General features: G+C 37.6%; 3 protein-coding genes and 1 long non-coding RNA gene across 5 annotated transcripts; 1 reads left to right on the top strand and 3 right to left on the bottom strand.

Annotated features, from left to right (window-relative positions):
• Positions 1-16715: 16715 nt before the first annotated feature.
• LOC140152720 (transmembrane protein 163a-like) lies at positions 16716-37541 on the bottom strand. Of its 2 annotated transcripts, none has more exons than XM_072175187.1 (9): positions 37203-37541; positions 36449-36596; positions 35570-35710; positions 34880-34923; positions 33444-33538; positions 24980-25076; positions 21858-21969; positions 20248-20389; positions 16716-17368 (listed from the first exon to the last, which is right to left on the bottom strand). In XM_072175187.1, exons 2-9 carry the CDS (start codon positions 36543-36545, stop codon positions 17269-17271), a joined length of 828 nt encoding a protein of 275 aa, XP_072031288.1. In that variant the 5' UTR covers positions 36546-36596; positions 37203-37541; the 3' UTR covers positions 16716-17268. The 2 variants fall into 2 exon arrangements, with proteins under 2 accessions (XP_072031288.1, XP_072031287.1); XM_072175186.1 differs by having other exon boundaries at positions 36449-36551; positions 37203-37539.
• Positions 37542-42757: 5216 nt separating this feature from the next.
• Positions 42758-55390, top strand: LOC140152719 (cytochrome P450 2U1-like). Its single transcript, XM_072175185.1, is given in 3 exon segments — positions 42758-43174; positions 49748-50713; positions 51364-55390. Coding segments are annotated over 3 exon segments (1518 nt in total). The 5' UTR covers positions 42758-42807; the 3' UTR covers positions 51549-55390.
• Positions 55391-57003: 1613 nt separating this feature from the next.
• On the bottom strand, positions 57004-93759 carry LOC140152718 (cilia- and flagella-associated protein 65-like). The gene is made up of 32 exons (XM_072175184.1): positions 93585-93759; positions 92048-92240; positions 90989-91127; positions 88222-88352; positions 87343-87542; positions 86726-86871; positions 86149-86262; positions 85771-85879; positions 84975-85090; positions 81998-82276; positions 81295-81453; positions 80105-80323; positions 79313-79366; positions 78758-78895; positions 78141-78244; positions 76906-77098; positions 75843-76013; positions 75423-75508; positions 75188-75254; positions 74462-74627; positions 73969-74254; positions 72946-73228; positions 70866-71024; positions 69991-70179; positions 69502-69615; positions 68215-68517; positions 66573-66689; positions 66236-66340; positions 65059-65357; positions 61592-61714; positions 59719-60171; positions 57004-58201 (listed from the first exon to the last, which is right to left on the bottom strand). The coding sequence occupies exons 2-32, from the start codon at positions 92215-92217 to the stop codon at positions 57901-57903; spliced, it is 5493 nt and encodes a 1830-aa protein (XP_072031285.1). The 5' UTR covers positions 92218-92240; positions 93585-93759; the 3' UTR covers positions 57004-57900.
• Positions 93760-101214: 7455 nt separating this feature from the next.
• LOC140151814 (uncharacterized) lies at positions 101215-108454 on the bottom strand. Its single transcript, XR_011858968.1, has 3 exons — positions 108030-108454; positions 106612-106679; positions 101215-101892 (listed from the first exon to the last, which is right to left on the bottom strand). It is a non-coding gene; the product is annotated as an uncharacterized lncRNA (long non-coding RNA).
• Between the last annotated feature and the right edge of the window lie 14019 nt (positions 108455-122473).

Below are 122473 nucleotides of genomic sequence, written 5' to 3'. Positions count from 1 at the left end.
TGTTATAAAAGGTTGGCCAATATAGGTGTTATTTATGGGTCAAAGGCAATAACTTTTGGGTGACCAACTAAATCAATCCTCTATTTGGGCCCCCGTAGATGATTGATTTAGTTGGCCACCCATAAGTTATTGCCCATAGAAAACACCTAAGTAAGCCAACTTTTTATAACTCAATATGGCACTTGCTAGCAAAATATGGACTCCCCAAGAAAGTGGCGTTTTGACATTAAAAAAAAGGAAGGATTTATTTCAAACTCTAATGGTGACCCGCAGGTCAAATTGCTAGAATTGTACATTAAACACAACTAAACAGACACAATGCAATTCGCAGGCAGCAGCTTAATCAGCGCCAATATTGCAACATTGAAACAAACAACTAAACATCCAATCCAACCCAACCCCATCCCCCCAGTAGGCAATGAGGATAAAGTGCCTTGCCCAAGGACACAACACGTTGGCACGAGCGGGGCTCGAACTCACAACCTATGTATTATGAGTCGGGCGCCTGATCCACTCGGCCACACGCGCTCCCATTACCAAATGTATGATGTTCTTCTTCCTTTTGGTATGTTTTAGGCACCAATTATCCTTATTTTGGTCCATTTTAGACTTAGATTTATCAAATTTTCGCGCTATGCGCGCATATGTCAAGGTAAGGTAAGTGTAATTTTATAGAATATGCATATACTGATCACTCGCACCTGTTAAAGTGCAAGCTGCTTGTAGTGCAAGGCAACAATTGGGAGCAACAAGTTTCACGCTTTGCGTCTTTGTGACATCCACATCTCTTTATGTTCTTATGGTAATATCATAATGTATTTGTTATCTTGCATTTTACATTTTTTAACATTGATGTGAATTGAGATGAAAACAAATAAAGTTCAACTTATTATAAGCATATTATAAGCTTATCATTAATAAAAGTTATTAAACATAACATTAACTACTGGGAATACGACAGATGGTGGGAAACGAAACGAAGCGTCCGGAAACTTTGAAGCTTTGACTGTCTTCACGGTTTTGAGGGCTGGGAATTAAGCTTGAGAGAAAGAGAACTGGAAAATTACATTAATATCTGCAACCTTTAAAACTGTGTACATGATTTGGATGGGGGTAATGGGAAGGGTAAAGGGTTGTGAGATGTGGAGGGCAAATGTCTCAATGTGACGCTCCCACTGGTTTGTCCCACTTTTTTTTTAAATAGAAACTCGTCAATTTGAATAGATCCCTTATCATTTTTAAATCGAATCATATCGTTTGATGCGATTTAGTATCAACATCGCAGAAAACTTTGAATCGACACACTCATCAAAATGACGTCAAAGATAATGAGGGATTTCATTGGTCAAAAGTACGCACGCTGCTGTATCCGGGGTCCTTTGCTTCTTGGTCGGCCGCCATTACACATTTGTACAGTACGGTGGGGACATAGGCACTGGTATTAAAGAAAGTGTTTGGAGGATCTTCTCAGTTGAAATAATAGGAAACAAAACCACGGATGAAGAAAACAGGGCTAACGCTATTTAACACCATAGATTTTATATTTATTTTCAAGCAAATACCTTTTCTGCTATCCCCTTTCAAGACAATAATTTTATGTGGAATCAATTGCCCTTGAACATTAAGAATGCTGCCACCATCTCGCAGTTCAAGGGCCTACTCAAGACTCATCTGTTCCGGTTAACCATCACGGACTGGCTCGTTTAATTCATTGTTTGCTGGACTCACGCTGTTCTCTGATATGTTCTATTTTGATTTATTGTGTAATTTACTTATCTTGCTTATGTATAATATGCTTGCCTTTGTGGTAGGCCTGTGTCTTTTATATGATTGCCATTATGTCTTTTACTTTTGTATATATATTTTATATGCTTGCCAATATTGTTATCATTGTTGTAGCTTAAGATAGTACTTTTAAGATATTTTATATTTGTAGTTTAGTATATCATTGTAAGGCGCCTTGAGGTCAGTTCTGGCATAAGGCGCCCCATAAATGCGTTATTATTATTATTATTATTATATTATGTTATCAAAGACACTTGATGGCTATTCAACACCACGGTGATGAGTCCTAGTGTTCCTCTCTTATAGGCGAAGCGGACAAGAGATGATGCATCTCCATCTCCCCCAAATTCGTTCCCTTTTGACTAGAGTCAATAGATTCAAATAAATTGAATAGATTCTAATCAACTGTAACTAGTAAGCTTTTCATTTTCTGACAAGTGACCTCTTCATTTTTGAATAGAATTTAGGATCATTTATTTGAATAGAATTTTCTATTCATTTTGAATAGATTCTCTTAAGTACCCGGCGTACATGTTTACCTATTCAAATTTGAATAGATTCTATTCATTTTTGCCTTGAAATAAACAAAATAACGCACATTATTATATCTATCTGTATTAGGATATTGTTGCTTATACCGGTCTTAAGAAAGGGCTCGGACAGGTATGTGTGTGGGTGAAGGTGGGGATGTTTTTACATGTTCGTTTGAACACCTTAATACTCATCATCATTTGTAATCATTCAAATGCACGTGACTCGGGCAAGTCAAATGGAGATCTTTTTAATAATTTTACGTTTGAAATGGATACTTGTGTCTACATTTTGTGAGTATCTATGGATACTAGTGTTGGTGTTTACATTTGTATATCAATTTAGAGAATACAGGGGAAAGTATGACACCATCTCTTTTTTATAAGGCCTGTTACAAAAGCGATTAATAATATGCTTTTTCATGTTAAATATGTCAAAGGTATTGTACTAAAGTTAACATTGATTGAAAAAGCACACCTTGACATAATATAGGTTTGATGTTAACATGCTTGTAATTAAAGTAACCTACCAGGGCGATCTCCACCAGAGAAACTTTGTTCAATCTTTTGACATGAAGAGCCGTCACCTCCACACACACCACAAGAATCATATACAAGATTGGAGTGCCTTTTCCCATCACATCCGAACTCCTGGATTATACACAATATTAAATTCGTTATTTTCCTATGAGGTCAATGAACTACATGGTACGGCATGGAAAATCTTTATAAGCATATTTTCTGTAATCCGCATTATTATTTAAGGAGTGGCGATGTGTGTGTGCGCTGGTGCTAGCCGACAAACACGGATGCTAATATGAATCCCACTGTGGATTTGCATGTTTACTGCAACCGTTGCAACGGGGGAGTGCATTTGAGTGTACATACTCTATTATTAATATAAAAATCAGTCCCCGGTTGATAGGTTCAAATCCTCCCAAATTGTATATTGTAAAACAGGTCAATGTCCCTGGTTAGGCGCAGAAAATCGGTCAGTACCATGAGTACAGAGTTACGTACAGGTTGCCGGCGAATACATCTAGAGGTGGTTGTATTTTGGTAGTTGAGTTGAGTGTGTGGAGGATGGGGGTTCGTGTGAGTGTTTATATATTATACAGTAATCTCTTGGTAAAATTCCGCACATACGTCTAGAATTTCTTCTCTATTAATTGTGATGTTGCCACCCTTTTGTCTCATTTTACTTATTCTGGTCTTCTTGCTCTTCAGGTTTGACATCTGTTTTAGTCTTTTTCCGCTTATCAGAATGATTTCAATTCTTCTTTCACATTGTTTTGACAAGCTCAATGTATTTATTTTTGTTGGGGTGGGTTGTCTTACACTTTCTTAGACTTTCTTTCTCTTGGTGATATTTCTTTAGCTACATCTATATATAACCGTGCTGGATATAAGGTCACACTTGATTTCCATATCTGCATTCTCTATATCGAATTTTCATGACGACCTAACCAATGACATCTTCAAGGTAGGTGGTGCATACAACTAGTCAGACTGTATAACAACATATTGCAACAGAAAAAGATACCTACACCCGGGAAAAAGGCTAAAGTTATACTGCTTCACATGAAAGGCGACAACCCGGGGCGACAAAGCAGACATCAAGAATTACAGACCAATAAGTTTACTTTCCCATGCATACAAAATCTTCACTGTTCACTGGAATGATATAAAACCGCATCAAGAGAATACTGGATGAGAATCAACCAAGAGAACAGGTCGGATTCAGAGAGGGCTACGCAACTACAGATCATCTTTATGCATTGAACCAATTAATAGAAAAGGCAAGTGAATGTCAGTCGAAGCTTTGTGTTTGATATATATAGACTACGAAAAGCCTTCGACTCAATAGAACACAGCCACCTATTCGCAGCTTTAAAAGATTGGAGTCAACGAAGGATATGTACATGTCATGGAGGACATATACACATACAGATGCAACAGCCATAATTCATCTTGAAAAGGATGTATCCAAACCGATATACATCAAAATATATACAATGATACAATATCTCCAAAAATCATCACAGCTGCCATAGAAGAAGTGTTCAGAATCTAGACCTAAAACCGAGAAGAGTTAACCTTGACGGAGAATGGTTAACAGACCTGAGATTTGCAGATGATGTTGCATTTACAGCTACAGATTGAAGATATGGAGGTACAACTAAACAGCTTGAACAAGGAGAGCAAGAAGATAGGTCTAAAATACCCAAGTGGAAGACTAAATTCATGAAACTACCAGACAAACAAATCCATTGAAATAGAGAATGAATAGATAGAATATGTAGAACATGTAGAAAGTTATAAGTATCTAGACCAGGCAATAACTGATGGAAGACAACACAAGAGAAGAAGTCATGCTAAGAATAAAGGTTGGTTGGAGCTGCTTTTGCAGACACAAGCAAATCCTATGTGACAAAAGATTGCCAATGACACTGAAAAGAAAGAAAAATGCTACATATCACCATACGTGACAAAGTTGAAATGTTAAAATACGGGACAAAAGAAATGCTAAATATATCATTGAAAGAATCATAGAGGCAAAGTGGAGATGTTGGGTCACATAGCTCGTAGAGACAACAATAGATGGACAAAGAGGTTAACTAAATGGCAGTCAAGAACAGGAAAGAGAAGAAGGGGAAGACAAAAACAAAGATGGTGTGATGATCTTTTCAACAACTCTTCCTATACCTTTATACGGGAGCCAACCGTTGTTAATCCGTGATGAACCCACACTTTTACTGTAGCGTATACGCGAACGCGAGCGAGAATACGCGTTACGCGAGAGCGCGTAAAATTCGTCATGTCTGGAACCTTTGTGCGTATGCAAGCTTACAAGTTGAATTCAGTATTTGTCAGGTAGCGGCCGGCTAAACATTGCAGTTTTATTCTGTAGTTTTATCCCAGTTTTGTTGCTAATTTTAACAGAGCAATCGTCGAAGTTTTTGTAAGGCTGAGTGGCAATGATTAATTGACATTCCTCGTGAAATAATCCGTGAATTATACGATCTTTAGCTTCTTTTCGTTGTTGAAAGGGATTCAATCATGTTTCACCGTTGTTCATCACCGTTTAACAACTCGCGTCCGGCGCGTCTGCGTGGTTTACTTCGCTCGGGCAGCTAAAGCTGCCCTCGCGAAGTAAACCACGCAGACGACGCGGCCGCATCGTTGTTAAACGGTGATGAACAACGGTGAAACATGATTGAATCCCTAATATCCTATGGCACAACCTGTGCAAGAGAAGCAAAGGACAGAAGTAAATTGAAGCTACTTGAGAAGAGCTGCATCCGACAGTAGGTGACACAGAATGCATGGAATGTGAGGTGAGGTGTGGGATGACCTAGCATGACTGATGGGTAATGGACATTAGACATTAGTTTGTTGTATGCGCAGATTACGTGTCCCAACACAATGCTGATTCAACAAAATCTGGAATTACTGTTTTGAGTTGGCTACAGTATTACGTCTCATCCGAGACGCATCGTCAGGCCTAATGGGCTGGCGCTGAAGTGTTGACCCGTGACTCAGTTGGCTTGATGACTGCGTCGTAGGCCCTTGACAGATTGTGACGTAGTCCCCCTCCTCGGTTTATGCTGTACAGTGCAAAGATTCGGACTGTGTAGAGTCTTACATAGGGGAAACAAAACAACCTTTGCACAAACGCATGTACCAACATCGCAGACCCAGCTCATCAGGGGTCAACGACTCTGCTGTATATTCCCACATCAAGTTTACCAACCATACTTTTGAGGACAATGAGGTGTTAGTGCTCGACAAAGAACACAAGTGGTTTGAGCGAGGGGTCAAGGAGGCCATATATATCCGCCGCGAGGAACCTTCGCTCAACCGAGGAGGGGGACTACGCCACAACCTGTCAAGGGCCTACGACGCAGGTATCAAGCGGGTTCCTCGACGACTCTCCCGTGACGTCATTCCAACTGAGTCACGGGTCAACACTTCAGCACCAGCCCATTAGGCCTGACGATGCGTCTCGGATGAGACGTGATACTGTAGCCAACTCAAAACAGTAAGTCCAGATGATCAGTCTCATATTTAATCTTTAATTTATCTATCTATCTACCTGGATGATTCAGAATATTCACAAATATGTTTTCTGAATGTTATACAAATGTTTATTTTTTCTGGAGTCTATACCGGGAGTCTATAATCGCGACCAGATCAACTAATTGAATATATGAATACAAAAGCCACCCAAGTCCATACTTTGGCCAAATTGAGTTAAGCATGGGAAAGTGTTGCTATACATATGCCTGTCATATATTTGAAAGAACAACTCAAATTCATCCTCTGTGTCTATTGAGCATGTGAAAATAACATGTATGAAAGAATCAACCCAAGTCCATGATTTGAGTCTTGTAACACATTGATTGAAATCCAGTATGTATAAATTAAAAGTCCATCTTCATTGCTGGAGAGTGACTTTTGAAAAAAAATGGGTTTAACCAAGGAAAGTGTGTGGTTTATATAACATGGCAGAATGCTTATCAACATTATACATAACTGTGTGCTTTATTTTGTATTATATATCTTACTAGTGGTAATATCATTCCAACATTATTGTCTTTGTATATGATTCAAAAAACCACCCAAGTCCAGAATTTAAAATGAACCCCACGAAGTCCCTGAAATTAACCCACCCATTTGCACATACAACTTACCATATTGACCAGGTAAATCTAACTGAAGGAATTAAAATGATACACAGGTTTTTTTTCTTAAAATCACTTCCCATGGACTTGGGTGGGTTTTGGATTCATGTATTCAATTGGTATAATGAATGTGCAACTCATTTCGGCGCTTTATCTTTTTATTACAAATTTGCGCTATGTAAATACGCAAATAAGTTAATCAGGATTGCCAATAAAAATGATAATGCAGAATTGAATTTCTTTTGTACAAACCCAAAATTTGGGTTCATGATACGAGCACTTTTCTATAAAGTAACTGACCAATGCAGGCCCTTCGATGGCTACCTCTGGTCGGCACAGACGTAGATGGCGCTAAGGAGTTGGTCGTATGCGGACTATGCGGACGAAACGCTCACATATATCTTAGTCCACCCTAAGAATAATGCCTCAATTGCGACAACGTGCATAGGAGAAACAGCAAGACTACTTGGAATAAACTCAAAGAACACAAAACCGAAGCAGAAAAAGCTTCAAAGAAAGCATTCGATAGATCACAAAGATTTAGATAGACTTCCATTGCAAGAGAGGATAATATATCATGTTTCAGTGGATAATCACGTAATTGGATAGTAGGAGCGGGAGTAGTAGTCACAAATCAGAGACATGGATAAATATAATCTGGATAAGAAAGAAGGAGACAAAACACTGGTCTATTGCCATTTGGTCTAATACCATTTCGTCTAATTTCCGTTTAGTCTATATTCAATTGGTCTATTACCAGAAAGGCTAATTGCCACTTAGTCTAATAATCATATAGTCTAATGTCCATTTAGTCTAATATTGTTTGGTCTAATAACCGGTGTGTCTACTAACCATATAGTCTAATAACCATTTGGTCTAATATTTCTTTAATAACCATTTGGTCTAATCCCCATTTGGTCTAATAACCGTTAGGTCTAATACTCGTATGGTCTAATAACCAGTTAGTCTAATACCATTTCATCTATTTATTAATATACTAAATGCTTGTAAGACTAAATGGTTTGTAGACCAAATGAGAATTAGACCAAATGGCTATTAGACCTATTGGTAATAGACCAAATGGGTATTAGACCAAATGGTTGTTAGACTAAATGGTTTTAGACTTATTGGTTATTAGACTAAATGGTTATCGGACCAAATGGTTATCGGACCAAATGGTTACAGGACCAAATGATTATTGGACGTAGTGGATATGGACTTAATGGGTTTAGACGAAATGGACATAGACAAAATGGATATTAGACCAAATGGTATTAGACCAAATGGCAAATCCCCAAAACACTCAACCGAGACGAGGGGAACCACTTTCATTTTCATATTTACAGCCAACTCCTTACCTTCCAGCACCATCTACGTCAGCTCTAACCGGAAGCAGCTGTCAAAGGGCAGGTATTAGGCAGTCTATTTGAGAAAGTGCTGACATGAAACTGTCGTTGAGGTACGTAACATCAACCCAAATTTTGGATTGTACAAAGAAATATTATTTTGCATTATTTATGGTTTGAAAAATTCAAGCAATAAGTTTATTTTTGATTTCTACGTTTATGTAGTGGCAAAAGTGGGTTTAAAAGGCGATTCTTTAGTCGTGCCTGTCGATGATCGATATAGTGCTGGTAACATGATCATACGCTACAACAAAAACAACTTACAGGAAAACATAGCCGTGGATGGGCCCACTACAGAGCTTGTTGAATTTGAAGCTTATCTCAAGTTTGACCCTAACTTACCCAATGAAAATGATGTGAAGCCTGTGATATGGTATCAATATTATGCACCTCAAACAGGTAAGTTGTACTTCTGAGTTGAACCAAAGTCGTTCTATAAAAGACTCTGACAAGTGTCCAGCAATTATCCCATTATCACATTGGTTACAAAGACGTCGTTGACCCCCTTTTGCCAATGTAGATCCTATTTATGTCATTGAAAAAATACCTTTACGGTGAATGCTTGCATGAAGCTAAGTCATGTGATATATCGAGGGGTTAGTATAAGAAGACCCTACCTGGTAACTATTGCAGATGGGACCTTGCACTTTGAGCATAACAGAAGGTGAAAAAAAGCAATAATTGTCCTGTATATTTGTATTTTTAGTGAAGCGTGTACTGGCCTACAAAATAGTAACTACACCTCATTAGGTGCTAAAATAATCTGAAATCAAAACCTTTCCGCGCTTAACCAGTTAACCTAGCCAAAAGACACAAATGGTAACGCTGGGACTACCAGGTTAGTCGGAATGCCCCCTTATGATGTGTCAACAACCATTCAACCCAAAGCGGCCATTTTTAGCCCAAGGTACATTTATTCCCCGAACACACTTGTTATTGCTGTTGATAGCCAATAACCCGGTCGGCATTTTTTTTTTGTAATCATTTTCACTTGAAAGTGAATACCAGAATTTGTTTCCCTTTGTTTCATCAATAGGCGCAACGATATCTGCACCAGGCATAGCGTCAACACCAGGTAAATAATTATTTTTGTACAGGCGGAACTAACCAATAGAAATACGCCCTGCAACGAATCACGTGGATCTGCTATCTACACCACCAGCTTTACCTACCAATTTAGTTGTCCGTAGTGTAAGCGTCAATTCTGTTGCCATCACATGGCATGGCTCCGGTGATTATTATTTGGCCAGCTATGAACATCCTAACACTGGGGAAGTCGTCCATGTAATTTTAGATGAATGAATCGTAGATGGCCTTGAACCTGATGTGAGGTTTCAGCTTTAAATCAATATGGGACCTATATGTGTTGATTAGAGGTAAATGACTGCGCATCAGTTGTTTTGAGGGTATTGTGAAATATCTAAACATTGTGCTTTGGAACCGAGGAATATCCCGAGGGGGCAGCCCCGAAGGATATTCCGAGGTCCAAAGCATAATGTTTAGATATTTCACAATTCGCTGTCGTAGTGCACGTTACAATATGACCGTTGCTAGGCCAACTAGATCACGCTTTCTTTGTTACGAACCACTGATCGAAATGATCACAACACAAAGCCTATGGCATATCAAAATTCAGAACAGGTGTATGATCCCAGGCTTGGAGCAGTAACCAATGGTTACTAACGTGCACTACGACAGCGAATGCCCGAAAAATAACAGATGTAAAGTCATTAACCTCATTCATACATACTGCAGTTACTGTCCGTTTTCCTATACACAATACACAGTGCTCTTTCCCATTGACGCGTGACCTCTACAAATAGCCCTACGTTAAAAGTATGGGGATATGACTAGTTAACGTCGCTGTGTGAAAAATAACCGGCCAATATTAAAAGTACTCTTCTAAAGTTCTAGAAAATATAGTTTTGTAACATGTCCTAAATTTTTAGCTAATTTAGATGTTTGGAAATATTCGTACTTTGGTGTTTTAGTTAATGTTATAGGTAATAGTACATTGCCTAGTTAACGTCGCTGTGTGAAAAATAACCGGCCAATATTAAAAGTACTCTTCTAAAATTCTAGACAATATAGTTTTGTAACATGTCCTAAATTTTTAGCTAATTTAGGTGTTTGGAGAGGGTCGTACTTTTGTGTTTTAGGAAGGATATGTAAACGACAGATAACACCAAAAATATGAAGAAATTATTTCCAAACCGTGTTAAGTCAACAATCATTATGTTGCTCATTTTCAAGAATGCTGGTTTACAAAAAGCACGCCATTGTCTCATTTCGTGAACAAAAGTACACATACCATTGTTTCCTTTCGTTTCCTTTATAATCGGTTACCCAACTGAAGCTATAATACAAACTTTCATGTCAGTCACATGTGCACAGCCAGAGAAGATCCGATTTAATCAGTTGAGCTGTTTCAATGAGTGTTATCTTGGTTTAATAGCTTTTAATGGGGTTAAGTCCTGCAAAGGTCGAGATGAATTCTACTGTAGACATGACTCCATCATGAACCGTCACTTTTCACTTTATTTCATTCAATTTACGTCACATTTTCTTCTTTTAATTTCAAAACAGAACACAATTTTAACTTTATCTGTCGTTTTCCCTGTAAAAAATCGAATAGCCCATTAAGGAAATACCGCTAGCGACCAATCGCACTAGCACCCAATCATGCGATGTCCAAATACGGCGACCATCGTCCGCGTAAATTGTTCGAACGCGTAACACGTCACCTTACGCGGTCATTGTAGAGAGTACTTTTAACTACGTCAATGACCTGCATTTGCGTCCGCGTGTTTAAAAGATATTATATGTGATTGGATTGCACTTGCGTCGTATATTAATGAGGTTATGAATGGATTGTAGACATCCCCCGGACTCCAAATACCAGGACAAAATGACCATCTTCCATTGGCGCGAGAAATTCTTTGTCGCATTTTAGTTGATTTTCATGTTAGTTAAGATTAAAAAACAATACAAGTTGGCCTCAATGAATTAACCCTAGCGCCACTAGAACATAAAAAACTATACAGCTGGAAGAAACTGCAAGACCATGCATCCCACGTTATCTGATTGCGTATATCATGCCAAACTACATAGGCACGAGACCGTTGGCCGGGCGATCGTCACAAGCGTAGCTTGCTATTATACCTGTTCTCCTGGTTGGCAACAGAGGGGTCGGTGGGTCAATTCCCGGTAGGTTATTTGTTTATTGAATCAATATGTACTCAAAAGACCAATGTCCATTTTGGATATCAAGACTGTAAACATCTCTGCCACACATCTTGGAACATGTACAATGTATGTGACCCAAAGAGTCTAAATAATTGAAGACAGAGATTAAAAAACTATTATATGGCGTCTGACGTCACTGTCAATCAAATTCCTTTCGATCCTTGATTGGTTAATAGCGCAAAAAAGGAAATAAATAAATAAATAAGATTTTGTTGTGAAAATATGTATATTTTGTTGTCAGTTTTTTGCATCACTCTACATGTTCTTTTGGTTCTTTCTCATTGCTCTCACCACTTCGGTTCCGTGCAGTGGGCTAGTAGTTGGGATTAGGGCAATTTTGTTTTTCAGTGGGTGAAATCCTACAGTTCCTTTAGTCTAATGGCGCTATGATCATCAGCTTTGAACTTTCAATATATTCCACACAGACTCAAACGTTGGTTACCTCGGCTGCTTTGTCGATGACCAGTGGCCCCGAGCACTACCCCAGGATAGGCTTTCGGACAGTTATGCCATGACACTGGAATTGTGTTTCGGCCACTGTGGATCATTAGGACATGCATACGCAGGAATAGACGGTATAGAATGCTGGTGTGGTGATGCCAGTGATGACTACGCGCGCTATGGTTTGGCTAATGAAAGCGACTGCTCTTACTTGTGTCCTGGCAATAATCAGCAGAAATGCGGAGGATTCTATATATAGGAATGCGGTATATGAACTAAGTGAGTCGAATTCCTTTTAGTAGATGCCTATCCTACTTAGTTTATATGTGTAAAAACTTCCATATTATGTTTATTCCGAGTATGTAATGGATTAGCTTGTAAAGTTGTTCATGAATTTTCTTATTTTGTGCAAATTCTCGGTTTTCATTGCAGGTTGTTGATTACGTAGCAGCCGACGGACCTGAGACCATAAGCTACTGTGGCTGGCAGGAACAAATGAAATGAGAACAAATGAAATTTGAACTCAAATTTGTTACCAATTCAAAACCCGAGTACAAGGGATATAACATTAAAGCAATATTATAACATTTTCAAACAAAATAGATTAGCATTTCTTTGCCATAAAATGTTAGCTTTACTGTCAGATATATCCCTTTTATTTTTGAGCCGAACAACTACGGCAAAGCAAAGAAAATTGGAATTTACTACCAGCGCACATGTCGCCAATACGTACCACTCCTTCGGTCATGTTGTGGTACGACCCTTTGTTGTGTACATCACCGTCGCGCACGCCGTATATACTGTGTGTTACGAACATCGTGTATGCGTTCGACTAACAATTCCATCGTAATAATAAAGGGCTGAATCAGCCTTTTATTCAAAATCTCTGATTTTGACAAAACTACAGCACCTAGAGTCTTGATTTTTGCAGGCTATATTGATTTAATAAAGTACAATTTAATCGTGTAAAAAAATGAATTAAAAAAATTCAGTGAGGGCGTCCTCCTCAGCAAATGTTATAATATGGCTTTAAGTTCCAAATTTCTAATTTAGTAAAGTGTAGCAAATGAAAGTTCTATAGACTTTCTTAAACAATAATTTTCAGGTTGAATTTTCCTTAAAAACTAGTTCCATCTCCATATGATTATACCTCGCAAATTGAAGCACAAACATTAGCATTAGGTATATCAGCTTTCAAGGTATCACTGTATCCTTATCATTGATAAATGTAATTAATTATACTACTGGGAATACGAAAGATGGTGGGGGCTTTTAACATTTTGAGGGCCGGAAACCAAGCATCAAAGAAAAATGGAGAAATAACATGTAATGTCTGAAATGACTGAGGGGTACCGCAGTATTGGGAAGGGTTGAGAGGAGGGCAATGCCTTACGCAGCCACTGGTGTGTCCAGGTGTGTACCTTGGCTCGAAATATCGGGACAAAATTGGCCAAACTTGCGACGTGATTCATCCTCAAATTTAAATGCTTGGCGTCCGGTCGATTACAAGTGGTATACAAGTGGTGGTATGAAAGTTGACCGTTAACCCCATAGTACATGGATCATTTTCATGACATTTTCTTAAACTCATCAATAGGGGCCCAAAAAACAAATTCTGGCTTCTTTTATTTCCTTCACTTCAACCTGTTTTTGACATCATAAAGCCTTCAACATGTTCAAACAAAGAAATTGATAAAGAATCCATATTTTCCATACCAGTATTTTTGTACAATGCAAATCACAGCTTTTATGTGAAACAATTTAGGTTAACAGGTTGGCAGATCGAGTGTTGTAACTCATCAAATGAAAAGCTTGTTTCCAAACCATGTTATTTCCACCTACTATACCTATAGCATCACAATCCATTGCAATATCGCACAGGTAAATCAGACACAAGTGTTAACATGGTTTGGAAACAAGCTCTTCAAGTACTCAAGTAATTGTCTTGTATAACATCTCAGTCTGTCATAGGACAGGTTCAAATAAACACACATCAATAACGACCAAATACATCTAAATAATTATGTACCAAGGTTTTAATAAAGCAGGGATGAAGGAAGAGTAATTTGATTGCTTAAAACTTACTTAATAAAACAATATAGTACTCTTACTTAGTACTGTATTATCTCTCATTTGTCTTTTTTGGGGGTCTGTAATAAACGATCATTTCATGCTGGTTTAAAAATGAATAAGCGAAATGGTTCCATGATGATCATTCATGATGATAGTTTGACAAATGAGCCAAACAGAGTGTTTCACGAAATATTTTAACACATCGTATAATGCACATGGCCCACATGGTAACATCCCGCTATCTTTAAGGACCGCTGTACTAATGCATAAGGTTTGCTATCACTTATTACAAAAATACAAATAACGTTATTTACTTCGAAGCTTCGAGATCACTTATTTCAAATTGGGTTCGCTATCTCTAATTTAAAAAAAATATACGTTCACCTAAAACAAGTCCCATTCTTAGTATAAATTTTAGAAAAAATTTGGTTCCGCTCGGGTCGGGGTATATATTTACTTAGTCCCGCGCCGGGTAACTTTCGGGAACCCTGGATGTAGCACGAGTACCCAGAAAATCCTTGAAAACACCTACAACTCTGGCGGAAATTCGTTGCCACACCAGCACGTTCTGGTGTTAAAAGCACGCAATCGAAGCTAAATATGTGAAAGTTCCGTATTATTTTGTATAATAGTTGCAAATGCACATTCAGATTACACTTGCCCCTTCCCCACCCCCAATTTTCCAATGTTGGGAGACTGTAATGTAGAAATGATGACGATTTTGTCCAAATCAACATTGCAATAGGGGAGCAGGGAAGGATGTTGGCCAATTAACGCTCAGGTGTGGCAACCTTTTTCGCCAAGGTTGTCTCTGCCGAATGCAAAATATTTCATCTAAATTTCGTTTTTGTCTCATAACTCAAAAACGGAATGTCGTATGATCTTCATATTGCACACGATTTGGGAGTATATAATATTCTTTTGAATCAAAGTAAAATTTTTGACAAATTACTTGGTTTATTTAGGGAGTGGTCCCTCAAATCACCATTTATGCTCAATTACACACATTTCGTAATTAGGGCTCTAAACTGCATGATTTTCTGTTAAATATCAGTAACGGAAAATCGTATTAAGTTGCTGCTACACACAGGTTTTTAGTGGATACTGTCCGTTTTATCCATGTTACAATTAAGTGTAAATAGCTTTTTTCATATCATTTTCACGCGGACCGGCCTATGTATATTATTAATTATTATGATGCCAAAATAATGCAAAATGTGTCAAAAAACCTTCTCATTTGCCATTACATGCTGTCTACTGAATATAGTACACCGAAAATTTCATCATTTTTGAATGATGATGAAATAGCACGAAGCTTAACTATTAGGCCAACAATAATACGAAGGATTAAGAGAGGAAACATATTAATTTTAACAAAACTAACAGCGGGGTTCGAACCCGTGGCATATAGTTTAGACGTCGGCGCCTTTACCGCCGAGCCACGGAGAAGTGAATGAATTCCAAGCCATATCTAATATGTGACCCCTCGGCACAACTGAGCCCTGAAGTCGCCAATCATCATTTTGAGATATTCAACCAAAATATTCTGCTTGAAATTAGCTTTAAAATGATGTATATCATGTCTATAGTACTTGACATTTAAGTAGTGAAAATCAATAAAACAGTCAATAAATCCTTTGTTTCCTATTGTTTATTGTTAAGTTCGATGGAGCATATCTCAATAGTGGCACTGGCGACATCCGGGCTCAGTTGTGCCGAGGGGTCACATATATTAATGTTAGTTTAAAATTATGCAATGCATATGGTATCAAATTGACCTGAAACGTCTCCAATACACATAATTTCATCGATTTACAACGATTGTATATGTTGGCAATGTATTTAGGGTTATAAAAATAAACTTGGAATTTAGATTCACCACCTTTCTCCACGTTGGACAAATCTTAAATAAAGAAAATAATCTAAATTTCTTTTAATTTGTTTGTGTCGACCGTCGACCGTTAAATCATCAACCTCATCTCCATATGTGCAATGGGTTACTGATCTTAAATGCATTTGTATGACATGTTAATTCTACTATGAGGTTATAACATCTCTGTATTAGGTTAAACCAACCAGAACGGCATAACAATTGAAATTGTAGGTGAATTTGAATTAAATCACCTGTTGTAGTGTACATATACGCATTGCATAATTTTAAATTAACATTAATACATTAGAAATGCTCACGAATTCAACGACTTCTTCTTGGCTCAGCGGTTAAGTCGCCGCCTTGAAATCTATAGATCAGTGAGATCAGGGGTTCTAATCCGTCTGATGACTTTTCTATGATTATAATTTTCCTCTTCTGATCCTTGCTATTATTATTATTAGGTCTAATACTTAAACTTCACGCTATTTCGTCATCATTAAAGTAGTTTTAAAATTTTGCGTGTACTATCTTCAGTAGACAGCATGTAATGGCGATTGACATTTTTCACATATTTTGCATTATTTTGGCATCTTTATAAATAATAGGACACATAGACCAAGCCATGTATAAATTACATGAAAATAATTATATTTAGTACAGAGTACATAAACAGGCTAAGACTTTGTGAAAATTGCACGGGAATCCGGCATTCCCTTCTAAAGATATGAACGAAAACGTAATTTCAGATGATTTTTTTATATGTTATTAGAGCCAACTCTGGCGGAAATTCGTTGCCACACCAGCACGTTCTGGTGTTAAAAGCACGCAATCGAAGCTAAATATGTGATAGTTCCGTATTATTTTGTATAATAGTTGCAAATGCACATCAGATTACACTTGCCCCTTCCCCACCCCCCATTTTCCAATGTTGGGAGACTGTAATGTAGAAATGATGACGATTTTGTCCAAATCAACATTGCAATAGGGGAGCGGGGAAGGATGTTGGCCAATTAACGCTCAGGTGTGGCAACCTTTTTCGCCAAGGTTGTAGGCTGTGTTGTGGTACCAAATCTACCAATGCACTACAAAGTGAATCTTTGACTGTACACAAATGGTGTCCAGATGAGGTCTTGCTGGCAGTTGCTGCACATGATTGCTAGCAAGTTCAGGAGACCGAGGCTTACTATAGATTCCTTACATACTTGAGTCCAATACGATACTTTTATTTATCAAATATCGTTGAGTTCATGGCTATCTTCTTTGATTTTTTTACAACAAGACTTGACGGCTGATGCCATCTCAGGCTCCATCAGCGTTATAACAAACAACCTGGAAACCAATAAGAATAACAAACAAAATGTCAATAGGAAGCAATTTAAGATTTCTACGCTACTGAAATTTCACTCACCGGAGCGCTTTCACCGGGTCAACCGGCGTCTTCAGCGGATGTATTGCTCTGAAGATTTGTTGTTGCTGGTGATGTATTGATACACTGAATGTGATCAAATACTTGCTGGACAATGATAACAGCTGGCAAGTCGACAGTGCTGAAAACCTTAGTGTTGATAATATTATCTAATTATTAAGGGATCTGGAATGAGCGTTTTGAGCGTTTCGACAGTATTTTGTGGGATATGAGAGCACATCAGACATATCGAATTGCATTCTGAATACGAAGAATGTCTTTCTGATATCAAATAATTTCCATTTTTGAAATTCACGATATAATACAAATTTTATGACAAATTTGATATTTTTCACATTTTTAATATATAGGCCTAACAGTCCTCGAAGTAAATTTTATAAATCTAATGATATATTCTTAAAGTGTATGTAGCTGGGAGGAAAAGCCGACGATCAATTGAAAAATTTGACCTTTCATATTGAAGATAAGGATTTTGGTGTTTTTTTGGTGTTTTGGGGGAAAAAATCCATATCTTCAATACGAAAGGTCAAAATTTTCAATTGATCGTCGGCTTTTCATCCCACCTACATACACTTCAAGTACACATCATCAGATTTATAAAGTTTACTTCGAGTACTGTTAAAAATCAAAAATATCAATATTTAATCATTTGCAATAAAATGTGTATTACATTGCGAATTTCAAAAAAAAAATCAAAATTATTTGATATCAGAAGGACATTCTTCGTATTCAGAATGCAATGCGATATGTCTGATGTACTAATGTCCCACAATAAATACTGTCCAAACGTTCATACCCCATGCCTTAAAGTTCTGCCTCAATACAACATACTTTGAGTTTAGGGGCCAAAATTACCAGCAAAAATAACGATGGGTGTGCCATGGGCAGCCCATGTAACCCGTTGGCAGCGAATACTTGCATGTAACACTTTGAACGCATTGCTCTAGCGTTTGCTTCTCATCCACCACCTACGTGGTATCGTTATGTGGATGACACCTTCTGCGTAATTAAAGAGAAGATATCGACACTGTCTGGGACAACATCCTGACCCCCCACGCCCGGAACCAAGGGGGGGGGCACAACATCTTCCAGTTTGACGTCATTTACATCTGTGACGTCATCGGAGGTGTTCCAATAACATCACTGGCAACAAATCTTCAGAGCAAGAACATCCGCTGAAGACGCCGGTTGACCCGTAAAAAGCTCTCCGGTGAGTGAAACTTGAGTAGCGCAGAAGTCTTAAATTGTAAAGGTTCGTTCATACTACCGCCGCATTTGCGATGCGTTGCTTTGCGATGCCGATATATCGATTACTTTTGCCGTAACTCAACGCAACTCGTCGCATTTCTAAGTTAAAATGTATTTAACTTCATTGCGATATCGCAATGCAGTATTTTGCAGTACGATGCAGTGCGACAACGCACCGCATCGCAAAGCAACGCATCACAAATGCGGTGGTAGTATGAACGAACCTTAATGCTGGTTTCATACTACCCTGCCGCTTGCCGCTGAGCGGCGTGGCGCACGCGCATTGCAGACAAACAGACACAATAAAAGCTTGTCATTGGTTGAAACGCCCTGCCGCTTGCCGCAGCGGCAAGCGGCAGGAGAGTATGCTGGAGGCTTAAGTCTCTTATTGTATGCGGTGGATTCTCGCATATTCATGAGGGCCGATTGTTCGATCGTGCCGTGTCTAACAATTACGCCAGCGCTGCGTGCCTTCGCGTATACGCGATAGAGCGTTGCGTGCTTTCGCGATTCATGGAACAATCGGCCATCATTATCGGGTGATGCGGAGACTTTGACTGGTGGTACGCTCTCGGTTTTCTTTCTCCTCTGTGCATAAAATATTCATTATAATTGAAGACCGAATTAAAAAGACTAGTTTGCGTATGACGTTCTGTCAACAAGACAAAAAATGTCGTGCTGAGCAGGTCAGCAACCAATCAGCCCGCGTCTTTTCCCTGACGTCAGACGCAAAGTAGTCTTTTTTTAATTCCGTCTTAAGTTAACTGCATGGACTGGTTGATGCACAAAATGGTTTACTGCTAACTAAATGTTAAGCAGAGTAACTCTTTTGTGCCCCAGACAGCCCACACTGGACACAGTTGGCCTTTCTGTGCTTCATTCTACAATCACAGAAATAGTTGATGAAATTGACGATATGTTGAAAAGTGTCAATTTGTATTAATTCAGTTGACACTCCCCTGTTTCCCTTTCAAAATCGATATCATTCCCAGGTTCCCTTTTATCAGAAAGTTTGAAGGTCATTGCTAGAGGAAAAGGGAAGCAGCATCAATGGCAGGATTAATGGTTCTCGTGTAGCAGCAAAATCAAAAACGAGGAAGAGGTCCTGCCCCCTCAGAAGGATTACATTAACATGTTTGCAGAGGATATATGACAAACTGGACCTGACATCAAGAAATGTATGCTGAATAGAGTAGTTTGGAGAGTCATTACGGGAGTCCGAGCCGGAGTCCGACTATAGAGTCGCTATTATTAGTAAAAGAGTGTTCATAAATACTCTGGTGGTCAGGGGTTGGAAAATTTGGAGCCTTTGACGTAACAAAAAATATGTTTATCCACCTGTAATGCCATATAGTCTTAATTTTTTTAAATCCCCCTTATTGCTGTGTGGCGTTTCTGTACTCCCCCAGGCCTGGGAAGTGTCGTGCACAAATAAAGCAGAAGGGGGAAGAGGACAGGCTCTTAATTATTTCAACTGACTACTGATGTGCTGCAAATGAATTAGGCAACGTGTCAATGAGCGGTGAGCACTTACTTGATTCCATAGAAAGTTAAAAATACTGCTACAAATAGCGCAACTGCGTTGTCCAGAAAATGTATATTGGGTTTGTTTTCGTACACAATGGCACTGATGATGATTCCTAACGCAGTGACACCACAAGCTAAGGAACTATAACCTGCAATAGAAAAAAAAACCGATTTTATCAAATAAATAAACTTGTTCACACCCACGAAGATGATAACAATAAATAGTACGATAATGCTACTCGTGATATGATATGATGGCATGCTTAAAAATGTCACTATTGTAGTATACAGAAGTTGTGTTTCCACATTAAACTTTGGGAGAGAGAGCCTTTTATAGAATTAACGCTATGATGCAATGACATACAGCAACGACAATATGGAGGTCGAAGATGAAAATGCAGATGAAGATTACAATAGAGATAGAGATGAAGATGAAGATATAAAGATGCAGATGCCGAAGATATGAAGATGGGGATGGGGATATATAGGAAGACTAAGATAAAGTCGATGCTGCGGTTGAAGATCAAGATCAAGATGCCACTGATTAATGAAGAAAATATTATCATGAGGATGGCGCATAATGGTGATGATGCTATGATAATGATATGACGACGATGATGATGATAAAGATTACGATCCACGTAGTCAATTCAATTATTAAACCACCCGCCACTAATTGCAACAGGTGCATCCATCTGAAAAGCTCACACAATCATGACAAAAACATAAGTCTAAGAAATTATTAGTCGTGGAACAGTACCTAATTTGCATGAATGGCCACATATGTATGGATGAAATTTCAAAATAATTGGCCCCCAACAAAAACATTTTTGCAAATGTGAACAAGGTCCTTGCACAGATGATAATTCCCAAAGAGTAAGTGGAATAGTGTGGAACAAGACCTGTTTCTTAAAGAAAGTGCGTGAAAAGCAGAAAGCAGCACTGTTTTGTTCAACGATTCTCACAGATTTTTTGTGCTGGGTGCAAACAATTGGGCTGTGAATGTGGTCCAGAAAGTTGTTCCATATCAGTGCATTTTGCTGTTGTGTCAGTTTGACAACTGCTTGGTTACTGACATGTGTTTAAAGTAGAGTATTGAGGCAATCCTGTGTGTAATTTTTGTTTATTTTGATGGACAGGATTTTAAGATATGACCTTGTAAATTTTTTTCTTTTTTGGCTTAGTGTACTATTAAGTTTACAAAACTGACCAGACTGGGAATTGGAACCACTGAAGCTTATTTCTTTCCATTATAAGGGATGGCCTGGCAACTTTTCCGTTTTAATCCAAAATAAAGCTTTACGGTATATATCGCATTATCTATGTTATACTATTATAGAACACAGAATGTGACATCAACAGTTGACAATGATACAGCGCCTAACAGCGGTATTTACAGCCTAAAAGCCCGCCTAAATGGTTCCGTAACGGAGCGTGTGATTGGTTCCCATGATTACGCACTCACTCGTATATAGCAGATAATTTTGAGAAGTAGATGGATATGGATTGTTGTAATGAAAGTGAAATTTTCCGTAATTTGACCTGACAAACGATAATAAGGATGATGATGACGACAAAGATGATGCGAAAACTCTGCTCGAGGATTCAAAAACTTACCATCTGATATAACTGCTGTACTATTTAACTTATATCCAACGTAGAATTTTATAACAGCAAGTATGACACACACAAACAAACCAAATCCTGTTACTGCATACAGCCATGGATTCTAACAAAACAAAATGATTTGACGATTAGTTTAAACTGAAGACAATAATCTGCGTCAGATTATCACCCAAACAGTAAATATATGCATAAACTTCGAGGAATTTTACAAGATTGTGATCAAGATATTTGAATTAATTACTTTTATTACCCTCCGGAGGGGGGTTCTCCCTGGTTGAAGGTGTACTGGGAAGGGCCACCGTTTGGGGTAACTTTTCAGCAATTTTGGTATATCAATGGGTTGGTTTTCAGTGAAGACTGTTTGCTGTGCCGTTGCAATTTGCCATGATGACTAGACGAATACCACTCAAAATCACATCTGTGTACATGTACGTATGTGCTTCAGTGTATCAATTATACCTGGTACTATGATACGCATCATTAACTGTACCATTGAAAATTGCAAAATGATTTGATAAATCAAAATTAATTACGAAAAGAGTTTATATGCAAACATCATAATTCTAGGCATGCATGCATCATAATTCTGCACTGCGTGTTATGCATCATAATAGCATCTAGGTATAGGGTTACATCTCTTGTATCCAATGATGATGTTCATGGGCATGATGATGATGATTATGATTATGATTACGTAACGCATTGTTCCTTTATGCCGGTTTGATTTGCCGACAAGCTATATTCATCGAGAGGCAGGGCCTACCTTTTGTTCAGGACTAAAGGGTTCCGCCGTTAAATCGGTAACTGGTCCGACAGCGTATCAACGCTTTACCAGGCAGGCTACTGTAAATATGTGATCACAAGAAAGTCATGTGAAAGCGCCCACTTGAGCGAAAGGTACCTTTTGTTCTCATACAGCCCACGGGTGTGATTATTCGCAAGCACACGAAAGCACACTTTACCGTCGATGTACAGTTATTTAGCGCCCACCTTAATTTAGGCGCCTCATGTAAATTGAATAGAGTTAGTTGCTGATCAATTCAACTATTTCGCAGTGTAGGCCCCTATGTTGTTATCATGGTTATAGGCCTATTTAATAAATAAAGTCAAATGGGTTTCTTAATATCACGAATAGCTATTTAAAACATGTTAAAAGCCAGGGGCAAGTGAGGGAGTGAAAGAGGGGTGAAAAGAGGAGAAGCGGATGGGCGATCGTGATTGGAGGGGAGGAAGACAAACAGGAAAAGAAAGGGGGGAGAAGGAAAGCGAGAGACTAGTGGTGGGCCCCTAAAATGTAGGCATAAGAAAGAATAAGTGCAGAAAAAGGAAAAGAATGGAATGAATAAAGAAAATAATAATTATTATTAGTATAGAAACTAAACACATGACAGCACTTGGCAGCCATTCAATAATGCCAAAACCTTAATGCGTTACGTAATTAAAACTCCCATCTTAAGTATTTCACACCTGCCAAACACAAGTTACCCAATTTTCGAAAACTGGACGTTGAATGTACACTCTTATGAATATTGATTGGCAACATTTTCAATATGTCAGCGTTCTAATCAGACACAATAGAACAATAAACCCTGCAGTGCGTTGATCATCATCATAATCATTGTCTTCATCATCAACATCATCATCAAGACCTAATAATTCAGATTAAAATTCAGACTAAACACAATTTAGCGTTACCCAAAAATTTTGCGAACTCTCAAAAGATTGTGGGATAGGCTTTTACGACGGGAATTCATAACAATTAGTGGGTTTTTAGCGGGTTCGCCGTCGGACAAGTTTAGATTGTTGAAAGTTTAGATTATTGAAAATAATGCTTCGCCAGAGAGTGCATGCAGTAAGACTCATTGGAAAGGAGATCATAAAAACGTCATTGCACATGACGAGAATGAACATGAATCGGTCACCGTTTTCTTGGTGGAGGGTTTCTGATGTTTTCTTAAAGGGGGTAACCCTATTGGTTTTGGATATGGATTGTTTTGGTATGCGTGAACTGCATTCTGGGCAGGCAAGCAACAACATGTGCCGTTCGTCGTGTGCCGTGCGTGCGTAGTTGCACTGACAACCAAGTTCCACCAGGTCCACGTTCTGATACTATAAAGTTGTGACATTAGTTTTCATATACCACTCCCCACAACCATTTTTTTCATGTTATTGAACAGAAAGTTTTCGTTTTTAAGTCTTTTTCGTACCGATTCAGAAAAAAAGGAAACAAAATATATTTCCCCTTGCAATATGTACATTTCAAATTAATTTTAAAAAGTTTGGGTTAAAAATGGAGAGGAAAAAGAAACCTGCCGCTACCGGGTATTGAACCGCATACCTCTTGCATAAAATTGCAATGCGCTAACCCGGGGCGCCAACCAACTGCGCCACGCAGCCCGCTTCAACCCCTTTGGAATTTTTAGAGCTTCATACTATACCGTCGTCGATCTGAAGTCTCCTCAGCAGTTACCGTGGTTCGTTCTTTTCACACAATGTGAATGACGCGAAAACAAACTAGCTGTATAATTATCTACGATAAGCCTGCCCAGAATTCCAGAAAGTGCTAGCCACCAAGGAAGTTATTTTTGCATGAATTCTCCGATTTCTCCGGAAATACATCGACTTGGGGCGTCAAATTTCAGGATTGTGTTATGACGCTATTTGCTTTCCATAGCTAATTTAAATATATCGCTCAGCGGCTTCGTGTCATCAATTACCCCGGCCTATTATTCGTGGTAGAAGACAGCCAGCCACAGGATGGAGCTAAGAATATTTCACTCATCTATTATATTGTTGTGATCACTTTGTTGATGAGAAATTAAAGTTTATTTGTGAAGTTATATTTTGCTCTCCGTTTGTTTCTGTTTGAGTCTTTCCCCGTCTCCGATGGAAGATCTACTGGCCATGTATTTGGTTTAATTTCTAGTAATCAGATAACTGGTTAGTGGATCTTCACATCATTCTGAGTCTTATTAATAGTAATGAGAAAAATACGATATATCTTGTGATACCAAAACCTCATTAACAATGACAAAAATGGGGGGGGGGGATGATGTTGTCGATCGGGTTACGGACCTTTAAAGTAGGCGTAATTTCAGGTTTTGTTAACTTACAGTATGTAGTTTTGTTCCTTCAATGAGATAGATAATGGCTTTACTTGCGACCGATACAGCAGCAGCTATAAATAAGAAGGCTAAAAATATATTGGCCCTAAATGAACAAACAACAAAAAACAATACATAATTAGATAGAGTTTTAAAGCCACAATGTTATGATCTTATAGCCTGGTTATATATTTGTAATGTTTACACATATGTGGTGGGTGGCAAATTGCCACAGGAGTTAGTGATGCGTCTAGTGCATATAGTTGTAGTTGTAGAAGTAGTTGTAGTTGCTGTTTCCCTATCCTTCAATCCTTCCCTTCCTATCCTTTACCTTCTCCTTCTCCTTGCTTCGCTTTGATTCTTGCTTGCTTGCTTGCTTGAAACACTCCTATACTACGGATGAACCCAACTTGCCGCTGGCTAGCCGAAAGGTGAAAAGTGAAGCAGATTGAGTAAGTCTTCTCCTGCCAGTACATAGCCTCTCCTATCTCAAGACTTCTACATAACCTCCACGTCGGTCACCACCGGTAACTGGGATCTTGCGACCCCAGGCAGATATGTAGGGGATCTCGGAGCAACAAGCGGCCCTAGAGGTGCAGTATGCATGACCCACCGGCGTGTGGATACGCTCTGGTGCTCACCAACGCTTGTCCCAGCTATGGGTTAAATAGTTAAGGTAGTCCACTACCTTAGGCGGATTAGAGATATAAATCTCTACAACGGCAAAAGGGTGCTTTGAAGGTAATTCATCGAACAGCCAGTGAACAAAATCAGGGAGTCCTGAGACCTGAGCAACAACTTGGCGCTTTTGGTTGGAGACAGAAGCAGCAAGTGCTGAGGGCGGATGAAGAATGAATCTTTCTTTCATTCTCAACGGCCACTGGACACCTGTTGATAGGAGTTGCGACCATCAACAGTATTTAGCAAATGAAAGACATTTATGATGGCGAAAACTAAAAGCACCAGGGTTAAAGCCCCTGCAAATCTTCCTGCTGGTGAAGCCCTTCACATCGATTGTGGAAGTCATGACGTTGGTACCTCAAATCCAATTGGAAGGGTGGCAACTGATGGCGGAATCAGCAGGGGAGCCCAATTTCTGAAATGTAAGAAACCAATTAATATTGCTACAATGAATACAAGGACATTGAAAAACCCGCACAAACAACTTGAACTATGTGCATTAGCCAAGAAGTACAGAATTGAAGTACTTGCTATCCAGGAGCACAGGATAGTTCACAGCGACAACAGTGAACTCCAATTTGAAGATCTCCCGGAAGGTTTCCAACTGATAACAGCCTCTGCCTACAGAAACAAGATAGGAGCATCAATAGGTGGAGTGGGCATTCTTCTTAGTTCATCTGCTAAGAGAGCAATGTTATCTGTCAGATTCATAACATCAAGAATTTTACAGGTTACACTGGGTGGAAATCCAAAGACTACCATAATTACTACCTACTCACCAACGAACGTCTTGGATGAAGACGATGTTGAAGAACACTACAAACAGCTGAATGCAGCTACAAAATCTGTACCTGCTCATAATGTATTGATAATTGCAGGAGATTTTAATGCAAGAATTGGACTGGATGATGCAAAATTTGCATACCACCAAAACACAAACAGAAACGGAGACTTCCTACTTGAGTTTGCACAGGAGAACAACCTTATCATCACCAATACCACATTTCAGAAGAAGAAGTCAAAACTTTGGACATGTGTGCTGCCGAGTGGATTCAGAGCACAACTGGATTATGTTTTAATCAGGAAGAAGTGGAAAAATTGTGTAATTAATGCACAAGCCTACAACTCTTTCGCAAGCACAGGTTCAGATCATAGGATAGTGACTGCAAACATCCGACTCAGTCTAAGAGCCAACAACAAATCACCTTCAAAGAGAGTGAAATATGATTGGGCCAAACTAGCAACAGACCCTGAACTTCAGGACAGGTATACTCTGGAGATTAAAAACAGATATTCTGTTTTATCTGATGATAATTGTGCAGACCAAACACAAAAGTATAATTACCTGATTCAGGCCAACAAGGAGGCTGCTGAAAAAGTAATGCCTAAACTACCAAAGAAGCAAAGAAAAGCACTTTGCTTTGACTCAAGAGTAGAACAAGCTAGACAACACCTAACAGAAGTCAACAAGAGACACGTCAAAGAGAATACCAAAGATACTCATTTAGAATTTGAGCAGAGCAAGGATGAACTAGACCAGGCATATGAAAGAGCAAATAGGGAGTTCATAGAGAACAAGTTGAAGGAATATGAAGAGGCCAATCTGAACCACAGACATAAACTAGCATGGGGTATCATCAATTGTGTTAGTGGTAGGAAAAAGACAAGGAGTGGAAGACTAAAGGATGACAGCAAAGAAGAAAGACTGAAGAAATGGCATGACCATTTCAAGAACCTACTAGGGAATCCACCACAAGTGACAATGGAAAATGAGGATATACCAACTATATTTCATGAACTACCCATCAGAACAGATGCTTTTGATATGGAGGAATACCAGAAAGCAAAGATGGCTATTAAGGAAGGCAAGAGTTATGGAGAAGATGGTATTCCACCAGAGGTGATCAAGAGATGCAATATTGACATAATCATACTTGATTTTTGCAATCAAGTACTACTAAACCGACAGAAACCTAACCAGTGGTCCGTCTTGAACCTCATCCCAGTACCTACAATCAAGGAAAAAAGTCTTGGAACGCTTGCGTGTAAATAACGGAAAACTGTCACCCCTCTCCCCGTGCAATGTTGAGAAATGCCAATGTCTTCAGCGGTTCCCCAATGTGTTCCAACATTGCTTGATGGGGAGAGGGAAGGGTAAATCATTGTTGTAGATGTCATGTTTCTTCCCAAACACAATATAGGTCATTTCCATGAACACAAGAAATTCTGCACGGAATTTCGACAGAGTGTGTGCCAAGCGTTCCAAGGACTTTTTCCTTGATTGTCTCTACCGAATGCAAAATATTTCATCTAAATTTCGTTTTTGTCTCATAACTCAAAACGGAATGTCGTATGAGCTTCAAATTTCACACGATTTGAGAGTGGATTATATACTTTGCAATCATAATAAAATTGTTGATAACGAATTTGGTTTATTTAGGGAGTGGTCACCGAAAACACCCCATATGCTAAATTAACCACGTTTCATAATTATGGCTCTAAACTGCTCTAAAATGTCGTTTTTGTCCATAACTCAAAAACAGAATGTTGTATGAGCTTCATATTGCACACGATTTGAGAGGGGATTATATGCTTTGCAATCATAATAAAATTGTTGATAAAGAATTTGGTTTATTTAGGGAGTGGTCACTGAAATCACCCCATATGCTAAATTACACACTTTTCATAATTATGGCTCTAAACTGCTCTAAAATGTCGATTTTGTCCATAACTCAAAAACAGAATGTTGTATGAGCTTCATATTGCACACGATTAGAGAGTAGATAATATCCTTTTGAATCATAATAAAATTGTTGATAAAAATGTTGAGTTATTTAGGGAGTGGTCACTGACAACACCTCCTATGCTAAATGACACAAGTTTTGTAATTATGTCCCTCTTCTGTATGATATGATACTGAGTCAATTTTCGTTTTTGTTTCATAACTCAAAAACACTACAAGTGCATTTTTCGTACAATATCACAATGTTTTGCAGCATGTTTTCCAAAATGTTTTTTTTAATGTTATTAAAACGTTATGTACCCTTTATGATATAACCTAACGTGTAAAATGTATGTTTTCTCTAAAACTTGTGTTTGCTGAGTATAGGCACATCCGAGCGAATCAGAAAGATTATGATGTAACAATTTGAAACAACTCATTTCTGAATATTATTTATAACAAAATACGCTTTTGCGATGAGAAAAAAAAAGAAAGAAAAAAAGAAACAACAATTTAATACACTTAAAGAACAAATATAGACCACCATTGGGACTCGAACCATGCACATCAGTCAATAGCCAAAGGTTGACAGTCGGAGGACTAATCCGCTACGCCACGCTGCCATTGCACAATTGAAATAAATATATATTATTTTCTTTTAATAGTCAAAATGGTAAAGTGTTAACAAATTTCATATATGAAATCAATGTTTCATTCCTAATTAAAACATTCTCAATTGGTATAGCAAAAAACGAACGTTAAGTTTTGAGATGCGGCCTCAAAAACATAAAATGTCGATTTTGGAGCATATTGTCATAATGGTAGACTGATACACTTTGCCATTTCTACTATACAAGTTTACACTTTCCATTTTACCTGACTACTATAAAAGAACACAACTTGTTACTTTCGATTGCGAAATGACAGCGTGGCGTAGCGGATTAGTCCTCAGACTGATAACCTTTGACTATTGACCGATGTGGTTCGAGTCCCATTGGTGGTCTTTTTTAAAAGTATATTCAATTGTTGTTTTTTTTTTCTTTTCTTGTTTTTTTTTTTTCTCATCGCAAAAGCGTATTTTAATATAAATAATATTCAGAAATGAGTTGTTTATGCGTATTTATTTCAATTCAAAGTGGTAAACTTAACTGTTAACAAATTTTATATAATATGAAACGAATGTTTCATTCCTTTTGCAATAAAACATTTTCAATTGGTATAGCAAATGTAAACGAACGTGACGCTTCGTGAGATGCGGCCTAAAAACATAAAATGTCGATTTTGGACCATTTTGTCATTATGGTAAACTGATACATTTTGAGGTTTCTACTATAGGGTGCTTGCATGGAAGATCATAAAGTTCAAACCATCCTAAAGACACGCTCCAGAGGACATGCAAATGCACGGAGTACAATACCAATCACCTGTTTAACTGGTTTTGATCAAAGTAATTCTTTGTACTCCATGCATTAGCATATCTTATGGAGCGTGTCTGGAGGATGATTTGAACTCATGACCTTTCGTGCAAGCACTCTATACAAGTTTACACTTTCCCCGATACCTGACTACTATAAAAGAACAAACCTTGTTACTTCGATTGCGAAATGGCAGCGTGGCGTAGCGGATTAGTCCTCAGACTGATAACCTTTTGGCTATTGACCGATGTGAATGGTTCGAGTCCCAGTGGTGGTCTTTTTTAAAAAGCATATTCAATTGTGTTTTTTTTTCTTTTTTTTTCTCACCGCAAAAGCGTGTCTTAATAGAAATAATATTCAGAAATGAGTTGTTTCAAATTGTTACATCATAATCATTGTGATTCGCTCGGATATGCTTATACTCAGCATACACAAGTTTTCCAGAAAACATTTATATATGCCTATACTCAGCAAACACAAGTTTTAGACATGTTGGGTTATATCATAAAGGGTACAAAATGTTTGAAGTTTTAATAACATTGAAAATATTTTGGAAACATGCTGCAAAACATTGTGATATTGTAATAAAATGCATTTGTAGTGTTTTTGAGTTACGAGACAAAAACGAAATTTGACTACAGTAGAGGGCATAATTACGAAACTTGTGTAATTTAGCATAGGAGGTGTTTCAGTGACCACTCCCTGAATAACCCAACATTTTTATCCACAATTTTATTGTGATTCAAAAGGATATTATCTACTCTCAAATCTGGTGCAATATGAAACTCATACAACATTCTGTTTTTGAGTTATGGACAAAAACGACATTTTAGAGCATTTTAGAGCCATGATTAAGAAACGTGAGTGATTTAGCATAGGGGGTGCTTCCAATGACCACTCCCTAAATAAACCAAATTCTTTATCAACAATTTTATTATGATTACAAAGTATATAATCCACTCTCAGATCGTGTGCAATTTGAAGCTCATACGACATTCCGTTTTTGAGTTATGAGACAAAAACGAAATTTAGATGAAATATTTTGCATTCGGTAGAGACAATCAAGGAAAAAAGTCTTGGAACGCTTGCGTGTAAATAACGGAAAACTGTCACCCCTCTCCCCGTGCAATGTTGAGAAATGCCAATGTCTTCAGCGGTTCCCCAATGTGTTCCAACATTGCTTGATGGGGAGAGGGAAGGGTAAATCATTGTTGTAGATGTCATGTTTCTTCCCAAACACAATATAGGTCATTTCCATGAACACAAGAAATTCTGCACGGAATTTCGACAGAGTGTGTGCCAAGCGTTCCAAGGACTTTTTTCCTTGATTGTAAGAGCGGCGATCTCAGCCTAACAGCCAACTACAGGGGAATCAGCCTAAGCTCAATAGTTGCTAAAACATTCAACAGGATGCTCTTGAACAGGATCAGACCACACCTTGATGATAAGCTCAGACAGAATCAATGTGGCTTTAGAGAAAAGAGATCGACCACTGAGCAGATTCTTGCCTTGAGAAGGATTATTGAGGGCATTGAAGAAAAGAACCTCTCTGCAGTGGTAACATTTATTGATTTCAAAAAAGCTTTCGATACCGTCCACAGAGGGAAAATGATCAAGATCTTGAAAGCTTATGGCATCCCAGATATCATTGTGAACGCAATTGAAGACACCTACCAGGGTACAGAGGCTAAAGTGACGACCCCAGATGGTGACACAGATGAATTTGAAATTTTAGCAGGTGTGTTACAAGGTGATACGCTGGCACCATATCTGTTCATCATCGTCCTAGACTATTGCCTCAGATCTGCAATAGACGGCAGGGAGGAGAGATTAGGCTTCACAATAAAACCTAGAAAAAGCAGACGAGTTGGTCCGCTGAACATAACTGATCTTGACTTCGCAGACGACATTGCGCTACTATCTGATACTAACAACCAAGCACAGGAACTGCTCAAAAATGTAGAAAACGCTGCACTTCGTGTGGGATTACATATGAATGCAAAGAAAACACAATTCATGGTGTACAACCAATCAACAGATGTTGAAATCCAAACCGAGGATGGCAGCTTCCTGGAAGAAGTAAAAGACTTCAAGTACTTGGGGTCGTGGGTCAGGAGTACTGAGCAAGACATCAGAGTAAGAAAGGCAATGGCATGGAAAGCTTGTAACAAGCTCAATAATATTTGGAAATCATCTCTACCCAGACACCTCAAAACACACCTATTCCAAGCTACTGTAGAAAGCGTCCTGCTGTATGGTTGTGAAACCTGGACCATTACCAAGAAAATTGGCAAAGCAATGGATGGCTGCTATACAAGAATGTTAAGATCAGCATTAAATGTGAGCTGGAAAATGCACATGACCAATAAGGAATTGTATGGGGACATTCCACCTGTGACCTCAAAAATCAGCACAAGACGGCTACGGTTTGCGGGACACTGTAAGAGAGCCAAGGGAGGATTACATCTGATCGGGTAACATGGAAGCCCACACAAGGAAAACGAACCAAAGGACGGCCCAGAAGACCTTTGTGGACCTGCTTCAACAAGACACAGGATACACAGTGGCAGAAATTGAGACCAGCATGCAGGACAGGCGGTTATGGCGAGCCATCATTGATGCCCGACAGCAAGAGTCGACGGAGTAAGAGAGTAAGTAAGTAGTTTACACATATGTCCTAACTTACACGATGGAATCAGCCAAGTTATATTTGTCAGGTAAACAGAGCAATTTGACATATTCAGACATTAATAAAGTCCCCCATAGAACTTGAATTAGCTCGTGTGATGTCCTTTACTTAAAGGAGTATTTCTTGATCCTAGCATCCTCTTTTTATGACATTTTTCAATATATCCACGAAAAAGGATTATTCCCAAAATATCAGTTGATTTTGATACGATATTGCGTTTGCGAGTTTAATATGCATTATTATGTGAATTACACTGCTCCATAGGCCATTGTATTGAATTACGTTCTGGTACACCATAACGTAATATTCAAATTTGGCGATATTTTTGCCAAATGAATTAATCTGCAAGAAATGTTTTTGTACATAAAGATTATGTAGCCAGAGGTTTCCAGTGGTATAAAATCTCAACTTTTTTTAAGGAAAGTGGGGGATGAGGCTGTGGATCACACAATGCCCTTTTAACCTTGTTATTTTGGCTTAAATTGTACAGAAAGCTTTCCTGACAGGTTTACTACTAATATTATTTTAGTATTTTGAGTTAAGAATAAAAATATTAAAATTTGATGTAAATCGTACATTATGACTTGAATCGGGAAGGATTGTTGGACACTCATCCATTATAGTTATACACCGAAGTTTAGGCCAGTGCGTTTATCACAAATATAAATTTCATATAGGGATGCACCCTGTAGTTCGTCCGAATAAGGCGACGAAAAAAGAAAACCGTGTTTTTTTCCTCACCTAAACGAATATATACTGGTCACAAAAAGTGTCTTTACACTGTCTTGGTAAAGATGATTTTAAAACAAAACCATATTGGGTGGATATAGTGTCAGTTTCAAAATAATAGCATAATTATAACTTTCCAGAGAATACCAGCAGCATTTTGAATTGTCAGTAATTAATTATTCAACACCTCGAATCCTTTTAATTTCTTTTATTGGCGCTATTAATCGGGACACTTACACGTGTTCTCTCATACTTGAATAGATTGTACTCCGAGATCCGTAAAATCTCCAAACAACAACAATCGATGTACCAACATCTAACAGAGCGTCAAACTGCAAAAAGAAAAGAAAACTGAAGTCAATGGTTCCCCGGATGATTCTGCGGATTGCTGTTTTGGGTGTTTTTTTTTAATTTCGTTTACTAGTGGTTGTGGGTCCAGATGTTTGATTGCTTGTACACTTTAAAGGGGATCATTTTCGTCAGAAGGGGGTCATATATGTCGGTTACCGGAGTAATTTTTATGACCCTCCTACAGTGGCGTAGCGTGGGTCATCATATTGTTGGGGGGGGCACCGACCATGATGGGGGGGGGGGCGGATCTGAGTGGGGGACAAAGCCGTTTTTCGGCCATTTTCCTATGGAATTTCTTTTTAAATTTCAGATCGATTGGGGCACGTGCCCCGTGCCCCTATGACGCTACGCCACTGCCCTCCTATCGCGGGTAGAAACATTATTATGATCCTTATCTCGGGTTGAATTGTATGTCCCTTCTGCGCGCACAACCAAAAAAGGTCAAGAAATTCTTCCTCTTTCGAGCTGAATGCGCCCTACCGCGCGTCAACATTTTGATTATAACTTTTTGTGCTTTTGATTGCGCGAGTAGCGAGAGAAAATTTTGATAGTCACAAATCCGACATAATTTAATACCCCTTTTATTAGTGTTAAAAATTATGACCCTCATATTTTTGGTTAAGTTTAAAATGAACACCTAAAATGAATTGCATGATTTTAACATGAATTGCATGAATCTTAATTATTTGATATAAGAAGGACTTTCCTCGTATTCAGAATGCAATTCTATATGTACGGTGCTCTCAGGCCCGCACAAAAAAATGTCCAAACGTTACTATGATTCCTTAAGGAAGCGGTCAATGAAAAAGTATACCGATACCGGACCATAAAAAGCATGCGAAATCACAAGCTAAGAAACTCCACGTGTAAATGCGGAAGAAGATGTTTTCAAATTCATATTTAATAGGTCATGCCGATCATAAATATGAATATATATATCATAGTAAATGTAATAGTTCACGATTAAGGGATAAGTTGCATCAAAATAGGCTTCAGACTTTACACCGAAAGCTAAATTTCAGTATGTCAAGTATAGCTAAAACCCGGGGCTAAAACATGGTTTAAAACAATCCTACTTTTACACTAGTTTTCCAGCTACTTTTATACATAATTGTATAGCCTAATTGCGCTAGCCGTAACCCCTGTTTTATAGCAAATCGTATAGGTTGAAAAGAGAAAATCACAGAGCCTATAAATAGATAATTATACGGAATACCATCAAAAATGCTTTAAAGCTATCCATGCAGCACACAATGCATTTTACGACTAATATATTACGATTGTGTCTGATATAAAATGTGCATATTAATTTTGATACTTACACCGAAACCGAACATCGCTGAACTGCCTGTTTCTGCAGCAAGAACTATAAATACAGAAAATATCAGATATATTAGTCATAAATAGAGTAACCATATGCAGTATCTTTTTATCTATTTCGTCATTATTATATATCTGAATCAAATTTTCCACTCATAGAAGCAGGTTTATAGAATAATTATAATGAATTTAAGTAAATCTAATTGCAATTTACATTTTGATATACTTTAGATATATGATGATAATAACATTGAAATAAAAAAATCCCCTCAGGTGAGCCAGCAAAATACAAATAGTTAATTATATATTCTGTAGGCCTATTACTCTGCAAAATTGTATATTCTGTAAGGTATAATAATAACATTAAAAGAAGACAAGATCTTTGGGTGGCCTACACAATAGATCTATAATGTTAGAGACAAAAATGATAAAAGTTAAATTTAAATTTAAAACTAAATTCGACCCATTGTACCAGCTGATCTGCATTAGTAGGCCCAACCTCTTAGTGGGAAAGGGAGGGGTTGGGAGTTTCAACTAACACGAAAGGAATCAGAATTTCGGCACTATGAAAATAACGCCCCTTAGGTCAGACACCTTTTGTCGAGCAATGTAGCTCGATATTTGACTTGTTCTCAACAGATTAGCGATAGATAGGGACATAAGGTTCATTTGAAATTATATTGGTTACTCACTAAAACTTGCTATTGCTAGAACAAGCAACAGGAAAACCGACGCCCAGGCTACTCCTATAGCCCAATGACGGTATATACAATCGACAGATGTGTATTGTGGGGATAGAGGTTCTTCACAAGAATTCAACGTTACACCAGTTCCTGAAAAACAAAACAAAAATCAATAAATGGAAATTAAAATGATGCTAGATTGAGGAACAAAAATAATTTTATTCATTATTCATTCAAATAATTATACAGAGCCCTATATGACTTCGGCATGTTGTATAGTGCCCCTCTAAATATTATTCTCTAGAGTAGCATAGGCCTAATAATACATGGCGCTATGGGTATAAGGCAAAAAAAAAGGTTTGGTCCAAAACATAATGGTCAGAAAGCTATGTGCTTTGTGCAGGTTTTTTTTACGCGGGATTTCTTTATTATCGCATTTTTGGCTTACATTTGTTATTGTTTTGGGGGATTTTTTTTTGCCCCTATCTACGAAATCTTAAGGGGTACTACACTCTCAATAAATTTAATGTCTATTTTTGCATTTTTCTCAAAAACTAATAACACAGTGGTAACAAAGTTATGTATATTATAGGGCAAGGAATCCAATTAGGCCCTACTACACTGGAATTTCAGTGACCCAAGACAAGCGGTTCGTTATTTATGATAAGAAAAGTGGTACCGCTAGTACCTCATTTTCTATCATATATACTGAACCGCTTGTCTTGAGTTACTGAAATTTCAGTGTAGTAATTGGATTCCTTGCCCCAATAATATACATAACTTTTGTTACCAGTGTGTTATTATATTTTGAGAAAAATGCAAAAATAGTCACAAATTTACCACAGGGGTGTAGTACCCCCTTAAGTGGAATTAGCGAGGTTCTCTTACCTGTGGCCATGAGTTGCATATCTGCAATTTTTTGATTTCCATTTTGAGAGTGTTTCAATGGAGATTTCTCGACAGGTTCCTTGGTTTTCTCATCCATGATTTCCTGTAAATAGTCAGCCGTTACAATATGTATTTTAGGTTCCAGCTTCTGCGTTATAGAGGATATTTCGAATCGTGTGAGCTGTTATGTTTTGATAAAGGTGCACATTTATTTTTAGTATTTATATATCAATGACTGGATGACTTGGATAAATAAATTTGTCATGTTTATCGTAATAATTTTTAAAACGGAGAATCAAAGATTCAACTGGGGATATGACAGTATATCCGCATTTGCATGTTTTAGTTTTAGGAAACATTATTATAGTTGTGATACATAAAAATATTAATATAGCCCGTAATATAGTAATATAGACGGGATGTAGAAGTAAATTAGTAAACTTATTTACTATATATCAGTCACAAAAATATCGAATACTGTAGGCCTACTTCAGACAGATTGTGTGAATTACTCGAGAAGTAACAACACTAGCAACGAATTTGCTCACGAATGCCATCGCATTCGTCTTATTAAAGTTTTGAGTTAGATTATTTCGAACAATGTGTGCACGTGAATTTAATGCACGCTACTCTTTTTAAAAATTCAACTTCGCATGAACTCAAATTCTCTTTTAGCCATTTTAACACCAAATCTAACTTGTAATACTTTCATACATAATCATTCAACATTTTGAATAAAGATGATTATACATACCTGTCAATATAAACTATAGCACTGCACTAAAAGTGGTATTGAAACATCCCACCAGATAAAACAACCTCATCAGAAAGACGATAGTGCATAGTGAGCGTATGGTGGTATAGAACTCAATAGGAGATAATTGAATTTTATTTGCTGGTTGACGAATTCCGTTTGATAGGCTACAGCAAGAGACCAGTTTTAAACATTTAGATAAATGATTACATTACAAAACCTCATCGTATAAAAAATCTGTATTTCATTAAATACTGCCCTTCTCTGTCATGCACATTTTGTTTGTATGGTATCACACATCACATGCATCATCACCTGTAACAGCAACACTGATGATGAGCAAAGAAAACCAAATCTGTCTGTCAGACGTGTTGATCATGCAGCGCAGTCAGTCAACCAAGATTTGTTTCCACGATTTTGTGTTCAGGGTTGTATTACAAAAGCTTTTGTCGAAGCATTCCTACTATTGTTAAAATCTGAATGGCTAGATTTGTTATGTAAATGATAATTCAACTGTGTTTTACAGAATTGCCTTGAGCAGTCATTTATTATTATTCGTGTTCACAAACCCATAGCAAATAATGTTGTGTTTCGGCTGCGAGTCTGATATTGACGAATGAGCCCATTGTATGGTGTTACTATGATAAAGTAATATCATTTTATTAATTAAATTCATTCAATTTGATTGAAAAATGTCACGGTTTCATGTGTTGAAGACAGTAAAATATGTGAAGCACAAATCGCCGCCATCAAGACCCTGAGACGGATATATCAAGTTCATCTCAGATCAATACCAAGTTCTTTCAAACTCTTTCTCCGTTCCGGAGGCTCTAACTCACCAGTGGACACGATGTCCGCGAAGCTAAGCTAGACTTCTTACCACATACAATTACAACATAACTCAAGAACAACAGGAGCTACAAAGGTATATCTGTGATATCTGAATTCTTCTACACACTCCCTATGAAATGATCATTTTGCCAAAGCTCATTACCTTTCGCAAGATGGTAATTTTTATTGTGGGATATAAAATATATATATTGTGGGATATAAAATATAAATATCAAAAATATCAATTTTTAATCATTTGCCATAAAATGTGTATTACATTGCGAATTTCAAAAAAAAATCAAAATTATTTGATATCAGAAGGACATTCTTCGTATTCAGAATGCAATTCTGATGTGCTCTCCGTCCCACAATAAATAGGCCTATACTGTCCAAACGTTCATACCACATCCCTTAAAACATTTTCGTGTTTACTGGAAAGCCCAACGAATTGTACACAGCTTAATTTCAAATTATACATTCTAAGTATTTTGGAAATCACATTTTCTAATCTTTTTTCATAACCAATTATCAAATAAAATATTAAAATTGTGAAATAGGCCTACTAAACTCTTATACTTAAGATTTTGAATAAGACTTATGCCAAGTCTTAAAATTATAAGAATCATAAGAAAACATGCAAAATTGCATTTTAGCCTCCAACTAAAGGATTAGGATTATGCAATGTATCATTTGGCACAACAGAATAATATTTTTTGCCAAAAAATCCGTGCTTTATTTTTCTGGAGGTTAGATTAGACATTGTTAAAGAGTAGTCTGAAACATAAGGGCACAGTTCCTTAACCCCAATATTTTATACATCCATTCAATGGACTTTCCATATTTTGGACACTAAAAATCATGCTCCACAACTGACCCCAACTTGAGATATAAGTACAATTAGCGAAACTCGTTTTCGTTAATTGGTATTAGTCCCGGGATCGATCGACGTAACGTTGAGGGCGTGTGCATTGGCCGTTGATGGTTGACGTCACAATTTGACTCCGGAATAGTTTTGATGGCCATTCTTTCAAATGAAAACCCACCCTACCCGCCCTTGTTTCGTTTGGGGGAAAAAAGGGAGTGGGGGCGTTGAGGGCCTACTTTTTGGAGCCTGAGTGGTTTTTTCAGATTATTCGCGTTGGAGGGGACGCGCCCCCTTCGGGAACAAATAGGGGTTGGGAAAAAACTTTTAAGCTTTTAGGGACTATTGTGATTTGCTACAAATTGTTATATTTAGTCGTCCGTGTAGTATGGCGACAGCATAAACATTGTGTAAGTACATGTTGAAAGTATATGTTTTTATTCGTTCGCCTGTGTATTACGGTGACAGTTGGTAATTCAGAATTTAAAGGTGCTCTTGTGTTTAACATTGCACAGATAGCCAGTGTATATACGGCTTTGTGTTTTATGTGTTTTTATTCATTATTATTGAGCCATAAAATTATTCCGTGGTCATTCCGCACAAAAGTTTGGTTGTTTTGTGTCTTTCTTATTTGTCGTCGATATCCGGGGCTAATTTGGAAATGACTCCATATGCTGAAAGTGTTATTATAACTTATGATACTGAATTTTGCGATTGTAGCGATACTTTTAATAGTCTCACACAATTGGTTTCCGGTTCTATTCAAAACTTGTCAACTTGATACAGCTTTGCAACAACTAAAAATATCAGAACGGCTATACATTGGTATGCCAAAGACTTTGCAGTCAGTCCCGATCAAAGTGACTAATGCATGTTTGTTATTTCTCTATATAAATGTAAATGAAAACATAAACAAACAAAAAATAGAACAGTGTATTTAAATAATACAAACTGATAATTGTTAATGCTCTTTTTAACGCCGCAGACCAAATAACACACAAAACTTAAAATAAGAATAACATTATTTTTATTTATTTTACAGACAGTTCCACAATCGGAATCCCCACACGTTTTAGCTAGTGCCATCAAGAAAATCCAGAAGAGCTTGTCAATTGTAATATACTGCGCCAAAAAAGTATCCTTACACTTGGAAAAATAATCACAATTTCAAAACTGAACCATAATTATTGTAGATAGGTCAAAATTTGTGAATTTGTGCTTTATTAAAAGGTTGGAGGCATTTCGTGTTAAACATGTTAAAAGTGGTTAAACCAGCTTTTAAAGATAATTCAAGGGTGCTGAATACGAAAATGCTGTTTAACCGGTTCAGTTTTGGAGTCTTAGCCCTCAAAATTCAAAAAACAAAATGGCCGCCATTTTCAACATATTTTTGATAATAACTTGAATTTTAAACAACATAGGAGGTTAAAAATGATGGCAATATCCATGTTTATGATACAGAGGAACCCAAATTGATTGTTACTGAAGTTTTAACTGGTATGGTTTTGCTGCCATGTATAATTCCAAAATGGCCGCCATTTTCATCAAGTTTCTGCATTTTCTGCTATAACTTAGATATTACTGGACAACCCTCTGATAATAGTATCACACGTGCCATATCGCATCTGTGCACATCTCTGGCATGTACCTTATACAGACGGTAAATGAATTGTGCCAAGAGCTGTCAACAATTGCTTGAAACACCTATGTCTTTTTGCCGTAGCCAGCAAACTGTGACACACTGTCACAACCAGTTATGAAATAGCAGCAAAGCTTCCACTTGGCTACGCGTAGTACAGTGATTCCAAACTCTGATTAATGTCTTTAGCCTCTTATGTTTTTGCACTCTTGTTGGCTGTTAAATGTGCTTAGCCTTTTTGCAACTGCAATTGCCATTTATACATGCATGAAACTATCTCGCGACGTGCTTTGGGAATTAATTGGAGGTAGTGTCATCAGTTGTGGAGCCAAGGTTCTACATGTATCTATGTAGGTCCATCCCATGTCAGTTACTTTGGGGGGAGAATTGGAGAAATGGTGACTGCTTGTTTCCAAATACACGCCTGGTAATGTGCATACTTTGTGTGAAGCCTTACTGCATCAGATGTTGGTGGTAGATTCTCCTGTGGACAACCCTGGAAAATAGTATCACCCGTGCCTTATCGCATCTGTCCACATCATCTGGCAATATATGGACATGGTGAGCATTCTCTTGCTTTCATCAGATCTCCACTTGGTCAAATATATTTTTTTAATGGTCATATTTTCGTACAGCAATATTGTTTTTGTGTCAATTTGTTAAGAAATATGTTTGGAAGAAATAATAGTCGCTCATGTGTAATTTCCTTGAAATTTACGAAAAAAGCGGGATTTTGGACCTTTGGCATTTTTTTACATTTTTTTCCGAAAAAATAAAAATCGATATTTGTGAGCAAGGATGTGTGTTTGATTAATTTTGCAAGGTGTCAAATGTCACAAAAAACAACAACTTGCCCATATTCAGCGAAGATCAATTTTTTTGATTTTTTTTCCTTCATGGAATGTAATACTGTGACGGCGGCGGTAACTTTGGTCAGGTCATTTTTAACCCCTAGGGCACCCTTACAAAATATTATTAAAAAATCTTTTTCAACTTCAAGGTGTAGAAGCAGAGATGTCACAGGCTGACCCAAAAAATCCTGAACTTGCGAAGCGTAGCGAGCGCAGCGAGCGAAGCTCTCGCGCAACACGGCCGGGGGGTCCGGGGGCCCGCTTAAGGGCCCCCGGTAGGGGTCGAGGGGGCATAGCCAGATGGTTTCTGCACATTTAGCACCACAGTAAAGGCCATTTCAGAGGGTAAAAAGAACAGTTCAAAGCTCCTGGCTTGTTCTACACTTTTAATAAAAAGTGCTTCCTTCTTCCAGAAAACATGCTTTAAAGTTTTCAGTTTCCTATACTTTTATGTACAAGAGACACTCTTTTGGCTTTATTACATGGACAATATGGCTGATGTTGATATATGTGAAGCAGAAAGATAAGACAATAGGGCCACTCCAAAGCGAAAAAAAAAAAAAAAAGGTTTTTTTTTTTTTTTTTTTGAAAATCCGGAATTTTTTTTTTAATCCCCAAAATCCGGAAATCCGGATAAATCCGGAAATGTGACATCTCTGTAGAAGGGAACCCTAATGTCACAAAAAAGAGTTAATTAGAAATATAATTGGTTTTGTTTGGAAGCACTCTGAAAAGTGCCCAAAGTTACCCCATTTTACGGTATAATATTGGCATTGATGAAGTAGCTATCTACTGCTGATATTGGGATTAATGAAGTAGCTACCTACTGCTGATACTATTGGGATTGATGAAGTAGCTTTGCTTTTTACTTCTGATAATACATTTCCAAATCGATGAATACTGCATGTTTATCAGTGACCCGGAACCGGGGGGGGGGGATGGGGCTCGGCCCCCAATAATTTAAATGCCTATGGAAAATTACCATTGGGCCCCCCAATCATTTTGGCCAGGCACCATCCCCCAATATTTAACATCTTCCGGAGCCCTGTTTATGTTCTAAAGACACAACTGGAAACATGTTTCTCATATTTTTTTATTTTTTTTTCGTTTTAAAAATAGAAATCAAAAATGGTCAGATTCAGACGGACATTCCTCGTATTCAAAATGCAATTCGACATGTCTGATGTGAAAAAAAAAATACGTGAAAATGTCTTTATCCGAGCCCGTAACCTCGCAAACATAGGCCTACTAGTATTACATCCCCCCGAAGTGTATTGACCTCACAAAGTCCGGATTGGTAACGCTCAGGTATTATTAAATAATCTTTGATTATTCACTGGGTCATGTGTGCTCGGATGCTGTACTCAGTGTGCTATACTTGCAAATGACTTGCAGCAGAAACATTCCAAAACTCACCTCAAAATGGAGGTTGCAACCAGACTATATGATTACTTGGATGTAACAACAGGTATAATCGCCACCTTCGTATTTGTCTTAGTATTTGAATATATTCGACATCGGCGTAAAACTCAACCAGCAAATTTACCACCTGGTCCTCGAGGCTGGCCTATTTTAGGTAATATGCCTAGTTTGGACCCGAAAGCTCCATATAAAACGCTTAACAAAATAGCTAAGGAGTACGGACCTACTTATAGTCTACAATTCGGTTCATTTCCCGTGGTCATATTGAATAACTACGCTGCTGTGAAAGAGGCTTTTATCAAGCAAGGAGAAGATTTTGAAGATAGACCAAGACTGGTGGTTTTTGAGATGAGCAAATTAGGAAAAGGTATTTGTGCAAAATTTATAGTAGGTCTATATGGCACTTTAGCATTTTGTCTTGCTACATTAGCGGAACCGATGTTTTTGGCATCTTATGCCTACGAATTAAACTACAATGCTGGCCATAAGTGTTGGGACGGTTTGATAGGGTAATGTAAATAAGCCCCCACTCCCCGATCAATGTTGAATTCGACTTTTTGGTCACACGAGCCTTGTGGCACCCAACATTGATTGGTGGGGAAGGGGAGGGTTGGGTGTTAGGAAAGTGTTTAGGCTTGACACCAAAAAAACCTCCACTTTATCACGTTAATAATAACGGAAATAAGGTCATACTATAGTGTACGTTTTCCATAAGTGTCCCAACACATTTTGGCCATGGTTGTATTTGAAAAGTTGAAAAAAAATCATCTAATTTCAGTTTTTTGCTTATAACTCAAAAAGTAAATATGATATTGACACCAAATTTGGAGCAGTTAGAGATCTTATCATGTGGCTTTACCAAAAAAATTTGTGATGGCTACATTTGAAATTTAGGGACTGGTCACTTAAAATGTCTTAAAACGATATTTTGGCCCTGTCTAAGTTCACTATTCGTCACTTTAACTGTCAAAAACTTGGGTTTTAAAATGGAAAATTATTGTTTCCACCAATTAAAATGTTACATTACAGCTATAGAAGAAAATAAAAGTTATCACAACATCTCGTGATCAAAAAACAAATAAAGGAATCGAACCCATGCACACTTGTTTTCCCAATTTACCGCAGTCTACCACAAATGAAGCAACAAAATACAGAAAAAAAGAAGGACGGACATTGGCAAAAATTAATAGAACGACGAATATGATATGATAAAGGATATTGTAAAATAATAACAAAAAGAAAAAGAAAAGATAAAAAAGATGCCGTATGCACCATTGCACCACAGAGCTGTATAAAAGAACGAAAACAGTATATATTTGATTTCAGGGTTCGAACCCGTATATTTCAGTTTTGGGCCTGTGGCAATGATTTTGGGATCCATTGCACCACGATATATTACGTTTGTAAAAAGAAAACTGAAAGTAATATTATATTAAAATTCTTTACTCTTTAAAGACGTGTATACCGTCCGATTTTGTCCTGTAGTCATTTATCCCGGACAAAACTGAACTAAATGTGGAGCACAATGTCAGCCAACACCTGCTATATGATAAATATTCAGTTAATGAAACAAATGCCGTAAAATGTATTTTTTGGACTGTATATCGTGTAGAGCGTATATTTATATAAATGCATCTTGAATAGCATTATATTAGAGTTTAAGCCTGTTGAAGTTACACGGCTCTGTGGCGCAATGGATACGGCATCTGCCACAGGCGCAGTGGACACGGGTTCGAGCCCCTGAATTTATTTACATTTCTTTTTTGTTATTATTTTACAATATCCTTCATCATATTATATTCGTCGTTCTATTAATTTTTGCCAATGTCCGTCCTTCTTTTTTTCTGTATGTCTACCTATATTTTACTTTCTATACTTACTATAAGTTTCTTTGAAAGCGCTTTAATAAATTTCAGTCATAAAATGTAATTTAAGCCTACTCCTGCCGACTATGATTATATTTACACGATATACTCGTTGCAAATACCACATACGTTTTTGATGCAAACGATGAAAATGATTAAAGTTTTGTTTTTTTTCTTCTAAAAATTAGCTTTTTTTAATTTTAAGTATTTTTTCCCAAAATCACTCTTTTAAAAGACTTCAATCAATTCCTGTCAACAAATATCATGTATTTCTGGTGATTAAATCACTACTCTTTCAAAATAAAACGTCATTTTACGCAAAATACGTAGTTGGCATAGGCTAATAATGTTCAGAACGCACTGTAAAATACATGATATTGCGTATAAAACGTGACCGTATCCCTAAATCACATGAGGAAAATGCAATAATTTTTATAAAAGTGAAAAGATAAATAGTTTCTCCGTTTTCATGTAAAATTTGATGAAAATCCAAGCTATGGTTGAGGAGATATGGGCCAAAACACACATTTTAAAATTAGATTGTTTGTACCTTAGAGACAATGCTGGCCATAAGTGTTGGGACGGTTTGATAGGGTAATGTAAATAAGCCCCCACTCCCCGATCAATGTTGAATTCGACTTTTTGGTCACACGAGCCTTGTGGCACCCAACATTGATTGGTGGGGAAGGGGAGGGTTGGGGTGTTAGGAAAGTGTTTAGGCTTGTCACCAAAGAACCCTCCACTTTATCACGTTAATAATAACGGAAATAAGGTCATACTATAGTGTACGTTTTCCATAAGTGTCCCAACACATTTTGGCCATGGTTGTATTTGAAAAGTTGAAAAAAAATCATCTAATTTCAGTTTTTTGCTTATAACTCAAAAAGTAAATATGATATTGACACCAAATTTGGAGCAGTTAGAGATCTTATCATGTGGCTTTACCAAAAAATTTGTGATGGCTACATTTGAAATTTAGGGACTGGTCACTTAAAATGTCTTAAAACGATATTTTGGCCCTGTCTAAGTTCACTATTCGTCACTTTAACTGTCAAAAACTTGGGTTTTAAAATGGAAAATTATTGTTTCCACCAATTAAAATGTTACATTACAGCTATAGAAGAAAATAAAAGTTATCACAACATCTCGTGATCAAAAACAAATAAAGGAATCGAACCCATGCACACTTGTTTTCCCAATTTACCGCAGTCTACCACAAATGAAGCAACAAAATACAGAAAAAAAGAAGGACGGACATTGGCAAAAATTAATAGAACGACAGAATATAATATGATAAAGGATATTGTAAAATAATAACAAAAGAAAAGAAAAAATGTTTACGGACGATATAAATAAATTCAGGGCTCGAACCCGTGTCCACTTCAGTGCCTGGGCCAGAATGATTTTGGGACCAAACGAACGATATACTTTACGTTTGTAAAACTGTAAAAATGAAAGTAATATTATATTAAAATTTTTACTCTTAAAGACGTGTATACAGTCCGATTTTGTCCTGTAGTCATTTATCCCGGACAAAACTGAACTAAATGTGGAGCACAATGTCAGCCAACACCTGCTATATGATAAATATTCAGTTAATGAAACAAATGCCGTAAAATGTATTTTTTGGACTGTATATCGTGTAGAGCGTATATTTATATACATGCATGTTGAATAGCATTATATTATAGTTTAAGCCTGTTGAAGTTACACAGCTCTGTGGCGCAATGGTTACTGCATCTGCCACAGGCGCAGTGGACACGGGTTCGAGCCCCTGAATTTATTTACATTTCTTTTTCTTTTCTTTTTGTTATTATTTTACAATATCCTTCATCATATTATATTCGTCGTTCTATTAATTTTGCCAATGTCCGTCCTTCTTTTTTCTGTATGTCTACCTATATTTTTCTTTCTATACTTACTATAAGTTTCTTTGAAAGCGCTTTAATAAATTTCAGTCATAAAATGTAATTTAAGCCTACTCCTGCCGACTATGATTATATTTACACGATATACTCGTTGCAAATACCACATACGTTTTTGATGCAAACGATGAAAATGATTAAAGTTTTGTTTTTTTTTTCTTCTAAAATTAGCTTTTTTTAATTTTAAGTATTTTTTCCCAAAATCACTCTTTTAAAAGACTTCAATCAATTCCTGTCAACAAATATCATGTATTTCTGGTGATTAAATCACTACTCTTTCAAAATAAAACGTCATTTTACGCAAAATACGTAGTTGGCATAGGCTAATAATGTTCAGAACGCACTGTAAAATACATGATATTGCGTATAAAACGTGACCGTATCCCTAAATCACATGAGGAAAATGCAATAATTTTTATAAAAGTGAAAAGATAAATAGTTTCTCCGTTTTCATGTAAAATTTGATGAAAATCCAAGCTATGGTTGAGGAGATATGGGCCAAAACACACATTTTAAAATTAGATTTTTGTACCTTAGAGACAATGCTGGCCATAAGTGTTGGGACGGTTTGATAGGGTAATGTAAATAACCCCCCCACTCCCCCGATCAATGTTGAATTCGACTTTTTGGTCACACGAGCCTTGTGGCACCCAACATTGATTGGTGGGGAAGGGGAGGGTTGGGGTGTTAGGAAAGTGTTTAGGCTTGACACCAAAGAAACCTCCACTTTATCACGTTAATAATAACGGAAATAAGGTCATACTATAGTGTACGTTTTCCATAAGTGTCCCAACACATTTTGGCCATGGTTGTAGAATTGGTTCCAATTTTGCTTCTACGATTCCCACGAGGGGTCGAAGATTATAATGGAACCAACATTTTTAATTTGTTCTTTCATCGTTCCTCGCATTTCCGGGCGCATTTCTAGAAATAAAAAAGTCAATTGTCATAGGTCTATTGCACTATAGGGTACGTCTCAAATGTAAACCTCATCAGAATCGGATGAAATAATGGGTCAAAGGAAATACATATATTTATACATATTTCTATGGCTGCATTAACTCTGATGACATAACAATCCGGGATACTAAATTGCACCAAATGAATTAAGGGCTGGGGTATGAACGTTTGGACAGTATTTATTTTGGGACATTAGAGCACATCAGACATATCGAATTGCATTCTGAATACGTAGAATGTCATTCTGATATCAAATCATTTTGAATTTTGAAATTCGCAATTTAATACACATTTTATGGCAAATCATTAAAATTGATATTTTTGATATTTAACAGTACTTGAAGTAAACTTTATAAATCTGATGATTTATACTTAAAGTGTATGTAGGTGGGTTGAAAAGCCGACGATCAATTGAAAATTTTGACCTTTCGTATTGAAGATATGGATTTTTTTCCCAAAACACCAAAAAAATTAGGTCTTTTGGGGAAAAAAATCCATATCTTCAATATGAAAGGTCAAAATTTTCAATTGACTGTCGGCTTTTCCTCCCTGCTACATACACTTTAAGAATATATCATTAGATTTATATAATTTACTTCGAGGACTGTTATATATCAAAATTCGAAAAATATCAAATTTTTATAATTTGTCATAAATTTGTATTATATTGTGATTTTCAAAAAATGAAAATTATTTGATATCAGAAAAGACATGCTTCGTATTCAAAATACAATTCGATAGGTCTGAGGTGCTCTCATGTGCCACAAAAAATACTATCGAAACCCAATAAACGCTCATTTTAGATCCGTTAAGGGATGGGGTATGAATTAGAGCACATCGGACATATCGAATTGCATTCTGAATACGAAGAATGTCCTTCTGATATCAAATAATTTTGATTTTTTGAAATTCGCAATGTATAAATACACATTTTATGGCAAATGATTAAAAACTAGTTTGATATTTAACAGTACTCGAAGTAAACTTTATAAATCTGATGATTTATACTTAAAGTGTATGTAGGTGGGATGAAAAGCCGACGATCAATTGAAAATTTTGACCTTTCGTATTGAAGATATGGATTTTCCCCAAAACACCAAAAAAATTAGGTCTTTTGGGGAAAAAAATCCATATCTTTAATATGAAAGGTCAAAATTTTCAATTGATCGTCGGCGTTTCCTCCCAGCTACATACACTTTAAGAATATAACATTAGATTAATAAAATTTACGTCGAGGACTGTTATATATCAAAAATATCAAATTTTAATAATTTGTCATAAAATCGTGAATTTCAAAAAAAGAAAATTATTTCATATCAGAAAGACATTCTTCGTATTTAGAATACAAAACGCTCATTCCAGATCCCTTAAGTACTAGTATATGTTTGAGATGTCTTATATTCAGAGGAGTAATTTGAGACCAGCTTCGTTGAAATTGAACCATGTTAAAATTTGGCCCCTGTGTAGGCCTACATAGGCCTATGACCTATTCGAGAGGAACAATTTGAGATTATTAATATTATATTACTGAAGCATCCCATGTATAAAAGAAAATGAATTTTAACTGTAGCCTACATCATATATGATCCGTGATACTCGATCGCGGTTAGTGAAAATGAAGACTGAAAAGATAGAGAGGTTGGACCTAACATGCAGTTTCCACCAACATTTTATATCTAAAGCAATCCGTTATTCGTATGCCAGTGTCATGGGTTGCATAGAGCATAACAATGACATATAGGAATCAAATGAGAATAGGGTAACTTCCAGGCATGAGAGTCCATTTCAATGAACAAAATGTCAGTGTTGCATTCCAACATTTCAGATGCAGTTGACCAAAATGGCACTTACGTCATTTTTCACACTTAATTGTCAAAATTTAACCAAATATTGAAATATGGAGCTTCAATTTAATCTTAAAATGTGCATATTTATATTTTTTCTTTCTATGCCAAAAACAAAATTTCGCCAAAAATGTCACTTACGTCGGTGTTGCATTCTGCCGACGAATTATTGTTCCCTGTCTTATTGCAACAATAGGAGCATATTATTTTATAGCTGAAGTTCTTGTCCTTTTACGTATTCTTTTAATACTGTTTAACTTCACTGAAGTAAAATTTGTTTTTGTTTTAGGCCTATACTATAATGTTATAATAATGTTCTTTTCTTGTTATCACGTATTTCTTGTAGGCTTTATTCGTGCTTACAGTGGTAAACCTCAAAAGATACGTCGTCGATTTGGGCTACAAGCTATGCGTAATCTTGGCATGGGTAAATTTCGTCTGGAGGAACAGATTGTTGAAGAAATCGAACGTCTACTCCAAAGATTTGATAAAACTAACGGGGAACCATTTTGTGCTTCCTGAGATTTTGAGATGGTCTTTTGCAATGTCCTATGCTATCTTGCATTTGGAAGACGTTTCGAATACGATGATCCAAAATTACACACAATTTTATCTCTACTACAGCAGATTTTTGATGCCTCATCTTTTGCTGGAGTTGCTAATTTTCTTCCGATAATGCAGTATTTGCCTCTAGGAGGAATAAGCACCATCAAACGCGTGGGAGAGGGTATTGAAAACTTCTACAGGAGCATCATCAAGACAGTACTTTCTGATTATATTCAGGATAATCCAAGAAATTTCATAGATATGTACTTTGACAATAAAAAGAAACTTGTTGACGAAGACAAGAGCATGGAGAATTGGTTTGACGATGAGGACATCAGGAGTTGCGTTGGAGATTTATTCGCAGCGGGAACCGAGACGTCGTCGTCTACCATGAAATGGGGATGTCTATTCATGTGTCTGCATCCAGATATACAAACCAAGGTGCAGGAAGAATTGGACAGAGAAGTTGGTAGAAATCGTATGCCACGTTTAACAGACAGGTCAAATTTGCCGTATACTGAAGCCACTTTAATGGAGATTCAGCGTCGAGGAAGCATCACCCCGTTAGGGGTTCCAAGAGCACCAAGCAGAGATACGACATTAGATGGATATGATATACCAAAGGGAACGGTGATTATGGCTAACTTGTGGGCGGTTCATCATGACCCAGAAGTGTGGAAAGATCCGGAGGAATTCAAACCGGAAAGGTTCCTGGATGAAAGTGGTCGCATTGTTCGAAAAGAAGAATTGATCCCGTTCTCTATAGGTAATATTCATGTTCATGTTAACCTTTATTTTCCCCTAAACTCTTCAAAATAAGCTCTAAACCTAACCCATATCTTATAACTCTGGGACATTTATCCACAAATGGTTAAGAAGTTAAAGATCATGAAAATGCTAACTATATTTCAAATAATTATGGGTTAGCTTTGAAAATAACAAATGTGTTTGAACATTTACCACTAAATACTTTAAAATAATAGAGGCATCAAAATATGTGAAATGATTCCCAAGATTATGCATCACATTACATTTTTATCGGATTCCCCACTTATACAATTTGTCATATTTTACCGTTTTAGCCGGAAAGAGGCGTAATAACTCATTTCACTCTATTCTAAATCAAGTGTCTAGTATCACCGGTAAACATTGGACAACTAATTGCCTTATCTGGGTCCCATGCTACCTTTGTATGACAAAACTGGTCATAATCTCAGGGATATTATATAACCTTTGGGGAAGAAATCTTACAATTTAAAGTTAAGGGTAGCTCGGTGTAGTATGTAGCGTAATAAATATCAATGTTAACGACGACGAGCTACCTCAAGCAGGAAAATTCAACTGCAGAACTAACTTTTTATACAAAATACAAAAACAGGTTGAATAATGATATCACTTTATTCTCTACCTATCCAGGAAAGCGCAAGTGCCTTGGAGAGCAGTTAGCATTAATGGAGCTTTATCTAGTGTTCACGCATCTACTTCATAGGTTCACATTGCATCTGCCAGATGGAGCGAAGCCACCTGATTTACAAGGAGTAATGGGTGCAACTTTATGTCCCCAACCATACCAAATATGTGCTGATTCTAGACCTTTCTGAAATCTGTAGAGGGCAAGAAATTACACTTGATTCCAGAAAATACAACACTTTGTTTTTTGGAATAATTGCCAAATGAAACTAAATCCTACTGGTAATAAAAGTCCAATTTTTGCAATTTGCAAATTTGGCAAATATAAACATACAATTTTGCATGCTTCCCAACAATTGCAGTCACAAAATTCAAAGACTTGACACAAATCTAAGCATTCAAAATAATCAGTTTGTTCATAAATTGCACGTTTGTTGTTAATTTTGATAATTAGAAACGAGGTTTAATCTTTTTGTCTAATAGCAAATGTGTTTTACGAAACAAGAATGCATCACCTGAAATTTACTCGTGTTTCAGGTGATGCATTCTAGTGGACTGATTATTACAGCATACGAAATGCACCCCAAAAACATGTTTTGGCCCTTATTTCCAAAAATTGGCCAAATATTAAAATTGGATTTTTGTTCCCAGTTCAGGGATGCAAATTGTGCGGGAGCGGGGAGCACCGCTCCTAGGAAATGACAGTCAAAATTGAGGAAATAATGCCATGGGAAGAAAAAAAGAAAGAGATGAAAAAGGAGGGAGAAAGAAAAGAAAAGAGATGAGGAAGGGGGAAGAGGAGAGGAAGGGGAGGAGGAGGAAAGAAACAGAAGAGGAGTGAGGTACAAGATAATAGGGGAGGGTTATGAGGAAGTGAAGCTACTGAATGGAGGAGAGGAAATCTTTAAAGACATTGGTTGTGCAAAATTTGGAGGAATCGCATTATTGTTCAAGAAATAAGAGCAAAATAGAGGAAGGTGTTGGTGTTAGAATATGGAAATGGGATATAAGGAAATTTACAATTCATCACCATAGGAGGTATTCAATGTATATAATTTAACAGGGAAAAAAAGAAGTTGGGTGAAGACAGGTGGAAACAGGGCACATATCTGAGGAAATTTACAGAGAGGCGGCAATCATATCTGAGGAAATTTATAGAGAGGCAGCGACAAGGATTTTATGGGAACAAAAGTCATGAAGGAATTCGGTGTATCAATACTAGTGCCACTGAGAAGAAGACAAACTGGAAAATATTGAGGAAATTCAGTTTAAAAAGAAAAACCATAAAACACTGAATAAGTTGTGCTCCCTCTGACTAAAAATGAAAGAGGGAAGAGGGGGTAAAGGAAAATAAAAGGGGAAAGGAGCCTCTATCCCACCAAAACTGACCCCAAACTAGTGTAAAATACCAAATTTTTGCGCGCTATGCGCGCACATTGTCCCCATAAAGCCTTTTTTGAAAGCTTGAAGACTTAAAGCCATATTATAACATTTGCTGAGGAGAATGCAAATTTTAAATTCTCGTTTTTACACAATTGTAATGTACTTATATAAAGATACTCTGCAAAAATCAAGACTTTAGGTGCTGTAATTTTGTCAAAATCCGAGATTTTGAATAAAACGCTGGAACCGGCGTTTTATTATTACGATGGAAATATTAGTCGAACTCGAAGGCACAGTACGTACACGGCGTACACGGATACACATACACACACCCCGAGGATCGTACCGTATTACAACCACGGGAGTAACATGCATGGGCGCTAGTAGTAAATTCCAATTTTCTATGCTTTACCTCACTAGTTTGGCTCAAAATTAAAATGGCACATATCTGACAGTTAAAGCTGAACATTTTATGGAAAATAAATACTAATCTATTTTTACAAAAATGTTATAATATGGCTTTAACATAGATTCGCTCTAAAAATACACGCTATGTTAACATATTCTCATCTTTTGAAGTGCAGAATAAAGCTATTTTATGCATGGTATGATTGAGGAAATCTTGAGCCTAAAAATCTTGCTCCTGAGGAAGAAATCACAATTTGCACCCCTGTCCCAGTTAGTTCTAACTAAAGGATTAGGATTTTGCTGTGTTTTATTTGGCAAAACAGTACCTGGATTTTATTATAAAGAATTACGTCACATTGGATAGTCTGCTATATATATGCAACAAGTAAAGACTTCCTTCCTGGTGTTCCTTCTATAACCTGGTTCATGCATTATCAGTGACCTCAGACTGTCTATCACAAGGGTTCAGCACAATATATGTGCCATCAGTCTCAACATTTTTAGGTATTTTTTTTTCCATTTAAAAAAAAATCAACAACGAATGATCCTAGAATTTGTATGTAGTTCTAAGGACTTTCCATTTCGGACAAGGAAAAAACTTAAAATATAAGAAAAATTAGTTATTATTTGTTGGTATGACTGAAAATTCCTGCAAGCTTCCGCATCTTGATCACAGCCGGATTTACTTTTTTGGGGGGCCCTGGGCCAGGCCAAAATTTGGAGGCACCAAACTCACCGTGACGAAGTCATGTGCACTCAAGTGGCCAGGTTTTGATTTACAAATAGGGGGCCTACTAAAAGATCAATAGTGGCGGCTGATAAGAATTATAGAGGGAGAAGAACATAGATCTTATTTTACTAGGACAATTGCACGCAAAATCTGACCCCAAAATGAAGGTGAATTTTGGTCCAAAACATAGTGTTTCAATGGGCTAAAAAGGAACATGTACAGTGGAATTTTGGGAGCCCTGAACCCGGGCCCATCTGGCCCAATGGTAAATCCGGCACTGATCTTGATTTCCTTTTTTATTTTCCACCATGCTTGTACCACCATATTATTATATATTAGCATACCCTTTGTTGCAAAGTAGACTGAAATTAGGAACCTAAACACAGTCTGTGGCTATGGTGCTGTTATGTAAATAAAGCCACTTGGTTTGAAGGTTCTGGGTTTTGAATGGTTTCCATTTTGATGGTGAAGATGAAGTTATTTTCTCACCATGGGCCACACTAAAATGGCTGAGTAAGCATCCTCCCAAATATAATGTACTAATCCAAAAAGTACTGTATACTTTAAACATTTCACACTCTACATAAAGTTGTAATGCAAGTTACAAATGGTGTAATAATTTATTAAGAAATGTTATCAACAATATTATTGTACATAACAAAATGTATTTTAATGGACGGAAAAATGTATTTATGGACAGATCCAATTTGACAAATACTCAAAGCGATTAAACCCAAAGAGAACCAACTCCGCCATATTTGTATGTGGCTCATAGAAGGCAAAATGTGTGCGCTTGTTTGCATAATGTGTCCAATGTGTTGTGGCATTAACACATGCTAAGTGCTACATGCACAACCCTTTGCAGCGCTCAAGCTTAAACACACAAATTTTTTATTTTGAGCTTTGCGGATACATGTTGGAGGTACACTATTTTGCTCTCAATGAGTGGCAAACCAATATTGCAGATTTACCACAGCGTCACACACTCTTTGGGTCTAACCTCTTTGACAATACTGCAAATTTGTATAGATATGTGATATTGTCAGCATTGTATTGTACATGTGTCATTTTCATTTTATCATTACAATTTTCTGAAAAACATATAATGGTGTCCATCTCAGTATATTAAACTCTTTGGTATAACACACCGTTATTTCATTTTGTTAATATAAAGTTACATTTTGTTCTATTTACAAGATATGACAATATAAAATAAATGTAAATATGTGGTGCATTCAAGCAAAATCAGTCTGAAGTCAGACATATTCAATTTACAATTTATAGAATTGTAAAAAGCATTTTCAAAGCTACAATTTACAGATAACCCAATTGAAACTTGACAGCCAGTTCAAAAAATAGTAGTTTTCAGAGTTTCCAAAACATTAATAGAAAAACGAACCAAATATTTTGTTTGTTTTGATATATATCTCAAATCAATATTTCAGACTCCCGACTGATTTTGCTCGATCACCTCACATATTTGAAAGGACTTGTTACATTGAATTCTTGATCAGAGGATACCATTTATATTGGATTCTTTTAACAAAGTGATTGCCAATTATTTAGGGAAACGTTTTGGCATGGATATATTTCGTCAAAAAGCTTTGTATATAATGCATTTTCCCACCTTTTTACTTATTTTGTAATTTGCTTTCCTGTGTATGGTCAAATTAGGCTGGGAAAAATAGATATTAGATAAGGTCTCCAACTTGCTCTTCTAAAAACAGTCCCTAGAATGGAGTCTCCAGATTAAGAAAATGTACATGGTCTCAAAATTTGTTGAATTATTTACCAAATAAGGCAAATCACTTTTTTATTCAAAAAGTCATATTTTTTACCTTTTGACGATAGTCCCATGAATGGAGTCTAAGAAAATGTGTTTTGTGTGCGTATGAGTTTACCGACAAACGAAGACAGGCACATGACATTTCACATCTAAACCGTGGACCACTCTGCAACGGGAGACCGTCCTCGATTTCGGAGGTCTGCAAACGACCACAATTGCATGTATAATGCATTTGCGAGATACGCCCTCTATTGTGCATTAAATATACCGTCCGCAGTTGCTAGGTAAAATTGCATCTCATACACATACACACAAAAAATGGCGAAAAACATCCATAGTTTGTCTATTGAATGCGGTTTCAGATGGGCGCATTTGCATAGTTCTAAACTGTGTCCACGTTTGGAGGCGAACACCGTGTTACTCCAAATCTCTTATTATTTGACTCTTTTCCTTTCAGTAAATGTATACTTATACATTATAAACGTGTTATAATTATGCATTTTGGTTTTGGTCAAAATGTTTTAATAACCTTTAAATATCAGGTTATATAAAGGTCATCAAAACATTTTTCAAACATTTTCAATGAAAAAACACTACAAGAACATTTTCTGTAAAACGTTTTGTGTTTGCATATGTTGTGCGTGAATAATTAAGAAGTTGTGGTTTACATTACTTTCATCTAATGCTTTTTTGAGACTTGACACCAGCCTATGACCCATTGTACACAACATTACAACAAACACTGACTGCCGGAAAATGCACCAATTCTAAAAAGCATACAATACATACACGTATGATGTAATATGTGAATTACATTATGGAACTCAATTTGGGCTAGCTAGAACCCTGATTACATTGCTGTTATCTTTTACAGTACGGCAAATGCACAATATCAAATATCAAATTAATGACAGAAAGTACCCATGTTAACTGAATTTGATAATTCAAATGTCATACAAATAGTCAAATTCATCACTGATCAACAGGCAATCATAAATGCATAGGATTGTGATGGTGGAAATGTTAGCATGCCTAATTTTTTTTGCGCCAGGGGCTTAGCTAGCCACCCGTCTGGCCGTCATTTTAGACGGCCAGTTTGCTCCTGGGACGGGCAAAATTAATGCCTTTGACAGATGCTATATCATAAATTGTATGTTTTGAAAAGCTAATTGCCCTTTTTAGTAGACCCAATTTGTAGAACAAGGCCATATCAGCACATATTTGAACTCTTTGAACCCCCAATGGGCTATAGATGTCTGGTAAATATTTTAAAGGTCAAATTAGGACAGGCAAATTTATTCAAATGACGGGCAACCCTCAATTTCTAGCTAAGACCCTGTTTTGCGCTTTTCCATTTTTAAACTGCTTCACTTGTTTTATAGATTTGTAATTAAACCTTTCTCATTTGACCTATACAATAAAGGAATATATCTGTTTGTTGTTCGCGGTAGCTGTTTGGTGAGCGAAAATCATGAATAAATGTAGCGCAAAAATTTCCACTTTTACATAATTATGTCAACAGGTGATTGCATCTGCTCCTCAGAAAATTCAGATTTTATACCATCACAAAAATTTGGATTTCTATAAATATGTATACATCAAAACACACAAGTTGTCAAATTCATTACAGTGTGAAATTGTGTTCATATTGCATGTATGACACACTTTAGGATAATATTCATAAATTTACAAATATGGTACACATTTATTAACAATATATCACATATATTACACTCTATTGTGAGCAAACTTGAACATGGTTCCTCACATTTTCTTCCTTTTTATTTTGTAATTGGTTTGGACGGATATAATAACTTTCAGAATATATACATGTGTCATATAATTTGCAGTATAAAAATGGACGGATATAATTGCTTTATTTGGTTTTGCAGAGAGAGAACAATCAAAATCCTCATATAGTAAAGAGCCATTAGATACCACTTAACATTTTTGGGGAGTTTTCAAACCATGGAATTTTTGAAGTCAGTAAAATGAACTCAAGCTTGCAAACTTTGTTTTAACATGCCTTAGGCAAACCTTTACAATTCACTGAAAATCATGCTATTTTCAGTGCTATCTTTAGAATATTTAATGTTTCAGAAAAATTTCAGAAAAACAGTTTCACAAATTAAATATCCCACCAAATAACCTGTTTGCCTCCAAGAGACCAAGTTAACATATATCATACAAATGTAAATAAATTGCACACTGCATAGACAAATCAATTTGTTTCTCCTCATCTGGCACTAGAGTGATGCGATTCTCCTCCACCACTCCTCACTGATCCTGCTGGACTCCTAGATCGCATACTATTATTAGCTTTAATTGAGCCAACCTTCGTCCTTGTCAACCTAGAAGGAGCTGCCTCTGACCCTGATGACCCTCTTCTGGTACTCTGGTTTGGTGGTGTTGAAGGAGGTAATGCTATGATTCGCGGACGAGCTGTCAAATTCACCTCGCCCTGACCAGACTCATTTACGATGTTAAATATGGTGTTTTCCAAGACGGACTCCAAAACATTGCCAAACTCAGAAAGCCTATGGAGAAAAAGTTTCAAAAACAAAATAATGTCCTTAATCAATAAGTGAAAACCTATAGCTTATACATTCTTTTATAGCCTACTTTTTTTGGGTAAAAATACCCAATTTTATATGACACGTGTTATATCTAACATCACTAAAGCTTAGACTTTGTAAGGACAAGGTGGTAAATGAAATTCATATTCCAAGTATCAGATGCAGAGGAACAAGCAGTACCCGGGAAATGATGTTTGCATTCAATCTCTGCATAAACATGTGAAGTCACTTCTTTAGCCTAAAATTTATGTATGTGTGTGGATGGTAATGCTTGCGTATAATTGCTGCAATAGTGGAACTACTCCTGGAATTGTTATTGACAGATGCTAGGCTTTAGCATATTGGTTCCAAACCTGCAAGATCAGTTATGATTGTAACATAACAGTACTTTTTGTTTTTGTTTTTTTGTGATTCTTGCTAGTGCAAATTTAGACCACTACAAAACTCAGCCTTGATCCAAGATTAGCATGACCTGCAGCAGCAGGTGTGTCATGATATCGGCATGAAAATAAATGAACTTGCCATTAGCCACTTCAGGATTGATCCACGCTTTTTTGATTGTGTGTGTGGCTTGTTCATGTTAATAATTTCAATAAAGGAAACTAAGAAAGGTGTAGACTATTAATTTATTTTAAAATGCAACCCAATATGAGGGAATTTACACCATCATCAAATATTGTTTTTCATTTAAAAGCTATGAATGATTTAAAATTATATCACCACAAAGTGGCAAACTTTTTTTTCAAAAAGAATATACGAGTGGATATTCATATATGTCAAAAGAAATTTCCATCTTAAATGTCACTAAAATAAGTTACAAATCAGGCAGAATATAACAAGGTCAAAGTTCATTTCACAGCATTATCTTTATATTGACATAGATAAAATTGCAGCAGATTTGTTTGGTAAATAATCAAAATTACTATCGCTGACATAGCAGCTGTATATCACTCGAGTTCATCAGGGCTCGACTTTTACACACACCTGCATGCCAATGGTGTGTACTTTTGCTGTTGGACGTGTAACTTTCTAAAAGTACACGCCCGACTGGCGTGTGGAATTTCGATGCCCATATTTGGCAATTTAGCCTAAAACTGACCATTTTTGCTCTCTTCATGCGAATTTGCTCCACTTTTGCACCAAAGGCTCCCTTCAATTTTAGCTTCAATATGGTAACAAAATGTTGTGTTCTTCGCACGTATTTGTACCATAAACTTAATTTGCCCTAAAAGCTTTTGGATTCACTATACTTCAAGAAATGTTTTCAACCCCCCCCCCCATGTCAAAAAGAAATCTACACCAATGTTAATGAATGAAGAACAAATCACAAGCAGGACTCACATCTATTATTGTTACATGTTAAAAATTTGTGCTTGTAAAATTTCTATAGGGCGTGTAACTTTTTAGAGTTACACGCCCCACTGGCCAGTGCCAAAAAAAGTTAAGGTCGAGCCCTGGCGTTCATAGGATATGTTTACCTTTTCAGTGTCTGCTGTTCTATCCTTTTCCTTTCCTCCCTCAAGCTCTGCTGATAGTCTTCTTCAGTATGCAAAGCAAGGGAAGACTGAGCAAGTGATCTTGCAGGAAGCTCCAGTGATGCAATGGACTCGGCTATGATATGCTTTGAAACAGGAGACTCCGCTGGCATATGTCCTTCTGATTTCACTGATTGACGACGAGATCCCGTCAAACTGTTGACATCAAATGAGACCTCAGCTACTGTAGCTCTTGTGTGTGTACGGACATCCGGCATGTCTTTTTCTGGAGCAGGCAGAGGAGGGAGAGGACTACCTGTTTTCTCAATGTCCATAATCTTCATGCCCATTTGACTAAGTGTTTGGGGTTTCTCTCCAAATTGTGTGAAGTAGGGGACAGGCTCATGAGGAATTTCTCGCAATGCTTCATGAAAGTCATGGTCATCCAGTAGAGCTCTGTAATTAAAGTATAGATATTATTATGTGTCAATGACAATAATGTATCATGCATAATATTGTGGAGTGTTGTTATTCAATGGGCTATTCTAATCAAAATCAACACTCCCAATGTGGAAGATTTGCTGCCATCTCAATTCCAGTTGCAACTTGTTCAATCCAGCTGGACGTAAAATTAAAATCTTCCACACCTTTTCCATGGTTTTATGGATGAAAATGGTTGGACCCAGAATGATTAAACAGTTGATTGAATTTGGTTGGAATTGCACAGTGAGGGTGTGGATTTCAAATGGATTATCCCATTTTATTCATTTATCTTCTTTACTGCTTTCCCTTCTATGACAGTAGGTCAAATTTACAAACTGCAGGAATGCTTTCCTGAAATAATAACCCTAGTATTTATTTTGGTGTCACTGGATACAGGAGACCATACACAGTGTCATCGCCCCGATATCTTCATGGCAGAAATCGCCATGGTAGGTTGAATCCACCGCCACGCATGGCCATTTTGTATCGACCTGTTTAATAGTTTTGAGTTGCATGGGCCGAAGGACATCTGACTAAAGGCTACTGACAATAGCCCCTATTAGCCGGTTACTGATCTCGCTGATGTGTGGGTCGAGCATGGACGCCATAGGTCATATTCTTTTAGACTACCTCAACGATTGGCCTTATGGCCTATACACTGCGCTATATAATTCGGCACATATAAATCAGAATTAGCTAGAATTATTGTCAGTTTTTGACTCAACACGCACGGTTCTTTCTCAAGACGCAAGCTAATGACTATCATATCTGTTCAAAATATATATTCAAGTGCAAGGGACCATATCTAGTTTCTTTATACGAAATCATTTACGGGAGATATTCATCATTTTCTACCCCGGTATCCTAAGATTTTCTTCTCATATCAAACTCGTGCATAGCAAATTCATGTGTATCGATCCCGGGTATTTATTTTAGTATCTCTGCTGACAAAGTAATTATTAGCCAGGCGATGTCGGTGTGCCATACCTATACATTGGTACCAAATACGGTATATGGTATACGTTTATAATTGAAAATTAGGGGAGCAACAACCCCCCTTTGTAGCTTATGTTACAAAATATAGCTCAGTCGCTCTAGGGTTAATGAAATCTTGTCAACCACAGCTTGCAACTTATGTCTGTTTTTTCTCTGTAAATACTAAATGTACACAAAATTAAATGTCTTACAAATGTGGATGTAAACATGTAATAAACTGTTTATATCATAAAATTATAATCATAAAAAACATGTTGTGTTGCATTGTGATCAACCATAGATTTTCAACATATGGATTACAAAAATTATGGTTCAACTATGAACACATCATTAAATTATTTGGTTCTCCTTGTTATTCCAAAGGTTCATGACAATACACCATTCTATATCATTTTACCTGATGATATTTGCTGCAATGCCAGTGACCAGATCTTCCTCCTCTTCTGTGAGTGTGTCAGGCAACTTCTTACTTGCAGCTGGTTTGCCCAAGCTACTACTAAGCGACCTCTCACTCATACTCCTGTAATATCAAGAAATAATCATGATAATTTAGAAAACTGCACAATGTGCTTTTGGCAGCTCTCCTAGTGTATATTATGAGGTCCAACATCAAATTTAATTAGATGCTCTGAAGATGAAACTGCTAGATAAGGATGGATAAAGTTCTACCCAATAAGAAAGAAAGAACAGTTTACCAACCCAAAATGATACAATTTTAAAATCAAGACAACAAATAAACACTGACTGGCACACAATCCAACTTGAAACAAGCAAGGGAATGTGCTGGCATGGGAATCAAACCCACAACCTTCTGATCTCTAGATGGACGCTCTATCCATTAGCCTACCAGCTCCCACTGATAAACGGTGGTTAAAACTGAGTCTAATGTAAGCAGTCAAGGTATACAATACACACAAACAAATATTACGCAAGTACACAATACAGGAGATCATTACTGATGCTTAATCGTTTCCCCAGCATAATACAAGAATATGTTCTACCCAATGTCAAGCTTGTAAATGTAAACAACAGTTCACTATCATTTTGCAGCCAACATTATTTGCTAAAACCTGTATTACAGGTTGAGAGAGTAATGGGACAAAAAAATGCATGCCCACTGAGATATTGATACAATAATGTGTCTAATACATAAGCCCTTAAGGAGGAGTACATTAGATACATCAAATCTCAGCGCTAGTGGATTATTTCTCTGTCAACCAGTAATACACAGTTATTAACTTATTTCATACATACACACAAATCCCTATTTGTATAACAACAAATTCATTTAAAATGTCAAAAAATAAGAGCAACAATAAATGCATTAAAGGAAATGAGTAAATCATATGCATGCACTCAAAAGCAATGCAACTTTTTAGACAATTTTGCATATTTTTCCAACATGTTTTCCGATTGGCTACATGATCCCAAAAGTCCATAAAATGTGTATGTAACAAGTTCAGTGGTATTGACTGTCACTCTATGCTTGTTAACTTACTTGTCTTTAAATTAAAAAAGGTTTAAAAAGGTAAATGAAAAATGGATAATTAAAAATACCAAGTATAGCTTGCTTCCTTTGAAATCAGAGCATCATTTTATCTTTTGTTAAAATATTCAAATAACAACTTTCATCTTATAATTATAAAAAATATATTTGAAAAAAGACAGCATTAAGCCAATAGATCAGAAAAGGCTTTTGTCTGAATTCCCACTACGTCTGATCATACCCTAATAAAATCACAGTAGTGTGACACATCGCTTGACACCTGCCTTATTAAATGTACTCATGTGTTTCCAACTTGTAAAACGAGCTATAGCTATTAAACTGTGTTTTACATCATTCAATCAAATCTTGCATTCAGATTATCATCTACCCTCCCAGGTTAAATGCATACAGGTGATAAAAAAAAATACAACTTTATATTTACTTAATGCGCAAAGTTTTACTAACGCACGATGGAGCTTTGATATAGCCTAATTTTAAAAAGTATAATTGAAAAAGGACAGCATTAAGGGTAGACGAGGTATTGTTGGTCGAAGCAACCAAAAAATCAATTTGCATTATCTAGATCAATATATTATTGAATTTGCAAACTTGCTTAATTTATTGTTGTTAATGAGTTATATACGTCTTACAAAAGTGTTGTTGTTTCAGCCCTCTTTACAACATAACTCAAGAACCACATGACCTACAAAAGTATATCTGTGATATTTGAATTCTTCTACATGCTCGCAATTAAATGAGCAATGCAGTTTTTGCCAAACCTCACTACCATTTGCAAGATGCTGTGAACTACCAAATCTCAACAGTTTAAAATAGTTAATAACCTTAAGCCAATAGATCAGAAAAAGCGTTCGTATGAATTCCCACTACGTCTGGTCATACCTGAATAAAATCACAGCTGTGTGACAATTTGCTTGACACCTGCATTATTAAATGTACTCATGTGTTTCCAACTTGTTAAACAAGCTATAGCTATTAAACTGTGCTTTGCATCATTCAATCATTGCATACATAAGGGAAAAACTAGGCTATCAGATTATTATAACTTGCTCTCTCCAGGTTAAATGCAGAACCTGTGTAGATGTTACAAAACAGATACTGCCTTAGGTGACTTTGTATCCAGCCCCGGTATCCAGCCTGCTCACAAAGTCAAAATGGGCTATACCATTTGAAATTCATACAGCCCCTATGAAAGATATGACCTTGGATTTGATTTGAATCTACACCCCTTGTGTGGGTCATGTATTCCATAGGGGATGTGTGAATTTCAACTGGAATAGCCCAAAGCAGTATCAACAAATAACCAACACTGCAAATTCTGCATTTAGATCTGGGAGTGGGACATTTTGGAATAAGATTGCTCCCTTAAATAAAGAGGTAGTACTTGCTATTAATAACAAAGCACATACTGTGATTTTATTTGCGAGGGGCGGAACTGATAATACACCATTTCAAAAAACTCATAAACATATCTACTGATCAAGGTATGCAGCAATCACATGTTAAATCCGGTCATAAATACACCATGAAAATAATAACTAAATACACAGGATGCATTTGGGTGTATATGTGGCATATCAAATGAATTTATTGTAAAAGTAGGTAATAGATTTACGCACCATGAACCAGAACAAACAAACACACGTTTTTCATTGTTCTGGTTCACTAGAATTGTAACTTTATTACCTTCTTTTAACTGTTTATGCTGAAGTGGTGATTAAGCATCATTACTTGATCTTGCGTTCCATGTTGTGTTACATGTTGTGCATGTGTTGTTGTATATCCGGACTGTCCTTCATTTATAGCTTTAGTTTCAGCTGTGTTTTTCATGGAGAGCCAATAGCCTGGTGAGAATTCAATTTTTCAACTTGATGTGGTAGTGACGTTAACGCGCTGAGGCAGTAGTTTCACGCATGCATCTATTCGGTGTCTTTAAGTGTGCATGTGTACGCTAGAGCTTTGAGCAAATTGCGATAAATAGCGATTTGAAGCTGCGTCAAATGAAATGCGCACTGTCACATCAGGATGAAAAATGGTATAGGGCATCTGCCTTAGCACACATAAGGTGAGCGTTAAATTCCTATGTCGACCCAATATTTTATTGGTAGTTTGCACTGGCGCTTGTTAAATATGTTTGCCTTAAGTTTAATTGTAACACATTGGTGAGTAAACTGTTCTTAATGTTGTAACATGATTAAACAATGAGGATGATGTTGTGAAAATCAGAGGTTAAATTTTAGAATCATGGTCAGGTGCATGCCTGGTGGATAGCTTTTGGGGGTTTAAGCTCTCCTGGTTTACACCAAAAAATAAAACCCTTACCAAATGCTACGTATGCAGTACATACATAATCCACTCACCTATCGATGAAATACTTTTGCACAGCATTAGGGAAATTACTCTGGTACTCTGCAATGGTATGTGTCCTAGCTGTGATTCCTAGGTGTAACAAGAAACTCTCTGGCACCTCAGGTTTCTCCCACAGAGGTGTTCCTGTATCTGTGTGCCTCTCACGATATTGACGGTCTTTTTGTTCCTTCTCAGTTTCCATGTGTTTGATTGGTGGCAGGGTCTGGTAACGCTTGAATTCCTCTGAGACTGGTGATTGTCGGCCGTTTTCTTGGGCAATCTGTCTGCACAATCTGACGTTTGGTTTTGGCTGTTGTGATGGTTGGAATATATAAACAATAATAAAGTTTGTGGTTGTTCAGTATAATATATACCTTGGAATTCTACAACTCTATAAATTGTGTTAAAAATCATAAAGTAAAGAATATTAAAAAAGAAAAGATAAAAGTAATGGGACAATTTAACATTCAGAGCTTTCAACCCACTTGAACAATCACTTTGTTTTCAATATTAGCACACTATCGCAATGGTAGAGAGATGGGTAGAGAGAAAGATCAGCTAATAATTTAATGAATCCCTACAGTTGGTTTTCCATTATGACCAAACTGGAACAAAAATGTTTATACTTCAAGAAAGAGCATTGATTTTTAATATGTAATGTACACTATATCCCCTGAAGTCCCTTTTGCAGTACTGAAGCCCTAGCTATAATAATAGTAGCTTTTAAATGATTCACACTCTCCATGACTGTTTCTTCAGCTCAAATCAAGTCACAGTATAATATTCTTTCCTGCATAGTTATTTGCTGGCGTAGTGCATGTTAGAATATAACCGTTGCTAGGTCAACTGGCTCACGCTTTCTTTGTTATGAACCACTGATCGAAATGATCACAACACAAAGCCTATGGCATATCATAATTCAGAACAGGTATATGAGCCCAGGCTTGAACCAGTAACCAATGGTTACTAACGTGCACTAGGGCAGCGAATACTGAAAGGTAGCGTAAACAGGCCAATCAGTAAACATCCATTATGAAGGATAAAGTAATGTATCATGGAATAGTAATATACAGTGCATATCAACGAGTGTCCCCAACATTGAATTAGGCACCTTGTGCACAAGAAATGAGCATAGTGATCTCTATAGCTACATCCTTCATTCTAGTAAAAGATTTGTTTTTGACTCACAGCATTTGGATCATTGATAGTGAATTCATACTGTTGCCTTGTTTTCTCTGCTTCCCATGCTGCCAAGTCACGTCTATAGTTGGCCATTATGGTCTCATCAGTCACCTACAAATGGATAAAGATTCATGTTTTCACAATTAATAACAGTCAATTAGCAATTAATGGTCTATCAAATGATTGAACTAATTTGGTTCTATTGATTAATGGAAGAATCCCATTACAATATCAAATAAAATCCAAATTAATGAGGTCATACAAAAGCTTAATATAAGCTTATAATGATGTTAGATTCACACAAAAATGTTTATATTAAATGGAGTGCACCTGCATCCCTTACCTCACAGATAACATCCAGATCATAGAAGGAAGGTTCTCCAGTGGCAGTAAATGACACTTTACACATGCAGCTCTCACCTGGTTCAAGAACGGCTGACACAGGCTCAATCTCTACCATCTGTAAGTCAAACAGGTTTATCACACATTCATAATAGGCATTGGATTTCTGGGTGATTTATATGAACAGCTATTTGTGTATGAAGCTCAATCTTGGACACATACACTGCCGATCATAAGTAATTATGCACACAAAGATGGCAAGTTGTAAAAACAAAAACTAACAAATAGCCAGGAACCAATTGATTGACTGTACTAGTGCATCGACTGTACACGGAGGATGCACATAGTGTGTGGGCATAATCTTTTATTAAATATAACAATATTATTTTGGGCTTTATTTTTGCTTTTTGGGATTATACTTTGGCAGTGTAGTGTTTATTAATCACTATCTTTTTGTAACAATCTGACCTTACCTTACTGGTAATCAGAAAGCTCGCTTGTTTTAACCATCTTTACAATGTACTGAGCAATTGAATTTATATCTGTGCTAGCGAATCCGTTTTCATGAATTTGGCTGGTTCTTCACATTTATAATGGGATATCACATGCACAGCCTCAAAAAACAGTTTAATATCAGCAAAAATCACAATCTGACACAGAGAAAACAGCTTTTCTAAGCTAGAATGGTTTCTTCTGATGGTATTACAATACAGTACTGCACATATTATTTTCCATTCATAAATTACTGTGCATGGGGTTTCCCCAACACCTGTTTTTTGTAGTTGACAATTTGCATAGTGTGACACTGCTGATGGGCTAATTAATATTCATAAGGTGATTGGCGACTTAATATGGGAATTCTGACTTACTCGATAAAAAAACCCCAAATTTTTAACATTTATGATTGGCAGTGTACATGTACTTGAAAATGTAACAATATAAACAATGTATGTGTGCATGTAAGGAGAGTAAGGATGGCAGGAGCTATATGTTTCCATTTAGTTAGAAACCTGCAGCATACTTCGTAATATTAATACATTGTTCATATAGGAATTGAGTCGAAAGCTAATATCCTACTTATATTTCCATAGGTCTTGTGGTTCTTGAATTAAGTCCTTTAATCAAAACAAATATTTTAGGCATTTTCTCCCTCCTGAGTAAAATCATGCAAATGGAGCAGAAATGACACCCCTTACATTGTGCCTTGGGATCTCAATTATAGAACCCATACAATGCCTCATGTGTGTCAGCTTTATTTACTGCAAAACTCAATTTTTTTTTTTTACCAGTTTCAGAGTGACAGAGAGTGTGAATTATGGTTTTGAATAACATTTATAACCTAATAGTAACGGGCATTATGGTCACAAATCATATCTAAGACAAAAGTCAAAAGTGTGCAAGACTGTACAGATGTGGTGTGGTATGGTTGGCTGAACCAGATAGGTCATAATTTATTACCATCACAATGGTAAAGCAAGTTGTACTGTATTGTTTGTTTTTTTACGTTTAGTGTAAAGAGCATCATAAAGGAAATACTCAGTTATTCTGTAAGCTGCAAAATGCATAACTCTTTGCTGCAACCAAATAAGAATGCAAAAAATAAGAATGAAAAAATAAGACTTGACCTGAAACAAATCACTGACCTGACTATCAGCAGCTGATGTGACATACCACTCAAATGATACCGTATGGTTTGGTGAATGATTGGTGACATAAATCATACGACGAGACTGGCTAAACAGTGGCATGTTACCAAATGACACTCTTTCCTCGCTTAGATAGACTAACTGTCCAGGAATAGGGACACTCTGAACAGAAGGCACTGTACTGGGTTGAAGCTGTGAGTTCATCTGTACTGTGTCCCCCATGACTCGCTTGTCATAGCCTATACCAGTGAATGTGATGAGAGCTGTATCACCACCAATGATGTGGATTGGAACATTAACCTGGAAAGACAAAAATGTGAGTATCAAATAAGTATCATAGAGTTTAGATTGATCAAATTCACACAGTTAAGGGGGGCGCAGCACTAATTCAGCGTCCCATAGGATAACGTGTGAATTCGGCCTACTTCAAACACCATTTCTGGCGTCCCTGCAATACTTGGCAAAATAAATTTGGTATCAAATTAAAGCTCTGTTTCTCTAGATTCCAAAACTTTTGTCGGCATATATCGATGACCATTGACTTTATTTGCTATTTTGCGGTGCAAAAAAAAAGAGCTAAAAATGTACTAAACTTACCACTCACATTTCAAAATCGGGTTTTCTCTTAATCCGCCACAGAGAATTGCTTTTGAGATCAATTGTCCAGTTTTTTTCTGCATGTTATCATTAAAGACACTTGTCGAATTCATATGAGCCGATATTGAGTGATTTAAAGTGAACATGTCGGTAGATATGGTCGCTACAATCTCATATTCACTATGGACTATATTAGCGAATTTCGTTGTTACATAAAATGTGGAGTGATTTAGTGTTGCGCCCTCTTAACCACTTACATGATCTGGGTAGAGACTCCGATTAGTGAGATGTATGGACAGAAAGGTTTGCCCTTTAAGAAATTTATATAGTTAATAAAGGGTTTCAACTTAACTTGTTTGAGGGTCACAGGGAGCCAAACACAATTATTTTAAACATACATGCTTGAGGGTCAAAAACACCCCCATTTCTTGTGTTTAATTGTTTTCCTTTACAATTTTACAGTTGGTCAAGGGCCATATATTAGTGGCTAGCAGGCTGGGTTTGGCCTACATGCAGCTTATTAAGAATCTGAGCTAATAAATAAATGCTACAGTAAATATGCAATTAAGCTCAGTTACAAGGAAACGGACAAGCAATGGAAAAATAACTAAAATTGTCTATTTGTGGTTATAATGTACATCACAATGTACAAAATAATATGTGGTGCTATGAGTGACATGTCCATACCATGTAAGTTTTGGATTCCAGTGGAGAAAAGACCCATTCTACATTAGCAGTGGTTCCTGGTGCTATCTCTCCTGTAGGATTCAGACACTCAAAGATCTTATGGTTGAAGTTTTCCTGCAAAGAAAGAATGTCAGTCAGTCAGGTGAATTCCTGCAATGGCTTCTTGAATTCTTCACAGAAAATGGCACATTAACTTTTGTGTTGATAAACTCACCTTGTTATAGTTCAAACCTGAGAGAGAAATGACTTTTGAATTGAAAAGTGCTGCATTGTTAGCTGGTGTTTTTTTTAACTTATAATTTGATTAATTCAGGAACTACAGCTAATAGTGTGCCTGACATGATCCAATCTATCTAAAAAACTTCTGCATAAAGATTTTAACTTTGCAACTGAGTATACTAGACTCATGCGGTTTTTAAACATTTGAAATGTTTCAACATTTGGATCTGGATAAACGAAATGAATGTGAAATTCGTCACCTATACCTACCTCTTGTACATACTGCAGGGCTGTCAAATCCAGCTGATACTGCACCGGTACAGCACCGCCATTATACAGCTCATATATTTGTTTGGGGTCAGTCTCCAGACCTACAGGCACTGGAGAAAACATGTGCTTGCTGCTTGGAAAATGGACATACTTATGATCCGCATCCACAGTGACACCAACAAAATTAAGCTGTATGAGAAGAAAGAATGGGTATATACATTAGATGTTGTTTTATTGCTTATCTTGATTCTGGATACTATTTTCACTTTTCTTTTTCAAAGTATGAATCACATTTCATTCAAAAAACATTGCTAAACCCATGCCTTTAACAAAGTGTACACTAAAACAGTCAAACTTAAATATGTGTATAAAGGCTAATTTCAGCATTTACATCCTTATTTTATATTTCAACTAACAGATTTCCTGTTCGATCAGGTATTAAATTAATGCTCACAATTAACAAAAAATACTCAAATTAAAGGTAATAAATTTGTAAGCTATAATACTCAACTATATTAATTGCTTCAATTTCTGTATCTAATTCAAGCAATTCTCAGAAGGATTACAATTGGTCTGTGTGTGACTAATGTTAATCAAGTGGTTAGTGCCAGAAAGCAATAGCTGCCCAGTGTTAGATCTTTAGAGGCATGTCTATATAGAATGCAGGAGTAACCAAATGTATATAGGGCAGCTATTGCAGATAGGGACCTTTTGCACAAACATCTCAAAATGATAAAAAGTAATTAAGTCACACACAACTATACTTTGCATTTCAAGACATTATATAGAGTTTACCTCTAGCTGTTTGTGTTATGCAAACTGTTAGCAACTTGAAATCAAATAAATGGTTACAAAAAGAAAAAAAAGAAACTTACCAATATCTCCCGCCCTTGCGACAGCTTAAAGAGCACTGGGAGTCTATCAGTGCCACTGAAGTCATGAGAGTAGCTCAGAGTAAGAGTCTGACAGTGCCCAGGAGCTAACCAGCCTTGCTTTGGCTCCACAGTAAACAACTTGTTGTCCATTATACGCATCTAAAACACAAGGAAATATCAATTTAAAGAGGTCTTTTTTCTTAGTAAAACATTTCTTGGTACTAATGTGATTTCACCATCATGTCTCATCATCATTTATTTACACAAAACATAAAATGACCAAAAAACATTAGCAAATGCAAATTCTACACAGAAACAAAAGTAGGTTTAGGCAAAGTATTAGCAGCATACAGAAAATGTATATAATACAGATGATGTAGAATTGCAAGAGAAACACCATCACTGACAATGACAAGCATCTTTGATCAGATAACATCTTGAACCAAATTGAAAACTGTTTTATGGTGACAAGGAGGGCATTCTGACCACCAGGCAAAAGGAAGTAAATGCACCCTTTCCTTTGGTGTTAATTACTATGAGAAAGCACAGCTTGTAGGGTATCTTAAAGTATTACACTATCCTGCATTAAGGCTATGAGGTGAATACAAGGTGTTATCAATTCCCACAAGATTCATGGTACGGTCAAGTTCTGTTAAAGATCCCATTTGAACTCTCAATTGGCGTTGAAACTAGAATTTCCAAATTAAATTACAGGGGGGGGGGGCACAGTGCACGGGTTGAAATCTGAATCTGTATAAACTGGCAACTCATTCAATGTGAGTTATGGGACAGGGATGGGTTCTGGTATACTGCAGTCCAATAGTTGTACCACTGTATCATTACTTTCCCAGTGATGAATTTCACTTACAACCCATCATAATATGTGACACGATCTGGTCCATGGGGGCCAACGGCGCAAATTTGAAACTGAGATATAGGCAAAAATATGGAGTAAAAAAAACAATTAAATACATAAGAAAATACATATCACAAAACCTCATAACTTCAGAACCAAGTATGCCAGACCTTTGGTGTTTTCAGTTTATAATAGCCTAATGTTAATACAAGGGGATAATTATAGTAACTCAATTTTCAAAACTGCCTCCTTTGGCCCCCATGGAGTAGATGATGTCACATATTATATAAATCCTATGGACGTTAGTGAACTGTACCCCAGGTGTCACAAATGTATGTATTGTAAGGTTAGAACTTCAAATCAAGATGTATTTTAACTTTATTTGTTTTAAAAATTAATGATGCATTGTAAACATTAGTGAAATGTACCCCTGGTGTGACAAATGTTTAGAACTTGGAGTCAAAATGTATTTTAACTTTATTTGTTAAATTAATGATGCGTTGTAAATGTTATTGAAACCAAGGTGTCACAAATGTATGTGTTGTGAGATTAGAACTTGGAGTCAAGATGTATTTTAAATGTGTTGTAAACGTTAGTGAAATCTACCCCCAGTGTCTTAAATGTATGTGTTGTGAGATTAGAACTCGGAGTCAAAATGTATTTTAACTTTATTTGTTAAATAAATGATGCGTTGTAAATGTTAGTGAAATCTACCCCAGTGTCACAAATTATGTGTTGTGAGGTTAGAACTTGAAGATGCATTTTAACTTTAATTGTCCTCACATATAAACCCTATCATTCAACACCTACCTGATGTAAACCCGCCCCACAGAAACGATAATTACTGTACAACCCCTACAGTCAGATACATCAGCAACAAAACAATAAATGAAACAATAGAATCAACATATTAAAGGAGTGTTTCAAAGCAAATGAACAAGAAAAACTACTCATAAAATGTAAATATCACATATCACATATCTTGGTGTATATTAATCATCTATAGCAAAGTAGCAAAAAGTACTTGCAAATTTCAGTTCCAGTTTAGTTTAAGTTTAATTTAACACACATCACATTATATTTAACAACAGGTTAAAATAAACCCATGGTACAGATCATGGATTGCACATTTAAGGCATGCGTCATATTATCACACACTGACAAGTACAAGCAATTTGTAATTAAATTTTAACATAAATGTTTAAATATAAGATAAAAACTGACCTCATGCAGCTCATCTCCATCAAACTCCCCCGTCTCTGCCCAATATTCCAATTCCAAATGCAGGTCTTCAGGAAACAGGAATGACCACTCCGTAGCCACTGAACCAGTATTCTTCAACATCAAATGAACCACACAGGGTTCACAACCAGCTGGTGCTGCACTGAAATTGAAATCCATTACCGTCCTGGTGTTGACTGGAGCCTTGCGAGTTGTGCTGTGCCTGGTTGGTTTAGGATAGGTCAGCTCCTCAATGGATGGGTCACAATCCAGACTGGTATTAAGACTACATGTAGTCATAGAACAAAATCATACATGTTAGCTCAACAAGACTTATAAATTAGATATAAATTGAGTTTACAGAAAATTGCTGATAACTATGGCCCAAGACTCCCCATAAATAAATCAGCATTACAAGATGAAGTTCGGACACACTAACCAGCATATATCTAGACTACCTCAACTTTGCAGCCAGGATTCGTAAAAGTGTTTGTATGGGAGGTTCAGTTCCCCAAGACATCATTAGTAACTTCCTTGTTGTACAGGAAAATTTCAAGCTAGCTCAAATTTTCACAAGAGTAATTTGAAATAACTGTCTGTGACACAGATCCCCAAGATCAAACCCTGATTTAGCCATATGGAAACTCTATGATCTAGGGGAGATTAAAATAATCAGTAGTCATGCATGCATGCAATTCTTTTCCTGGGTTTGAAGGTTCAATACAGTTACATGCATGCATTTCTGAGGTCTATGGATACTTCTTAACAGTTCATGTTGTGAATTGGGGCACTGGTCATGACCAATGACAATACTTAACCCTTCCACTTGTACAGTGAGGTATAGGGAGATGTAACTTCCTTTCAAGAGCTAGATGGAAGGCCTCAGACATGGTGATACCCAGTTGTATTACAATATAGTAGATACTAACTGTTGACTTGGCACTTGTTTACTTTGAAACACAAATGTGCATGTTTGTCTTTTTGTTTGTTGTTCAGCATCCCACCTCAATCAATCACTTCACTTACCCATCTAATGAGAAGAGACCCCATAGCCTTGCCTTACTGATACCGCTAGCACTGCCATAGCATCTAGCATCAGTGACTTGTACAACTGGATACACGCCATTAGCTGTCATCTCACACAATGGATAATGTCCTTCACTCAGTGGATGATTACCTCCACTGTCAGGTGTCAGAAGCTGATAGGCAATACGAAAGTTATAGGTCAGACGTCGAACTGGACGCACTGTGGCACGGATGATCCTACGTGAGCGGGCTGGTAGAATATCTTGGGTTATGTCCAGTTCAAGAGCTGTTGATGCAATGAAGATTATTTTACATAAATAGCATATGAACAGACATAATTATATGCAAAAACCAAGTGATGATTATCGAAACTATACTATAATGCCAAATTCCTTTTAAACATATCACATAGTGTGTGTGCGGCGTCAAGTGTCTGCATCAGACCCTGTTTAAAAAAAAAATGAGTACAGATTTAAGCTTAATTAAAACTCACCAAGACGGTCCACAGTCATAGCTTCTTCAGCATAACTTCCTTCTAACAATTGATCAACATGGAGGGTATAATGAAGACTGCAATTGCTGTTGTTGACCACTACTATGTCCTTGTGGATAGCTGTATTGACTACAACATCTGACAGATCAATGAAGGATTCATCAGCCTATAGTGAAACAAAGTTAAATTACATCAATATTTCTGTTGCATGTGAACCTATTAACTGCAAGAAAGACATTGTAGACGGATGCAGATACCACAGGGATAGAAGCTACTTATTTGTAATCCTAATCAATTTCATTTCTTTGTAACCAATGTGTTTAAAGACCTCCATTAGAGACCTCCAAAAGGTTAGTCTCCTCTGCGGCCGCCAATTTGGCAGACAGTTTGTGTAGTGAGCAGAATCAAACCGGCGGCAGAGGACTACCAACAGGTTTGTTTGATTTCTATCTTGTACAAGAGGTATGACCATTTGTTATTGACAGTGATGATGAAGCATGGTAAGATCCTTTATTGTTTAACACATCTTAAGACATCAACAAAAGAGTTGATACAATGTTGATACCAAACATTTAATTTCGATCACATTATCATCATATGAGCATACACTGAAAAATATTTAGATTTTTTTTAAAACTTTTCCACTGTGTTTTCCAGACCACTGATCATTTTCCATGTCTACAAAACACATTGACTAATAGATTTATGGAAGACAACTCAACTAACCTTTAGCTCTCCTGCCGAGCCTTCTCCCGCTGCTCTCAATGAAAACTGTTGTCTTCTTGCCACCTCACTGCAGAAAGGGAGAGAAAAAGGAAGAGTTAATTTTGGCTGGTTTAAAAATATATATCAAAAAAACTTAGGAATAGAAATCACTGGAAAGTTCACTTAAAATGACCATAGGCTACAAACTACGTAACTACAATCTGATATCTGTATTACCCAATGGTAAAATACTTACCCTATGTGTCTGATGTCATCAACATTCATGTGAGGTTTTAGCACATACTTTCTGTCATCCACTGGGGTAAATGTCCATAAATGAGACTATGAAAAAAAATTGGAATAATTTTGTTATAAACATGTACAAATGGAATTACTTTCACATCTGTTACAGTAGTTTGGAAATTACAATATTTTATTACATTGGTACAAAAATATTTTAGCTGTCTATTAAAAAAAGCCTAAAATTATCAAACAATTGCCTTCTCAGTTCAATGCAGTAATACCGGTAAGGATTAAATTTGCTTCACCGATATTTCATTTCTGTACATTGAATTCACTTTGAATCCATGTCTGGTAAGTTTCCAACATTACATATTTTACCACATGCTTTAAAATGTGATCCAAACCACCCCCATTCGTACTAGAATACACATACCTGAGATTCATTTGGAAGAATAGTCCCTTTCATTGGCTCTACTTTGATATACTTGCTATCCGCATAGTGGATGCGCCATTCAAAGTGAAGTGGAATTCTGGATGTATTGCGTATTTTGTATCCACGCCTTGAGGAGGTACCTACACAGGTTGGTTTGAAGTACAGCACACCCTGAAGAATAATACAGGCATTCACTCTTTTATTACACCATCTGAACTGCAGTGTTTATTTGTATATACAGAATTATGAAAGGAGCTGTTTGCAAACAACATTGGGCTATTCCAGTTGATATCCATACTCCTCCTATGGAAGACATGACCTTAATCTACCACAAAGGGGGTGGATTTAACACCCATGTGGTAAATTTGTGGCTATTTTTGCAATTTTCTCAAAAAATAATAACACACTGGTGATAAAAGTTGTGTATATTATTGGGGCAAGGAATCCAATTACTACACTGAAATTTCAGTGACTCAAGACAAGCGGTTCAGTATATCTGATAGGAAATGAGGTACATCCCAGCGGTACCTTATTTCTGATCATAAATAACGAACCGTTTGTCTTGGGTCACTGAAATTCCAGTGTAGTAATTGGATTCCTTGCCCCTATAATATACATAAAATTTGTTACCACTGTGTTATTAGTGTGTGAGAAAAATGAAAAAATAGACACAAATTTATTGAGGGGTGTAGTACCCCCTTAAGGAGTCACTCATTCTGGTAGCCCATTTAGAATTCACAGTCACTGGGTGGAAGATTAAAGTCATGACTTCCATCCTAGGAGTGGGTTTTTAGCCTGCACTGGTAGCAGCAGCAGCATTTTTCTTTGATTGAGATTCATAATTATGTTTCTTTGTGATGCCATTTTAGCTAAGTCTTTATAGCAATACACATAATTTATATGCAGCCTCCCCTGTGGCAACATCACTTTTCTTCTTCTAACGGTGTGGTTAGCTCTGTATATATTACACAGGTTTTGTGCTGTCCACACATTCACATTATATTGCGCTGGTATAGGAGTTACCAGGGCCTGTTCATATCTAATCAGATTCAACATTCTTTACCTCAGCATCCATCAATATCTTGGGCTGCTCTGATGATCCAAGCATTTCAATTACTTGCAGGTGCTTATCATTCTCATTGAGCCGACATTGAAACTGATGTCTCAGTGTCTTCTTCTCTTTGGGAGTCATCTTGAAGATGAGTAATTGGTATTTGTCACGAATCAATCCATGTGTTGGTTTGACTTTGAAGATGCTGGTATGCAGCAAAATAAACAAAATAAAAGAGAAAAGTTACTTACAACTGAAAGAAATATTTTCATTTCAATTTCAATTTCTTCCTTTCTAACTTCATTTGGATAGACATCACTTTTTCTGTTTGTCATGGCATAAGATATAATTTTTTATCTATCAGTCTGGTCTGTTCAACCCATGCACAAGTGAATCTACTCCAAACAAACACATTATGTGCATGACAACCCACATCTCCCTATTTTAAGAGAGGAACATTACTGAATCCAAACTCAATACACATAGAAGTATTTCTCAATTTGCATATTGATCTGCTTCAAGTTTAGGTAACTTTGTTTGCTCACAAGTGAGTATCATATTGCAGCTAAAAAAATAAATTGAGCGCACATTCCTACATAATTATAGTTTGTGACAAAGTAATTTTACTTATTGTAATGAATCCCACCTTACTAAAATACCCCTTTGCATTGCACCAAGAAAGTAGGGCAACACTGTAATAGAAGCCAGAGACAAAGAAACTAGGACGCAGTTTGTTTACAATTTGCCATGATCATTGAAATTACTGAATGCATCGATAAACCAGTGTGCCCTATAGTTAGTTTTTCACCTTCAAACATCACAAAAATTAGGTCTTGGTAATAGGAAATTCTCTTTCCTGAAGGCACCATATCAACAATGTATAGAAATTGCTTTTTGCCTTGTAAAAGAACCAACATTGTTCATCATTTTCTGTGATTCCTTTATTCAATGAAGGCACCAGATGAATTATAGACCTCCCTTTTCAACATTACTAGCTTAATCACATGCTGTGGGGAATTTGAGTGACATGATTGTAAGATGCAAACTAGTTTCTCCATCTCTGTCTCCGATTATATCCCACTCTGTGCAATGCAAAGCTCTCTTAAGACACTTCACAGGTTATATGATAGGGTTACAATAATCTGGTATTTTACTGTTCAAAGAGGAATGACAGTATAAAACAAGACTGGCAAACAGTTATGGATTTTCTTCTCTTTTTCCCTCCATGTTAAATTTTGTATACTTACCCATTGGGGTCATCTTCAAGAGTATAATGTATCGGTGTTGTTCCTGTGTTTGTTACTAACACTGTCTTGTACAATGAATCACCAACATCACATGCAGGGAACACCTACAATGATAGCAACAAGTAAATACATGATTATTTCAAAGAATTACACAATCAAAATAAAGCGACAAATGTTTACAGCCGGTTTATTCTGCTATCACTAGCTGGCACAGTGGTTCTAGTTATTACATTGTGTCTAGGTTTAAGTGATATAGAAAAGGGATAACTTTGGTAAATCTTGGCTATTATAACCAAATAGTACTTACAGCTTCTTTTTGCATCATGATAACACAAACAACTTCAATTCTCACTTTCTACTACTGTCGCCAACATAAGCTAAACCATTATTAATTTGGTAATCTTGAGGTCAATATGATCCCATTAAAAACTGCTTCAAAACATATATTTGTATAAAATTTGCAAAACCACATATTATAGACCTCATCAAACCATCAAGGATGGTGCTCGCTTTATTTTAGCTAGGCCCACCGTTTGAATGTGGAACGTCTCATTTGCAGGTAAACATGACTGTACACAACCCCACCCACACACACACCGTTATTCCTCATAACTTACCACTTTATTAACATCTAATGTATAGCTGGGCAGGAATGTCTCATGTCCTGGTTGGAATGTATGTCCTGTGGCAGACACTGTCAGACACCATGGAGGACAGAATGTCTCATCTTGTACCAGACGGTAATCTCTCATACTCTGTACACAAAATTGATCAGTATCATACAAAAATGGATATAACCATACTTTTTACATTTGGATTTTACTTCAGGTTTGGTAAATATTGTTGTTGGTGATGGAAGCCAATGAGGCATTCATACGAGACCGAACTGAAATAAGTACTAAGTTATGTTACAAAAGTGAAGGAACATTTTTGTACCAAATGCATAAATAATTTAAATCTATGATACCCCACAATACAAAATCCTGAAATGTTTCATATTAATGTTCTAATAGGAAAGTATCAAAGTTAATCTTGCAATATTATTGGCTAGAAAAAGTCACATCAAAACCCATGCTTTTTACTAGCTTACAAATAAACCAAGTCTTACATACAAATTTTTTAAAGAAAGAACTTAGAAGCCCCTATCTTTTAAGGCCTTTTTGTATACTTACCTTGTAAAATGCGTAGCCTTCTAATTCCGATCCAAAGAAGCGGTTTGGCCCTCCCTGAAAGTAAATAAAATAATAGAGGTTATTTAGGTATAATGTACACAATGTATCAATTCATTATTTATAAAGAATGGAAAACAATTATACACACTCCACAAAAACATACTACACCCATTACACATACACATGCAATACGTCACCAACATACACACCCTACATGTGTTCCTGGGCAAACAGGGACCCTGTGTACTTGACCGGCAAACTGGGTCATGTTTTTCTGATTGACTGCGCCTAACCGGGGATGATGACCCTGTTTTACACAAATTATACACATTTTTTTGCATTTTATCCTATCAACCGGAGACTGACTTGTATAGCAACAACAGGGGCCACAATCTCAAATGCATTTTTAGGCTGTTTGCAGTCAATTGGACATCTGAGCTAAACTGAGACGGTCCCTGGTTGCAGTAACGTTCACAGTTGAAATTAAATGTCAACCCACACACCCTACAACAAAAGAAATACAACATCCATCCACACATAAACAAATAAGCAAACAAACATATATAAGGGAGGATAACAAATTCCAACAGCAGTAAAGATCCATAAGTTAAGGAAAAACTCTGCTACAGTCAGTCTACTCTGAAGTACAAAGTACAAACGCGGACGCACACATTGTGCCGACGTTGAAGGCACACATAGCTGCAGCAAAGATGCAGCACTACACACTGTTAACATGTTGTATACGGGCGCGTTGTCACTTTGTACTTCAGAGTGGACAAACTGTATACTTACCGGTTTAAATGTGACCCTAAATGAAGACATCTTCAGTGGAGGTATGTCGCAGGTAGTTGGTGTGACAGAGAACACATGGCTATCATTCCCCATCCATACTATAGTTATCTTGCCTTTGGTGTGATTCGTTATATTCAGGGTCTTTTGCTCAATAAAACCTTGGTGGTCGCACTGATCAAAGTCAACCTGGCAAACATCAATGCTGACATGGGCTGGTGTCTGGAAGGTAGAAATATGGATTCAAATGTTACTTTTGACCATAATCCAAAATGCATGACACTCCATGGCATTTGCTCATAGAGATTACCAGCTCCGATTTTACTTGCCCTCTGGAAGTTGAATGATTGTGACATCACATTGTTGTACCCTAGATCAGGACATAGCTGTCAATCAAGTTGCTCAGTCCCATAAGTATGGCTAGTTCAGTAGATAATATACATGTATACATTTAAAAATTTCACCAAATTTGGAATTAAATTTACACATGGAATCACAAAATATGTTGTACATACAGCCAGAACATCTTCTCTCAATGTTCCTTACTCTCATGTAAAACCTGAGCTTCGGAAATTCCTGTTCAAAATTCAAAGTATCAGGTAAAATGACAGCCCTGATGGGTCTATTATTATAGGTTAATGAACGCGTATTACTTATTGGGAGAGAAATTAGACAAAATAATGCAGCGTGCTGATGTTGATGCGTCTAATGCACGAGCCCAAGGGGGAGTGCATTAGACGATCAACATCAGCACAAGTGCATTATTTTGTCTAATTTTTCGAGCAATAAGTAATACAAGTTTATTAATCTATTTCATACACGAGAAGAAAAAAACACATGATTTTTACTTTTTTTATATAACAAATTATCACTAAAAATGTTGGAAAACAGAACCAAATCTAAATGCATCAACCCGCCCGAAAAATGAATCAATCCTACGCGACGCTTGAACGCTCATGAAACACTGCGCAGTAGTACACGGAGTGCACAATATACACAATCAATGCATGTTTCAGTACTTTTCTAACAGCTTTTCTGATTGGCTGCTTTGATATAAGAGTGTATGAATTCACAATAATAGTTTTATTGTGACATCTAAGAGACTTGGGTAAGACCTGCCAAAGACTGTAAATCATATGATCATGATACAGAAATGTGGCGCTCAAAACAAACAAAAACAAAAAAAGGCTTACCATAATATCTCCATGATGTCCATCATTGAAGTACTCTGACATAGGTTCCAAAGACACTGCAGGAGGGAGTAGCTCCTCAAGCATCTCTGATGGGGGATGCATTAAATATCCATCAGGGTCTCGTTGCAATTTTCCTGTCTTTACCATCTCATTCAATTGCTGCAGATTAAAAAAATGCATATTTAAATTGGTTTACAAAAGACTTTTTTTTTTCAATTTAATTTTTCATCATTTTGTAGAAACATTTCCAGAAACATAATTTTGGTCAGATAATTATTGTAATGTCTACACCATTTATATTGGTATGTAACCTTCATTTAATGGACTGCAAATTCTCCTCACAATAAGTTTTACAATGCTCTATTACATGTCCATGCTGCTTGTTTGTAGTAAAAAAAAAAAGAGTTGAGAAATCCTTTGTTTTCTACTTTTTTTGAGAAGTTTAATGCACCATATCTCAAAACAAGCTCTGTCATCATTACAGCCCAATCATGGTGGATGGACACACATTTTTGGACTCTGTTTTGTGAAATTAAGTATTATTTCTGGATCAGATTTCAGAATCACAGCAGCAATTCTTTCCCAAAACCAAAATCAAGAACACTGACTTCAATAAAGTTCATAACACAAAGGATAGATGTGTCTACTCACAACCCACTGAAGGTATAACTGGAATTTGGGTAAGGCTGAAAAATGTACTTACCTCTGGAGGAAACACAGAGAACCCTCTAGCCATGTTGGTCCTGTACTGATTGAGATGTTTAGGTTGAAGAACTGCAGGTTTATTTAACTCAGTGTGAAGTGTACCAATAAGGTCCACAAATAATGGATATTGATTTTGAACAAGACATGTGACCCTCCTGTAATAGTTGATGGGATGGCTTGGTGCAAACTGTATTATGATAGTCTGTGTTGTGTGTGGTTGTATGGAGCCACACTCTATGCTAAAATGAAACACGCTCTCTACTCCATCAATCATGAACTGAAAGAAAACACACATCCACAATTATATTGACAATTAACTACAATAATGATTTATTCACAATTCGTGGCACCAAATTCCCAAAATGGTCCAGCTCTGGTAAAGTAGCATTTCTAATCTCTCTCTCTCTCTCTTCTGTAAAGTACAGTCCGCCTCTGGCGTATCACGTACTGTGATGGCTGTGTGCATGCCAAGTGAAGATATATACAGTGCAGGTGATAAGGTTCTACAAACTACTGTGCAATAAAAAACCAGGCTTGCTTAACGGAGCTTGATGGTCTGCACACCTTGCTTGAATCCAGCTACGGATGTGCAGTTGATGAGATCTTGAGGCAGGTTATTCCATAGCCTAATGGTGTCCGGAAAGAATGACTGCCGGTACACAACTGTCCTGGCGAAGGGAATCAAGTATCTCATTGAGTGTCCTCTCAGTGCTATAGTTGGAATCAGATAGGTATGGGGAACATCAACTAGATGGTTAACTCTCCGGACCATCATCACCACTTTGGTCTGTGCACGGCGTTCCTGAAGGGTGGGCCACTGGAGTTGGTCTAACATGGCAGTAACACTACTGGTGGTTCTGTAGTCCCCATAAACAAACCGTGCAAAGCGCCGTTGTACCATCTCCAGCTTTTGGACATTGCATGATGTTGAAGGATCCCATATTATGCTGGAGTATTCGATGATAGGGCGTACTAAGGTCTTGTAGCACATCTCCTTGGTCTTTCTGGGACACTGGTGAAGGTTACGTTGCAAGAACGCTCTAGTGGCATTTGCTTTATTTGTAACAGAGTTGATATGATGGTTCCAGCTGAGGTTCTTACTGATATTAACACCAAGATATTTGGCTGAGTCTACCTCCTCGAGAGTATGATTGTGGATAGTGTATGGTTGTTGAATAGGCTTTAATCAAGGGAAAAGGACACATCTACTAGAGAGGGAGAGAGGGCTACTTGACCTTTGTCATGCATTTTCTTCTGCAGAATGTAGGTTACTTAATTGACATGAGAAAGTTTCAATACCTTTGCAGTGATTTGGTTTGAGCCTTATTTAGCCACTACCTATGGGGATTATAAGTGTTAATTGGGAAACGTTGTACCCATTGATGAAAGCTGTGTAAAGGATATCAAGTGTTGGATGGTGAAAAACATGCTGATGCTAAACGACAGCAAAACAGATATTTTGCATCTTCATTCTCGATTTTGTACCAACAACACAGATTTCTTCTCTCCATATCGGTGACTTTGACGTTGAAACAACATCTTCAGCTCGCAACCTCGGTGTAGTTATTGACAGCAACGTAACAATGTCCAAGCATGTCAACAGTATCTGCAAGAGTGCTTCGTTTGCGCTGTACAAGATTGGTAGACTGTGTGGTTTCCTAGATCAACCTTCAACAGAGAAACTGGTCCATGCCTTCATCACATCACGATTAGATAACTGCAATTCGCTGCTGTTTGGTCTTCCGAATTCTGGATAAATTACAGCGAATACAAAATTCGGCTGCACGTTTGGTTACCAGAGTAAAAGGTCGTTGTCATATGAAACCTGTGTTGCGCAAACTCCACTGGCTGCCAGTGAAGAAAAGAATTATCTTCAAAATTCTTCTGCTTACCTATAAAGCCATCCACGGTTTCGCGCCTGATTACATCAAGGAGATCATTGTAGTTTGGAAGCCTACTCGTACCCTTCGTTCATCGTCTGAAGTGCTTCTGAAACCACCGCCAGTTACACATCACTCAAGACTGCTACATACGGCTATCGCGCATTTTCGTCATCCGCGCCGTCACTTTGGAACAAACTCCTGCCATTCATTCGCGGTTCAAAATCTATTGAGCAGTTCAAGACCAGCTTAAAAACGCATTTATTCATGCTGCCAGATTAATCTGATTTCACATTTTGGGTTTTTCTTATACTGTTATACAACCATTTTTCATGTATACGTTTATTTAATTTGATTACCCTGCCGATTTGTCATCTTACGGAGCAAGTTGCTGTTGCGCTTGCTGAGAGTGATGTGCTGGTAACCTCTCCTCTCCAGGGATTTTTCTACGTCACTGTTGTGCCGGTCACATCGCTCTTTATCATTCTTGTGAATTTGAACTCAGCCCTAGTGTTTCAGGGAGTATGTTGCTGTTGCACATACTGAGAGTGAAGTGCTGGTAACCTCTCCTCTCCTGGGTTACCATTTTCCTGTTGCTGTGCTGGTCACGCGTCTTTGCATCTAACACAAAATTATTTTAATTTGTGCTATTATACCATTTCTGTAAATATGATACTTTTAAATTGGTATTTTGTTTTTGTATATCCTAATTATGTTGTTGAAGTAATATTTGACTCAATATACTCGTGAATGTAATTTGGTTTTGTATTATCTTGCTTATCTTAAGGTGTTTAATATATTGCTTAAGGTATTTTATTCGTTAATTGAATCAACTCCCATCTTGTGTGAGTTTTCATGGTGCTGGTCACGCTCTCTTTGTATCTATGATATTTTAAACTATGTGCTTTAATCTTTTATAATGTTTTTGCTTGTGTCAGATATATGCTTGTTATTATCATGTTTAAGTTAAGTTTATCTGTATTTGTAGCTTAAGGTATTTTATTTGTTCAGCGCCCAGAGGCTATCAGCGTTGTGCGCTATATTAAGTCTCTCATTATTATTATTTTTTTATTATTATTATTATTGGACACTTACCTGAAATGCAGCTGGGACATCAGATTCATTAATTATATCTAGACTTCTTGTTGAAGAATCACCAGGGTGGATCCGTCCAAAATCTAACACCTCACTAGCTAGGCTCACCTGTGGACCTGTAAACAATGATACAAAGATACATTGTGGCTCATGACTTTCATTTGATACAAACAGTACCCCTACTAGCACTTCCTATTATCCCAAGCCACATTATTTCTCAACTGGAAACATCTCAATAACAATATAGGCTATTATGTCACTTGCATATAATATCACTGAAAATATATATCAGTGGACACAAATCAACAAAGTTTAATATGAAATGATAAGACTTTTTACCCAGTCTACTTTTTTGATGCTTTAACTGTCTTAGACAAGGAATGTACCTTAATTGGTATCAATATAAACTTTTTGTTAGGCTAATATCATTTCAGTGAAAAAGGGAAGTCCACTTCATTGATTTCTTTGTAGATCAGGCTACTCTTTATACTTCTTTCAGAGCACCAATCCTTCAGCAGTAGTTTACTTTGAAACAAGTCTTCAGAGAGCAATCAGTAGGCAATAGGCAGCATACATTCCAAAGCCTTTTTTTCAGCCTGACAAAGTATAGTCTGCATGATAACTTTCATTTTTTCCCTGAAATGTCAGTGCATCTTGACAATGAAAATAGCAGTTATTGCTTGCCTATGCAAATGATATGCTTGTTCTTCCAATCACACAATAATGAGCTAATCCTATAATAGCTTCAGATATTATTTTAAACACTGAACTCCTGTGAGTGAAATGGAACATTTACCTTTACACTTGCCCACCAGCTTCACTACAGTCTTACTCATATTACCAATAGCTTGTACATGTAAATAGTCAGCGCTTTCTTCACCAACAGTGTGAGGACTGAAAATCACCTGCACAATCAAATCAAAACAATCATGATTAAAAACTTGGTTTCTAAGCATGCATCTTTCACAATTTATAGAAAACATTCCAAGCAATAAAATGATACTACATTTGAAATATTTTTGAAAGAATGTTCAGCCTTTCTGTAAGTTAAATTTTTAAACATTAATTTATCAACTTTAACTTTCTTTATTAAAGAATTACTGGTCAAAAATGTGACATGTACGACCATATAAGCCTTTATGATGAAGTGCCAACATATAACAATAATACTTACAGGGATTTTATAGACACTTGATGGTGGTGCCACGCCATGGGTTTCAAGGCATTCAAACACAGTATCAATGCGAGTGTCTCGTGTAGGATGAGATATTGTGAATGGTACGTTGACCTGTTACAAACGAAAGCTAACATTAGTTAATCATATCAATAATCAATATAATCCAACAATAATTCCTCAATTTGCTACACAAACACACTACACCTCATATACTACTAGGAGTCACCAGGAGTCCATTTCAGAAATGAAAGAATTAATAGGGAATAAACAGAGGTTACAACCCAAAAGATCAATGATGTCCTGTAAACACAATTTGTTTTGTCTCATAGCTGACCCCTCCCTTCTAATATGGGACAAATTAACCTTAATGATGCCTTTAACTAATTATTAAGAGCAAGATTCCCTTTAGACCTCATCCTCAAGTAGTACCGGCATAACATCAAACACCATTGATAGCAGTCTGCACATTTTTGAAAATGAATATTGAATTTCAGTTTGAACTGTTATCATTCGTTTTCTTGCTTCTCAAGTATGCAGTGTTTCTTTCATACAATATTTTATTTCTTCAACTCACCGGTGCCAAGTTATGAAGCTCTACTATCTTCTCTATTGTTGTACCAATAGCAACATCTCCAAATGAAATAACACTCTCTATGTTGACATTTTGCAAAGCTTTGGGGTTCTTACCCGGTGCACTGACCAACAGGTGGGGCAACTTTCCTGTAAAGTAGGAACAAAAATGTGTAAAATATGTGACAATTGATAATCGATATTCATATGTGATGCCTTAAAGGTGGGTTGTCAGATTTTATATTGAGGCCTACCATTAAAACAAAATGTTTTCAATTTTTTAGTTATACTGCTCCAGCAGTTTTAATTTTAGAAGCAAAATTGGGTAAAACAATGCTTCATAAAAAGTAAAATAGTACATACTTCCAGTGTAGTACATAACATTTTTCCAATATGTCAACCATATTCAATTTCAACAGAGTATGATTACTTTTGGCCCAGAGCACCAGTAATAGTTCAAATTTTGGATTGTTATTTACTTCACCTGCAATCATGTAATCATGTAAATTGTAATGACTTCTGGGCTAAAATATGAACTATTTGTTTGTCTTCTCTTGTTTCAACTTTTACTTTCATCATCATTTCAATAATCAACACATTTTCATCATCACAAATACATACCAATGCCTTCAAGTTGGAGGTTTTTCTTGTGTGAAAGGTCATTTCCATAGCAACATTCTATAACAGTCTCATACACAACTGCTGCAGTGGGCTTGAATGTGGCAAGAATGGTACACTTTGATTTTGGTGGAAGAGTTCCTTCTGAAGGCTCTAGTGTGAATGGCTCATCAAAAAGCCACACAAACTTGGTAGTCAGTTCACTGAAAGATGAGGTAGAAATGCATAGATAATCTCTAACAAAAAGTTGATTCAAGATGACCAATATCTTCATTTGGAAGTAATAGCAGTTATAGCACATGTAAAAGGCATTTGCAATTCTTTTGATCTTTACAACAATTATTCCCTAGCACTGAGATACATCTATAATTTAGCTTCAACAAGATGAACTACCATATAGTGATTATGCTCTAACAGCTCCCCATTTCCACCTGGGTAGGTTGAGGCAAATGCGGTAGAGCGTATTGCATTATGTGTACATGACACATCATTGTTGCAGTGATTGGAGCCAATGACCTCAAACTGCATTGCACGTACCTAACTGATGTTAGCAACAACAAAAACAGTAAATTGGATGGGGGAAAGAAATTGTTTAAAAGCTTTTATTTAAATACAAATTCTTTGAGGAAAATGTTGCCCCTGTATTGATTTGAAATCATTAAATTGATATGCTGTAAAGCAAAATGAGGGATTTCAATTATTCAGTTATCTATTATCTAAGAAATTGATTTTTGAGATATGGTCGAAAACAGTTTTCAGCTTCTGTGTTCAATTCTGTGTGACAATTGTAGCCATGCAGTGCAACAAACATATTTCCTTCAATTTTAACAAATGAACCATTGCGCTTGATTTTAAAACATCAAAATTCAATGCGAAACCTACCTGGTATTATTGAGTTCAAAGGTGACCTGTACATGGTCATGTGATGCACACATGCCAAAGTTGAGGTGTTCAGGAAGAGATAGGTTGTGTTGTGGTAGGACAGCCTGGATTGGCACTTCAAATTTGCCATCCTGATGGAGAAGACAGTAAATGAACATAACAAATACAAAGGGGTTCTTAGTAGTGCTTATAATGTACACTCTAGCTGATGTACACACATTCTGTGTTCTCTCCAAGCATTTACACTTAATAGTTTTCAAGGAAAGCCAAGCACACTATGTCATAAAAGAGGAGCAAAGTGCTCAGACTGCCTCACTCTCCTACTAAAGTGTATGTATATCAGCAAAAGAGGTAAAAAATTCACCCTAAATGTATCTCAACAAGTATGTGACCACATATGTGTCCCGTAAAACCAGGAACAAGTTGCATTTTAGACATTTCATGATTAAAAATGTAAGCACTATACAACAAGCTTTAAAATGATACCAAAATTATATAAATAGCATCAATACTTTTCAAGATATGGATAATTTTGAAAATGATACCTTGATATTTTTGCCAAATTGCTGTTCTAAGTAATGGGCCAATTAGTTTCCAGATTTACACAGGATTGAATAGGGATTATAATAATAATAATAATATTTATTTCTTATATAGCCCATTACATACAAAATCTCAATGCGCTTTACAATATATTAAAAACACCAAAACTAAAAAGATTAATTGCACAAATACATTTCAACTATATCAAAAATATACAACTAATACCCAGATAAAACTCAGAACCAGCTGAGATGAGACTAGGTTAAAAGATAAACAAATTTAAAAAGTTTAAGAAACATCACTAAATGCATTGGTAAAAAGGTGAGTTTTTAAAATACTCTTGAAATGATTGATGGAATCTGCAGATCTGAGTTGTATAGGCAAGTTGTTCCACAAGACTGGAGCTGCATTACAAAAAGCTCTCTCACCATAAAACTTTGTATTGCACTTTCTGACACTCAACAACTTTTGTGTAGTGGAACGTAGTGAACGGGTGGGTTGATATGTATTAACCAATTCTTTTAAATACAATGGGGCTAGATCATGCAAGGCCTTGAAAGTAATCAGGAGCACCTTGTCACGATAATCGGAAGCCAGTGGAGATCGTATAAAACTGGCTTCATGTGGTCACGATATTTTGCACGAGAGACTAGACGTGCAGCAGAATTCTGGATGCGCTGCAATTTGGCAATCTCATATTTTGGCAGGCCAACCAGAAGACTGTTGCAGCAGTCTAGTCTCGAACTGACGAATGCGTGTACAAGGCGCTCTGTTGATTTACTATCAAGATACTTGCAGATCTTACCAATCTTGTAGATAGCAAAAGAGGCTGATCTTGTTAAAGCTTTTACATGCTCTTTCATGTTAAGTGCACTATCAATCACAACACCAAGATCTCGGCTGAGGTCGATGGATCTATAGCTGCATTACCAATGGTAAGTGGTGGTAGTGGCAGGGTCTTGACAAATTGAGATGACAGATGAATAACCTCAGTTTTTGTATCATTCAGCATTAGCTTATTGGTAACTGCCCATGCCTTAATATCTGAAACACACCGTTCAATTATATCAATACTCTCACTACGCTTGGATGGATCATGAACTATATACAACTGTGTGTCATCAGCATAAATCATATGACTCAACCCATAGGATGAAATGATGTCACCTAGTGGGGCAGTATACATGGTAAATATGAGTGGACCCAATACGGATCCCTGAGGTACGCCCTCATGAAGAAAGAATTCATCAGAGGTGACACCGCAAACATCAATGCACTGAGAACGGCCCTTCAGATAGGATGACATATATTTCAACGCAGTGCCATCAATACCGTGGCGTTGACGCAGTCGATGCAGCAAGATGTCGTGATCAATCAAATCGAACGCAGCCGAAAAATCAAGTAAAATGAGAGCGGCCTCCTGGCGCTGATCAACTGCACAAAGCAGGTCATTCTGAACGCGCAACAGAGCCGCTTCAGTGCTGTGATGTTTGCGGTATGCTGACTGCATTGGAGCATGCAAATTGTTTTCATCAAGATATGAATTCAACTGAGAAGCAGCAACTTTTTCAATTGTCTTGAACATGAATTTCAGATTTGATATAGGTCTATAATTATTTAGTTCTTCTGAAGCTAGACCGGATTTCTTGAGCAGTGGAACAACTCTCGCGACTTTGAGTTCTTGTGGCATTTCGCCTGAAATCATAGTTCAACTGTTATTTATTGATCAAATAAACCTCTCTATAATAAGTATTTTCAACGATTTAAAAGTCCACTTAGTCTCACAGTAAAATACCATGAAATCAAGAATTCCAAAATTTGATTTTTTTTTTATGGGGATGTCATCTTTAAAGGCCTATATCTTAAAAAGATGTCTGGCGACTTGTTCCGGGTTTTATTGGAGCTGGTCACATATTAAAATAAAACCTCAAATCATCACATAAAAGCCTCAAATCATCACATAAAAAGCTAAAATCAAAAAGCAACAACCCTGTTTGATTCAATCAAAGGCAAATTAAGTTAATCAGGTTAGGTATTTAATCTCCACAACAGCACTTCAATTTTAACAAACATTTACTCATCATTTCCTATCTAATACTTCTTTTCCTATACAAATCCTTCTTTCTGATGTACATACTGATTGTGTCTCACTACTAGGGAGTCTAGCATTGATGTTATGGACTTAACTTTCTCTCTTCTGAACGATCACTAACATGGCACTCACCATTGTTTCAAATTCAATACAGTCTTCATATTTATTTCTCTCTAGTGGACGGAATGTAACTGGAAGGCTAAAACTGGTGCCGGCACTCAGAACAATTGGCTCAGGGTACAGGGTGGTGAAAAATCTTGTGTTTGGATTGCTGTTAGAATGTAAAAATAATATACAGTGCAAATAATTAATTTTCAAACTGCGAAGTAAAACACACTATGCATAACTAGTTATTAATCATATTGAAATACCAAACCTACAAGCCAAGCTCTCAGCACTCCGTAGTGCCTACCACCATCGTCCCTGATGATCACGGCGGGCTGAATCCATAAACTAGCTATCAACATGTTCTATCAAGCCAGGTTAACAGCACAAATACATACCTTCTACTAGTCATTCTGCGATATGAACTTCAGAGTCAATCTTATGCTCTTCTTAAAAAAAAAAAAGCGCAGCAATTTATAGTGCGCTACACACAGGCACAACTCCTAGACTTTGATCCACAAGCCTCAGCACAGTTAAGAAGTGCTTTTAAGAAAGTCAGTGGTGCATGTATTAGGCATGTTCACGATAATTTTAATATCGTAAATAATGAAAACTTATCGCGATCACAATAATGGTATGACAGTCAGCGATATTTTGATAAAAATATATAGATCTTCAAAAATATGAAATTTGCCACATTAAAAGTGAATGGTCAGCCAAATTTGCCTGTTTTAAACAATGCAGATCAGCAGGCATTACAGCTTGTAAAGCACAGATTACATGCATATGTGTAAAAGGAAATTGAGGCTTTTGAATTGGATATACCTAGATATAGATAATTATTTTTGACAAAACTTGATCAAAATAATGGCTCACATAAGAACAGTTTTTACAGGAAAATTTGGTTAATAAAGAGTTTTGATGCTGCCCACATTATCACATTTATCTTTTGTCGCGATAAATCATGTTGCTGACGATAAAAAAAAAAGTGCCATTGAACATATTTTAGAACAATAATACCAAGAAAAGTAGGCCCATCAACAAACATGTTAATTTGGCATTGTTTATAAGCCAATATTTTCTCACCTGTATTTCAGTTTCTGAGTTTTCACTTTGACATTTTTGAGAATCACATGTTTGGTATATTCACCACCTGGTTCCCAACCTTTCCACGTCAATCCTTTAGCAACCTCAATCCCATAATGATTTGTCTTGGAGCCGTTTACTCTTGGTCTGTGTGCCACAGCTACAGGCATTATTATTGCTTTAATATCCAAGCCTGAAATTAAACAAATTACATTTATAAGGGCTTAATAATTTCAGTCAACTTGAACCTTGCATGATTTTATACGAGTGGTCAATAAATTTGTAGAACAAGGTATTTTACCGTAATGAATTTGATCTCACTTGAAAGCCAAAATCCCGGTGGGGTCACTCCCTGGCAGGGGGGACGCGTAGGACCGTTACCAGAAGTACAAATTGCCCCCTTTTGCAGTCGATTTCAAGGACAAACCATGAAATTTTTCCCCCCTTTTTTACTCCAAAACAAGGACAGAATGGTACTCTGAAACACCCGCAGGCCCAACACAAACTATAGAAAAATTATCAAATTCGTGGACAGAACTAGTCACGATTATCGCACTTTCAGTTTCCCACGCGTTTGAACGGGAATTGGATTGCCTACTTTTTCGATGTCTAGTGAGCAAATTTTTTCAATATTTTGAGAAAATGATGTCAAATTTTCTATTCTGTATTGTTTGGTAATAATGTCTTTTGCCAATAGTATGTTTAAAGTTGTAATTTTGTGTTGTTGATCGCAAAGATCGGATATTTTCGTTCCCGATTCGAATTCTGAACCCTTCGCAAGGGTGCCGATTTCGCAGAACTTTGACGATAATTTTGCCTTTTGGACACTAAAATGCTTTCGATCCTTAATTTTGTTTCAACCGAGTCTTAAATTAGCAAGCACAATACGGTTGGTACCACTTTTATATACATTGATAAAATTTTAAAGATTTTTTTTTATTTTTTTAACTGGCGCAAAGCGTTAAGTGTGTATTTCCCATTGACATCCAAAATGGGAAATACGAGTCTGATGGACATAGGAACGGCGTCCATGAGACTCAGTGAGTCTAGACAGAACATACTCTGACTTTGCGTGGCTGTGCGTAGAAAGCAGTTGTACGCAGATAGCCTCGCTAATATCATGGACACGTAGAGTAGCGTTCTACGCGCGTGTAGTTAGCATGATTAGTCGCGGAGTAACAAGCGACAGCGTACAATGTAGACTGTAGTTGAATGGACGATGTCCACGAATTTGATAATTTTTAGAGTAGAACTTGAGGGCAGGTTTCGATTTATGAGGCAAACTATGGGGTAAAAAACTAGAAACAAGTTTTTGAAAACAAGCATGTTTTAGCCTACATGTTGTATGTAACTTGCATGCTTGTAAAGCTTAAGCGTGTAAGCTTTATAAAACCAGAAACACCTGACAATGACATGAAATTGAGAAATGCATGAATGTGTCAATTCAGTTCACCAGTCATGCCAGTTTCAGCTTCCGTTACCGGTACATCATTAAATCACCACAGTTTTGAACCAAATAATCAACCAACATACTCACCCAACTATCAAGCACACTCAAGTTTATTTTTTACATCAATATTATGCCTTACGCTTTATTTTTTCATAATTTTCATAGTCCACTGTCAAATTTCACAGCCACAATCGGCAGCCATCTTGTTTATGTTGTTGCTAAGGCTAGCCAAGTTCTTGAAAAATATTGAATTTTACTATTCAAAATTGTTTGCAATATACTAAAAAGAGAATTCGAATATATTTCCATAGTCAGGTAGATGCATTTAGCTTATATATTTGAGGAATATAATTGCTGTTAGCTGGTGGGTTCGTAAAAAATGTGAGTAAATTTGGGAAATTGATAAGTTTCCAAGAGCTAGTGGGTCTAAAAAGTGACATCTTTTATTGGGCGTTATATCCACCTAGCCTGAGTCCCTTGGCCCCGACCTCGAAACAATTCAAAATGGCGGAATAAAATGGCCGTTTCTCGTTCGGGGCCTGATGAGAACGAAACATGCAAAAAAGTGTCGAGAAATTTCTTTTGTATTTTATTGTTTTCACGACGGAATTCCGGGGTGCATGCGCAGTAGCTCAATAGAAACTAGTCAAACTCATCAGCAGTATTATCGTTGACGCCTGTGCAATACTTGTTGTACGGCCAGTAAGGGCTTGTAAAAGAGATGATTACATGATTAATTATTCATGAAATTGAATTTTTTGTGAAATCAGAGCAGAGAGATGCCATCAGCTTGTCTGTGTGAAAGTGCATAGAAAAAACAACAAAATATGTTTAATTTCAAACCGGATTGTCAATGGTGAAACTTTGGCTGGAGAAGTTGAAGGTGACGTTGCTTGTTATCTTTTAGACCGTTTATCTGAAGCCATGGGTTCTTTTAGAGCAAAATAGGAGGCATTTTTGTGCCAAACAAACGGCGATCGGCATGATTTTCTAGTTTGCAATTCATGAATTGGATGTGCACTGTCAACAAGCAGCCTGATAAATTCAACTATACGGATAGTACACACACCGAGTGATTTGTATGTTATTCATTGGTCAGTGCAGGCTAGGCACCTAAGCATGTAAGTACTACAGAAAGCTCAGTCATGCACGGTCTCAAGACAGACAAAAAAATTCATTGTCGTGATGATCATGAATGCATGAATGATCATGATGATTGCATACCATGGCATGATAGTATCCTGAGTATGGCATACATCAATGTACATCAGATTCAGACATGCATAATTGACAAATATGCTGCACGAAGAGCATCGAGCAGAATGTTGTCATGTTCTTGAACCCGCCCAGGTCTTCATGTCATATTAAATCAAACCATGAATAGGCCTACAATGAATAGCACCGGGGAAAAGCATGAACAGTGTGATCGTGATGGTGCTGGTTTACAAATTTAAATTACCATGAATACGATGTCCCAGTGTTTGTCATGTCTGAATCGGAGTATGCTTGTCACTGCATGACTGTCAATCCCGCTGTGAAAGTTTAGTGCCAACCTGTCAATACATTGTAACTTGCCTCACCGAGAACTGTGCTGTGCAACTGCACGTCTCCTACATCAGACGCTGCACTGCACTTGAAATCAAATGGATGGTATTCTTCATGTTACAAAAGGTAAGTTCATGTCTTCATGCCAAATCATGGGTTGGATCTCCAAGTCTCAATTTTACAAGACAAAGACTCGATCCACAAACGGAATTATGACTAGGCCTAGAATGCCTAGGCTCGGGCTTCATGGCTTAGGCTTAGCCACAAAGTATTCAAATGTGAGTAGGCCTAGAAGAATGATAGGCCTAAGCTAGCCTGTCATGATATGTTTTGCAGAATGTAGGACAAAATACTGGTCCTGCTAGGCATAGCAGTAGTAGTAGTACCATGACTCTGTACGGTACATGTAATTCTATTTACCTAACCTTTTCCAAGACGGCTGGGCCTTGCACGCATTTCACCATTAAGGCATTACACTTACCGTAGTCTATGGCTGGGCCCTCATGCATCGTACCGTACTGTCAGGGGCAGGCATTATACTTGCCGTAGTCTACGCATACACACATTAGTCTAAGACTGGGCCTATTATACACCCATCGTATCGTTATGTATGCATGGTGTTACCAAAGTGTGTTACACTTGCTGTAGTCTACAGCCGGGACAGCCGTGGGCCTACAGTGTTATCCTACTGTTATTAGGACGTAAGTTGCGTAACATTGTGGCGTAAGTTGCGTAACACTGTGAGTTGCGTAACATTGTGTGACGTAAGTTGTGTGACGTAACTTACATTAGGCAACGTAAGTTGCGCGCGACGCAACATAAGTTGCGTGACGCAACATAAATTGCGCAACGCAACGTCAGTTACGTTGGGTAACTTAACAACGCAATGCAACGTAAATTACGCAACGTTAGATGCAACGCACGTCACGTTAGTTGTGTGACGTAAGTTGCGTAACATTGTGACTACAGTACCGTAACACTATACTGACTACCAATCCTGCACCGTAGTCCTAGGCCCACCCCAACTGCACATTTATACATGACTTACAAACGGTATAATCTAAGGGGGATGTCATTTTCTTCGGAAGGGGGGGTCACATATATGTCGGTGACCGGAGTGAATTTTTTTATGCCCCCCTATCGCGGGCTAAATTTTTTACGACCCCCCCCTTAGGGGCTGTGCAATAATTATGAGTCCCCCGGGGGTAAAATTTCCAAATGGCTCGCCAAAAGTCGCTTGCCCACCCCTCTCGGCCCGCCAAAAATCTTCGCCCCCTTGAACATGCCAAATTTTGGGGATCCCTATTGCTTCCCCCCCATTTTGGCTTGGCAAAAATTTCTTGCTCCCCCTCCCCAATTTTACCCTCCTCCCATGGCTCATAATTATTGCACAGCCCTTATATCTCGAGTCAAAAGTTTAATGCATATTTTTATTATTTTACAAGTCGAAGAGCATGGGGACTGAGATGAGTGACAACTCAAAAATGCATGATTTGCTTGGTTTGTTATTTAAAAGTAACATTATTTTTTAATCAATAAAATAGAAATAACATTATTTAAAATACGGTTAAAATAGTAAACACTTTATTTATTTGTTATTTTCTTAAATATCTTGTTTATTTGTTTGCCATTCATCGTATTTCGTAGTAAATTCATTCATAAATAAGTTATTACACCCACGTGATCACAACTAATTAATTATTCATGAGTGCGTGCGCTCGACACTTTTCGAACGCAATCGTTACCAGTCCTCACCTGCAAGCACAACCCGATGACCGTGCGTAAGCAGTTGAAGGACTGGTGGATCAAGTCTAATATCCACCTAGCCTATCTCCGCAGAGAAAATAAAGGTAGAGAAGCGACACTCTCTGCAAACTGCCTATACCGTGCTATACAGCGGTTGAAGACAGGCGTCATCGCCGGCCAAGTCTTACTACGAACGTGTAATGAGAAGATACCATAGAGTCCTACATAGAGATCTGAGGAAGAGACGGTCCGAATTGACCTAGTGACCTATAATTTATTAGAGAATCACATTTTTAGAGTATTTGCTCCGCCCACCGCTGTCAATCATTCTAATGAACAAATGAAACAAGCTCTGGCACTCTGGCAATGACGTAATCCTAATTATAAATGAGAAAATCACATTGTACATGTAACTGTCTGCTGTACTTCATGTCTTCCAACAAGTGCCGGAGTGTCGCTAGCCTGATCTCCGTCAGGCCCTATCGCGGCGGCGTCCTACTTTACCCACAATCCTGTTCGTTTTTACCCATAATCCTGTTCGGCCGCGAATAGGGCCTGACAAAACTTGTGTGTTAAAGAGTGTAGCACTTTCTGGCAGGATTCCTGCCATTTGAGCGTGCGCAGTAGTGTCCTGTTTTGTCATAAATATCAGCGGTACAGGTTTATTGTGCCGGGATCGTGTCATCACACACGTGAAGTTGTTTACATAAACTGTGTCGTTGGTGATCGTAATTTAACCATTTAATCATGTATTTCATGATTATTTTGGAGGAATCGCTACATTTATTTGTTCAGAATAGCTTCATCATCAGTAAAAGGGCATGCAGAACCCCGGTGCAGAACCGGCCGGGTAAGGGCTTGTGTTTTCAGACACAGACATGATCATGTAGGCCCGGGCATGTAGGCCGAATGCAAGTTTTCATCTACCGTCAACTTAGTCAGGTATTAATTATGGATGATTATCCGAGAAATATCTTTGTCAAACGACCTGCATAGTTATGCATTGTATGCATGCCTGATCTGCAAGAAAGCTTATGCACAAGCATGCAATATTATCGGGTTTCTGATGCCTGGCCCTGAGAATACTGACTGCTGAGACAGATCATGCCGAGGCCGCAGTGCAGTGTGTAAAAATCTTTACTCACAAAACTGAGTATAAGCTTCAGCTTATAATAAATTACTTTAAAAGGGAAAGGATTCGGGCCTATGAATATGATGTCATCCCGGATGTTTAATATGTGTTTGTCCAGACCGACTTGTTTTCAACAAAAATATTATTGCCATATTGGTGTCCATAGCTTCAAGTTCAAATAGCTAGCGTACCATGAAATTGCTGGTGTACACCTGCATACGAGTAAGGACACCACATAGATTGCTGATGTGTAAGTGAAAATAGCCTCCACAATGCGTTGACATCACTGACACATGGGTGAAAAATATAGCTAGGAGTACAGGACTCTTTTAAATTATACTAGGCCCCTATAGTGTCTGTGACTACTATATGGCCTAGGCCTAGTAGGCCTATATAATGAATACATGATTTAATGTTAAAACTATGATATGTGATGTACGACTGCACAGCTAGGCCCGACATTTAGGCCTGCGACTGAAGGCTACTGAAATTCAAATGATTTTTGGAGTTCTTGTAGTTGTACATGTATGCCCTAATATGAAAGTAAAACTTGTGTCACAATCGTTGATCGTCGGCACCACACGCATCGCATCAAGCAACACATCGCAAATGCAGTGGTAGTATGAACGAACCTTAAGGTCCGCTTCATACTGCCACCGCATTTGGCGATTCGCTGTTTTGCGCGGTGCGCTGTCGCACTGCAAACTAAAGGTCCGCTCATACTACCACCGTATTTGCGATGCGTTGCTTTGCGATGCGGTGCGTTGTCGCACTGCATCGTACTGCAAGAACTGCATTGCGATATCGCAATAAAGTTAAATACATTTTAACTTTGAGTGCGACGAGTTGCGTTGAGTTGCGGCGAAAAGTAATCGATATATCGGCAGCGCAAAGCAACGCGATCGCAAATGCGATGCGGTGCGTTGTCGCACTGCATCGTACTGCAAAATACTGCATTGCGATATCGCAATGAAGTTAAATACATTTTAACTTGGAAATGTGACGAGTTGCGTTGAGTTGCGGTAAAAAGTAATCGATATATCGGCATCGCAAAACAACGCATCGCAAATTATCGCGGTGGTGGTATGAACGGACCTTTAATGTGCGAGTACTGTGGATCTGGTCACAAGGATTTCTTCATTTCCTTGGAACTAATACCCAAAAGTGAGCGCTCTAAGCCGGGCTCTAAGTCTAATACTAGAGCTAGCCTCAGCTAGGGCTAGGCCTATGTCACACCTTTTTATGGTACGGTACATCATGATCTTATCATGAAGGTCCGTTCATACTTCATACTACCACCGCCAAATTTGCGATGCGTTGCTTTGCGATGCGGTGCGGTGTCAAGACTGCATCGTACTGCAAACGATATCGCAGTAAAGTTAAATACATTTTAATGTGATGTAGTATCAGGTAAATCAGGTTTCTGATGGTATAAAAATCTCACCTTGGGGATGAGGCTGTCAATCGGGTCACAGACCTTGAATATGTCAATTGCACAAGATACGGTATGTGTTTTAAGGGTTTAAAATGGAACTTCTAGCACTACACTATGCACTAGTGGTCAACTTGCACAAGTTGGTGGTGGTGCAATTCCACCCTTAGTAGCTTAGGTTCCGCTCTTCTATCCTAATTTTTACGTGCCTGATGGATGGTCATATGTCTCACGGAGCCCCAGTGACATGAAAGAAAATAAAAATCTCGGACCCTGGTTACTAAGCCGGGCCCCGAGTTAGTAAGTCGGGCCCCGAGTTACTAAGTGGGGGCCCTGAGTTACTATCGCGGACCCAAGTTACTAAGTCGGGGCCCCGAGTTACTATCTCGGACCCTGGGTTACTAAGTCGGGCCCCAAGTTACTTACTCGGACCCCGAGTTACTAAGTCAGGGCCCAAGTTACTAAGTAACTTGGGGCCCGACTTAGTAACCCGGCGTCCGAGATAGTAAGTCGGGGCCCTGACTTACTATCTCGGACCCCGAGTTACTGAGTCAAGGCTCCGAGTTACTAAGTTGTGGCCCCGAGTGACTAAGTCGGGCCCCGAGTTACTAAAGCGTTGCCCTGAGTTACTAAGTCGGGGCCCGATTTAGTACCTCAGGGCCCCGAGTTACTAAGTCATGGCCCGAGTTACTAAGTTGGGGCTCATAGTAGCAGCTGCCTCTTCATAAGTATGTATTCAGGACTCATTGTGTGACTGGTTCTGTGGTGCGAGCACTGAACTAAAATCTTGGTAGGGGTGTGCAGTGCAGAGTAGTCCCATTACATAACTTTAGGAACTGAATTCAGACAAAAAAGGAGCATCTGAAGGGGTTGGAGTGTTGTTGTTTTTGTCACTTTGTATGATCAGGGAAGTGATGATATATTGTAAGAGAAGAGTCAATCTGGTCACAACATTAATGATTTCTTGCATGTTTTTAATAATGCTCCTTTTCTTTGTTATTATTAGTGGTGCAGTTTGATCCGGTTGTGAAGTGTGCACTTTTTTTATTGTTTATTTCTTAATCATAAAACTTAGAAAAAGATAAAAACAGGTGTTTTAATTCTTTTTTCCTTTTTTATTCCCTGTACTTGGGACTGGTGGGGGGAAAAGACACACGACAGAGATGTAAGCCACGAAAAAGCTCCTGTGAAAGGCATGAAAATTCCACGAAAAAGAACCAAACCAAAACAAACCCAGGAAATTTCCCGAAAACTTACATCTCTGGTACAAAGAGAATAATCACCAGCCCCCTGCTCTTAATCAACTACTGCTCATACAATCAAATCACACATTATGAAAGTTATTTTAAAATTAAAAACGGTACATGGAGATGATCTGTGTCCAGAAGAAAGTGAATGCACATGGCAAGAAGCACGGACAGCCAAAAAGCTGGGTAATGATAAACACAGATCAACCCAATAGGTGCATTGACATAATAATAAGGCTGGCATTTTGGATGGGCTCATGGGTACCCGCCGAGATTACACTGCCCGGTACCCGAAATTTAATTTTTTTTTTGGTTTTGCAGTGTCCCTGGACCTAGACCTAAATGCTAGGATCATTCATGGTTGACCAAAAAAAAATTTGCACAATGTTTTGTGCATTTTTCAAATTCAATGCATTTTGATATCATTAATAGAGTATGACATGAAAACAAAGTATAAATTTTCATATTCAAAACACAAAACATCGTCAACCATGAATGATCCTAGCATTTAGGTCTAGGTCCAGGGACACTACAAAACCGAAAAAATTAATAACTTTTTTTTTTTTTTTTGTGTACCCAGTTACCCGCCCAAAAAATGCGCCGTGTACTCGGGCAGTAAATTACCCAAAAATGACACCCTACATAATAAACAACAAAATCATGAAGAGTAATCATTATTCATAAGAAAACAACACCCGCCCAAGGTGTTTTAATTCTTGTGACTCTACATGCATTTCGATTGCGATTCACAATGTATGGATGTAGAGTTACAAGAAATATAAGACCTGTTTTTGTGACTGAACATCTACAATGGGATTGGTGGCAATTTTTTTGGAATCTTTAATATAAAATCTGTAACTTCCGATTATGAGCATGAAATCTGCCATAGTCTTGTTGGACTTGGATTCGAGTCTGACTCAGACACAAATGAATTCGGAAGTGGCTGACTGACCTGGATACAAATGGAATCGCTCTGACTCAGATGACTGAGATGAGGTGGACTTGGATAAAAATCTGACCCAATCTTTTATTTCATTTATTTTGATGAACCCTGCAGGATACTGTTACTGTTAACATCAGTAAGGAAAACTACGGTATGAATTTCACTCCTGGAGGAATGTGAATTAAGAGTTACAAAATCGCTCTCTTAAACAATGATTGTGAATGTTACAATAATTGCTCTTTTTCATATTTTCAGTTCAGCAAAATGCCAGCACCCATTGCTTGCTAATCATTCATCTATTGTTGCTGTAGGCTAAACTTGTTATTATAGTTGAAATCCATCTTCTTGATCTGCAAAATAACAACAAAAAAGAACGCTAAATCAATAAAAGTAAAGAATATTGATATGTATGCAATCATGTACGGTATTACAGCATGTTGGCTTTCAAAATCGTAACACATTCCAATTTCAAAAGTTATTGAAATAGGCATAAAAAATTGCTTGATTGGCGTAACCAGATGACCCATTTAGCTGAACTTTTCTTCTTTTAAAGGTGAACCTCATTGAAAATAAAGTTATATATCAATGGAAAGCTTATGATGTCAGGAAGCAGAAAAGAATATTTTTTATTTGCCTAACGTACCAGGCTAGACAAAATCTCCATGCAAAGATTGGATATTGGCACCCCCCCTAAATTACAAAACGAAATCGTTCAAATTGGGCGCTTTCGTTGATGACGTCAGCTCGGGGACACACGGTTACTTCCGGGTTTGATTGTAAACACAATACTGTGGCATGCATTGGGCCAATGTACGAATTAAGTCATTGTCAACTTACTTTACATGAAAAATATCTTCAATAAAATAAGAATAACATGAAGGAAACATCATGATCAAGTCAAGAATGAAGTTCCTGAATAAAGTGTGTGGATAAAAATGGAAAAAGTGCTGGCCGGGGTGATTTGGGATAGGCCAAGCCATCCACGATATGCATAGGGAATATTACAGTAAAGCACGAAGAGCGAAGATTCGCCGAAGAACCGGAATGAAAACAGATTGCAAAAAATAACTGCTAGTGCTACCAGTTCAGATCGTCACACCAAGTTGAGATAAACTTATCACAATGAGAAAATGAAGGAATAGAATAAGGTACATGTACAGGATTTTTTAATTATTTCTTAGCTTTACAACCGGTCATGTATGATAGGCGAACTCGTAGATACATACGGGATGAACTCCGTGGCTGACTGAGTCGCCGAGTGTTCGGTATCCGCGACTGTACTGTACTTGCAGACAAAATGACCGATTTGATATTCACATTCTGATATTTCCAACTTATTGCTACTTCATCAGCAAAATTGATTCCTGTTCCAAATATCAAGGAACGATTGATCAAATCAGCTAATACACAGAGAAGTGCTCCCGGAAGACGAAGGCTAGCGCTGTTTGGGTATATCCGCCTCGCAGACATCAGCTCCTGCAATTTCTTCAGTATTTCGCTACTACCATCATCCATACAACAATTACATGGATGTTTTTCTTTTTCAGTAGGGCTACACCGATTGTGCTATCATCAAGAACTGTGACAGAAATGACAATATTATAATTTAGATTTCAGAATTCCATCAAATAACGGTCTACCGAGCCTAAATTGTATTTATAAAGTATTTGTTTCTTTCAATTGTCAATTCATGGAAAGAATATTTTCCGCAATGAATGATATCCGACCGGGGAATGATCCCGGCGCTAGATATGAAAACCTTTTTATGAGCTGGATTTAATGAAATCTTTTTTTGATTACTGCAAGACAATATTTTTTAGAAATCAGATATTTTAAAATGAATCAAGAACAGGGAATGTCACTTGATAAGCAAGTATTTAATTTGATGTTTATATTTATTATGCCATGACCGGTCACCGGTCGCAGCAAGCATTTGCGCATGGAATTGATCACAGCGCGAAATTCGAACTCAATAACCCAATTATACCCAGCCAGTTTCGACTGATTTTGTCCAAAATTTACGGAAAATTTGTGTGTTGACAATAATTCTATTATTTGCAACTTGAATATTCCTCTAATTTCAAGCTTAATTGCGAAAATGCATACAAAAGCAGACTTGAACACACCTGCTGCAACACACACCGCACCGCAAGTGCTATACCGGAGGACGAACTTGGCGACTCGCGGTGTTTGCGCATATCCACCTTGGTCGGGTGAATGCTATTTCTTCATCAGCAATTTACGCATCTTGTTCGGTATGAATCCATAAAAACATGAATGTTTCACTTTTTCAGTACCGTACACTGATTGTACTATCATTAAAGAATCGTGACACAAGTGACAATATTTTAATTTTATTCAGATTTCAGAATTCCATCTACTAAGCCTCAATTGTACTTATTTTATAATAAAGTATGTTTCTTTCAATCGTATGATTGCGTGGAAAGAATGTATTTACCGCAATGCGCTAAATATGAAAACCTTTATGGGCTGGATTTGATGAAATCGGCGTTTTTTTTTATTAATTTTTTGATTACTGCAAGACGATATTTTTAAATATCAGATATTTTCAAATGTATCAAGAATAGAAATGTCACAAACAAGTATGTAATTTGTTTTTCGATCATGTTTATTCAGTCCATGACATGAGCGGTAGCAACAAGTTTGCGCATGGAATTGATCCCAGCGCGAAATTCAAACTCAATTACCCAATTATACCCAGCGAGTTATGACTGATTTTGTCAAAAATTTACGGACAATTTATGAGCTGACAATAATTCTATTATTTCTAATATATATAGGGGGGCCTAGAAGGAACCAGCAACTTGAAGATTCCTCTAATTTCAAGCTTTATTGTGAAAATCAGACTTGCCGGGCAGCTTGCAAAGTACAGTGTGGGCCAAAAACAACTTTACCCAATTTAAAAGGTTCATATCTCAAAATTGAAAAGTATGCTTCAAATTGTTTTCACATATTCGTAAAATACATCTTCTTAAGAGTATTTGATGAAAAAACTATTCAAAAATGTATTAAAATAAAAACGTGACTCTAGTTTGAAATCAAAGGGTCAAAATTAACTTTGTCCACGCGAAGGCCTACTAGACGTCGCGTCGCATCGCTTGCAATAGCGAGTTCGATAGAGAATGAGAAAGACTCAGTATACGCACACATTTGTTCAGCAATTTTATATAACACAATCAAATAAATCAAACATAAACTATTTAAATGTCAAGCTACGATATTTCGTCATGATATGCAGCTTTCATGCTGCAAAGATATAAAACAATGCTCTTCAAATATGCGCAAAGCAATTGTAACCTCATACCTCATTTTTTTGTCATTACGAAATTTTATCTACAAGAAAGTTAGAAGTTATTGCACTTATTGCGTTCTAGGTAGGCCTATTTTCGATTTCGAATTTTCCAAATTGTTGCGTCGACAACTGACTCTGGGGTTAGCTGCAAGTGCCCTTTGAACCGCTGCAATATTTGCAGCCGAACGGTCAGTTATTGGACGTCCGCTCCGTGCTTTGCATATTCATCACACTTCCGAGGTGGTGAAAGTTTTCGTAGTATAGTTGTGGTAGGTTTCGGCGGGACTCTTGCGTTCGGGAAACGAATCCGAAATTGACGCTGCACTTCCAAAAAGCTTTCTGTTCTTACGTATACCTTTGCCATAACAGATCTCTGTTGTGTTGTAAATCGCCTTATCTTGACACCTTGCAAACCTATTTAGAAATAAGCCACGCAGTCACAAAATGCACGAAGGCCTATTTTAAATTCAAGAATTACGCCAGATGAAACCTTTGTAATTGTGTAATTTTTATGCTAATTATTGGTCAATGACAGGAGTGAAATTCGAGTACATGACAAGTAAATGGGGGTTAAAATCGATTGTATTTCTTTCATGCATGTAAAACAATCATCACTTTTCAAAGACAAGCTAAACGTGTTTACCAAGTACATGTATGCCTAACGCATATGTACGCCTTACTCTTACTTAGCAATCGGACACATCCCATTGAATTACGTGTGGACAAAGTCATTTTTGACCCTCGGACGTAAAACTAGCACCATTTTGTTAATTTAGCTTCTTTTGCTTTCATTTCTTCATCACATACTTTTAGAAAGATATACATTTAGAATATGTAACAATATTATAAATAGCTCTTCTATAATTCGAGCAACCACCCTCTGAAATTGGGTAAAGTTGTTTTTGGCCCACACTGTACAGGAAGCAAGTCTTGTTTACGTGTTTCCGAGTAGGATCACGTGACTGCGAACCCTGAGCTTACGTCACGAGCATTCTCAAGGTCATAGACGATTGATTTGGGTGCTTTATGGGCGCCTTAAAAAAGACCAAAAATTCATTCATTTTTTTAATTTTTCAGCTTTATTGGCCATCAAAAAAATCGGAAAAAATAATTTTTAGTATCCTGACATTATAAGCTTTCCATTGATATATAACTTTATTTTCAATGAGGTTCACCTTTAAAAATTTAATTCATTTATTTTTCATTTTGCAAAAAAGTCAGGGATGGGACTCTTTTGGGGGTCGGTCGGGCTACGCCGATCAAACATTTTTTTAGGCCTCATGCGGAAGTGGTATGATGAGGCCTCATGAAGGCCCCTCATTTTAACAGTTAAAATGTTGTTGTTTTTGCACATGTAACAACACCATTCATGCATTTTACAATATTTTTGCCCATGATCAGGGTGAATATTGGTGGAAAGGAGCTCCTTGCCCCTTTTCTATTTCTTTTCCTTTGTCCTCCAGATTTTCTCTTTCATTTTTTGTCAGAGGGGCAGTTTTTTCTTTCATTTTTTGTCAGAAAGGTAGTTTTTCTTCCATTTTTTGTCAGGGAAAAGCCCATGCACTCTGCCCCCCTCTTGGGCATACTCGGCCTACATTGGTTATTTGGTTTACATTTTGTCTTAATAAACACAAAACATTTTGGTCTAAATAACACAAAACTTATGACCTGTATGCATGACTTCCAGTTCAAAATTCAATATGGAAGTGATCATATCTTTCTCTCACAATGTTTTTGTTGTTTAATTTGTACATACCTGATAATTGATTGTCATCTGAGTTGTGAAACTTCAAGTTGCTGAACACTATACAGTCATGTTGTGTACTGAAAAAACAAACAATACAAAACATTTAGTAGTCTTGGTTTATTTACATTTAGGCCTATTTTTAGAATTCATAAACATTGACCATAGTATTTTTTTTTACTTGCTTCAAGTTTGATAGTTAACATCAGTTGGGCCTACTTTCAGTGTGCCACCTCCAAGAGACCACCATTGTATGTGTACGCTCTGCGGCTGAAGGATTAGGTTGGCGTGCCGTGCCGTATTTGTTCCATTAACCGCCCACCTACATAATTTGTAGTGACTTTACATCAAGCAAACTGATAATATTACATTATTAGTTCTGCCCATGCAAATCTGAAACATATGACACACCACGATGATAGATGAATATTTTGGACCTTTATTTACATCTTCTTGGCCTAAGAAATGTAAAAAATCAGCGCCCACCCAAAATGATTTTAAATGATTTTGTTAAGCGTCCTGGGCAATGGAACGAATACGGTACCTGTGATTTGATAATTTGTTGCAATCACCAAAATGCGCACACTATTAAGACCCTACACCTTGAGTTTGGTGACCTGGTTTCAAAGAGTTCCAAATCAATTCAGAGCGGTGTCGCTCTGACGTATGAGAACAAAATACAATTGTTGGAGTGGTGCTGCGCGGAAAGAGTGCCATTCAGAGTCGTGCCACTGCCGCTCAGTGGTGTGCCGCTCGGCTTGCAGACAAGTACAAATGGCACGGTGAAGCGTCATGCCGCTGAGCGGCAAAAAGTATGAAACCAGCATTAGGCGGAAAAATAAGACTCATCTAGCTAGCATCCTGTTGGGCGCAGTGCTTACGCTAGTTGTTGTGTAAATGCAATGCGTGACTGGCGCACGCTTAATATTAAATGTAAATTTACGCAATCGTGAGTTGGGACTTTATTGACGCACGCAGTAACAAAACCCGAATAATTTCCGCCTTATATATAACTAGATTTCGCGGTTCTCGGGTTGGGTGGTTCTTGTGACTATCTCTCATTACCCAACACCCGTTACCCATATAGGCCTACTGCCCTGACCTTTTAAACTACTAATAGGCCTCTGCACGTGTGCCGTTTTGGAATCCGATGAGATGCACCTGCACGATTAACCACACTGTAATGCTTTTTACGATGCTCGCTTTTCGCCCATGAGCGCCCGTGATACGCACGCGATACGCACCATGAAAGCACGCGTTAGCGAAACCCAGCAGCGCCGCGATAGCGCAGCGGACAGAGGGACGGACGGACGGACACGCCATGATTAGTATTATGATACCAGTATTAAACAAACCAGCAGTACAACCATACAACGCTCAACAGTTGAAGTTCAGTGTGACAGTTCAGACTTCTGTCCGAGTAAACTTACCACAAACGGCACAAATCTCAGACTCAGTATTCACCCATTCATCTCTGGTATGTCAGGTTGCAGATGCCATTAATGTGCAGGGCGGTGGAGAAGTATTTTGACGATCAGGCTCATGTCATTTCACATTTTCAGGAGCACCTGCAGTTTTCAATACACATTTATGTGCATGTGTGTATAGCATGCATGCATTGCATGGTGCCATCCCCGGTTACGATATTTGTCCTTATCAAATATACGTAAAATTGAGCACTGTATATGCCCAAGTGGAGTCCAGGTGTGCCCACTTACTCAAAGTTTCTACATGCTTCATTGAAAGTCAAGAAAGATTAGTAAAAGTTATCTTTTTAGGGAAATTACATTCGAAATTTACATCGAAGCGACAGTAAAAATAAACTGAGCCAGCGCATCGCTGAAGTGAATTTCGATCTTATATGCTTGAAAAATCCATATTCATGAGGTGACGTTTCATGACGTAGGGTCAAATTCTACTGCTACACTCTATGCGCTATATTTTTGTCAGTCTCCGAACCGGCACAGAGAAGCGGCCGTGCGCATAGGTTAGGAGACTGACGGATTTAGTCTAATATCCACCTATCTCGTACGCCCAAATAACTCCCAAAACTCTGGCTTAAACAAGAAATGTATTTTAAAAGGGCATTCCGTGATCCACATCATCTGCATTCCCCACACATCGTCTACGCCAGGTAAAGAATTATTTGTATAATATGCATCAAAGCACGTGTTTTTTTTATAAACTGCTCGCCGCGCCGGTTGCTGAGAGTAGTTTCTATTACAAAATAATTTTATACTCTTTTGTGACATTAATAGGGTTCCTTCTACACCTTGAAGTTGAAAAAGATTTTTAATAACTTTGTAAGGGTGCCCTAGGGGTTAAAAATGACCTGACCAAAGTTACCCCGCCTTTGGGGCAACTTTGGTCACAGTATTACATTCCATGAAGGGAAAAAAATCAAAAAAATTGATCTTCGCTGAATATGGGCAAGTTGTTGTTTTTTGTGACATTTGACACCTTGCAAAATTAATCAAACACACATTTTGCTCACAAATATCGATTTTTATTTTTTCTGAAAAAAATGTAAAAAAATGCTGATTTTTGGTCAAAAATCCCGCTTTTTTCGTAAATTTCAAGGAAATTACACATGAGCGACTATTATTTCTTCCAAACATATTTCTTAACAAATTGACACCAAATATGACTAAAAACAATATTGTGACATTTGACACCTTGCAAAATTAATCAAACACACATTTTTGCTCACAAATATCGATTTTTATTTTTTCTGAAAAAATGTAAAAAAATGCTGATTTTTGGTCAAAAATCCCGCTTTTTCGTAAATTTCAAGGAAATTACACATGAGCGACTATTATTTCTTCCAAACATATTTCTTAACAAATTGACACCAAATATGACTAAAAACAATATTGTGACATTTGACACCTTGCAAAATTAATCAAACACACATTTTTGCTCACAAAAGTATCGATTTTTATTTTTCTGAAAAAAATGTAAAAAATGCTGATTTTTGGTCAAAAATCCCGCTTTTTTCGTAAATTTCAAGGAAATTACACACGAGCGACTATTATTTCTTCCAAACATATTTCTTAACAAATTGACACCAAATATGACTAAAAACAATATTGCTGCACGAAAATATGACCATTTAAAAAAATATATTCAACCGACCAAAGTTACCCCGCTGACCGAAGTTACCCCATTTTACGGTACTCGGTACTGTATAGGCCTACACATACCGGTAGGCCTACCGTACCGGTTTTTTGTTTGTTTGTTTGTTTGTTTGTTTGTTTTTCCATTTTTATTCACCTGTACTTGGACCTGGTGGAAAGGAAAAAAGAACATACAGGCATGCTCCACCAGACCCCATCTTAATTACGGTAACCAAGATAGATACAAAGATACAATTAGAGTATATGACAATGAGATTTTTAAAATACTGCCCCACCATGACAACAGGACCCAACGGATACCTCTGTTAAAAAGAGCACTGCTGCACACTACGAAGAGTGATGAAAAAGGCAAGCAAAAACAAGTAGTGGTAGTCCAGCAAAGGCAAGAAAAACATTTTCATTAAAAAACCAGACACTAAGGCCACCGTTGCCCCCCCCACCACCACCACCACCATGGGTGGGCAGAATAAGCACCGTAGTATACTAAGATGAAACAAATAATGTTGGTTACAAGTGAATCAATTATAAATACAGGAATTTTCTACATAAATACAAAAATCCCACCCAAATACCCCCTCAACACACCCACCCACCCATCCCCCAAACACATATACATGCAAATCAACAACATTCTTTAGGGGTGGTGCAATAATTATGTGTACCCCCGGGGTGAATTATAGGGGGGGGCAAAGATTTTTTTTTTGCAGGTCGAAAGGGGGGGTCAAGCAATTTTTGGCAGGTCGAAAGGGGGGGGGGGCAGCAATTTTTGGCACAGATATTTTGGGCACCGTTCTATATTACGCCCTAAAAAGGCGTAGGAAAACGTTACGAACACGTTCAAATATGCAAAATTTCCTGCTCGCTGCGCTCGCATTATATGTTAAGACAATTTAAGGTTTTACATTCGGGTTCCCAAAAATCTTGCATGTGTAAGGGGGGGGGGGCAAAGATTTTTTGGCACGTCAAAAGGGGGGAGCAAAGGTTTTTTGGCACGTCGAAAGGGGGGGGGCACAGGTTTTTGGCACGGCCAAAGGGGGGGGGGGCAAGCGATTTTGGCAGACCATTTTGAGAATTCACCCCGAAGTACACATAATTATTGCACCACCCCTTATAACTGTAATTTGAAACAATTGATCATGTTTCCCACCCGTGGTCAAGCCACTCTGGACCTTGTACTAACTAACATTGGCGCTCATTATAATGAGCCCATTCCCTTGTCTGCTCTTGGGAAGAGTGACCATATAAGTATCACGTGGAAACCTTTAGAGCATGTTGCCAAACATTCTAATGTCAAAAGGACATATCGCTCCATGAAAGAGCACCAAATCAGAGAATTTGGTAACTGGATCCAGCACAAAGACTGGACCAATGTCCTTAACGCCAGCAACACTCAGCAAAAAGCTGATGCTCTCTATGAGTCTCTCCATGGTGCTGTAGAGTCATTCTTCCGCACAGTAAAGGTTCATAATAATAATAAGCCCTGGATGTCTGATAAAATCAAAAAACTCAAGAAGCTGCGTAACAAGGTATACAACGTGAAATTAAGAGGGCTAAGCAATTCTATTATGCTAACAGGGTTCGTAATCTTCAGGCTACCAATCCACGGAAGTGGCATCAGCAAATCAAGACCATGACGGGAAATACAAAATCTGAAGTCAGCATACCTGTCCCAGGGGTGGACAATGATGATCATGTTGCCATTGCGAATAAAATCAATGATCAGTTTGTGCAGGTCTCCTCCATATGACACCTTTGGATCTTTGCAATCTTGAGACCTACTTACCGGCCATTGATTCCCCTCCATTGCTCTACCCATGGGATGTGTATGCTGAACTCAGTAAAGTTAAAGCCAGTAAAGCATGTGGCCCAGATGGGGTTTCCCCAAGGTTGATCAAGGAATTCGCATACGAATTAAGTGGAAAAAAGCCATCGTTGTCCCGATCCCCAAAACAAAACCTCCCAAGGTCGATAAACTTAGACCTGTCTCCTTGACCGATGTTTTGTCAAAAATAGGTGAAGAATTTGTTGTGAAGTGGATTTTGGAAGACATCGAAGACAAAATTGACCCCCAACAGTTTGGTAACATCAAGGGTATTTCCGACTTCCCACTACTTGATCAACCTCCTCCACACTCTTCATCAAGGTGCTAACAGGGTCAACAACGTGGGAACGGTGGTTCTGACGGACTTGTCCAAAGCGTTCGATATGATAGACCATAACATCCTCATTGAGAAATTTATCCACTTGGGAGTCCGCAGATCCATCGTTCCCTGGTTGTGTGACTTTGTCAGCAACCGTATGCCATGTGTTCGCTACAATCAGGCACTCTCTGAGTTCAAAGTTCTCAATGGTGCCCTCCCACAGGGGACTAAACTCGGTCCAATTGGCTTCCAGGTTATCATTAATGATGCAGTCCAGTCCAAAGATGCAAGCATCAACTGTTGGAAGTACGTGGATGACCTGACATTTGCTGAAAATCGTCCGTATTCCCAACCAAGCAAGCTTCAAGATACACTGGACGAGTTCCGACACTGAGTGGACAAACAAAAAAAAGCTTAGCTTGAACCCTAGCAAGTGCCAGGCCATCCAGGTCTGTTTCAAAAATGAACCACCGCCCCCTATTGAGCTTAAGATAGCTGGTAAGCCCTTGAACTATGTAACTGAGGCTAAGATACTAGGGGTTCACCTTCAAAATGACTTGAAATGGGACAAAAATGTTAATACAAAGAAGTCCAACCAGAAGTTGTATATGCTTAAACTGCTAAAAAAATTTGATTTCAATGACGAAGAACTAATTACTGTGTACAAAGGTTATGTGCGCCCTATTCTTGAGTACGTACGCAGATGTCACCTGGCACTCCTCGTTAACAACAAATCAGACAAAGTCACTTGAACAACTCCAAAGACGTGCATGCAGGATCATTTTAGGCCAGAGATTCACCTCATATGCTGAGGCGGTGCAAGCTTGCGACCTAGAGCGCTTGTCAGATAGAACAGAAGATCATTGTCGAAGGTTAGCCGAAGGGCTTGCCGACTCAGACGTACCAAAGATCTTCTTCCTCCATCTAGACAAAGTGCTCATGGTCGCAACCTTCGCAATGCGCATAAATTCACCCAACTGCGGTTCAGAACCTCTCGCCATACTGCAGTTACTGTCCGTTTTCCTATACACAATACACAGTGCTCTTTCCCATTGACGCGTGACCCCTACAAATAGCCCTACGTTAAAACTATGGGGATATGACTAGTTAACGTCGCTGTGTGAAAAATAACCGGCCAATATTAAAAGTACTCTTCTAAAGTTCTAGAAAATATAGTTTTTAACATGTCCTAAATTTTAGCTAATTTAGATGTTTGGAAATATTCGTACTTTGGTGTTTTAGTTAATGTTATAGGTAATAGTACATTACCTAGTTAACGTCGCTGTGTGAAAAATAACCGGCCAATATTAAAAGTACTCTTCTAAAATTCTAGACAATATAGTTTTGTAACATGTCCTAAATTTTTAGCTAATTTAGGTGTTTGGAGAGGGTCGTACTTTTGTGTTTTAGGAAGGACATGTAAACGACAGATAACACCAAAATATGAAGAAATTATTTCTAAACCGTGTTAAGTCAAAAATCATTATGTTGCTCATTTTCAAGAATGCTGGTTTACAAAAAGCACGCCATTGTCTGATTTCGTGAACAAAGCCACACATATAATACCATTGTTTCATTTCGTTTCCTTTATAATCGGTTACCCAACTGAAGCTATGAATACCAGCTTTATTGCGATATCGCACATGAAAACAGACACTTGTAGGCTACTTGTGCACAACCAGAGAAGATCCGATTTAATCAGTTGAGCTGTTTCAATGAGTGTTATCTTGGTTTAATAGCTTTTAATGGGGTTAAGTCCTGCCAAGGTCGAGATGAATTCTACTGTAGACATGACTGCATCATGCTTCCAAAATAGTCCCATACCATAACTATACATTTTCTGAATCCTTGTGACTAGGGGAATACATTGGAATGGTTTTCAACACAATTTGAACAAGTTTGAAATATTGACCCTGTGGAAAGTTCGATGACCTTTTACCCAACGCACTGAATGGTCTATTGTTCTATTGTGTCCGATTTGAGCGCTGACATATTGGAAAATGTTGCCAATCAATATTCATGAGAGTGTACATTCAACGTCCAATTTTCGAAATTGGGTGACTTGTGCTTTGCAGGTGTAAAATACATCTGACTGGGCGTTTTAAATACGTAACGCATAAAGGCATTGCCATCATCGAATGGCTGCCTATAGTGCTGTTAGTGTTAGGCCTATGTGTGTGTGTGGGGGGGGGGGGCTGTGTTTAGTTTCTATAATAATTATTATAAAAGGCCTACATTTATTTGTCATTCATTTCTTTTCCTTTCTCTGTAGTTGCTAAAGTATCACTCCCTCTTCTTTATCTCCCTTTACTTCTCCATCCCCTCTTACGTTTTGTCCCCTCTCATTCCTATCATTTTCCTTACCTTTCTATTTATTTACGTCTATTTATTTATTTCTCTTTATTTCTTCCTCTTTCTCTCTTCCTCCAGTCCCCTCTCATTCTTCATATCCCCTCCTCCACCCTCCTCCCCTCAAGACCTCTTACAGAAGAGCTTCCCCTTCAGTACGCCACTGATTATGATATTCCCCTTCTTAAGGCGTCAGATTATAGGAATAAAGACCAAACGAACATATTCTTGTTTATGCCATAATATTGTAGTCTTTCAACCCTTTCACAACTTCAGCTGTGTAACTTACAAAAATTCCCGCTGAAAAGTGGTTCTTTTAATTTTAGAAAATAAATGAAAAATCGCTCTGGACTTTTAGTAATGATTATACTGTAGCCGATCACAGACTATTTTACTATAGACTATTGTGACGTCATTGCCAGACAGTTTGTCTGTATTATGGCTATTGTTCCTTATGTTCGGGCTTTATGTTATGTTCAGGGGCCGTGTTTTTAAAACTCCCGCCTCATCACAAAAAGGCATAGGACAGTGTACTGATCGCATTGAGTTCAGTCAAGCATTTATTCCAGACCAATCCCTTTTCGCCTCATTAAATATGTGTCACATTAGGTCAGGGACGCTATTTATAATAGTTTGAATCCTTTATTTCAGGTCAATAGATAAAAGAGATTCATTGAATTGAATCAACACAGGTGTTGCTCTAGATATTATCGTCAAAGCTGCTATAGAAGATTTCACATAGGAGGCGGCTCTTGCTCATTCATAGCGCTCAAAATTTCATCAATCCTGTTGTACGCTTTATCTTGCTGAGTGCAAGGGCTGGTAATTTTTCCTCTCATGGTTATTACGCGTTTTTGTGTCGGTTAGTTTGGTCACATTTTACCATGTTGGTGTGCTTGCTTTTATCATGCTGTAGGCCCTACTTATAATATGTCGGCCCTTTTGTATGCAATTGTATTATTTGGTTTAATTTGAAATTGTATCATAATCCGGGACCTCCGATTTCATCTTGCTTTCGAAATCGGCGATAAGTTGTCTAACTTCACCCAATGGAATTTGGGGAACTGCTGAGATAATATTGGTGATGATGTTACAATCTAACAGCGGATAGGTGTGCGCCGTGTTCGGCAGCAACCGGCCTAGTTGATTAGACCTGATTCTGATGATTCACCAGCGGGTAGCGAAATTATAGCGCTTAAAAAATCATGCATTATAACATTTAACATGAATTTAATTTTGTATTTCAGGGCCGGATTTACCTTTTTGGGGGCCCCGGGCAAGGCCAAAATTTGGAGGCCCCAAACTCACCGTGAGGAAGGCATGTGCACTCAAGTAACCAAGTTTTGGTTGGGGGGGCAACAATAAGATGGGTTTTACAAAGACATTAGCGCGCGAAGCGCGTGAAGCATTTCGATTTCAGACAATTTTAGCCCAAAATGAAGGTGAATTTTGTTATATAAAAGGCCAGTGCGAGCGAAGCGCGTAAAATTTGCAATGTTAGCATAATTTGGTGAAAAATATGGTGTATTCGGGCTAAAAAGAAACATGCACATGCCAAATTGGGGGCCCCCAATTTTCGGGGGCCCTAGGCCCTGGCCCATCTAGCCCAATGGTAAATCCGGCCCTGCATATTTTATAAATATTTCTTGTTAACATAATCTAATGTGGTGCTTAGGACTAGTACATGTGGAACCGATGCGGAAGGTCGGGTCTGCAAATGATCAGTGCATGATGGCTAGAGATATATCTTCATGTTCAGTGTAATCAAATGAAATACTAGGCCTATTATAGCTGGACATCATAAAATCGTGGAAAATGGTATCGCCTATCGCAAACCACCAAATATGTCGTAGGTTTGAACTGCTAGTAAAAAACCGTGAATTTAGTGTCGTACATCTACGACTTGGCTTGAAATAAGGCGAGGCTGACGCCATTAACAGTTTTGGGAATATAGCCCATTGTTCGGTGAGCAAACTTGTGCTAAAATGTAAGTAAATGACTAAAATCGGATTACTGGAATAATATCAAACAGCAACGGACATTCAGTTAAGACTATGTGAGAAGTTTGGGGTAAGTAAAACATTTCCTTGTTATAAAAAACAGCCCAAAAGCTGTCCAAAATTACACTTTTTATCACAAGGCGATATATCTCGAAACTAAATTTTGAGAGGGCCTACGCTGATTCTTTTAATTATAGTTTAAAATCTATTCGTCACCTGCAGTCTGATATGGTATCTATGGTTTCATCAAATTCTTGGGAACTAATGTGGAAGGTATTTTGGTTAAAAAACCCGATACTGTTAAAAATATCGGTATTTATGCAAGCGACATTTCTATTGTGTAAAATGCATTGAAAATTGTCGGCTAAAGAGTGCATAAATAAAAATCGCGAACAGTAATATCAACAATAACTATCTACATTCCAAGCGGAAACGCTTTTCAAAAACATACAACCTTTTTTCGGGCAATCGCTGAAACCGAAATATGCAATTCTAGGCCATCTGTAAAAAAGTGCGTGAGCGTTAATGACTATGAACTTGGGTCACCGAAACAAATATTTATATTGGTGTCAGGCCTTTCAAATTGATACAATAATTAGCCCCCCAATAATGGCTTTCATTTTAACCGTTATTTGTTAAACTGCGATTTTTACTTTTTTAGAAATCAATGAATGTATCAAAAAACTTTTTGTAGATCGCTTAAAAATTGGCCCATCCCTTAAAATAAAATAAAATCTCAATTTGTAAAACAACTTTTATATAGGCCTATACCGGTATACTTATTATATGTTACATGTATACGTAGCTCCCGGGACGTAGCTATTTAATACCATTATTGTACTATTGACATGCAGACACATGACAGCCTTGATGCGTAATCATTCAGCAAGCGCATTCAATTTATTTAAATGAAGCACCTAATGTCAGTGGGGTGACAACGAAATATGCATTAGCGGCTAATGTGTGCCTTTTGTGCTTACGGCTATACACACTAAAAACTACGGGGTTATATTTTCCGTGGTCATTTTGAATTGACCACGTTTGGGGTTGTTTTGACCCTTCAAGGGGGTTGTACTGTTTTAATTTGACCACATTCACGAGGTCATTTTAGCCACGACGAACGTGGTCAAAAACTTAGTGGTCATTTTGCCGATACCGTCGCGCATTGATATCAGTTTCAATCTTCCGCTTTGAAAATCTCAATTCATAAATGAGTTTAAACATGAGCTGCAATTAATGTTTGTTGATTAATAAATAAAACTCATTTTTTGACCGAAGTTACCCAATTTGTCAACTTTATAATGACTTGCATTTCGGAACTATTTGCACACACGGTGTGCATCGGCTCACGTGGTCACATCAGCGCCATATTTGTTCTGATTGTGCAGCTCAGCGGATTGTCGTGTGTGCTTGTCTGCATGATGGAATATGAAAAGTTAGTTGAAAAGTGAGACTGCAAGGATGCATAGACCCTTGTCTATGCACGCAGATTCATTCAATTTCATGCTGTCGTGGCTGGTGTCTTGGCTGCAGTTGTTAAGCTTATATCATGTAAGCTTATAATACGTGAACTGTCATAGGCGATGACTGACTGTGTGTGAGTGTGATACACAGATGCATTTTGCAGTTTGCTGTTTATGTAATGCTTTCTCTGTGCAGAAACACACTTATGTCCTGGTGGGACCAGCATGACCATAGGCCTACTAAAAAAATCCAAACAACCCCTAAATGTGGTTATTGAGTAACCCTAAAACAACCCTTTCAAATGGGTCATTTCATTTGACCCCGAAATGAGGTCATTAAGTAACCCAATAAGGCAACCCTTTTGAAGGGGTCATTTCATTTGACCCCGAAATGTGGTAATATTTTGACCCCAATGGGGTTACTATTTGACCCAAATACGTAGTCATTGCAATGACCCCGACCAATGGGGTCAAAATGACCCCGTTAGTGGTATGGTGTTTAGTTGATAACTATGCTGGGGTCAAAAATGACCCCGTTGGGTCATTTTTTGACCCCGTAGTTTTAAGTGTGTACTCAATCACACCCTTGGGTTTATGTATAATAATAGGTACTTTTCGTTCCATTAAGCGCTTTCACGCGACTTTCATTTGATCACTTATTGACAGTAGCCTGCTAGGTAAAGCGTTAATACACTGTCGGGTCAGCTTACTGATTTAATGGCGGAAGCCCTTTGTCCCAAACAAAAGGTACCTTTCGATGAATAGCTTGTCAGATTTCAAATCGGCACAAGGTTTCAATGCGTTACGTAATCTATTTCCTCTCCATCTTATAATGGGCTATTCCAGATAAAGTATGCACACCCCCCATAGAGGATATGGAAACTTGATGCTCTAAAAATCTGGAAATCCTCATACTAAGAGCAAGAAAAGTCTGGAAATCCAGGTAGCAAGTGTGTTCAAGGGGGTTGAGGAATAAGATTTTGATCAGGAAAAAAACTGGATTTCCATTAGCCATCCCAAAAAATTTCTGGAATTCCAGGAGTGAGGAGCAAAAAAAACCTGGAAATCCAGGTAACATTATTGTGTTCAAGGGGGTTGAGGAATAAGATTTTGATCGAAAAAAAATCTGGATTTCCATTAGCCATCCCCAAATATTTCTGGAAATCCAGGAGTGAGGTTAAAACCCGGGGTTAAAAATATCTAGAATTCCTAAATGAAAGACAAAGCGGCATACAGGAATAGTATAAGCGCGCAAAAATTGTCATTTTTGTGGCTAAAATGGCCAAATATGAGGTAAATATTGTAGTGATAATCATAGTGAATAATTTAATATTAAATTTCACCTGACCCCCCCTATCAGGAAAAATAAAATCATATACCCCCCCTGTTTGTTAAAGTGAAAATCACATAGCCCCCCTACATTTTTCCCGGCCCCCCCCCCCTCCCCTGTAAATAATGAGCGGTCCCTTAGCTTTGTTCAATGACCTTTTTGGTCAGGTATACTTGTTTTAATAATTAATCCACACCATACGCTCATCACACACACATTGGCTCACCCCGCCCCACATCTATATCATACACAACAACACCCGTCTAGATAACGCCACTGATAATTTTATCACTACTGCCCTGCCACTACTACTGCTTCTACTACTTCCACCACCACCACCACCACCACCACCATCACCGCCACCACCACCATATGTTGTATACACTATTGCAGTGATCACCCTAAGCATGGTAGGTATTATTTTACCTACCATGCCCTAAGTATGTGTAAAATATTTCAATGTCCATCCTTAATTCGTCTCATTTATACAAGATTAAGAATGAAATCAAAATTCGGCCGCCGGTTGACCGGTGGTTTTCGGTGGTTGAACCGCGTTCCATTGTTTAGAACAACTGGTTTTAACCGGACGGAACCGGCGGGCGACCGCCGGTCGAGTTTTGATTTCATCCCTAAGTCATATGTTTTATACAATATCCATAAGTCGTATGTTTTACATCATATATAAATAACTAGACGACGGGCACCCTTGGATTTGGACGAACTAGCTGGAGGAATGGTGGCTATGTGCAAATTAGGAAATTGACGTGTACATCCGTGACGTCACGAACATTTGTCCATTTCGTTCCATTGCCAGTATATTGTGAAGAATCATATAGCTGTGGAGTTATACCAATATGTTAGAAAAGTTTTTTACCTGATGACCCCATGTTGACATTGGCTAAGTAAGCCGTATTTTCGCTGGAAAGGGTCACAATATAGCTCCATGCTTTTACCCCCCTTGGGGCCAGTTTGTATTTTTGGGAACATCCTGATTATGTTTTGGGGTTATCTCAGGAACCTAAAAAAGTTGGTTTGGTTTGGTCCTGTGGGGGGGGGGGGGGGGGTACAGAAAGTCTTCCTAGCTTCCCGAGTATATCATGTTTTGGTTAAATCACATTAAACATATCACATGATTGTTCAAATTAGGTATCTGATTGAAAATCCTAAACACTTCTTGGCTAAACACATTGTCCTAAATATGCCATGTGTTGATTGTGTTCAGTTTGAACAGTCAACACCATGTTTAGAAACTAAACACTATAATGTCCAGGTAAACTAAACACTATAGTGTTTAGTTTCTAAACATGGTGTTGATTGATGTAGAAACTAAACGTGTCACAGTGTCTAGTAAGTGTTACTGGGTAATTAAACATGTCACAGTGACATGTTTAGTTTCTACAGCAGTCAACACTATAGTGTTTAGTTGAGCTGGACACTATAGTGTTTAGTTTCTAAACACGGTGTTGACTGTTATATAGAAACTAAACACTGTGACAAGTTAAAAAAATAAATACTGTGACACGTTTCATAAGTGTTACAAAAAGGTGTCTTTTAGGACGCGGATCCGCCTTCAATCAATGCCTAAAATAATCGCAGGCCTATTATAGGAGCTACTTCCAATCGACCAGACTGTGCGTTTTTTAGGCATGGGCCTACTCAATTACATGCAATTTAATATTTTCTCTCCTCCTTTCCTCCCTTTTCTCTTCCCTTTTCTCCTTTTCTCCTTTCCCCCCTTTCTCTTCTGCTCTCTCCTTTCCTTTTAGCTCCTTTTGGGGGGTGGGGTGGGGTGGGGGTGGGGGGGGGGGCAGGGGCAGGCCCTTCCCCTCCCCAAATCCGCGCTTGGAAAGTGTCACCCTGGTGTACGATAGGCTACTCACTACAGATTTAGGCCTATATTATAGGCTCGAAGATTTTCTTTTACGTTCCGTGTTTTTTTTTTTCTTTTCTTTTTTCCCTTTCTTTTCTTTTCCTCTTTTCTTTCCCTCCTTCCCTTTCTCTCTTTTCTTCTTCTTTTTTTAACATTTTTGTGGATCCGCCAAAGGGGGGGCACGGGCCGCCAGTGCGCCCCCGCTAAATCCGCGCATGGTGAGTGGCTGAAACCGGTAAAACGCATCTTAAAACCTGTGTCTATAATCATGGAGGTATTATATTGCAAAATTGCAATACAGTAATTTAGAAGGGATCTTTAGTTCTGACTGTCTGTTCAATTAATAGCTTAGATTATTGTAGGCCTATTTTTAAGATATTTGAAAAAATAAAACAAATGTGGTCAAAGTCATCAAAGAAAAGTGTATAGCACAGCAACGTGATTTATACTTCACTGCAATCACAGTTCAATTTGAAACCCCATTTCTTTTTAATTTTGGTCTCATTGCGTCCCGTGGTATTTTTATAAGCCGTAGAACGTCGGGTAGGCGTACCATTAACCATTATTTTGATATTTTTATAGGCCCTAGGGTACCTGCAGGGAATATGGGACCATTAAGGACGTTTAGCTTATTTGCATAAAAACTAAAGAAGATATGCCCACAAGAGATTGTTATGATGAACAACCTGTCCTTTAAGATTAATAAAACAGGCAATGTTACCTTGTTTTTATGTTTGTTTGGACGCTATGACGTCAAAATGATGTCATCGTCAAGTGTCCCATATTACCTGCATGTGCAGGTAATATGGGACACTGTGTTATCTCTATGGTGAAAATCAAAAAGTTCAGAAAATCACTCTTTTGTTCTAAAAACATTTTTGTTACATGATTTTAAATGTTAAATGCAAATTTCTACAAGAAAATTCAATTTTCTAAATAGTTTTGCTTTTCGCATTGACAATGCACACAATTTCCTATGTGTCCCATATTACCTGCACCCATTCAGTTGAAAATCAGAGAAAATAATCATTTATAAAGGAAAGTGCCACTTGTCAGTGGAATTTTACCTGCTGATAAGCTTAACCCATCACCTAAAGATCATAAAAAATTACAAATGCCCCCTCAGTACGAGAGTTTTTGGATACACAATCATAAAATGTGACGTCATTGATTTTATATCAGGCCAAAAAAACGACATAATTTTTGGGCAATTTCACTCTTTTTGGCATTGATTTCCAAGAGTTTGATACACAGACTCCAAAACTGCATTTCTAGAAGCACAATTGATGTCTCTAAACACTTAACAAATCAACTTAAAGTGTTTACCTTCTCTAAGCTACTTTTTGTTAAAATGAAAACAGGTGTCCCATTATTACCTGCTGTCCCATATTACCTGCAGCTACCCTATGTATTTTTGTGAAATTGTTGCATTTCAGTTCTTATAGGCCTACTGCTATGACCGTCAATACCTACATCATTCGATTTTTAGAGTTTAAAAAAATATAAATATAAATTTTCCATAAAATTTGTATTATATCGCGAATTAAAAAAAAAAAATCAAAATTATTTGATATCAGAAGGACA

The sequence above is a fragment of the Amphiura filiformis genome, chromosome 5, assembly GCF_039555335.1.
Source record: "Amphiura filiformis chromosome 5, Afil_fr2py, whole genome shotgun sequence".
In the NCBI taxonomy this organism is placed as follows: Eukaryota; Metazoa; Echinodermata; class Ophiuroidea; order Amphilepidida; family Amphiuridae; genus Amphiura; species Amphiura filiformis.
This window is presented reverse-complemented; position numbering and strand designations above follow the sequence as displayed.

Coding starts and splice junctions, on each gene's coding strand:
- LOC140152720 (XM_072175187.1), bottom strand. CDS start 36,545: ATGGATGAGAAAACCAAGGAACCTGTCGAGAAATCTCCATTGAAACAC. Junction 34,924..35,569: donor TCTAGCAATAGCAAGTTTTA/GTGAGTAACCAA, acceptor CTGTATTTATAG/TTCTTGCTGCAGAAACAGGC. Junction 25,077..33,443: donor TCAAGTATGAGAGAACACGT/GTAAGTGTCCCG, acceptor TTGTTCATTTAG/GGCCAATATATTTTTAGCCT.
- LOC140152718 (XM_072175184.1), bottom strand. CDS start 92,217: ATGCCTGTAGCTGTGGCACACAGACCAAGAGTAAACGGCTCCAAGACA. Junction 77,099..78,140: donor CTTGAAGATGACCCCAATGG/GTAAGTATACAA, acceptor GCTGCATACCAG/CATCTTCAAAGTCAAACCAA. Junction 61,715..65,058: donor CAAAAGTATTTCATCGATAG/GTGAGTGGATTA, acceptor TTGATATTACAG/GAGTATGAGTGAGAGGTCGC.